The sequence below is a fragment of the Nuphar pumila genome, chromosome 4 (assembly GCF_984573655.1).
Source record: "Nuphar pumila chromosome 4, dmNupPumi1.hap1.1, whole genome shotgun sequence".
In the NCBI taxonomy this organism is placed as follows: domain Eukaryota; kingdom Viridiplantae; phylum Streptophyta; class Magnoliopsida; order Nymphaeales; family Nymphaeaceae; genus Nuphar; species Nuphar pumila.
In genome coordinates, this window is record NC_143252.1 from 22,556,185 (window position 1) to 22,660,889 (window position 104,705).

The 104,705-nt window shown below is 36.9% G+C and overlaps 1 protein-coding gene across 1 annotated transcript; it reads right to left on the reverse strand.

Annotated features, from left to right (window-relative positions):
- Positions 1-2,958: 2,958 nt before the first annotated feature.
- LOC149839629 (chlorophyll synthase, chloroplastic-like) lies at positions 2,959-88,011 on the reverse strand. The gene is made up of 15 exons (XM_090002697.1): positions 87,814-88,011; positions 87,695-87,739; positions 87,498-87,589; positions 70,271-70,358; positions 68,897-68,982; positions 53,439-53,525; positions 46,503-46,568; positions 46,323-46,406; positions 46,144-46,205; positions 45,890-45,965; positions 45,741-45,803; positions 45,537-45,618; positions 3,913-3,989; positions 3,589-3,636; positions 2,959-3,510 (listed from the first exon to the last, which is right to left on the reverse strand). Exons 1-15 carry the CDS (start codon positions 87,908-87,910, stop codon positions 3,448-3,450), a joined length of 1,116 nt encoding a protein of 371 aa, XP_089858823.1. The 5' UTR covers positions 87,911-88,011; the 3' UTR covers positions 2,959-3,447.
- Positions 88,012-104,705: the final 16,694 nt, after the last annotated feature.

The window sequence follows — 104,705 nt, forward strand, 5'->3', positions numbered from 1 at the left end:
TAAGTGAGTGTCTATGATAGCCAATGAGTGAACCTATATATCACGTGAACCTCAAGAGGTCCATCGTGTGAAGGTTAAAAGGGTCCTTTTGAAGCTGGACATTTGCAATTTTGGACATCGGGAAGATTTTTGAAAATTGTAGGATTTTTCGGGAAACACGTCATTTATGTCAATAAGGTCATTTTACGAATTTTATACCCGACCCCACTGTATACCCAAAACAAATTTATATTGACCCATTTTTATCCTAACTAGAGACAATGTATACCAATCACGAGAAATTTAATATAATCATCATTAATCCAATAGGTTGCCGTTAACAACTTTTCTAACTCCAAAACTTTAAAATTCTTAATAAAACTTATTTGTATTGAAATAAACCAACTCATTTATATTCAACCTAATCTACACCTAAACTGATTAACTCTTACAAGTCTGTATCTTAGTAATATTTAGACCCAACCCATTTGGAACCAAACCTGTTTTTTAATTAAACATATTAACCCTCATGGATCCATAATTTCCAGTCATACCCGAACTCAGAATCCATATTCAAACCTGAATCTGGACCTGAAATAAATTAGGTCAAGTTTGGGTCTATCTGTTAAACCTGATTAAAGCAGGTCTAGTTAAAACCCTAACCGTTTGGACCCAAACTAATTTACACCCGAACCCCTTAACTCTAATGGGTGTTCAAATCTAGCCATACACGAACCCGCATAAATTATGTCAGGTTTGGGTCTAATTATTAGACTCAATTCAAGAAATGGGTCTAATAAGACCCAACCTGAATCCTAAACGAACCAGACCCGTTTACACCCCTAGTCTCCATGTTGGTAACGTCTCTCTCTCTCTCTCTCTCTCTCTCTCTCTCTCTCTCTCTAATGTCCTATTGAGATCCCCAAGTACTAACTATCCTAATTTCTCTCTCCCCATGTAAATAGCTTTTCTAATTTCTCCATCTTTAACTTCTCCATACGACAGCTTTCCTAATTCCTCTCTTTCTACTAAAATATATTTGACCACAATCAATTTAGTATATCATAAAAACCACACCACTCACCATGCCATTTTGCAAAATGTTGCATGATGTGGGCATCTCCAATAAAAACCAAAGAAAATAAACAATTTAATAAATGACATTCAACCCAACACACTCTTCGTTATTTTTAAAATGTTATAATACACTAACTTTTTGGCTCCCTAATGCCCCCAATTGCATTAAATTATCATCTAGATTAGAGTTCATGTATATAATCAAATAAGTCATAAAATGTCATAAACACTGTTTAAGATGGATCGAACACTAACTTTTCTAGACTATATAAAACATTATGCTTGATTGAGAATTCATTATTCATGCTTTACACTTTGGGCACCTACTTTATCAAGCGTGACAAAAAATATAATAGGTTTATTCAAGGTTGTTAAATGCGATGAGGCCAAGCGAGGCGTTGAGCCTGAGCTTCGCCTCTGAGGCGTATGCCTCAGGTACTGTACGCCTCTCACAACTGGTATGGAAGTGAAGCGGTGGGAGGGAAGGCAGGGAGCGGCGGAGGAGTAGTTGGCCAGCACGTGGCAGTGGATCCATCGGCACTTGGGGTTAGCACAGCTGACAAATCGGGCGGAGGAGGAAGACTTGGGGATGAAGGAGGGGATTCTGGAGGTTGATGAGGGGCAATTTGCGCATCACAGCACGCCTCAGTACCTTGAGCATGCGCCTCGCCTCTGAGGCGTACGCTTCAGGTACTGAGGCGTACGCCTCTCACAACACTGGGTTTATTGTTATAATGCACATGAAGACAACCGCACCCTTTTGGTAACATTTAGAACATGGCAACCGGTGGGCCCCTCTCGGCTCTGCCTACCCATCTGGCCATCCTATACACATCAAATGCTTCTGGCCATCATGTGCTGGAAGCATCGAGACATACCACAGGGGAACCGGGTGAGTAATGGCAACAAGCAAAAGAGAAGGAAGAGGCTACAACAGGACCAGAGGGGCTCATTGATGATGTTGATGAGGTGTGAACAAGAAGATGGTAATGAATGAGAAAACGAGCGAAGATGGCGTATTACTATAGAGGTACCATTCACGATGATCAGGAAACGCAGTGAGATGATGATGAAGAAGAAAAGGATACTGATATTAAGGATAACGATGCTGGTAAAGGAGAAGAATGATAACTGTGATCGTGATCATTTTAGCAATAATGCTTATGAAAATGATGAATCGGAATATCATCATCATCACAATGATTTATCAGAATAAAATGATCATGATGAGATGAAGGTTAAACATACATGAAGGGCCCACGAGGAAGATGATGTCAATGATGAACATATTAGTTAAAAGCTAAACTATGTAACGAAATATCATGCTGACATGGAACAGCTTCCGAAAAACAAAATTAATAGATTACCTGTGAAAAATGAATTACAGTAGAGGGAGGGAGACCATCCAAAATATTTTAAGAAAAGCCCCTTTAATAAAATTACCATCTAAACATGAAACAGGTTCGCCCACAAGAGCTCCGCACACCTGGCTAGTTGGGTCAGCTTAAGGCTTTCAAGATGAAGACAAGGGTTCAATACTTGATGTGCATGTCCTTTGCCGCAAGGCTTAAGCCAAATGGCAAACTATTCCTGGTGAGATAGGGGAAAGTTCTAAATGGTAGACACCAATTCATATCCATGGTCAACGTGACACCTCTCAGCCCGTAATGGGACGTGGGCTCTCCATGCTAAATCAATAAAAGACATGAAACAGGTTCCGAAAACAAGATACTAATAAATTCTGATAAAAAAATCAACTATTTTAGAGGGGCAGGAAGCTCTTCAGTATTCTTATTCAAACCATGCATATGCAGGGGTAACACATTGTTGACCCTTTTAACAAGAGATTCCTGTGTGAGCTTATTGAAAGCAAAAAAAAAAAAGAGGGCGCAACATCACACATTCGCAGAAAAGGGTGAGCATTGATTGAGCTCAATTGTCTTAGCTTGCAATCATAGTTTAACGTCTTGATATCTATTAGCAATTTACTAGACTAGAAAACAGTTTTCCTACATGTCTAGGAGTGTAAACGAGTACAGTTGCTGAATGGAAATGATACACATCGTTCAATTTTACCATCCATCATTCAAGCAGACAAGATTTTGCCATCCTCTGTGTGTGTGTAGAGAGAGAGAGAGAGAGCAGTTAACTATCGGTGGAACTGATCAAGAAATGGTGCATAGTCAAACATTAAATTTGATGATGATGGGCCCAAATACAGAAGATAAAAAAAGGCCTTGGTGATAGCTGCTATTCTCAACCCGCTATACATCATGTCCACTTTCATACAAATGCCGCACCATCACCTTAAAAGACTGCATGCAGTAGGCAGTTGTATAGATCAGTGTGGCAAACACTTGAACAGGCTCAACTTCTATACACAATTCATGATCAGTGGCTCGCGGCTAAGGCTGTCACTAGAAGCCCGAGTATGAGAAAAGGTTGGGCACTAGCCTGCATACAGAACACAAAAATGTTCCTGTAAGTTTAGATTATAAAAATATGTTGATCTGAGCATCAAAAAGAACACACCTGATATTTTACATCATACTTGATTGGGTCCTTTAGGAAATACTGAAACTGTATAAATAATAATGAGACGTTAGTTTGGTTTGTGGGCTTTGCTCATTTAAACTGCAGATATCACATGATTCAGGTTACTCATAATACAGAGAAATAAGCAATGCCCTTTGCTTAACCAAAAATTTGGCACGAATAATGGTCAATTATAAACTATATACTGAAATACGCTTTCCAGTGAAAATCATTGGTGAGAAGAAGTCATTGTGAGTCATAAAAATCAATACAGCTCTCATACATAACCAAATTCAAGACAAAGAAGAGCAAAAGCTTTACCTGAAAAATCACTTGTGGAATAATCAAACCAAGTAGAGCCAGTGCGTAATATGGTTTACCAGCCCCCAAAAGATAACCTGCAATAATCAGCAAGAGAAAAAAATAAACAATATTACCATTATCATTGTTCACATCATAGCGGTTATCATTTGCTACTCCCATTATTGCAGTTTTTCATCCAAACCTACGTTAACATGAATAAATTAACCAACACATATTACCACCCCTGATAAATTTTATATTTTCATAAAAATGTCATGTATCACAGAGTTATCCTTTGTATGATTAAAAATTTTATAAGAAATGCAATAAACTTTCTTAGAAAAGGAACCCCTAAAAGTACAACTCAGTAAAAATTCTCAACTTTTATAAGTTCATGAAAAAACCCTTAGTGATATCAACTAGTACAGGACAGGACCATAAATTTGGTAAGATAATAAAGTTCGATGAACTTGATAAAGTCAACGGAGTTAACAACACTTATATCAAAGTATTAACCATCAATTAGATCAAGCATAACTTACTAAAGTTAGCACAATCAAAGATGTTTGGTAAAGAAACAAGTTGAAAGAATCTCTATGTTCTTTAGGAAGCTCTTTGATTCAGTCAACCATTTGTATCTGGTGTTAGGTCAGTCCAATAATCATGACTATGATAAGTGGCATGCTGTCACATGGGTACGGGTACGGGTGAGGGTAAAAATGTGAGTACGGGGACACAGCTATATATGTGTGTGTGTGTGATATTTTTAAATGAAATTTTGTGTTTGGATTTTTTTTAAAAAAAGGGGTATTTTTAAATGAAATTTTGTGTGTGAGTTTGGAATTTTTTAAAAAGAAGGGGTATTTTTTGTGTGTGTGTTTGGAATTTTTTTAAAAGAAGGGGTAAAATGAAATTAAAAAAAAGTTTTCAAAAAATATATGTGTGTGTGTTTATTATAAAAGGGAAGGGGGAAACTTGCCACCGCCTCTCTCTCTCTCTCTCTCCACAGAGATAGAGATACGAAGAAGGACCCATACCCGCTGCCGCTCTCTCTCTGTATACGAATGAAAAAGGAGAACGAAGGAGGTAGGTAACCTCTCTCTCTCTTTCTCTCTCTCTCGTTCCCCCCACCCCTCTGTTTTACCCTCTCTCTCTCTCGTCCCCTCCTAGTTTACCCCCTTCTCCCTCTCGTTTTCAGTTCGTGCAGTTACTGAGAGATAGAGAGAAGGGGGAAACGAGATAGAGAGAGAGAAAGGGGAATACGAGAGAGGGGGAAGATGAAAGAGAGAAAGGGAAAACGAGATGGAGAAGATGAGAGAGAGAGGGTGGAAAACGAGACCAGAAAGAGAGAAGACGAGAAATTTGAGTTTGGGTCGGGTCTGGGCTGGACCCAATCCGGATCAGTGCGGGACCCAACCCAGGGCGAACCCACACTGTGTCCGGTACCCACACCCATGTTGTGAAGTGTCAACACAGGTACAACAGCTATACTGCGTGTCTATGTTACATAGGTGGCATGGTATTTTAGTCATGATTCTAGCTTATTAAACAAGTTGAATTCAGTTAAACTTAGTCCTAATATCAGAAAGTCAATCAATAATCTCTGTTCAGCTTTGAGTTATTGAGTTTGCAAGTGTCATAAACTTTTTTCCCCTAGTCATAATAAACGAGCTTCCCCATCAACTTATTCATTTTATGCACAGCGGACTGCCCCCACAGCTCCTTTATCCAATTCCAAGTAATACTTCATTTTCATTGATGTAAACAATAAATATACTTGGATATTTTTCTTGAAACTTAAATTTGATCTGTTTACTGCATCTCGTCACTTTAAAGCATATATCAAGAATCATTTTTTCAGATAATAGTGTCAGTGTTTCAGCAATAGGGTCGATGATTACTGCAAAGAATTTATCTGAAATGAAACACTTCACCCATGGGCATTGTAGAAAGGACCGAAATGACCCTAATCGCTCTTCTGAGATTGCTCTAGTACAATGGATCAAGAGGGTGCTGCTACATTGAGAGGAAATGCAATATGCTAGAAGAAAAAGCCCCATTGCATAAGATCCTTGAACTTACAACGGCCACCATCTACGACCTTTATTCATTCTTTTCTCTACCAGGAAAGCTGATCAAAGAAAAAGTAGCTTCCTTATATCCTACACAGATGGAGGCTTATGTAGTGGGTGACCTTCCTTCCTACTCTCAAAAATATGTAATTTTTGTACATATATAATATAATATATGTATATACGTGTGTGTGTGTGTATATATATATATACATACACATATATGTATATAGAATATATATATTTATTATTTGTTTTATTTAGTCAATTCAAGGTTGATTAGGACTAGCCGTTAAGCTTTAGTCCAATGGCTAGTCATTCTAGCTGTTGGACTAGGTCCAACAGCTAGTCAAATAGTTGTTGGACGAGTCCAATGGCTAGATAGTCTCCCTCTCATCTCTTTACTCTCTCACTCCTCTCTCTCTCTTTGTATATAAAGAGGGTAAACTCCCTTTGAAATATAATGTTGCTTGCATTTTGGTGAATTAATAAAATTATAATTTTTATATTGAGAGCATCTTTGGTGAGAGCCCTTTGTGAGGTTTGTCATTGAGCTTCGGAGCTCACTTGTGTGCTTGTCCATTTGGGATTTTTGCAGACATTCTTGTTTGTGTGAAGACTCTCATTTCCTTACAAGGTATCAGAGTCATAGTGCTCTTGAGTATTGATGATTGACTACTACTTGCTTGTGTGCTCGTGTTCGTGTACATCTCTTCGAAGAGTTGCTTGATATGTTGATTTGAGTGCTCGTGAACCTTTTCTTAAAGTACTCGTGGTTCGGTGTTCATGGTGGTGCTCAAGCGGGCATGCTCCTTTCATTTCTTTTCTATCTCTCTCCCACTTCTCTCTCTATCTCACTCTTCTCTATTCTCTTTTATAACTATGGATGATAAGGAAAGTGTCTACGACATGGCCATCAAACTTATCGATACCAATTTTGTAATGTGTCCTATTATGTAGCACCATGTTTGGGGCAAAGGATTGTGGGAGTTAGTTGATGGATCTGATTCAGAGACAACTAAATTCTAATACTAAAGTCGAGAATGGGGAGGAAGTGGCTTTCAATGATGAAGAAAAAAACAAAGCTATATCTGATTATGAGAAAAAGTAGAAGGAATGGAGAATAGGGCATGCCAAGATTATATTTTGGCTTATCAGTAGCATTGACATTAAAAAATGTTTTAATCTCACTAAATTTGAATATGCTAATGATGCTTGGGACTATCTTAAGAAGATATACTCTCTTAAAGACATTGCACGTGTACAACAATTAAAACAAATCTCGTACCATGACGTAAGATAATATAAGTATTAGGGAATACTACAATGCCCTTTCCGAACTTTGAGAAGAGTTAGCTCTTCTTGAACTAAAGTAGCATTGTCCTAAAGATATCGAGCTCCGACAACAACAAATTGATAATAGAGCATTTCTACCAATTTGTTTATGGGTTAAGGCCTAAATTCGAGACAACTAAATTGGGTCCTTTTGTATAGAGGAAAAGTTTTCTCTATTATGGACACTTTAGAAGAATTAAGTATGGAGGATAATAGGTTGAAAAACATTCTCAAAAGAATGATGATGTCGTATTGGCCGTATCTAGGCCATGAACTTATTCTCGTACATATAAACCACCTCATTTTGGGAGATATAACAGTGAATATGACAAAAGAAAAAACATTTGTCACTTTTGCCATGAGTCAGGATACATTAAACCTCAATATCCCAAATTAAGAAGGGAGGACAAGAAGGTGGCTTTGGTTGGATCATCTCAAGAAGATAAGGACGTAGGCAACTTGCAAGATTCATCCATAGGAACTGTCTTTATCTCAGTTGGTAGAAGTGTTTCAACCTCTCCTTAGATGACCATCTCCTTCAACCGGAGCCGGACATTATAACAAAAAGAATCTTTTGGTATCTCTAAAAAGTCAATGTAGTAGACCTCTTTCTCTATAGCCTTCCTCAATCAACTTCCCTAACTGGCAATAATGCACCCAAAAACTATTAGATGATAAGAAAATATTACATCCATGGTCAGAAATTTGAGAAACAGATAAAAGATTTAGATTGAATTTTTGAAATCAAGAAATTTTTTGAGTTTTTAAGAGATTTTTCAAAATTCTCTATTCTTTTAATTTCAAGATATGTCTCGTCGACAGTAAAGACATTTGGGACACTTGAGTTGTTTTGACATTCGGATAGTATATCAATTTTGGGGGCCATGTGAAACGATGCACCAGAGTCAATGAGCCAAGAAGTTTTACTAGGAGTGGTAATTTGGGGTTAAATTTATGGCATAATTAGGACATCCCAATGTATCTAAAATTTCATATTTTTCAAATTTGAAAAAATGTTGTAATACTAATTAATTTATTTGTAATGATTGTATACTTGGGAAAATGAAGAAACTACAATTTTTAAAAGATCTTTTGTATCTTCTAGGCCACTTGAGTTAGTTCATTCAGATGTTTGGAGTCCTGCATCAATCTTATCTAAAGGTGGATATGCATATTATGTGATTTTTGTGGATGATTTTTTTTAGATATAATTGGATATACTTCCTTAAAAATAAATCCTAAGTCTTCTTACATTTTCAAAATTTTCATAAGCTAGTCAAAACTAGATTTAATGAAAATATTTCTATCTTTTGTACTGATTCAGGAAGAAAATTTTTATCAAAAGAATTCAAAGATATCTTAATTTACATAGCACTATACATCAAAGATCTTGCTTGCACACACCACAACAAATGGTCTTGCGAAAAAAAAAAAAACATATGCATATCATATAAACCTCTAAGACTGTACTTATTTCAAGTCATGTTCCAAAAAAAAATTGGGCCAAAGTTGTTTTAACTGTTGTGCATCTCATAAATAAAATACCATCGTCATCCTAACAAAACACATCTCCTATTAAAAAACTTTTCAAATGTGTTACCGATTATTCTAAGTTTGAGAGTTTTTGGATGCAAAAATGTTTTATTTTTACAAATAAAAAATAGCAAACTCTTACCCCGTGCTTTTCCTTGTGCCTTTTTGGCTATGTTGAAAATCAAAAGGGATATAGGTGTTTTGACTATAAGAATAAAAAGTTCTATGTCTCAAGACATGTTTCTTTTTTAGAAAAGGAGAATTTCTTGGAAAAAACTAGGAAGTAATTGAGTATTTTTCAATTGATTTTGCTTCAAAGCATGATGATGATAATTGTGATTGTGAGATTAATATTGATAATGATATGATTAGAGAAGAGCAATCCCATAGTGAAGAACAACCTCTTGATAATAAACCTTATCTACAGTATTCTCTGAAAAGAAGTCCTCATTATGTATATGTCTGACCCGATCCATTTATGTAATGGATCGGGTCCAGACCCAGTTCATGTATGATGTAAATTAACATTGTATTAAGGGGTATTTTAGTACCCTAGTGTTTTACACTCTTATTATTAATAGAATGAGAGGGCAGTCACGATGGACTGAACCCTCTTGCCTCTCTCTCTCTCTCTCTCTCTCTCTGTCAACGATAGGGTTACTTTCTCACATTCTCGTCGTAGTGTCTTAAAACCTTCATGTGCACTTGAAAAATATATTGATTAAAATGAAGTGCAATCACGAAAATCAACTAGAACTTCCAAGGCGGCAGAAAAAATTGTGTCCTATGATTCTTTTTCATCCAAATACAAAGCTTGTATTTCCTTAATCCACTCTTATGTACAACCTTCTACCTATACTCAAGCCAAGGGTCATTATGAATGGGTAGATAACATAGGGATAGAACTAGAAGCCTTAAAAAATGCCAACACTTGGACTCTTCAAAACATTCTACAAAACAAAAAACCTATAGATTGTAAGTAGGTGTACAAGATAAAAAACAAGAGTGATGGGACCCTAGAGAGATACAAAGCTAGATTAGTTGTCAAGGGATATCTCCAAAAATATGGAATTGATTATGAAGAAACTTTTGCCTTCGTTGCTAGGGACTATTGTTAGAAGTTCTACTTAAAACCTTAGTAGTTGTTGCCTCTATTAAGCATTGATCTATATACCAAATGGATGTCAAGAATGTTTTTCTTAATAGACATTTAGTAGAGGAAGTTTATATGAAGGTACCTCCTGAAATGAACATTCTCAAAGAGAAAGCTCTTCGTTTGAACAAAGCCTTATATGGTTTATAAGCTCCAAAAGCTTGGTATGACAAGTTTGGTAGAATTATTCTTGATATTAGTATTAGATCTAACTAACACAACTTTATTTGTTAAAAATTCTAGTGCAAGTATCATCATCATCCTTTTATATGTAGACGATATGATCATCACTGAAGACGATAAACATGGAAATGATATTAAAAAATTACTCAAAAATCATGTTTATGATAAGATAGTTGATACTCCCAAAATTGTCAATGTGAATTGATGATGAAGAACCGCTCGAAGATCCAACGCCTTATAGACAGCTTATCGGGGCACTATCTTACCTTTCAATCACGAGACCAGATAGTTCACATGATGTACACACATCTGTTGAGACGTGATTTGGTTTGGATCCATGATTTGGATCCAGAACTAGGATGTGTTACATTTGATCCCATGTGCTGGTGTATTTTATATTTCATGTATTGTATTCTATGTTTCCTATATTTACCCCTTATCATGTATAGTAGGCATTTAGAAATATGGGGTATTGTTGTAAATGGACATGTATTCTTAAAAGGTAAGTTGTTAATATAATATAAGAGAAACTATACATATGAGGTGTTGATGTTTTTAGGTTTTGCAGCAACCTCTTCCTCCTCTTATCTTCTTTCTTCCCTCGGAATGAACCCGGTTCACAAGGTATCAGTATCAGAGCGAGTCTTATATCAAAACTGATCATTAAGGTAAGATTGAAACCTTGGTTGTGAATATTTCTCCCTCACTTCTTTCTTGGATTCTACAATCGTTCTTCTCCCTCCTTTCTTCTTCTCTTTACTAAGTATATTCCAATTTTCCTTCTTTCTTGTCTCTTTTCTTTAATTCTTATTGGTATTGTTTTGGGGTTTATTCTTTGACCCTAAATCAATTTTGATTTCTTGTCTTTTAAAAAAATATGGTCTTTCTTCTGAATCTGGATCATACTTTCAGATCTGTGAAAGTTATATTCACATTAAGAAATATATTTTGTATTATTCTTTTAGATCTGGGTTATACTTTCAGATCTGTGAAAGTTATATTCACATGAACCATATCTCTTCTAAATAGTAAAAAAAAAGGTACTTGGCTCATTTTATTTACTCACATTGAGTTGGGTGTTCTAGTTAATATGATTTTTCATACTTTCTAACGTGCAGCAAAAAAAATATTTGCTGCAGAAAATTGATGGCCTGCATATTTTGATTTGTTTGGGTCTATAGTCTTTTGTTATCAGATTTACATTCCGTATATTCCTTTTCTCATTCTTGGCACCTGTTTCTTTCCTATTCATATCTTTTCTCTCTTTTTACCAATATTCGGCATAGATTCTTCGGTATCCTCCTCCATTTCTGCTAGTTTTTTAAACCAGCTTGTTTCTAAAAAACTTAACAATACTAATTTCCTCACTTGGAAACTGCAAATCATCCCATTCATTCACAGCCAAGACCTTTCGGGTCACCTAGATGGCTTGGTCACGACCCCCCCCCCCCCCAAATTCATTGTGCAGGATAAGAAAGATGATAAAGGGGCTGGTGTAATTACCCATGTTCGCAATCCTGAATATGTCTCTTGAATAAAGCGCGATCAAGCACTCGTGGCATAAATCATGTCTACTTTGTCTCAGAAAGTTCTGATCAGCATACCCGATGACGGCAGGGCAATGGAGCTTTGGGATAAGTTGGTTCAAACATATTCTCAAGTTTTTGAAGCAAGGGTCATGTTTTTGAAAGAGTTCCAAAATCTCAAGAAAAGGTTCATGTCCATAATAGAGTACTTAAACAAAATAAAACAGATCACATATCAGTTAGCAACAATCAGATGTGTAATCTCAGATAAGGACAAAGTACAGCAAGCACTAAATGGATTGGGACTAGAATATAGCGTTGTCTACACTACTTTATCAAGTCTTCAAATTTGAAGTATTAAGATCAAAGCTGCTTCTCTTTGAAATCAACATATTAGGAGGCTCGAGAGGTAATTCATCTAATGTCGACAGCCACAATGTATTGATATTTGATTATCAGTATGGTAAAGGACGCAGTGGAATGAGAGGTGGCAAAGGACGTGGACGATTTGGGAATCAGAGAGGCCGAGGTCTACTACCAAATTTTTCATTGCTGACAAGTTAGGGTAGAAGAATTCATACATGTTATGTCTGCAAGAAGCTAGGTCATCTGAAGAAAGATTGTTGGATTAAAGATTATCCCAAATACAACACGGAGGCTAAAATTCAAGGAAAATTAGCAGACTGATCGGTAGGGTCAAGGACGAGTTCAGAGGCCCAGGCATCAGTAGATAGACAGCTTTTGTTGGCAGCACTTGTAGGACTCAATTTGAAGCAAAATGAATAGGGAGTTTGGTATGTTGATTCAAGGGCAGCCAATCATATCACTGGTAAATTTTGAAATTTGATCCCTTATTTTGGAAACGATAGTCATTACCGGAGATGGTACTCAACATTCCATCACTTTCACCGGAAAGGTTTCTATTCCTGTGTCCCCTTCTAGTCTTTAGTTGTCAAATGTCTTTCTTATTCCAAATATTTAGAAGAACCTAGTGTATGTTTTCAAGTTAGTTGATGATATCAATTCGTGTATTTTTTTTACTCTTTCGTTTATGTGAAGGATCTTAACATGAAGATGACATACGCTGAAAGGTAGAGGGAAGGAAACATGTACATCTTCAAGAAAAATGTGGTGGCTAGAGTCAATAAATGCCTGCAGCAATCCAAGAGTTTGTCTGTCCTCATGTTTTGTTAATGAGTCCATGTCAAATAATTCTAGTCATTGGCATAGCCGTCTTGCGCATTGTAATAAAGATTTCATTAGAAAGCTCATTTCCAATAAGCTAATTTCTATTTCTAGTGAGAGTCGAGGATTTGAGTCATGTTTGTCATAGTTGTCGATTGTCCAAGAGTCATGTACTTCCATTTACTTCCAGCAATAAAAGAGCTTCCAAGCCCTTTGAAATCATAATGTATAGGGTCCAACTCCTAATTATTATTCTTCTAAAAGTCAATTCTATGTGATTTTTGTTGACAAATTTATTCGGTAAACTTGGATATATTTTATGAAACATAAGCATGAAGTCTTTAACATATTCAAGAACTTTCATGCTATGATTCAAAATCAATTCTCTATGTCAATCATGAATTTTCAGTGTGACAGTGGGGGAGAATACTCTTCGAATGACTTTATTGAATATCCTAAAATGAACGAAATTAATCGAATAGTGTCATGCCCTTGAATAACTCAGCAAAATGTGTAACGCCCCAAATTTTCAAACTTGCGAACCTTTCAGAAAATAGGCAAGAGACTAGAAGAAAATCTCTTTCCTTTCAGAATTTGTTTATGTAATCAGCGGAAGATAATTCTTATGTTGAATTTAGAAAGGCAAGCTTAGAACTTTGGGCACGTTAGCTAAAAGAACCAAAAAGTACAAAACTCGGATATCCAAAGAAAAAACCGTGACAAAACCCAAAAACGTTCAGAACGCGAGCTAAGAGCAGGAAAAAGAAAATCTTGAAGTCATCGCGCCATCGCCCGTAGTGTACCTAATCATCACCTGTACCCATAGAATAGGTTAGTTTCGCAAAAAACTAGTAGGTGAACAAGAGAGACTATAGAAAATTGAATTAAGTATATTTAATTCAACATGCTAAATAGTTTAAAGCAGATCAGCAATTAAACAGGTAAGCAGTTCAAAGCAGGTAAGCAGTTCAAAGCAAGTAAGCAGTGCAACTGTCAAACGCATCATGATGATTCATTTGATCGTAAGCTGTGAACTACCACGCAACAAGCTTGATTTCGTTCCTAGAACAAGGTCTCTGCATTTAATCATTAACAAGTCATCGTTTGTCGCTCTTACTATTTCTAACAAACTCTTTGTCCTGAACAACCTTAATTTATTCTCATCTCTCAAGGCCTTACGCAGCCAACTGTCACCTGTTATGACTCACTTAAGGCGTTATACTTTCTCAGAAAAGCCTACCCTTCCATAGAAGGTCCAAAACAAGACAATGATCTAAAATCAATAAAGATCTGATTCTCACATCTAAGTCCTGCATGAAATCATGTTAAAACAGAAAGCTAAATCTATAAATTCATAATTGGCTATCAATATCAATCTCAGAAGATTATCACAGCTCACCATAACTTTTTATGGTAATCAAAATTACAAGTTTTACGTCGGATCGCTTGGTCCGAGAAATGCACGATCTCACAAGGAATTACCGCCCTAGATGGTATACCTGCTCTAGGACAATACACTTCTTCACAGGAGTTCACCGTCTTTGCGGCTACCCGCTCTTGGACAGTGTATATCCTCACATAGAATCTAGCACTCTAGCCGATTTACCAGATCTTGATTATACATACCTTCACAGAGCATCCTTTGGGAACCCGATCCTCAACAAATGCCATATTCGATGAAAATTATTGTGATACACTCATCAACACAAATGACCGCTCTCAGGGTCTATAGCCACTACTATAATCAACAAGATCAACGCTGGATCACCTGGTCTGGGAAATGTACAATCTCACAAGGAATTATCGCCCTAGATGGTATACCTGGTCTTGGACCATACACTTCCTCACAGGAGTTCACTGTCTTTGCAGCTACCTGCTCGTGGACAGTGTACATCCTCATAGAGAATCTACCACTCTAGCCGGTTACCAGATCTTGATCATACATACCCTTGCAGATAATCCTTTGGAGATCGGGTCCTCAACAGATACCATACACAGTGATACACGCATCAATACAATCGACTGCTCCGAACAATTGACAGCTCTTGGGGTCAGTAGCCACCAATATGGGCACAAGCATGTATATCAGCAATATGCATCGTATCACTTCATATGGTAAAATAAATCACAAGATCACACATTCCTCCAATAAGGTTCCATGAACCATGAACATTTAGCGCATGCTTTAAACATTTCTTATCACGTGGTATTGCAATCACATCATACAGAAGCATATAAGACTACGTATCATTGCCACAAGGAACATTGCATTCCTCAAATAGGACCTCAAAGCATGCGTAAACAACACATGAGAACACGCAGATTACATAATATGAATCAACTAAACATCAACATATGTAATTCCTACGTAGTTCAATAAATTTACAAAAGATTCAAGTTATATGTGCAAATATTCAAATCATTGCATCATCATATGCACTCTCAATTATTATCTCAAAGCACATCACATCCGACCTTTCTAGCGTGTAACTCACGCACATATCTTCAAGACATTTTATTCAAATATTCATGATACTTATCAATCATGTTATACAGGTATGACATATTCACACAAACTGTAATAACCACAAATTTTTAGGCATTTATTTAAATAGTCTATAATACAAATTTCATAACAGTGTGATTTGGGCCTGGGATCCAAGTTTCAGATTCGGGACCATAAAGGGATTTTTATGAATAAATTTACCTCGTATAATCTTATATGTATATATAAGTGCAATAATTTTAATTAATTAAATAATTCGAGGGATGACTATTTACGATGGTGCGTAGATGGGTCTGGGATCCACCTTCCGAATCCATATAACCGTATATATATTTTAATATATATATATAATCATAATAAAATAAAGAAAGCAACAAATAGCGTAGATGGATCCACTCTTATAACCAGCCCGGATCCAAATTGTGATTTGGATCCCGAGTAGCAAAGTTCGGATCCGATATCCAAAAAAGAGAATCAATGAAGTTTAGGGGATTTGGGCCTTGGGTTCGTTACCGTTATCGGATCCATAAAAGAATTCGTAAATAACCCACAATGGGGTGTTAAATTATACTTATAATATTAATTTTTAATTAAATAAATAATTAATAGTATTTATAAAATATATATATATAAAACTGGTACAAAGGGGTTGGACCCACAAGGATCCAACTGAGGATCCACTAGCTCTTGACGACCCGGATCCAGTTGTAAACTGGATTTGGTATCGCGGGTCACAGGTTCGGACCCGGACCCGGTGCGTGTTTTATAAAGCAATAAGGGAAACAAGAATCGTGCCTAGGGCACGATTCTTGCATTTATCGAATGGGAAGGAGGGGGCGGTTACAGCAGGCGTAACCGACCCCGCGCCTCTCGGCAAGAGGGGGGGGGGCGTGATAAAAAGGGGGGTGGAGAGGGTTTCGCCCTCTCTCTCTCTCTCTCTCTCTCTCTCTCTCTCTCTCTCTCTCTCTCTCTCTCTCTCTCTCTCTCTCTCTCTCGATTGGGCATGCACCGGAGAGGTGGTCGCCGGAAAACCACGACAACCAGCAGCCATTAAAGGCCACGACGAGCATCCCTGTCACGGCAGCAGTGAGGGGTGACTTCAGTCGGCTCCGTACTCGCGTCTCCAGCCTCCGATCGTCGGAAAATCATCAAATAGGTACGGTGCTTCTAATGATTTTGAAAATGGGTCTCGATCTCGTGTGATTCTTTGAGAGGAGGGGTTCATGGTGCCGGAAGTCCCTAACCCTTAGAGTTTGGGGATTTTGGAACTCTGAAAGAAGGATAGGGATGGGATTTCGGTGGTTCGGAAAGGAAGAGTAAATCGAACATGAAGTTGGGGGTTTTCGACTCTTAGTGTCGGTTAACCCTAGATTTGAGGATTTTTTTACTCTAGCCCTTGAAATCGAGAGGTCACGGTCTGTAGTATCGGGTAGACCCAGTTTGAGTTCCGATTATTGTGGTTGAATAACCAGATTGGGGTTTTTCGATTTCTGTTGTTGAATAACCCATATTGGGTTTCAGATTCTTGATGTTAATATTGTTAGCCGATAATGTTTATGTCATTCTGAAAAAAAAAGGGGTACGTTAAATCGATGTTGAGTTATAGATGTATCGTAGGTTCCATTCTGTTTTAAATTCTGTTTTAAATTCAAAATTTGCATGTTCAATAAAACTGTGTTCTTTCATTAAACCAGAATTTATGTTATAATGAAAGACTACATTAAGGTGTTGGTTATACCAAATCTAATCCTGTGTTTTTATTTTCTCTGCCACAATGTTCTATTCTTGGATATGATATGGTAACGATAATTTAAAGTCATGAAACCAGTTGATCTTGCATATGGATTTTAGTCTTGATACTATTACTCACTTGAAATATGTTGTATCTGAACCTGAGTGCTTGTATTCTTGAAACCAAGTACCTAAGGACTGTTTGGGATTTATAGTTACTGTTGCTAATTGGGCAATTAAGCCTCAGAAATTAGTATAAATCTTGTCTTGCTATTTCCATAATAGAGCATTGTACTTTGGACTGAATATTGGATTCCCAGAATTTGAATTTATGTTTTCGGTTTGCATTTGGTTATTGTACTATAAAAAGGGGTATGTTATTTTACCATTCCTTAGAAGACTTCCTGTTGTGAAGAGTTCGGAGGATTGAAACAACTCTACTTCTTGAGAAAGTTCTTTAGCTTTCATTCATTTCTTTGCTAAATAAACTATTAGTGTCATATCTTTTTTTCCTACCCTATTTTTGGGTTGTTCACAATTAAATATTGACTTATACTATCAAGAAGAATTTCCTCATTCTATCCAATATCAACACTCAATGCTGGGCAAGCAACTTATGAGATTAGTTAGACATACCTCTTAGCCAGCAAAGGTATCTGTGTATCTTGATGGAATTCGTACCTTGGCAGGATATATAGACAAAAATATCATGCAACAGCCAATCAAAAATTTATCCCAGCTACTTGGGGAAAACTACCAAATCCAGATGCTATATATATATATATATATATATATATATATATTATGAAAAATGTAAAATGGAAGTGTAGTTGTGGAATCAAGTAGTCTCAATGACCTAATGTATTATTGACATACTTTGAGCATGCAGGGTGTATTGGTTTGCCATGGAAGTTTACGATTTCAATTGACGGATATGAATCAGTTTTGATGAAAATGTGGTCCAGATTTAATGCATTTTGTGTATGCTCAAAATTCCAATCTGAACAAAGGAAAATTTTTAGAACCTACCTATACCTATGTGTATGTCAAGAATCCAAGACTTTGAGGCTATGCTGGAATGTTTAGCTAGAAGGATGGGGGTTCGGGGTTGGTAAGCCCGATCATCTTCTTTAGCATATGCAGAAACTTTCCACTTCTGCCCGGTGAATATGTGAAGTATTGATATTTTTGTGAGCATGTACGCTTGATGAGAATCTTCATTGCATGTATACACTCACACACTCAAAAGAAATGTGCATTGGTTAATACACGTATATGATGTAGGTACCACACAGTGAAAATGCATATGATTGAGTAATGACATGCATATGATTGGGTTATGTTTGCATGAGTGCACGTGCTTTTGGCACTTTGGCCTAGTGTTATAAATGAAACACTACTTTGGTTTTATTATGTGATGCATCGATGGCCTAAATGGACCATCACCGGCCTGAAGAGCCGTGGGTTTGGTTTCTTTTCACATATGTTTTTGACTGCATCACTTAAACCACATAAGATAGTATGGCACACTTGTTCTGGTTGTCCTCACGGGCTAGAGTCCTGTAAGGGTCCCCTCAAGGGAAGATGCGGGTTTTCACATTACTTTTGCATATGGTGTTGCAAACCTAAAGAATTGACTTTAATAAAAATATAATGAATAAGAACAGTGTAATATATGTTCTAGGATTTCTCATCTGGAGTATGGGAATCTTAGAGATCCGGTCTTGGGGAGACTGAGGATACAAAAACTCCGCGTATTGTAATTTTGTCCCCTGAACCCGATATTGAGGTTTTTTCTCCTAGCCACGGTTTTAGGAAGAGTCCGCCACTTTACCCGTGAGTGGTGTGTTTGACACAGCTGTTGTTTATGGTACCAAGGAAGTGACACTTGTGGGGCGTGGTGTGTCTCTTGTGTCCCTGACATTAGATTTGGAGGTCTAATGTTCCGAAGGTGATTCGGTCGAGGACTAAGTTGAAACCCAGTAATAAAATACAAATTGTGTGTTAAGCTACCCTGGGAACCTACTTGACCTCAAGGATTGTACCCGTTTGGTGTATCCGCGGGCAACGGTAATTAAAAAAGAGAAACTTAAAGTTACGTGCATTTAATAGGGCATGCATATGGAAAGATGGAACTTAAATAAAAGATAACAAAAAGAATCATGCATAATTGAATTGTTCTATAACTCATGATAGAATGGTGGGTGTATTGTTATTTACTTCCTAAAAAGCATGCTGCAAGGTTTGGTTACTTAGTTCTTGTATATGCTCATGTCTTACTGTTTCTTCTTGTCTGACATATGTAACTGGTTGCATGTATGGCTAATTAAATTCTGGAAATTTTTATATCTGCACTCACTCAAATCATTGCATAAAATCTTATCCATGTTCTTTGTCTCACTTTGTTTCTTTAGAAGTAGCTGTGCTCAGAATTTCGGTTCTGACACCCTACTTTGTTGGTTTTTCACAGAAAATGGTGAATAGTGAGGTAGGACTGGCTACTGGGGATGGATGAGAGTCATACTTGGGCTTGACAGCTTCAGCAGGGGACAGAGTGGCTCTTTCTTTTGTTTCAGTTCTTCTTGCTTTTTCAGTTGTTGCTTTATTTTTAGTCGAATAAAACCTTGTCTCTGAAATTTACTCTTATTCATAAATAAAGGAATTGTTCTATTCTTATAGATAATGGTTGCAAGTTCGTTTGTGGTGTTTGGGCTATCCAATGGAAATTGGAACTGTGAGGACCCCGAATCTCTGAGAAGGTTTTTGCATTGATTAAAAAAAAATATTCCTTATTTTCAAAGGGTATAATTTGGGGTCGTTACACAAATAGTCATAATGCAATCTTCTGCAATACAACTATGTAGGCGTGATGTGTCATTTACCTAAATAGTCTAAATTAATCATTTGTCGGTGTGACATGTCATCCACCTATATGTTAACATAAGCATCATAATCATAAGAATCTCGGGGACACACAAAAGTATTAAACTAAGACTATCAAAGTATTTATTCGATATTCTCTATGTGTTCACAGCATTGTGCATTTAGCATTGTTCGAGGTCGCACGGCCGTCTCATCCGATCATCGCAGTACTAGCGTGTAGTGCACGACTACAAGTACTCTAGGATGAAAGGGGTATAGTTCCTCAATAGGAGCCTCAACAAAAGTGTTTCACAAAGATGTAATGTTTCGCAAACTTTACTTTTGACATTATTTATCTTTTGAAACAGCCAACAACTTGTGCCATATTTGGCATGCGATTTCTAGAATCTCATCCGCTATCGTGGTATCTGAAAAGAAGTCGTCAGTTTTGGACCCAACTTATATATGTGCAGGACCCGATCTGATCCATGTTCCGGATCGGGTCAAGATCCAACTATACAATGTAAATTAAGATGTCATTAGAGGGTACTTTCGTAGCCTAGATTTGTATATTGTATATATGTTTAATAGAATGAAAGACGCAACTCGCTGACGTCTTTTCCCTGCACATCTTTCTCTCCTTTTGGCTCTTTTCTTTTTCCTGCACAGGCACAGGTGAACGTGAAACGTGAAGACCTCCCCTTTTAAGATGGTATCAGAGCAGCTAAAGTCCTGGGTATGAAAACTCTTCTTCAACGTCTCGACTCTTCAGCCTTATCCTCTCAGTGAGTGCAGATTCGTCTCCAACCCAGATTCGTCTCCAGCCCCTCGTCTCCTCTCATTTTCTCGTCAGCGAGTGTTGATCCTCCTTGTCAGCGAGCCCTCCTCTTCTTGAAAGGATCTTTCTGCCAACGAGTGTTGTTGTGACTAGCAGCCCTTCTCTTCCTCATTGTCAGCAAACTCTTTTCTTCCTGAAAGGATCTTTCAGGTAGTGCGAGCCTCCTCTTTCTCTTTTCTCAACTGGTTTTGTTTTCCCTTCTTTTTTTTTATCTGGTTCTGATTTTCCCCTGTTCGTTCACCTTCTACTTTCATTTTTCTCATCAAAATTTCATTGCTTCCTCCTTTCCCATTCCCTCTGTTCGTTCATCAGTTTGAATATTGTTTAGCCAGATTGCCCTATTTCCTGAGATTAACATTATATTGCTTAAGTTTGTAATACGTCTATCTTTAAGTATTTACAACTTTGCTACACATTGTCATTAAGTGTATCACTGATTCAATTACTGAAATTCAATTTTTGTTCAGTTAGTTTTTTTTTCTGATCATATCCATATATATATATATGGATATGATAAATTGTTCCTTTTACAAGCAGCCAGGATCTCTCTGGTCATCTGGATGGATCGGTCTCATCCCCTCCAGAGTTCACTTTGCAGGAAAAGACGGATGATAAAGGGGCACAATCTATTGTTCTTCTCAAAAACCCAGAATATGTTGCTTGGATGAAAATGGATCAAGCGTTAGTGGCATACATTACTTCCACGCTCTCACAGAAGGTCCTCGTAGCCATTCCCGATGACTGTTCAGCCAAAGAGTTGTGGGACAAGCTTGTTCAGACATATTCACATATCTCTGAGGCGAGAATCATGTTCCTCAAGCGAGAATTTCAAATGTTGAAGAAAGATTCAATGTCTATTATGGAATACCTGAACAAAATGAAAGGCATCATGGATCAGCTGGCCATAGTGGGATGCCTAGTCAGTGATAAAGATAAGGTGCAACAAACCCTGAGTGGACTGGAGCCAGACTATCATGTTCTGACGACGACTTTATTGTGTCTCCCAGAGCTTCCAAAGTTTGAAGACCTTCGTGTAAAGCTATTACAGTATGAAATGAATCTGAAAGGATCTTCTGAGAACACTCATGGGTATTCAGGAACCCAAGATCTGTTGGCCACAGGGATGACTTATGGTAAAGGTCGAGGAAATTTCTTTCGAGGAAAGGGAGGACAAGGAAGAAATAATTTTGGGGGTCGTGGTATACTTCCTACGCCCAATATACAAGGGACAAAGGCTCATTCCCACCTGCTTTTTATGTAATAAGAAAGGACATGTTAAAGCAAATTGTTGGTTCAATCCTCAAAACAAGGGAAAAGCTCAACAAGCAGAGGCTAGGAAGGATGGAGAAGTAAAAGAGTTGTTGCTGGCAGCCTTGGCAAGGTTGAACATGAAGCAAACTGATAAAGGCACTTGGTACGTCGACTCTGGAGCAGCGACTCATGTCACGGGTGATGCGGGTAAACTCTTGAATCTCACTCTTTATGTTGGTAAAAATAGCATAGTCACGGGAGATGACTCACATCACTTCATCTCACATATTGGAAATGCTATTATACCCATGTCCAAGTCCTCTCTTAATCTTTCAAATGTTATTCATGCTCCTAATATTCAGAAGAACATTGTTTCTGTCTCAAAAATTGTTGATGATGTTAATGCCTCAGTTGAATTTACTCCCTCTTCTATTTATGTTAAGGATCTTCACACGAGGAAGACATTCGCTGAGGGAAAAAGACGGGGCAACATGTACGTCTTTCAAGAAGATCCTTCTTCCATTCATTATACATGTTCATCCTTGAAGCCTCACCAACACCAATTTTTTGCTCCTTCTGAGTTTGTGTTTGCCATTTCTGAATGTAATAAGCCAAGACTTTGGCATAGTCGTTTAGGTTATTGTGGTCATCATTTTATTGAAAAACTTGTCTCAAATAATCTCATTCCTAAGTCCAGTCTGAGTTCAGAAGACATTGATATAAAATTTTCTAGTTGTCATTTATGTAAGAGTCATGTCTTGCCATTCAATTTCATTAATAAGAGAGCTTCAAGGCCCTTTGAGGTCATATGTTATGATGTCTGGGGTCCTGCTCCAATTATTTCTCTTTCTGGCAGCAAATATTACCTCATTTTTGTTGATAGTTACTCACGCTATACTTAGTGAAAAGAAGTGTTTTCTCTGGTTACGGGTCATGGATCTGAAGATCCAGACCCGTGACACCCACTTCTTCATTAATGGCATTATGTAATATTGATTATTGTAAAAAGGGTATTCTAGTACCCTAATTTTGTTTGTAATCTCATGTTAACATAAAGGAATACACAGCAGCCGACCTATGTACAGCAGGGTATCGGTTTTCTCCAAACCTCTCTCTCCCTTTCTCTATCTCTCTTTGTTTTGCAGCTCTCCAACGTGGAACGAACTGCAGGTTACAAAACTAACATGGTATCAGAGCCACGCTTCAGCTGAAACTGGGATCGATTCAAAAAGGCACGTCTGAAGATCCTTTTCTCCTCTATTTCCTCTTCCAAAGTCTGAAAATCAAAAAAAGAAAAAGGTACGGCTGTTCTTGTTTTCCTTTCTTTGGATTCACGACTGACCTAGTCAGTTTCATTCTTTTCATCCTACATCTGTTTCCTGTTTCTTTCTGGAATCACGACTGACCCAGTCAGTCTCAGCCTGTTTCTCGCCCCTTTCTGGAATCACGACTGACCCAGTCAGTTTTTTTTTGGTTCACGACTGACCCAGACAACTCAGATTTTTTCTGGTTTCTGGGACTCACGACTGACCCAACTAATTATGTTTTTCTTTGGATTCACGTCTTATTCATCCCCTTCTTTTCCTCACCCAGCCAACTTTGGATTCACGTCTTATTCATCCCCTTCTTTTCTCAACTTTTCTCCCTACAGTTTCCTTTTCTCCTACTTTGGTGGTGGCTGAACCTTGGTTTCGCCACTGTTTATTTTTCTCTCTTGAGTGACTCAGCCCAGATTCTCTCATTTAGCCATTAACAAGCCGATACATTAGGAATACATATTCACATTGTTTTTTTTTTTGGATTTTCATATCCGATATTCCATTTCATATACAAATCAGAAATCTGATTGACATTTAATTTCTGTTTCATATCAGCAATCTGAATTAGTTCCTGCAAAAAAAAAAATTACAGAACTGCATGTATAAGCAGATTGTGCTGAATACATTCTTCATTCTGTGAAACATGAATTCTCTTCCTAGCCAGTCAGTTCTTTCTTTAAGTTTCCTCAGCCAACTTGTGTCTGAGAAATTAAATAATGGTAACTTCTTGACTTGAAAGAGGCAAATCATACCTTTCATTAGGAGTCAGGATCTTTCTGGACATCTGGATGGATCTATTCCAGTTCCTCCTGAGTTCATATCACAAGAAGAAAGGGACAGCAAAGGGGAATCTACTACCGTATATGTCAGAAATCCTGAATTTGTGACTTGGATGAAAAGAGACCAAGCGCTTGTTGCTTATATTACATCAACACTCTCACAAGAGGTTCTTGTAGCCATTCCAGATGACTGCACTGCCATGCAACTTTGGAACAGACTTGTTCAAACATACTCAGGTTTCTCAGGCCAGGATTATGTTTCTTAAAAGAGAATTTCAAATGTTAAGAAAGGAGTCCATGACCATCATGGAATATTTGAACAAAATGAAGGTCATCACAGATCAGTTAGCAGTTGTTGGAAGTACAGTTTCTGATAAAGATTTGGTACAACAAACCCTCAGTGGATTGAGACACGACTATCATATGATTGTCACTTCTCTGTTATGTTTACCTGAGCTGCCCAATTTTGAAGATCTGCGTGCAAAATTGTTAAAATATGAGATGAATCTAAAGGGATTTTCTGAAGAATCATCTATGCATGTTGGGGCACAAGAAGTTCTTGCTACAGGGGTTACTTATGCACGAGGATGAGGAAACTATGATATCAAGGGAAAAGGAGCACAAAGTAGAAGTGGTCATGGAGGTCGTGGATTATTGCCTACACCCAACTCATATACCAACCCACAAAGACAGAGGCCAATTCCTACTTGCTTTCTGTGTAATAAAAGGGGGCATATCAAGGCTAACTGCTGGTTCAATCCCCTAAATAAAGGAAAATCAACACAAACTGAAGCAAAAAGAGGCACAGACAATACAAGGACCAACGGAGAAGTAAAAGAGTTGTTATTGTCAGCCTTAGCAGAATTGAATCTGAAACAAAATGAGCAAAGCACTTGGTACGTGGATTCTGGCGCAGCGACTCATGTTACTGGTGATGCAGGTAAACTCCTAAAACTTGTTCCTTACATTGGTAGAAGTAGTATAGTTACTGGAGATGGATCACACCACTTTGTCTCGCATATTGGAAACTCCATCATACCCTTGCCCGAATCTTCCATCAATCTTTCAAATGTTCTTTATGCCCCTAATATCAAGAAAAACATTGTTTCAGTTTCTAAACTTGTTGATGATATCAAAGCCTCAGTTGAATTTACTCCCTCTTCTGTTCTTGTTAAGGATCTCTGCACGAAGGAGACGTTCGCTAGAAGAAAACGGCAAGGCAATATGTATGTTTTTCAAGAAGATCCTTCAGCACATATTCGCTCTGCAGACCCAAACTTGAAGCTCCAACCATCATTGTCTTCTGAAAATCCTACCTGCGTTTTTAGTGTCTCTGAAATCAATAAGCCAAACCTTTGGCATGGTCGTCTAGGTCACTGCAGTAATAATTTCATTGAGAAGCTTGTTTCAAGTAACCTCATTCCCAAGTCAAGTTTAGGAATAAATGTAAATGACAACAAATGTTCTAGTTGTCTCTTATGTAAGAGTCATGTTTTACCATTTCATTCTATCAATAAAAGAACTTCAAGACCTTTTGAGACTATTTGTTCTGATGTTTGGGGGCCTGCTCCAGTTGCTTCTATGTCTGGAACTAGATACTATCTTTTATTTGTTGACAGTTAGTCTCGCTATTCCTGGATATTTTTCATGAAACATAAATCTGAGACTTTCAAGTTGTTCCGTAACTTCCATTCCTTTGTCAGAAACCAATTTTCTGAAAACATCCTAAGTTTCCAATGTGACGGAGGAGGTGAATTCTCTTCCATTGACTTTACTAACTTTCTTCAAAGTAATGGGATAAGGAAAAAGGTGTCTTGCCCGCACACACCTCAGCAGAATGGGATTGCTGAAAGAAAGCATCGCCATATTGTTGAGAGTGCGATGAGCATGATGCACGATAGTAATCTTCCGATTACTTTATGGACAGAGGCTTTTCATTCTACAGTTCATGTGATAAATCGATTGCCCATGACTATTTTGGAAAACAAGTCTCCTTACTTGTCTCTTTTTGGTATTCACCCCAACTACTATGATTTGCATGTGTTTGGCTGTTTATGCTATGTTCATGTTGACAGTTCAAAGAGACATAAGTTCCAGGACAAGGCTTTGAAGTGCAGGTTTGTGGGTTATGCCGATGACTATAAAGGGTACAGGTGCTATGATCCGGTGAGCAAGCGCATCAAAATATCAAGAAATGTCATCTTCGATGAATTGAATTTTGATTGTCAATGTACTAGTTCTTCAGAATCAAAACATGAAGTTCAGGCTTACTATCCTTGGTTGAACTATGAACTTCTCATAGAAGCTAGTGATGCTTACTCAAATTGCACTCAAAAGGATAAGATACCTGTGTCTACTGATGGGATGATTGATCATGAAAATACAGACTCAACTTTGAATCCAGGAAGATATAGAGGCTTTGTCTATACTCGACGAGAAAGAGAGTCACCCACCATAGTTGATTCAGACATGGACACATCCTCAACATCCAACATTGTTGATACTAGAAGATCCACACGTCCTCGCCATCCAATTGAAAGATGGGTCAGTTATGAAAATTTTTCATTAGATTTTCAACTCTTTCTAACAGCCTTGAATAAAGAAGATGAACCCACAACGTTCTCTCAAGCATCAAATTCCAGAAGATGGATTGAAGCTATGAATGAGGAGATGGAAGCTCTACATGAATGTGGTACGTGGGATGTCATATCAAGACCACCTGACAAAAATGTTGTTGGTTCGAAATGGGTGTACAAAATAAAGTATAAACCAGATGAGACTATAGAGCGATACAAGGCGAGACTTGTAGCCAAAGGTTTTACACAGGAGCAAGGACAGGACTATGATGAAACCTTTAGTCCAGTGGTGAGGATGGGGACAATCCGAGTCATACTTTCTTTAGCTATTGAACACCAATGGACCATTAGCCAACTTGATGTGAAGAATGCCTTCATGGAGATTTGAGAGAAGAAGTTTACATGGAACAACCCACTGGTTACGCAGAAGATAATCCTACAAAATATGTCTGCAGACTAAAAAGGGCGATATATGGATTGAAGCAGGCATCTCGATCTTGGTTTGACAGCTTTTCTCTTGAAATACAAAAATATGGTTTTAAGAAATCTCTTCTTGACCACTCCTTATTTATATTTAAGAACCAAGACACAATTACTTTGTTGTTGATATATGTGGATGATATCATCATTACTGGCAGTTCCAATGACCACATTGAAGAAGTCAAACATCTCTTGAATCAGAGGTTCAAAATGAAGGACCTTGGCAAACTACGGTACTTTCTTGGAGTTGAAGTCGACAGTTCCTCTGAAGAAATGACTCTCACTCAACATAAGTATACTATTGATGTTCCCAATAAAGCGGGTATGAAAGATTGCAAGCCCTTAAGCACTCCTAGCGTTCTTCATCAAAGGCTTAGCTCTCAAGATGGAGATCCATTTGATAATCCCACACAGTACCGTAGCATAGTGGGTATGTTACAATACCTCACTTTTACTCGCCCTGATATAGTCTACTCGGTGAATCAAGTTTCTCAGTTTATGCATGCCCCATGTGAAGGGCATATGGAAGCAGTTAAACGGATACTACGATATCTGAAGGGAACGGTTGGGGATGGTCTCATATATAAACGAAAGACAAATGGGCAAAGTGCACATGAGATCACTATTTATTCTGATGCGGATTGGGCGGGAGATCCAGATGAACGCAGATCAGTATCCGGCTATTGTGTATTTGTTGGGATGAATTTGGTTTCTTGGAGTAGTAAGAAACAAAAGGCTGTTGCCAGATCCAGTACAGAGGCTGAATACAGGTCAATGGCAGCCGCCACTGCTGAGGCTACTTGGGTTAGACATCTACTGACAGAAGTAGGAGAATCGATATCTCGTTCACTTCTTTTGTGTGACAACCAGAGTGCCATTAGTATGTCTTTTAATCCAATTCATCACAGTCGTGCCAAGCATATTGAAATAGACCAGCATTTTGTGAAACAAAAGGTAGAAGAGAAAGAGATTGAGCCTGAATTTGTTCGAACTACAGATCAAGTGGCGGATATATTTACAAAAGGATTGACTAAAGACAGATTTTGGACGTTAAAAGGCAAGTTGTTCATGATTCAAGATCATGCACAACTTGAGGGAGGGTGAAAAGAAGTGTTTTCTCTGGTTACGGGTCATGGATCTGAAGATCCAGACCCGTGACACCCACTTCTTCATTAATGGCATTATATAATATTGATTATTGTAAAAAAGGTATTCTAGTACCCTAATTTTGTTTGTAATCTCATGTTAACATAAAGAAATACACAGCAGCCGACCTATGTACAACAGGGTATCGGTTTTCTCCAAACCTCTCTTTCCCTTTCTCTATCTCTCTCTGTTTTGCAGCTCTCCAACGTGGAACGAACTGCAGGTTACAAAACTAACACTTAGATATTTTTCATGAAGCACAAATCAGAAGTTTGTGGATTGTTTCAAAAAATTTATTCCTTTGTTCAAAACCACTTCTCAACCAACATCCTTAATTTCCAATGTGATGGAGGAGGTGAATTCTCCTCTAGTGACTTTGTTAATTTCCTTCAACATAATGGGATAAAGAGAAGAGTGTCTTGCCCACATACACCTCAACAAAATGGGATTGCTGAGATGAAGCGTCGACAAATTGTTGAAAGTACAATGAGCATAATGCACGGAAGCAATCTTTTTGTACCTCTATGGACTGAAGCTTTTCACTCTACGGTTCATGTGATAAATCGACTGCCCATGACCATCTTAGAAAATAAGTCACCTTATTTTTCTCTATTTGGTGTTCAACCTGATTATCATGAACTACGTGTGTTTGAATCTATTTGTTATGTTCACATTGACAGCTCATTGAGACATAAGTTTCAAGACAAAGCCTTAAAGTGTAGGTTTGTGGGATATGCTGAAGACTACAAAGGATATAGGTGCTATGATCGATTGAGCCAACGCGTCAAAATATCGAGAAATGTAGTTTTTGACGAAATGAATTTTGATAATCAGCCAACTAATTCAAGTCTTCATGTTGTTAACTCAAGTCCCAGTGTCGAGATATACTATCCATGGTTAAATTCAGAACTCTTCTCCAATGCTAAGGAAGACTGCCCAACAGACTGTAGTGAGAAGAAGATATATGAAGAATCAACAAATGCAACTCAAACAGAAGAGACAGCCATACAAAACCTGGAGCCAATAAGGTATAAAGGTGTTGTATACACCCGGCGTGAGAAAGAGCAATCATCCATTCCTTGTACAGATACGAGTACTTTTGATCCTGCTCCATAGACACTGGATATCAAAAGATCCTCACGGACTCGACATCCACTTGACAGATGGATAAGCTATAAAAATTCATTGGATTTTCAGTTATTCTTGACATCCATAAATAAAGAGGATGAGCCTCTCATGTTATATCAAGCTGCAAGTTCTAGAAGGTGGGTCGAGGCGATGAATGAAAAAATAGAAGCCTTACATGAATGTGGGACATGAGAGATTGTGCCTAGACCAGTAGATAGAAATGTCGTTGGGTCAAAATGGGTATACAAGATAAAATATAAACCAGATGGGAGCATTGAAAGGTATAAAGCTAGACTTGTAGCCAAGGGATTTACTCAAGAACAAGGACAAGACTTCGATGAAACCTTCATCCCTGTTGTTAAGATGGGAATGATTTGTATTGTGTTGAGTCTAGCCATTGAACATGGATGGACAATGAGCCAGTTAGATGTAAAAAATGCATTTTTACATGGGGATTTAAAAGAGGAAGTCTATATGGAACAACCCACTGGGTATGCAGAACGAGACGTCAAGCAGTATGTATGCAAGCTAAAAAGGGCACTCTATGGATTGAAACAAGCTTCTCGTTCTTGGTTCGAGAGTTTTTCGCTGGAGATACAAAGGCACGGCTTCTCTCGGTCTTTTCTGGATCATTCGTTATTCATTTACAGTGAACGAGATGTCACTACTCTTCTATTGATATATGTAGATGATATCATCATCACAGGGAACTGCAAAGGTCACATTGAGGAAGTAAAGAAGTTGTTAAATCAGAGATTCAAAATGAAAGACTTAGGGGAGCTGCGATATTTCCTTGGAGTGGAAGTTGATAAAAGATGTGATACACTCACACTTACTCAACATAAATACACGTTGGACATTCTCAGCAAGGCAGGTATGAAAGATTGTTAGCCGTCAGCAACTCCAAGTGTCATCTATCAAAAATTGAGTTCTAAAGAAGGGGATATATATGAAGATCCCACTAAGTATCGTAGCATAGTTGGGATGCTGCAATACCTGACCTTCACTAGACCTGATATAGTATATTCGGTTAATCAAGTGTCTCAGTTTATGCATGAACCTCATACATCGCATATGGAGGCAGTCAAACGAATACTTCGTTATCTGAAGGGTACAGTTGGCGATGGACTGGTATACAAGAAAAGTGAATTAGATCCAGGCGGCGGTCATGAGATCATTATTTATGTTGATGCTGATTGGGCGGGTGATCCAGATGAACGACGATCAGTATCTGGTTATTGGAGCTTCATTGGCTCGAACATGGTGTCTTGGAGCAGTAGAAAACAAAAGGCCGTTGCTAGGTCGAGCACTGAGGCTGAATACAAATCAATGGTTGCTGCCACTGCTGAGGCTACATGGATAAGACAGCATCTCCTAACAGAAATGAAAGAACTGATTGCTCAGTCACTGCTATTGTGTGACAATCAAAGTGCCATCAATATGTCTTTCAATCCCATTCATCATAGTCGAGCAAAGTATATTGAAATAGATCAGCATTTTGTTAGAAAGAAAGTTGAAGAAAAAGAGATTGAGCCCATGTTTGTGTGAACTAAAAAACAAGTTGCTGACATTTTTACCAAAGGGCTGACAAAGGACAGATTTTGGTTTCTGAAAGGCAAGTTGTTCATGGTCCAGGACCATGCACAACTTGAGGGAGGCTGAAAAGAAGTCGTCAGTTTTGGACCCAACTTATATATGTGCAGGACCTGATCCGATTCATGTTCCGGATCGGGTCAAGATCCAACTATACAATGTAAATTAAGATGTCATTAGAGGGTACTTTCGTACCCTAGATTTGTATAATGTATATATGTTTAATAGAATGAAAGACGCAGCTCTCTGACGTCTTTTCCCTGCACATCTTTCTCTCATTTTGGCTCTTTTCTTTTTCCTGCACAGGCACAGGTGAACGTGAAACGTGAAGACCTCCCCTTTTAAGAGTATCTACATGCCTCGCATGACTCGATATCAGCCCCGATAGACGGGATACGAGTTTCTCAACAGAACCCCCGCTAAGAAGTTTGCTCAAGCCTCAATTTGGGGTTACCCGAGATATGTCGGATAGACGAACAGAACCAACCAATCACATTCGATTTGGGCAGTATTTGATGCTTTTGCGCAACTCCTTAAATTCTCAAGTCTACTTTGCAAGACTGCTCACTCGAAAAGCCAGGATCCTTGCTAGGGATCCCTCTCCTTAGACGATGATGTATCGTTAAGCCCCCGATTCAACTCTAATCGCAAGAGGGAGAGCAGTAAATGCCCCTTGTATCCTCCACGAGGATGCCTTTATAGCACATGCAATGAGCGAAAACCTAAACGTCATCTGCAATGACAAGGCAATAACGAAACATTTGCAAAAGCAAGAGCCTAGGCGCAAAGCGCGATGGCAAAGTAAAGACTGATAGAAAGTAAAGGACAAGGATCGTGAAACCGCGTCCTTTAGTTAAATGCGTACTCATATAAATCAATATATATATATATATTTAATTGTTATTTTTAGTTAATTGAACTCAATTCAATTGTCCAAGTCCTTTGTGTAATCTTCCCCTACCTTGGGGAGTTGCAAGCTTGTTGGCGTCTGCAAGTATAGGCGATTGACGGCTCGGGTCGCGGAACGTGAGCGGGATCCGTCGTACAAGCTGCAAAAGCGACAATCTTAGAAATCTAACACAAAAAACCAAAGGTCGGGGGCACTGTCGCTGACCTAACGTGAAGGAAGCAGAGGCAGGCGCATCGTGCCCTTGCGCACCTGCTATAAGCGCAAGAAGCAAGGGCAGGGGCAGGGGCTGCAAGCCCTGCTGACCTGTTGTCAGCAAACTACAAGGAGGCAGGGGTTTGCACCCCTGCCCTCAGAAAGCGAGGGCAAGCAAGGTTGCGCCCCTGCCTGACAAAGTAGAAGAGAGGCAGGGGCTTTGCCCCTGCCTGTCAACAACAAAGGGGAGGCAGAGGGTTTCGCCTCTGTCTGTCGAGCATACAAGGAGGCAGAGACTTGTCCCCTGCTTGGAGATTATGCGAACAGGCAGGGGGCGAAGCCCATGCCTGATGCCGGGGGAAAGGAAGGGGGCTCTGCCCCTGCCAGCTGAAAAGCAAAGAGGCAGGGGCTAGGCCCCTGCCCGTTAGTCACAAAGGGGGAGGCAAGGGGCTTTGCCCCTGCCTGCCAAAATTAGCGGAGGCAGGGGCGACACCCCTACCTACTAGAAGGAGAAGGTGCAGGGAGGGGGCTTGGCCCCTCCCCGCCAAACTGAGGGTGCAGGGAGCGGCCGCCCCTCCCCTGCAAAACGAGTAAACAGGGAGGGGCTTGGCCCCATCCCTGCCAAAGGGTACGTAGGGAAGGGGCTCAGCCCCTCCCTTGCATACAAGGGGTACAGGGAGGCTTCATCCCTTCCCTGTCGCTAGAATGTGCAGGGAGGGTCGCAACCCCTCCTCTGAACAACGAGGGTGCAGTGCAGGGAGGGGATCGACCCCTCCCCTGCCGGAAAAAGGGGAGCAGGGAGGGGCTTGACCCCCTCCCCTGCCGTAACAGGAAGTAGGGAGGGGCTCGACCCCCTCCCTTGCCGTAAAAGAGAGCAGGGAGGGGCTCAGCCCCCTCTCCCGCCGTAACCGTGAGCAGGGAGGGGCTCGACCCCCTCCCCTGTCGTAAAAGAGGGCAGGGAGGGGCTCAACCCCCCTCCCCTGCCGTAACAAGGAACAGGGAGGGGCTCGACCCCTCCCCTGTTGTTCGAGGTACCGAGGAACAGGGAGGAGGCTCGACCCCCCTGTGAAAAATGGAAGCAAAGGCAAGGGGCAGAGCCCCCTTGCCTGTCAAAGGAGTGTTAAAATACAGTTTGTGTATGGATCTGGATCCAGATCCATACGCATGTTAAATGAAACACATGCTCAATATAACCTCATTAATGGCATTCTTGTAATATCTCTGATATTACAAGGATCATTGTATATCTGTTTTGTTTTATAAAGTTTAGGTTTTGGAGGTCGAGCGATTGAGTGCCGCCCCAGCCAATTGTGCATCTCCTCTCTCTCTCTCCCCTTTTCCTGTGCAAGCTGAACCACGCATACATCCATACGAAATTTGTCATGGTATCATAGCTCGGGGTTGCGGAATCCTATTAGAGGCGTGTTCAGCGAGATCTGAAGAACCAGCGTGTTCAGCGAGATCTGAAGAAACAGTTTCCTTCTCCTTCTATGGTGGTGGCGCTACCTGTTTAACACAGTAAGAGAGCACATTTGATTCTAGATTATTCATCGAGGTGAGATAAAAGGCTTGGCTGCTTCTTTCTTCAGTCCTCTCTTTTGATATTTTGTTTTCTCTTCTTCCATCTTTCTTTCTCTCATTCTCTCTCTTGATATTCTCTTCAAATTCTGAATATTGATTTTTGTTCTTAAAGGCCTTTCTTCTCGTTTTGGGTTTTCCTTTACCCTAAATATATATATCTTTGCCCTCATTTTTGGGTTTTATTTTATCCTATATATTGATTTCTGCATCTTCTTTATTGCTGAATCGAGATTCACGTGAAACCCTTTCTTTATTGCTGAATCGAGATTCACGTGAAACCCTAATTTCACATTTTTTTTGCTGATTCTCGTTCATCAACATCTGTCAGTCTTTCCTCAACATCAACGACTGCAGCCACACTGCTGCAGCCATCGACGACTGTCAATCATCGTTTCTTGATTCATCCATTCTTAACGTCTGTCACAATCCTCATTTATAAGTGTTCCCCTCTCTGATTGCAAGCAGTCTCTTTGATTCCATAAATTTTTCCTTTCATTTATTGCTATTTTAGTGTTCCCTGTGCAACGCCTATAGGCAGACAGTTTACACTCTCAAACCTGTTTGTTTCTTTCCATTCGTTTTGTTTGCTTATTCATTGTCCCATTGATATGGATTACTCATCGCCATCCGGTCCATCTGCAAATTTCTTGAGTCAGCTCGTTACAGAAAAACTTTCTCATTCTAATTTTTTGACTTGGAAGAGGCAAATCCTTACTTTTATACGGAGTCAGGATCTCGATGAACATCTGGATGGTTTAGTTCCTATACCACCACGACTTATTTTGCAGGAAACCAAGGATGAGAAGGGTGACACAATTACCATTTCTATTAAGAATCCAGAGTATACAGCTTGGAGGAAGCGGGATCAGTCTTTGGTTGCTTATATTACGTCAACACTCTCTCAAGAAGTGTTGGTTACTCTTTCAGATGATTGCACTGCGGCGGATCTGTGGAGTAAGCTGTCTCAGACATACTCTCAGATATCAGAAGCCTGAGTTATGTACTTAAAAAATGAATTTCAAAGTTTGAAGAAAGGCTCCATGACAGTCATGGAATACATAGGCCGCTTGAAGAGTATTACTGATCAATTGGCGGTTATTGGAAGTGTTATTGCAGATAAAGATAAAGTTCAACAACTTCTCAATGGATTGGGTCCTGATTTTGACATGTTTACCACAGCTTTATCATGCCTTCCTCACTTGCCCACTTTTGACGACCTTCAAGCGAAACTTCTCCAGCATGAGATGATTATGAAACAAAGGGTAGAAGGAAATGAATCAACTCGTCCTCATTTAGTTTTGGCCATGGACACTTCTGTAGGTTTTGGACGAGGGAATGGAGGGCATCAAGGAGGCAGAGGCCGCGGACGTTTTGGGCAGGGAGGACGTGGTATCTTGCCTACACCTAATATTTCAGGGGTTTTTAATACAGAGAATAAGAGGAGAGTGCCCACTTGTTTCTTATGTAACAAAAGAGGACATGTGAAAGTTGATTGTTGGTTCAATCTACAGAATAGAGGAAAAATAAACAAAATTGAGAATAAATCAGCTACTACTGTGGACACAAAAGTGTCATCCACAGATGTGCAACAACTTTTGTTCTCAGCATTGTCACAGATGACGATCAAGCAAAATGAAAAAGGCGAATGGTATGTTGATTCAGGTGCCGCCATACATGTTACAGGTAATGCGGGTAAGTTATCTCACTTATTGCCTTATTTTGAAAAAGGTAGTATAGTTACGGGAGATGGAACTTATCACTCCATTAGTCATACTGGCAATGCACATATCCCTATGTCAAAGTCCTCACTTCACTTGTCCAATGTCCTTCTTGCTCCTAATATTAAAAAGAACATTGTTTCTGTAGCTAAACTTGTTGACGATATGAATTCTTCCGTAGAATTTACTCCCTCTTCTGTTTATGTTAAGGATCTACGAACGAAGGAGACGTTCGCTAAGGGGGAGTGACAAGGAAACATGTACGTCTTCAAGGAGATTCCTTCAGTGTCTTCGCCTTCAGTCCCAGTCCTCCAGTTGAAGTCATCCAAGCATTCTTCAGTGTCTTCGCCTTCAGAGTCTTTGTTTTTTCCTTCATTGAAAGTTTTTAATTCATCTCATTGTAATAAGCCAAATATTTGGCATAGTCGTTTGGGACATTGTAGTCGGAGTTTCGTTGAAAATCTTGTATCTGATGGTCTCCTTTCCAGAGTCTAGTTTATGTTCATTTTTTTATAATAATAATAAATGTTCTTCATGCGAACTCTGCAAAAGCCATGTTCTTCCTTTTCATATTATAAATAAAAGAGCTTCAAAGCCATTTGAGATTATTTGTTCTGATGTTTGGGGACCCGCACCTATTCCTTCTCTTTCTGGCAGTCGTTACTATGTTGTCTTTATTGATTCCTATTCCCGTTATACTTGGATATATTTCTTAAAACACAAGCATTAAGTTTTTCAAATATTTCGGGAATTCCATTCGATGGTCAAAACAAAGTTTGCTTGTGATATTATGCATTTACAATGTGATGGTGGAGGAAAGTATTCATCGAACGAGTTTATTGCCTTTCTTCGGGATAAAGGAATAAGTCGACAAGCTTCATGCCCTCATACTCCTCAACAAAATAGGGTTGCGGAGAGGAAACACAGGCATATTGTCGAGAGCGCGATGAGCATGTTACATGATAGCAATGTGTTTGTTAGTCTCTGGACAGAAGTTTTTCAAACATCTGTTCATATCATAAATCGTCTTCCTATGGCACTTTTGGATCGAAAATCTCCCTATTATACTTTATTTGGGCAACATCCCTCTTACGATGAGCTGCGTGTTTTTGGTTATGTATGTTATGTACATATTGATTCATCTCTGCAAAATAAGTTTCAGGACAAGGCTGTCAAGTGCAGATTTGTTGGGTATGCAGATGAATAAAAAGGTTATCGATGCTATGACCCTACTACAAAACGTATTAGGACCTTCAGAAATGTTGTTTTTGACGAACGAAATTTTCAGGTCAATGGCTCTGCAGCGTTGCCATCTCGAGAATTAGAAGTATATGATCCATGGATGAGTGCAGATCTTTTTTCTAATACAGGAGAAACATGTCAAACAAATTGTCCTTCCTTCGGCTTGAGTAGGGAGTTGAATGACTCACAGATGCATGTTGAATTATCTCTAGTTGAGCCACCCCCAGTAGAACGCTTCTCTGGACAGATATACACTAGACGGGACAAAAATACAGAGCCGAGGAATGTGGAAAGCATCGCCAATGATTCGGCTCAAAGGTCGTCGCGCATTAAGCATCCTATTCAACGATGGGTGAGTTATGAGACCTTCTCCCTTGATTTCCAGTTGTTTATGTCTTAACTCACAAAACAGGATGAACCCACTTGTTTTAATCAAGCTCTTCAATCCCGTCATTGGACTGAAGCTATGAATGAAGAAATGGAAGCTCTTCATGAATGCCAGACTTGGGAAATAGTCCCTCGGCCAGAAGGAAAGAACTCAAAATGGGTTTATAAAATAAAGTATAAGCCTGAATGAAGTATTGACAGATATAAGGCGCGACTTGTTGCTCGAGGATTCACACAACAATATGGTGAAGACTACGATGAAACTTTTAGTCCGATAGTCAAAATGGGTACTATTCGTATCATCATATCCCTAGCAGTCGATCAAGGTTGGAGCCTTAGCCAGATGGATGTTAAAAATGCATTTTTGCATGAAACTTTAAAGGAAGAAGTGTATATGGAGCAACCACCTGGTTATGCCGAGAAGGATCCTACTGCCTGGGTGTGCAAACTAAGGAAATCTATGTATGGGTTGAAACAGGCGTCCCGTTCCTAGTTTGAAAGTTTCTCTATGCAAATTCAGAGTTATGGTTTTAGAAGATGCTCTCTAGATCACTCACTCTTTATTTACCAAAAGGCAGACATTGTTATACTTCTTATATATGTTGACGACATTGTGATCACTGGGAGCTCAGATAATCATGTGCAAGACCTGAAACAGTTTTTAATGAAAACTTTCAAGATGAAAGATTTAGGGGAGTTGCGATACTTTCTTGGTGTGGAAGTTGACAGACAACAAGACACATTGACACTCATGCAACAAAAATACACTCTTGACCTTCTGGAAAAAGCCGGGATGACGAATTGCAAACCAGTCAGCACTCCTAGTGTATTACATCAAAGACTGAGCTCTGAAGATGATCATCTTTGTGTCAACCCTACAACGTATAGAAGTCTCGTGGGGATGTTACAGTACTTGACCTTTACCAGACCTGATATAGTTTATGTTGTCAATCAGGTATCCCAGTTTATGCATGCTCCAACGGAGGGTCATATGGAAGTGGTGAAGTGCATTCTATGCTATTTAAAATGAACTATAGGAGACGGACTTGTTTATCGCAAGAACGATAATCTGCATAGAGGACATGAACTCATCACTTATACGAACGCAAATTGGGCAGGGGATCCAGATGAGAGACGATCTGTCTCTGGATATTATGTATATATTGGGCACAATTTAGTGTCCTGGAGCAGCAGAAAACAAAAGGCAGTGGCACGATCGAGTACAGAGGCTGAATACAGATCGATGGTTGCAGGCACGGCAAAAGCCACAAGGATTAGACACTTATTGAGTGATCTTGGGGAGACAATTATTCGATCATTTCTTTTATGTGACAATCAAAGCGCAATAAACATTGCATGTAATCCTATCCAGCATAGCAGAACGAAGCACATTGAGATTGATCAACATTTTATACGGCAGAAAGTCGAAATGATGGAGATAGAACTACGTCATGTTCGAACAGAAGATCAAGTGGCAGACCTGTTTACCAAGGGGTTAACAGGACGTCAATTTTGGCTATTGAAGAGCAAGTTGTACATGCTCCAAAATCACGTACAACTTGAGGGAGGGTGTTAAAATACAGTTTGCGTATGGATCTGGATCCAGATCCATACGCATTTTAAATGAAACACATGCTCAATATAACCTCATTAATGGCATTCTTGTAATATCTCTGATATTACAAGGATCATTGTATATCTGTTTTGTTTTATAAAGTTTAGGGTTTTGGAGGTCGAGCGATTGAGTGCCGCCCCAGCCAATTGTGAATCTCCTCTCTCTCTCTCCCTTTTCCTGTGCAAGCTGAACCACGCATACATCCATACGAAATTTGTCAAGGAGTAGCAGAGCGAGAGAGAGGTAAGGGAAGGCACGATAGGGGCCACTGGCCTCCTGCCAACCTTCTGATGAACGCAGAGAAAGAGGGAGAGAGAGACGGACGAAAAAGGAGAAGAGAGAGCGACGTGTACCTGGAGGTCGTCAGAGAGAGCTCACCGGAGAGGAGCTTGCCGGAGAGGGTCGCCGGTGGCGATTACTCGACAGAGGCAAGGAGAGTGGGAGAGGCGGTCGGGGGAGAGAGAGACGAGAGAGGAAAGGGGGGGGGTCTCTTTGAAACCCCTGCCTCGCTGTCTTTAGAAGGCAAGAGAGGCGGTGCCTCCGTTGGGTCCAGGTCCGGATCTGACCCGAATCTAAGTTTTTTTTTGTTTTTTTTTTAGGGTTTTACAAAATGTGCTTGAGAGAAAGGACAGGCACATTGTTGAGAGTGCTTTGACTATGATGGATGAAGAATGTATTACTATTCACTTATGGACAGAGGTTTTTCACACTACTGTCCATGTCATTAATATGTTGCCGATGAAAATACTTAAGGATAAATCTCCCTTTTATGAACTATTTGGTAAGCATACTAATTATGGACTATTGAAGGCTTATGGGTGCATTTGTTTTGTGCATATTGATACATCCTTGAGAAACATGTTTGACAAAAAGGCATATGTCTAACGAATATAAGGGATATCGGTGTTATGACATTGAAAACAGATGCATCCGCATATCAAAAAATGTGATCTTTGATGAAAAGAAGTTCGATCACAAAAATAATGCATATGAAAGAGCTCAAACAGCTGATATTTATCAGCCTTGGTTGAATGAAGATCTTTTCCCAACAGAGAATAATAAATCAGCCAACGGAGACAATTATAGCAATTCATGTGAAGATGAAATACACGAGCAGCAGTTTGAGAATCAGAAATGTGTTGATCTAAATAATCAGCAGAACAACCTTTCACATGAAGATCTTGAGTTATACAATGGCAGATTCAAAGGTAAAGTATACAGCCGCAAAAATTTAGATAAATATAACTTGGAATTTTTGCAAACAGAGGCTGAAACTAGGGACAAATCAGGTGCAGCCTAATACAGCCAGCAGTGAAGGTGATCATATGCAGCCAGATGTGAGGAGATCCACTCGAACCAGACATCCAGTAGAGAGATGGGTCAGTTATGAGAATTTCAGTAAAGATCACCAAACATGAAGAGCCCAAGACATATCACCTTGCATCAAAATCAAATAGATGAATTGAGGCCATGAATGAGGAAATAAAGGCATTATATAAGTGTTAAACATGGGATATTATCCCGAGACCAGTTGATAAAAATGTTGTTGGGTCAAAGTAAGTGTATAAGATTAAATATAAACCCGATGACAGTATAGAAAGACACAAGGCCAGATTGGGGGCAAAAGGATTTACACAATAACATAGACTGGACTATAATGAGTGTAATATCGTGTGTGTTTCTATAGTTTTTAAATTCTGAAATTCTGAAATAGGCTAAGTGTTTTATAAAGTTGATAAAAATCATGAAAAATATCCTCAAATATAGGTGACATCAACGAGATCTGGGCGTGACCCAGGGCCCACTGACAAAACCTAGTTGAGACATTTAATATTTGTAAAACTTTTCATTTTTTTACCTTTAAACTCGAGCAAAAATTGAGCGAATTTCAGGTTAAATTCAGGCAAGATTCAAAGGCGAAAATCAGGTAAGTATATCGTTAGACGTGTCTCGTAATTCTGAGAACATTGGTATTTCGTTTTTCTGAAATCGAGTTATGGTTGGCCCAAAAATCGCATTTTTCAAAAATGATCCGCCTTTAGTTTTACCATTTTCTACCCTATATCCAACGATTTTCTGGTCTATTTTTGTTTCCAAACCATGGTACGGGTTTCTCTCTAACTCTTACAGGAAGAAAGGGGTGTAAATTGGATTTAATGTATACATATTAGAGGGAAAAAGGAAATCTGGAATTTAATACAAATACATATATATATATATATATGTATGTGTGTGTGTGTGTGTGTGTGTGTGTGTGTGTGTGTGTGGAATGTTGATTATACATGTATATGGGTCGAATCCTTGGTGAAAGATCGATTCAACTATGTGCACAAATCTGGAAATATATGTAAATATATTTTCAGATTTGTCGACACTCATGATTTCTATCTTTTTTTATGGGAAAAATAATAAAGGAAGCATGTAAATAGACTTCTTGATATTTTGTTCATGTTCATGTTCATGTTCATGTTCATGTTCATGTTCATGTGAATATACATGAAATCTGTTATTTCTAAGTGTATTTCTTGCTTCGTATACATATATGTATATATATATATAGGGTGCCCTACTGATTTTTGGATGGACTGTTATTGAGTTTAATCTGATGGATTGGTAATCAGATTTAACATACTGTTTTATGGGCTGTTATTGAGTTTAATTTGATGGACTGAAAAAGAAAAAAAATCAAATTTTAACATGCTACTTCTTGGTCTGTTATTAAGTTCATTAAGGTTGGACTGATAATCAGATTTTCACATGCCTTGCCGTGGACTATATTGAGCATTTAAAACCCATAAGCATATTTCTTTTGGTCATGTTAGTGGCCTATTGTTATCTATCTGATTTCTGGTTATAAAATTTGTTTTAATACCTATATGTTGACTGCTATGATAGTTTTTTTTCTGACTGAAATTCAGATTGGTTAAACCATATCAGGGATTGTTATTAAATTGATTTTAGTCTGACCAGACCTACTGCAGAAAATTCTTTTTTTGTTATGTTGTTTTAGACTTGTCCATATATGTTATTCTTTATGCTTATCAGATCTACCTTATGCTGTTAATTTAATGACTATTTTCAGATTTAGCAGCATCTTAATTTGATGTTAGACATTAAATCTAACAATATGTTGTATTTGATAGTTGTCATTAGATTTAAATATATTGTTATTGGACGACTGTTATCATATTTGCAGCGTATTGATTGAGTGTAAACCTGATCAGTTTTGTCAACTCCCAGTGAGTGCAAATCTGATCAGATTCGCAAAGCATTGCTTGAGTGCAAACCTGATCAGTTTTGTCGACTCTCAGTGAGCGCAAATCTGATCAGATTTGCAGTGCTTTGCTTCAGTGCAAACCTTATCAGTTTTGCTGACTCCCAAATGAGGCAAATCTGATCAGATTTGCAGTGAATTACTTGAGTGCAAACCTTATCAGATTTGTTGACTCCCAGTGAGTGCAAATCTGATCAGATTTGCAGTGCATTACTTGAGTGCAAACCTGGTCAGTTGTCAACTCCCAGTGAGCGCAAATCTGATAAGATTTGCAGTTCTTTGCTTAAGAGCAAACCTGATCAGTTTTGCTGACTCCTAGTGAGTGAAAATCTGATCAGATTTGCAGTACTTTGCTTCAATGCAAACCTGATCAGATTCGCATTGTTTTGGCATTTATAAATCTGATCAGACTTGCCAAGTTTCTTGTATATGCAGATCTGGTCCGGATCTATTGGGAAGATGATTGTTTAAATTGTGAATTCAATCTGCCTTGTGGTTGACTCGATAAGTAATTCATGCACAATTGAATTCATGCACGATTATGATCACGTTTGAATTTGATGTATGCATTTTTTGAAATGATACATAAATATGACTTGGATTTGTTTGATTGCTATTGCTCATGTCATACACATTGGAAATTCTGAAATTCATTTTGATGTTTGCATGAATATGATCATGTGTATGTTTGAGGGTTTATGCATGAATTGGATCATGTTAATGTGTGTTGCAAGCATCTGTTGGCATGTGTATGCAAATTGATTTATATGTGCATTCTTGTTGTGTGATTGAATGCGCAATGTAAACATGTTTTAAACAAGTGTGTGTTTGCATGTGTATGCAAATTGATTTATATGTTCATTTTTGTTGTATGATTGAATGCGCAATGTAAACATGTTTTAAACAAGTGTGTGCATGTTCACTAAGAATTTCGCATTAGATGCATATATCACTTGAGATGCTTATATGGTCAGTTGTGAACCAATGCAGACCATGTGACCCCAGAGCATGTGTTGCTCCAAAATTGTTTATGCATCGCAAAAATTGTTCTAGAATTATTAGCTTTCCAAAATTATTGCATTGTTAAAATGTGACGGGCCAGGGTCTGAGTTGGGTTTTGCATGTTGATTTGTAAAACGGTTCTTGTGTAAAGGACTTGAATTTGTTAAAAAGTTAAAATAGACAAACAGTATAATTAATTTTCTTCCAAAATGTCCCTTCCATAGTATGGGAATCTTGGATGGTGGTTTTGGGAAAACCGTGAGGATACTAAAACTTTGTGTGCGATTGTGCCCCTTAACCCAATGTGACGGTTCACCTCCCGGCCACAGTTTTAGGGAGATTTCAGACACTTTGTCTGGGAGTGGTGGTGGCGTTATTGTTATTGGTATACCAAAAAAGTGGTGTAATTGGATGTTGTTTTCATTGATGTCCCGACATTAGATGTTGATTTCTAATGAGTCGATGGAAGGTATTGATTCCTGATATTGGTCGAGGAAAAAGTGTGGAACCCAGTAATAAATTACAAATTGTGTGTCAACTACAACTGAGAACCTAACTTGGACTTTGAAAATTCTGTGCTCGTTTTGAGTATCTGCAGATTTAATGAAAAGTGAAACTAAAATTTTGTGCATTTAATAAGGACATGCATATAAAAGAAACTCCGATCATAACTTAATAAGTTATTCATGCAAGTGCATGAATTATGCATCTTTATTGTTCTACATTAGTTTATGCATTCATACTTATTCTGTCTCGTATGAAAATTGTTATTGCATGATACTTTTTTAAATGCTTGAATGGTAAATTGATTATGAAATTGTTGTTGTTATATTCCTTTGAATTTATGCATGAATTTGGTTTATGCTCTTTACTTTCTATTTGGATTTTTAGAGGAATTCGTACAAAGAACTGTGGTTCTTACCCTGTATTTCAAAAATGTTTTTGAGGATCGGAAGCTCAGTGATGGGGTGACTGCTACATGGAGCCTGCGAGTTTGCGTGACATGTTCTGATGTTCTTGACAGAGTGGCTTTATGTTACAGACTATTTATTTATTTTTGGTTTTTATGACATTCATTTTATTGGTTAATAAAGTTGGTTATTCCTTCGTTGATTCAATGCACTATCTCTTTTGGTTTGGTATTTATTAAATATGTAAGTCTCCGGATCATTGGGTTTAGTTTCCACAATTGTTTTAAGAAAAAAAAATCACTTTTCACGTGGATAAGTTGGGGTCGTTACAATGAGAACTTTAGGCCAATAGTAAAAATGAGAACCATACGTATTATTTTGTCTTGCAACTATGGTTGAATATTAAGCCACTTGGATGTTAAAAATGCATTTTTGTGTGGAGATTTGAAGGAGAAACTTTATATGGAGCAACCTCAGGCATATAGTGAGAAGGATCTCAATCAGTATGTATGCAAATTGAATAGAGCTATATATGGACTTAAGCAAGCATCCAGATCGTGGTTTGAGAGATTTTTCCTTTACATTCAAAAGCATGGATTTATCAGGTCTGAGAAGCATATTGTAGAAATCAAAGTTTTAAGTCAAAGGTTCAAAATGAAAGACTTGGAAAGGCAGAAATATTTCTTGAGGGTCGAAGTTGATAGAGGAAAAGACACATTGTTGCTGACACAACATAGTACACCATCGACCTGTTAAATAAGGCTGGTACGATAGACTGTAAGCCTCTTTTGACTCCTAGTCCATTGAATCAAAAGCTCACTTGTGATGAAGGTGATGTGTATGAGGATTCAACCAAGTACAGGAATCAAGTATCACAATACATGCATTCTCCAAGAACTAGTCATGTGGAGGCTATTAAGAGAATACTTCGGTATCTTAAAGGTACCCTTGACGATGGTTTATGTTACAAGAAAAGAGATGAAACAAATAGTGTTATAACTATAATGGCTTATTCAGATGCAAATTGGACAGGTGATGCAGATGAACAAAGATCAGTTTCAGGATATAGTGTATTTCTTGGGACAAATCTTGTATCATGTAGTAAGAAACAGAAGGCACTTGCACGTTCCAGTACAGAGGCCGAGTATAGGGCGATGGTTGTGGCTTCAGAAATAACATGGGTTAGATACTTGCTTAGTGAGTTAAATTAGAAGATGTTATCTTTTGTGCTACTTTGCGATAATCAAAGTGCTATTAAGATTTCGCTTAATCCCATTCAGCATGGTAGAACAATGCATATCGAAATAGATCGCAAAAGGTCAGGCAGTCTTGTTACTTTTTGCTACATGACCATGAATGCTGCATTTGTCAACAAGAAACGCAATCTATTGAACAAATTAGGTTTTTTTGGTTCATTTATCCTCAATTACTTTAAGATCATAGTTTTGTATGAGCCAAAAGCTGGAAATACACACAAGAATCACAAATAGGCAATGTCTAGTAAACTTCATGCATGAAATTATTAAAATTGAATGTCTCGATGCTTTATAGTGTAGAATACACTAGAAATGATGAAAGCAGATTATCTTAGAAAGCATGAAAGAGATCTCATACCGGCCACAGACAACTGAGTTACGTCTATTGCACTAACACATATCCATTTTGCAGCATCAACCCCAAATGCAACTGGCAGTGACTAACAGAGTGACCAGAGACAACATGATACAAGAAAGTTAGAAAGTTGCGTCAATCTACATGAACACACAAGTTTAATGGCATGGAAACATAGAATATAAAAGCAAAATTGACATGGCAAACCTTCAATCCCAATGTCCTATCCCCCTCAATACTTTTGAAGTCATTTACTATGGCAATACCAAGCTGTGTTTCAATAAGAGACCTAAATTAATCAGATATCCACATAAAAAGAAGGGTTTGAGAAGATAGAAAGAGAAACCAAAATATACTCCTGCAATGCTATACAAGAGAGTCAACACGATTATGTCACTGGTAAGAGTCCCAAACAAAGCCTGGCCTGCCCACCTATACATAAAACAACAAACTATAATTTGTGTCAATTATCTAAAGAGAATAGTTTTACATGACAAAGAAGAAACTATGATATTATAAGACAAGTCATGAGTGCAGCATTACGTTGTGCCACCCCACCAATTTGTAAAATTCATTTGCAGATAGAAAAATTATATTGCTGAAGACATACCATGGCAAACTGATGTAACTTGCACCAAGAGCAAAGTTACCAATCCAACCATTCTGTTTGAGCTGAAAAAAAAAAAAAAGATCTATTACTACTGGACATATACAATGAGGCTTACCAGCATAGAATATGTGAAGTAATTAGTAGATTGTGTAGAAGTTTCTTAGGAGGAAGAACCAAACCTTTAGAGGTGGAGCAGAGTATATGTAAGAAAGTAGGGATCCACCCAGAGCAAGATAAAAAATTATTGGAAATGTATGACCCGCCTATAATTAGAAATTGATAGAGATAATGAGTGCATGCAATCTGATATTTTCCAACATATTGAATGAGTAAGGCTCTATATTGAACACATGACTCACCCACACATCCAATAATGCACCCAAGCCAAGGCCTCCTAGAAGCAGCAACCAGATCTGAGTTATGACCTGCAACAACATCCATAAACAAATAGAATCACCAACTAATTTATCTCATCCAAGTTCCACATAGACCAAGGCAGATAAAATTGACACAGAATCATTGTGGAAACATAATCAATGGCAACACTACCAGTACTAAGAGATTGACTCAGGACACCTTGACAGACCTTTATTCAGACCTATGAGTTTGTTGGTGGTCTCAGAAGGCAATGGTATGTGACCATTATAGCATGTTTTGTGATTATCAGTAGCTGTTCTTATGTAAGTTAGCACTAGCTTTTTACTAACCATGCATATGGAAGCTCAAGACTTGTACACTAAGGGGCACTTGAAACGCGAGACAGAACCCATGCAGGACACCAAACTAAGCATGTTGTTTTGTGATTATATCAGCAGATATCCTATGTACATTACCACTAGCTTGTTACTAACTACACATATGGAAGCTCTAAGACTCGTACACTAACGGGGCACTTGAAACGCAATAGAAAACCCATGTCCCCCACATCTGGGAATTCAAACACTTCCAAAAGTTCTCATTATTGATAAAATAGCTCACGGTAGCTATATTTTGATTTGAAAAAAATTGCATCTTCTCTCCATCTTCATCTTCATCAAACCTGGTCTAAGTGTGATGTCAATCTTTTGTGTTACTAAAGCTTCGTGCCATGCAGTATGTAACAGCTCATGTTTCTCTTCCCTTCTATTATTTCTCTCATTTTTTCTCTCCTCATTTTCTTTTCTTGTCACTTATGTCATATGAGCACTTTGTGTTTGTTCCATGTTGAAATGAAAAAACACCAACATGGACTACAAACACATGGTAACACCATGTCCATGACTTTGTATAGTAGTTGCATGATTAGTTGTGTGGTATTATGAGTGAGATTTTCTTAGAAGAATGTAAAAAATCACGGTTGTCTTTGTGAGAATTTGAGATCAAAGGAGATACTTTAGAATAAAAGAAAATGCAAGGCTCTATTTTTTTTATATTTCTAAATTGAAAGCAATTGGCTCTCTACATTTGTTTTAAAACACATAATTAGGGTGCCTTTTCAACAACAATTTATTATGACACCATTGCAACATTACCATGATCAATTCATTTTGGCAATTTTTAGTTGTGATCATACCTTCTGATCTTATCAACACGATAAACTATAGAAAATTGGTACTTCAAGAGTCCCTGCATGCATGTGTCGACATTAGAACTTCCATGTGCTGGTGCTGGGTGCTCGTAGGTGCTGTCACACATAGACATACTATGTAATGTATAGCACATTCTTGTATTTGTACAAGTACTTTATACTTCTTGCAGATTTTCTTTATATTAGTGGAGAATCCTATATGCAATATAAACAACCCTGCTGCACCCTTGTATCCACTTTGGGAAAACCATGTCATCCAGGCCATCCCCTATTGAGACGTGACGTTATGGATCTGGATCCAGATCCAGGTTGACGTGTTTGCTGTATTTGGGTGTAACGCCCCTTCATGTATTTAATGTTTCCATTGTTGCCCCTCTTATGTAAATTTATCTTGTATACTAATCAGGGGTATTATTTGTATGTATTTTATTGTTGATATAAAAGAAACCCACGACCCATGAGGAAGGGTGTGGAAATTATTTGCTGCAGCCTTCTTCTTCTCCTTTCTCTTACCTTCCCTCTTGTGTAGTTCTTGGTGACGTGATTTGATTTTACATGGTATCAGAGCACGGCTGGGCCTTAATCTCCCCACTCAGACAAGTCTGGAAAGATCTTTGGCTTCTCTCTCCTTTTCTTCCTTTCTCCCTCTTTCTTTCTTCCTTCATTTTCTTCCAGATATGACGTCCCTCCTTTGCTGATCAAAACCTACTATCGGTTTTGGGTTCTTCTCTTTATTTAATAAAAGGGGGGGGGGGACAAAGAGAAGGGAAAATCGATTTGGTGATGTGATCTAATTTTACATTTATAACGACCCCAACTTATACCCTTGAAAAATTGCAGATTTTTTTTTAATCAATTGCGAAAAGTTTCCCAGAAACCCGAGGCCTTTACAGTTCTATTTCACATCCATAAACATCAAGGGATCTTACACACCATCCTTCAAACTAAACCCAAACTGAATCAACTTTATTAAATTAAGAAATGATAGAGTCATGAGACAAATAAATAAGAACATCAGAGTGCATAAAAGGAAATAAAAAGAAAGAGCCACATTGTCTATAGAAGTCTGTCAAGCAGTCCTGTAGTCCTCTCGTAGTTTCTCTCATGAGCAAGTCACCTTACTGGGCATCTGAAGTTGCGAAAAACACTAAAAGTAGGGTGTCAGAATCCAAGGAATTCTGCGTATGAATCACTCTAATGAAACAAATAAGCCTAAAGAATACAGATAGAATTCATGCAATAATTTAAAGGAATACTACTAGAATAATTGCACAATATTAAGTAAGCAGTATGAAATACTCTCCAAGCAACAAGATGCAAATTCATGCAATTAATATACAGAACAAGTAAATATGCATGATCTCAATGCATATGCATGAATAATTTATTATCTTTGATTAAGTTTTCTTTCATATGCATGTCCCTATTAGGATGCACATACACATTTAAGTTCCACTTTTTATTATTACCATTGCCCGCGGATACTCAAAACGGGTAAGAATTCTCGAGGTCAAGTAGGGTTTCCTAGGTAACTTAGCACACAAGTTGTATTTTATTACAGGGTTTCAAACTTAGCCCTCAACCGATATCAGGAAACAGCACCATCCATCGAAACATTAGAAAACATCATCTAATGTTGAGACACCAGAAAAAACAGCATCCACAAGTGTCACTTCTTGTACATGCATTAAATGCATGTTGCATTGGGGGTCTCAACCAAGAGTCGTTGGACCCCCAACGACTCCTTGTTGGGGCCCCCAATGCCCACTCCTTCTCCCTTTCTTCTCCCACACTCTCTCTCTCTCTCACTCTCTTGTCTACAAATAAAGGGGTAGACCCCTTTGCATTGTAAGGCTTCTTGAAGCCCATTTCTTTCTTTTATAACATTTTTATGTTTGCAAGCCATTTTTGGCTTTTGTATATGTCCATTGTGGACTTTATCTTCGCATTCTATGTGTGAATGTCCATTATAGAACATTGTGTTTATTTTCGCGTATTTCATTACACATTTTGGGTTTGGATCCAGGTTGGATACGGATCCAAATTTTTTTTTTCAAAAAGGTTGGGTTTTACATCTCGTCTCTCTCTCACACACCCTTCAATTCCTCAAGTAGTTCAGTAGGAATTCCATGCTCGTGAGCTACATTATCATGCAGAACCAATACGGAACTTTGAGAAGTAAACAATATGATGAATTACTTTAGAAGTTTTTTAGAAAAATGTTCCTTCTTCCGAATCAAATTCTCAGTCTTCTCAATGGATGCGTTCATTACATTCTTTCCTTTGTCCAGCCACCCACTTCATATAATATGCTAGCAGTTGCATCTCGAGTTGTTATTAACTTACTGATAGGGGTTTGCCAAATCCTAGCATTAATTGTAAAGAAAAAAAATGTGGTGTATGGAATAGATTTTCTTGTTGTGAGACTATGCCATTCTCTTTAACAAAGGAAGCACTTTCACTTTATCAATTGTTAGACAACTTCCCTCACATGCCACTAGACTATGTTTATATGATAGATACAACTAGTTCAAACTTCAAACTCTTCTGGAGATTATTTCAGATAGTTGATATACCTCATGAGGCATGACTTGGGGTTGCCTCAAGTTGAGTGTGTTGTTCCTCTATGTGATTTTGTTACGGAATTTTTACTTGGTTGATCCAGTGCATGAAAACCTGCATGGATGTAAGCAATGATTGCAATCACTTGGAACGTTGAATTTTTTTTTTAAGTTCTTATTAAATGAAATTGCATAGCAGTTTTTTTTGCCTTTGTATTTTATCTCTTCCTATTCACATTATTTGTTGATATGTTCCCATTTTTTTGTTTTGTTTCGCACTCTCGACCATTGAGAACCTTCAAAATTCCAAAGCGACAAACAGATTCATCCATTTTCCCATGTACCATTTCACCTTCTGAAAACTGCCCGTTTAATCTGTGACATATCATGGCCACTAGATCATCCAGCCTAAAAAAACCTGAAAATAGGCCAATAAAATATGAATATAGTATTTCTGAAAGCAAATATCTGCTGGGAAAATATTCAATGCCAGGTAGTGCACCAAACATGCAAGTTAAAAATGCATTGTGAGAAAGAAAGATTTTAAAGCAATTGCTTGCAAAAGAATAGATTGAAAAGGCATTTATGGAGCAATTGCTTGCAAAAGAATAGATGTTGACATGATGTTGAGAAATTTGGTTGTTAGTGATTTTGTTACTTAACTTTTCATTGAATGCTCATATTTTATTTGTTAGATACTTACATAGATCAAGTTGTTGCATTAATGTTACTTTTACATGTTAATATCATATTTTTGGTATTTATTTGAGATTTTTAATTTCTTATTTGTTGTTGTTTCATCAATAAAGCATTTCTTTTATTTATTTATATTTTTAGATATTTTTCTAAAGTTTTTTTTAAGTTTTCAAAAGTATATTTTTGAGGCTTATGCTTTATGCCTCGAGGCTTACACTTCGCTAAGCCTCAACGCTTTTCACAACATTTTATGGTACCAATCTGTGAACAATGGAGTTGAAGAAGAAAGCCCCTCAATCTTGGGTCTTCATTACTTTTCCACACAAAATAATAAATCTTGCAACATGAAGAGGGACAAAAAAATAAAAGCAAAAAATGATACATCTATCCTTAAATAACTCTAGACTAAAAAGGCACAAACAAAAGTACAAATGACTACATTGTCCCATATGGTGAAAAAGATAAAAGTACCTTCCAATGAAAATTTATGACACATCTATCCTTAAATAACTCTAGACTAGAAAGAATAAAAGAGAAGAATGACACATCTATCATTAAATAACTCTAGACTAGAAAGACACAAATAAAAGTAAAAATGACTACATTGTCCCATATGGTGAAAATATAAAAGTACCTTCCAATGAAAACTTATGCACAAAAGGCAAATATGCAGAAATAAACACTTGTTTCCACACACTCAGATATATTTGGACTTATGTACAAAAGGTAAATATGCAGAAATAATCATTTGTTTCTACACTCAGATATAATTTATTATCATCTAAGGTGCCCTACCACTCTCCAACAAAGCTTCATAATACATCTCACTTCCCTCATAATAGATGCAAATCTAGATGTTATCTTGTTCTTATAAATAGGAAGGAATAAAGCAACTTTTCTTTTATTCAATGGGTATATTCTCATCCTCAAGATTTTGTTGAATAGCCTACCAGACATGCAATATTCTCCTCTGAACAACCCTATGAGAACCTCAAAACTTTTTTTCCAATCTATTTAATATAGTTTCAGCTTCCTCAACACTGCATCTCATTCTTTGATCAGACTCCCTTTTGGTTCATTTTCAGATTTTTCATTAAACAACCACCACCTGATCTCATTATTTCATTAATATCATTTGATATTCATTCATAACAAACAAATATGGTTATGATACCTAGTTTTTGCCTATTCCTTATCTTGGAAAACTTGTGAGATATATTTTCATAATTCTTTTCTACATCTTATCTATAGTATATTATGTGTTCCATGTTTAGCATTCTTTAACATTTTCTTTGTCTTCCAAAGGTTATCAATTGCATCACCGGTATTTGCTACATATACACATGAACCTTAGTTCACACACACACAGCATGCCCACCAGACTGCATTCACTCTAGCAGACTCATGCACATGCTCATGCACAGACATACGTGCATATGAACCTAGGTTCAAAATCTAAGTCATACACATAGAACCCGGACACAATGATCAAGATGTTGGACCTGGTCAGGATATACAACTTTGATCCATAAAGAGAAATTTATCATTATAAAGTCAGCATTGATTCCACAGGTTGGAGACATAAATTCACATTTCTTCCCACAACAATAAGCAGATGCACTTTCCACCATCATCTTGAAAATTAAATTCTCTATTATCTTGAGAAATTATGTAAAGTCCATAATCAAGTCAAAGAATCATTTGGGACTACAATCATTTAAATGAGGCTTCATGTTAATGGTTTACTCCCACCATCATGTTTGACAGTATAGCAATAGTATATTCAATTATTTTACTCTTTCATTCATTTGCCAAAGCATAGGATCAAGGGCAGCTTCATCTTTCTCCTGATGTGTTTCCAGTATATGCTGAGGGTAATTCAAGTAATTCTGATTTCCCAACTTTGTGCTCTCACGTGTACATGTATCTTATGGGATGTATTAACTATTACCTTTATGAGAATGTTTAAGTTCACTTTAAAAGCCTCAATCAACTTTATAGTAAGTGCCAAATATTACAACTGGGTCTCCAATATTCAACTCTAGGATGCAGCAGGTATTCTACTTCAATGTCCCTAAACTTGCTACATTTCAGCAGTAATCATGTTTTAATAAACACCATCCTAGGTTATTATTCAGTAGCCAAAACTATATATACAGAATACCAACCCCTGTGACAAGTCCATGAATAAAGGTACACAAGGTGGACAGAGAGGGATCAAAGTTAGGATGACAGCATCAAGAAATGACAGGGACGCCACATCAAGTAGTGTCATTAGAAAGCCCATTTTACATCCAGCAAATGGTTCTAACCTAGGAATTAAAAGAACAAAAAACAAAATAGAAAACATTATCTCCACCACTTCCAGAAGAATGATGCAACGCATTTCAACACTAGGAAGAACAGCCACATATAAAACACTGCAGCAAGTAAAATAGTATACATGACGAACGAAGAAATATAACACATACTTCACCCTCACTTATTGCCCCCGACGGAATAGGGCGATAAGGTTCATTGATCGCATCAATCTCTCGATCATACCAGTCATTTAAGGTCTGAAAACAAGCACCAAATTGATAATCAGAACAAATGGAAGTGATTCAATTTTCATGTACTATGCTTGCATGACACAAAATTAAATTTTCATCAGGTTTTTGTCAGGTCATCAGAAACTTTGACCTGTAAATTCTTCATGAACTTTGTTTGTTATGAAAAAAAACTATATTTTCATCAAGTTTTTTGTCAGGACAGCGGAAACTTCTTGCCCAGTAAAATATTTTGTTGCATTGGTATTGCACAAATAACTATGTCTATATGGTTTCTGTTATGCTGATAATGCACGCATTCAGTTATTAGTTTTGCATTTTGAATGTACACTTGAGTGCTATTATGTAGACTATGCCTACTGTTAGAAAGTGAGTTGGAATACATTGGGTTCAATACTGAACCCATACATATGCACGTGAAGTGCAAATATACCCATTAAAGGGAAACAACACAAGCACATAATGTGCTAACCCATAAAACCCATAAAAAGGGAGAAATATGACATAAAGTCATAAGTTGCATATCATTGAAGAAACAATGGACAAGAGGTAAAAACCCCATTACAATGGAGCATAAGCTCCCTCAAGAAGTAAGTAAATACAAAGGGGAGAGCCCTTATTTATAAGCAAGAAAAGGAGCCACAAAGGGGGCTCCCAAGAGAGTCGTTGGGAGCCCCCAACGGTCACATATGTGACCGTTGGAGGCTCCCCAACGACTCTTTGGGGAGCCTCCCTATGTGGCACAGCAGCAGAAAATTAAAAAGGAAAAAAGGAAAAAATAAAAAATAAAAATGGAAAATTACAAGCAATATTCCAAAGTGGAATATGCGCAAAACAGGAATTTACAAAAATACCCTTTTGGGTGAATAAAGAATATATATTTATATTCATATATATATAGATATACATATACATATATATATATATATGTATATGCATCTATATATATATGAATATAAATATATACGAGATTACAAATGACGATAATACATATTTTAACATCCCCCCTCAAACTTTGCGGGGAAAAAACCCGAAAGTTTGGAAAATCAAAGGGAAGTCTTGAGACGAAGTCCAATTCTTCAAAAGTCTTTAAGAAAAAACTCCATCTTCATGACAGTTTGAGCTAGGTCTTCAAGTCCAATTCCCCATCGATCGAATCCATGATGCATCTAATGTTCCACATCTTTAGCGATCCTATAGAGAATCAACAAAGAAACAAGTAAAACATATCTTTGCACTTTTACTCAAATGGACCATTTCTAACTAGCATAATTATGGATGACCTATGTTAGAAATTATGCAAATTATGCAGAAATGACACTTAAAGTTTCAAAATCATACATTATGTTAAAACAAACTGAGCGGAAGCAAATTATGCAAAAATAAATTGTAAGAATGCATAATGCATTCATAAGGTCCATCATTGGACAAATATAACCCCATAATGGGGAATAACAAAATGATCCACAAAGGGATACCACAAGAAGCCTATGAAGAGGCATAAAATACCTATGCTTTATTGAATGAGAGCCCAAAAAAGGCCATAAAGAGCATATGCATATTATCATTAAATGAATTAATACTCAAAGAACTCATTAATGATCATGCTTCAAACATGTAATGAAGTCCCAAACAAGAGAAACGAAGTCTCCAAGCATACTTTAGGTAAAATAAACCCAAGAGTTCACAATGTTTTAAAATCATTTATGAAAGTCATACTTAATTGACAAAATCCACATTTTGCATATAAGGGTGGCAAAAACCATAAGCACTTAATATATAGATTAAATGCTAAGAAATCAACTTGATATTCATATCAAAAAATATGAGTTACTTGAAAAACATAAGTCATGAATGAAATTTTGCAAATTTCAACAATAGTTTATCCATTACAAACAACTTCCTAATTAGTCCTCCAAAACCCATAAATCAAGTGTATAAGCTACTAGATCAAGAATAAAAAGCCATTAAAGGCCAAAGACACACACAAAGGTGTGTAAAAGAACCTCTTGTCTACATATAATAATACTTGAAATAAGTGCATCTACGATAAGAACAAGAGAATACATGCCAACATAGACTAAAAAGTATCTCTTGTCTACGTAAAAAATACACTTAAAACCAAGTATGTTCAGCTACTAGAACAAGAGTAATAAGCCAACCATGGGCTAAAACATAATACATCTCTTGTCTACATATGATAGCACTTGAAATGAGTGAAATAAGCCAACCATGGGCATACATCTTAAGCGACTAGAACAAGGACACAAACGCCAACATAGGCTAAAAATCACACACCATGGTGTGAATCAACGTGCCTTGTCTACATATAAAAACACTCAAGACAAGTGTGTTCAGCTACTAGACCAAGAGAGCAAAAGTCAACAAAGGGCTAAAAACACACGAAGGTGTAATAAAATTCTTGTCTACATATGATGACACTTAGATAATGGGCATAAAAGGAAAAGACTTTTAAGGCAATAAACTTGTAATGAAAATAAACCTTGAATGAAACAATATTCCTTTAAAAAGGAATACTCATAATAACATTTTGGAATAAATGCAAGTAAAACGTATCTTCAACAAGATACTACAACCGATAAAATAATATTCTTTAGAACAAATGTGTGAACATACACACCAAGAACACTTGTGAAAAAACACAAGAACACATGTGCACAACGAGCACAACATACGGAATCACAAATGTGCAAATGCACTCATAAGATTCATAAACAAATAAAAGGTTGGGCTATAATCCCAAAACATCTTGATTTTAAATGTACCTTAAAACATTTAAGGTTTCAAATACCATATGTCCATCACATTTACATAGAAGCATCCATAATATCAATGGCACAAGAGAAGAAATGAGTGTCAGACTCATAATTAGAGATCAAATAACAAATCATTTTAGAGTCCCAAGGTGCCCATAACTCACCTTAACAACCATCTATAATATGGAAGGTGGACAATCTAAAAATGATACAACACGAGGTGCCCATAACTCACCTCGACAAACATCTCTAATATAACAATACTAAGGCCAAATAAATGATGCATTAAATAACATGTGATGGACAAACATAAATGCCACAAAAGGGCAATAAACACATAAGGAATCATTTTCCAAATAAAAGTTTTTACAAAGAGGACTGATTAACAAATTGAATCAAAGGTCCAATATAATCCATCAAAACAATTTTGCATAAACACGAATTATGCTTAATCTTCAAAAGAAGTCTTGTACACCAAAAAAAGCTTACTATGCAACATAACATGAAATATTAAGCAACATCATGTGTATGAACCGATTTGGAACAAACAAGCCTTAACTATGAAAGACATAAGGTGCAATTAAACGGTGAAGTTGGTGAAGTTCAAAAAATAACAAACTTAGGCCAATATAGGCATTCATAAAGATGGTGAAGTTCGAAAAACTTATGAAATCTACTATTGCAACTTAAAAATGATAAACAATCATGAAATCTTCATAAAAGAGTATATACTCACAAGAAGATAATAAGGACCGAAAGGCTCCTTAAGGAGAGTTTGAACAAAAAACATATACAACTCCCAAAGAAGGAGAAAACTCCATTAAAGTGGAAGAAATCCCAACAAAATAGATTCATTAACAAAACCTTATGATAAATAAGATTGTACTATGGCTTAAATAAAAAGTAAACATTTATTGAGGAAAAATTTAACACTCTTAAGTTTTATCAAAAAACATGACTTAATAGATTATTACCTACTCCTAATGAAATAAGTACACAATAAACATTAGTGAAGACCATAACTTTTGTAATGAAATATGCGGAAAAGCAAAAGAGTGCATTAAGCACTTACAACATTCACTAATGAACAAACAAAAGGGCAAACACCAAAACCCACAAGAGACAATCACAACATATAAATGTCTCTTATTGAAAAGAGAGAGAACTCTCTAAATGTTGAAAACATCCTTAAGAGTGTAAAGATGGAAAGAAAATCACCATATTCCATAAGACCATTTTAAAACTTAATTCAACCGGTATTATAAAAAAAAACTTTCTTAATTAAATGTTGCTCATATAAAACGGACACATAATATGGAATTTTTCATATATGCCAACATTTTTCAAAAAACTATATTTCACAAACATTTTAATCTTAACATACCTTTCTTTAAAGACTAAACATTCATATGAAGATATTTTCATAAACAAGGTTAGGTTTAAAATGTAAATTCAAAGTTCCAACGGTCATAAATTTTTACCGACCCATTAAAGCAAGTTTTGAGCAATCATATATCTAATTTTTTGCCAAACAAGTTATCATTTAAAGTTTTTCAAAGAAAAACATACGAAAACGATTCAATGGAGTAGCAAGTAACTCAAAAAAGACATAATGACAAAAAGCACACATAAAGAAAAGAACATATTACATTCTTCATACAATACTCAAATAAATAGAATGCATACCGAATAGCTATAAGAAAGACAATAGAGAGAAACGAATACTTCACCATTTTTCTTTAACAAATTCTTGAATACCATGCTTCCCGATGCACCAAAGAGCAACTCGATCTCAACCTTGCTCTGATACCATGTTAGAAAGTGAGTTGGAATACATTGGGTTCAATAATGAACCCATACATATGCACGTGAAGTGCAAATATACCCATTAAAGGGAAACAACACAAGCACATAATGTGCTAACCCATAAAACCCATAAAAAGGGAAAAATATGACATAAAGTCATAAGTTGCATATCATTGAAGAAACAATGGACAAGGGGTAAAAACCCCATTACAATGGAGCATAAGCTCCCTCAAGAAGTAAGTAAATACAAAGGGGAGAGCCCCTATTTATAAGCAAGAAAAGGAGCCACAAAGGGGGCTCCCAAGAGAGTCGTTGGGAGCCCCCAACGGTCACATATGTGACCGTTGGAGGCTCCCCAACGACTCTTTGGGGAGCCTCCCTATGTGGCACAGCAGCCGAAAATTAAAAAGGAAAAAAGGAAAAAATAAAAAATAAAAATGGAAAATTACAAGCAATATTCCAAAGTGGAATATGCGCAAAACAGGAATTTACAGAAATACCCTTTTGGGTGAATATAAATATATACGAGATTACAAATGACGATAATACATATTTTAACACCTACATGTATCTATGTTTTACCACAGCTGAGCTTAAAATTATTTTGAGACTCAAACGTTCGTTACCTGATAAATGAGCAAAGTGCTAGCATGTTGTTGTCATTGTAATACCAGATCAATAGATATCCCTTTTATTGGCCAATAGAGACTGTATTCAAAGTAGAGCATAGTATAGCTAATTATTTTATTCCTTATTCTGTAAATCTGGTACCAATAGGAATGAAGGAGGAAAATACAGCCAGAAATGACCCCCAGTTATCTCGCAGGTGAGCAGCACCTGTATTGTTTATTTACATATGAAAACCCTTAAAAGGGTAAATTACAAATGAGTATGTGTTTACATCACAAATACATAATCTTCCACATTACAAAAACTTGACTAAAGTTCAGCAAGATGATGCGACCCTTGGCTAAGGGCAACTGTCATTGTTGTATGTGTTACCAAATGTTGTTCAGAAAAGTTGCCTCATTGCCATAAGTGATTAATAGCCAATGTTGAAACACTGCTAGGGTGCAGAAAGCCATCTGAATTGTGAAAAAACACCATCGTGGCTATAGCATCTTGGTGAATGGCATAGGACATTTTGATATAACTAGTAGAAAACCTGGCCGTTGGGCAGTTGATGCTTTTGTGGAACAATGTGTGTCCATACAGGTATGAACTAGGTTTTTCTGTCCAACTTGTGAGATATGTGGGGGGAAATCACATTACATAGTTGAGTGCATATGAACACTAGTTTCCTATGTCACAAGAACAATCCATTTTGGCCCCCGTATCATGTCCTCGTATATACTATTCATATTGAAAACTACATAAAAATGGTTGTATCCCCATATCAGTAGTTGTATCCATGAGAGAGAGTGAGTTTCTCAACCCTAGCCAAGCTTTATGCCGGCATTAGTATTATTGATAACCATGTCCCACTACAGCAACATATTAACAAAATCTGCCTTAATTATGGAACAACATACTATGGGGAAATTTATCCACCACTTTTGCATGGGGTCCTTGTGAAATGCAATAAATAGGAGCTGATTATTCCATTTTATCATCAACATGGGATCTTAATAAATATCTCAGGAGATGATAATTAAATTAAAGATGATGGAAATTTACCAAATGTGGTCACTGAGGTTTTGTTTTACACTTGAATCATTCTATTTTGCTCATGAAGGCGTCTTGGTTGGCATTTAAATAGAAGCCTCTAACAAAAGATAGTATTCACATAAAGGGATCTCACTTGGCTTAAAAATATATTGTGTTAATGTAAAACCCTAGATTTTTTTATTTGACAATTAAAATGAATAAATGATGAACTTTATGTGTATCCTGAGTGCAAATTATTGCTTTTTTTGAAATTCTTAATTTTCTTGATTTTGAATTATTATGAAATTAAGTCTCAAGTTACGAAGAACATTGCAAGAATATTTGTAAAATTTAAAATGTGGACTAAACAAGAAAGTAAATGATTTTAGACTATGAATTTTGGATTTGGATTTAATCTCATTAGATTGGACCCATAGAGTCGGACTATCTGAACAATTGTTGTTTCAACAAAAAATTTGGTTGATCAGTGACTCACCTATTAAATCGGATTCAACCTTGACATTCCTCATTTCAAAGGCATCAAAATCGACTATCTACTTGCCCAAATTGGTATTGATTTGAGCGTTTTATCATCGACCGAAATTTATGCCTAATTATAAGTGAAAAATTAATGTTTTTCAACATCAACTAAATTTTCTTGTCAATCCGTGTGCTTACGATTAAATCTAAGACCACCTCAACGATTTACGTTTCGAGGATTATCAAATTGATTATTTAAACATCAAATTATGTTGAGTCTTTGGGTCTTTAGGCCTCCCGGAAGGTTACCATGTCACTGGAGCCCAAGCCAGGGCATGAAGTTTTCACTTTTTTCTCTATCTTAATTAATTTCGAAATTTAATGAATTAGGACCCATAATTTATTATTTTATTTTATTAATAAAAAAATTTCATAAATATTAACCTCTTATATTAGAGATGGGACTCTTGCCTAAGTTCATCTATAAATAAAGGCCCTCATTAAAAGGAATAAAAAGATTAGTTCTCTCTCTCTCTCCCATTCTCATTAGAATCCTCTATTTTCTTCCTTTTTCATCTTCTTTTTCTTCCTTCTTTCTTCTTCTTAGAACTTTTCCAGCAACCATTAAACTTGCACATACTTTGGTGGTTGTGATGGTGCAGAGATCGGATTACCCGATTATCTCTTTTTACCCTAAAGATCTATTGATTCTCAGGTAAGATTTATGTAGTAGATGCTTTCTACGTACATTAAGCATGCATATCTTAATTATTTTAGTTTTCAACAACATATTTACATGTTTTGATCTATTATGCATGTTTTCTTTGTTGAAAAAATTGTTATTTGGACTCGAAGAAGACGAATCGTGAGTTTTTCATAAAAATGATTTTGAGAAACATGCCTAAATAGGGTTTCTTCGTTGGTTTGTATTCAATTCAGTCATAACTTGATTATTGTTGGTGTTATTCATGAGTTAATCCATATTGAATCTGATCAAATCTAAAAAAATGAGATTTTGACTCATCTCTGATAAAAGATATAAACGCCCAAGAAAAATGACTCCAAATATTTTATAAAAAATTTGGGTGAATATTAACACATAATAACAGACCGTGTAAAAAGGGTTTGGTTAAAAACATTTTATATAAATTTCAAGAAAAACATTAATCTGATGAAAATCATGCAATTTACAGATTATGGATCGAAACTCTATCATAATAGGGTTTCGTAAAAGATTTTTCATTATTTTTGTATTTATTATTGTTGAGATATGTTTGTTGGACTGTGTTCTTGACAAATACAGGTAACCACGGTAAAAATTTTGTGATTTTATATGCATTTTGTTAATCCTAACAGATTTTATAAAAATGGATCATTAGGGATCCAAATTTCCCCTGACGACTTATGCTTGTGATTAACTTGTACCATGTTTGGACCTTGTGGTTTTAATATATTTTTGACATGTATGGTATATTATCAGTGTTTGTAAACCTTATTGAATCATAAATAAAGTGCTAAACATTTGGAAAGATCTGAATAGTAAGATACCTTAATTGAACTTGTAGAGAGCATGTTTATGCATTTATCTTGTAAGCATGAGGTGTGCCATTAAATTCTCAATTGAATTGCAAATATAAATTATGCACACACACCACACGTAGTTGTAGATATCTATTGATGCTATGGTTGCCTATATGTTATCCTGATTTGAGTGCAGGATATACAAAAAAATGTGATACTTATTGTAACGCCCCAAAATTTTGAACTTTATAATTTCCTTGAAATAGTTGAAAAATTCATTTTCTTTAACGAGTTTATTTTTAAAATCAGCGAAAACGATTTCTTCAAAAGAAAAATGACAAGTTTGACAACTTTGGGCACGTTAGCAAGAGAAGAAGGATTTACCACGGACGATCTGCAATAATACTTAGGAAACCATTTCTTCTATTAAAAGAGAGTGTCAGGTTTGTACAAAATTTGGATTTCCTAAAAGGAAATTGTAACAAAAACCAAAATATCCAGAAGAATAACTACGAGCAGAAACAGTGGATCTTGAAGTCATCTTGCAGTCGCGTCATCGCCTGTGATGCACCTATTTGTCACTTGTACCCATGAAATGGGTTAGTTTTGCGAAAAACTAGTCGGTGAGCACAAAAACAGAAAGAACTAAATTAGGCATAAATAATTTATGCACCAGGTAGTAACGAGCAAACTAAGCAGATAAACTGGAGAAACAAGCTAAGTACAACAAACTGAAAGGTAAGCATGCTTAATTTAGTTATTGCTTGTTAACCGGCCATGCGGGTACATACATGGCACGTGAGTCGAAACAGTCGAGACCAAGCCGAGTGTTATTATGTTAAGTATTTTAAGATACCTCGGTTGTCTGACTGAATCTTATTCTTATGGAAACGACCGATGGTCAAGAGAGTAAGTCCCCAAGGCCTGATAAGGATGCATCCAACTTCTGCAAAAGTGTTAAGCTAACTATTGTAGCCCCAATCCCCCCCCCTAACCTCCGATGACTAAGGAAGATGGGTCTTTTCCCCGTAAAAAGTCATAAATGGTCTGTCCATCGGAGTTGGTACCCTTCGTCCTCTCTCTTGACGAAGCCAAGTGGAATTGAGCGCGACGAGGTTTCTTAGTCGTTGCATCATTCTTCATGCTCTGGTCCATTAGACCAAAATGAGCATCTTGCCTATGAAGGCGATCCCATTTTTTTTATAAGTGTTTTCAACAATGTGCACAAAGCACTAATCGAGGTCATATGACCATCTCATCCAATCGTCGTAGTACTAGCAAGCCTCGCATGTTCAAGAGCACACTACAAGGAAAGGGATATAGGTCCTCAATAGGAGCCTCAAGAGTGTGTTTCGCAAAGATATAATGTTTTTAAAAAGTTATCTTAACATTCTAAATCTTTTGAAACGATCAACAACTTGCCTACATATGGCATATGATTTTCTCGAATCTCGCATCCGATGACGCAGTGTCTGGGTGCTATGCACGTCTCGACACTGGTCTTGGTAAATGGGTTTCGCAAAAGAACTCATCACCTAACAACTTGATCTTGTCCCAGATCAAGGATTTTCCCAAAACATATCAGGTAAAAAAAGTGGAAAAGGTATTCCTCCCGAATACACTGAGTCGATGGCAAGGCAAAAACGAAAGACAATAATGCGAAAAGCAAGAGCCTGGGCGCGAAGCGTGACGGCAAACAGAAACAGGAAATGCGAAAGCAAAGGACAAGGATCGTGAAACCGCGTCCTTGAATTAAAAGACAATAAATAGTAAATACGAAAGCAAAAGCCTGAGCGCAAAGCGTGACGGCAAACAGAAACAGGAAATGCGAAAGCAAAGAACAAGGATCGCGAAACCGCATCCTTGAATTAAAAGACAGTAAGTAGTAAATACGAAAACAAAAGCATGGGCGCAAAGCGCGACAGCAAACAGAAACAAGAAATGCGAAAGCAAAGGACAAGGATCGCGAAACTGCATCCTTGAATTAAAAGTGTACTTATATACGTATATGTATATAAATATGTAATTAAGTCCTTTCAATCTTTAATTATTTAAGCTTGATTTAATTATTTAAGTCCTTGTGCAACTTCTCCTACCTTGGGGTATTGCGAGAAAGAAGTCGTCTACGAGCGTAGGTGATCGTTGGTTTAGTTCGCGGGGCACGAACGGGCTCCGTTGCATAACACTGCAAAAGTACGTTGTTTAGCATGCGAAAAACGAATAAGGATAGGGAGAAGACTCGATTTCTCTGCAACTCAATGCAGGGGTCATCGGCCCCTACAGTTATGAAAAAGAACGGGGTAGGGTCCAATGACCCATGCCACCAAAGGAGACAAGTGCAGGGGCCATCGGCCCCTGCCGGATATTTTAAAGAAGGGCAGGGGCCATTGGCCCCTGCCGTGATAAAAGTAAGAGGGGCAGGGGCCTTTGGCCCCTGCTGGGTCTTCAAAAGAGAGGCAAGGGCCTTAGGAGGCCCTTGCTGGGTTTTAAAGAAAAGAGGGGCAGGGGCAGGGGCAGGGGCCGATGTCCACTGCTAAGGAAACGAGTAGAGAGGGGGAGCGCAGGGGCCAAAGACCCCCCTGCGGCTCATCAAGAGAGGAGGCAGGGGCCAATGGCCCCTGTCGAGCCTTTGCTCGACAGAAAAAAAAGAGACAGGGGCCAGAGGCCCCTGTCGGTCAAGAGAGGGGCAGGGGCCATCGACCCCTGCTGGATTTCCAAAAATGAGGCAGGAGCCGAAGGCTTCTGCTTCCTTTCTTAAGGGAAGGGAAGGAGCCATCGGTCCCTACACGAAAGAGAAGGGCAGAGGCCATGGCCCCTGCCGGAACGGTAAAAAGTGCAAAGGCTGGAGACCCCTGCCTGCTAAAAAGATGAAAGCAAGGGGGGCGGAGCCCCTTGCCTGACGGAAAAAGGGAAGAGGAAGGCACGGCAGGGGCCGCCGGCCACCTGCTGGCCTTCCGGCGAACCCAGAGGAAGGAAAGTGAGAGGAGAAGGGGGGGGGTGGTTACCTGGGCTGCCGAGGGGAGCTCGTCGGAGGGGAGGGAGGTTGTCGGGGAGGAGGGCACGCCGGAGAGTGGTTGCCGAAGAGGGGCTGGCCGGCGTCGGCAAATGAGAGAGAGAGAGATGGAGTCGGGGGGAGAGAGAGCAGAGACAGATGGGAGAGATGAGAGAGAGTCGGGGGATCGGGGGAGGCTCGTAATCCCTCCCCTCTCGCCTTTTTATAACACATAGGGGGGGCGGGCGGGCCCCTGTGTCGCCCACGGCCAGCCCCCGAAAGCCCTCTTTCGATGGGCCAAATTTTTTTTTTCTTCTCTTTAAACTGGGTTTTACACTTATGCTAAGTATCAAAACGGCTGTAAGTCAGTGTGCATTCAATGCAATGCGAAATGCAAATAGAGTAAATGCCCATGGTAAGTTCACGGTGCAAATGCATTCTAGAATAATTTATTTTATTGTATGCAACACCTCCATACTCACACACTTCACTTAATTGTGGATATCTAGGATTCTTATGATTATAGTTCGGAGATCATGCTTGTCATGATTGTAGTTAGCGGAATATGAAATATGTTTGTTGCAGGTACACATGTGTGTAGGTTTGAATGCATGTGCACTTATGAATGTATAATATGTACGCAATGTGTGTCATCATACTTTGGTTTGCGCATACTATGTTGTTTTGTATATTTGTATGAATTTGATACATGGTGCACATATAACTACTATGGATACGTGTAAGTATTCGACACATACTATGAATGCTATATATATTGTCTTGTCATATATTGGTCAATGAGATTTTGACCTACCTTTCTTACTCAATTATATCTAAGGTGAGATATCGATTCATGTAGTGAAAAATGTATATATGACTTTCATCTTTTGTGCATAACTCGAACTACGTAAAAATTACGTATGTTGAGGTGTAGTTGCTTCATATTATAAAATGTGCATGTTCACATATTCATGCACAGAACTCATGATTTATTTAGGCATGCTTTGAGGTTCAATTTACGAAATACAATGTTCTTTGTGACGATGATATGATGTGTAGGATAATATTCTTATGTATGATATGATTCAAATGTCACGTGATATGAAATTATGAATGGATACGATAAATGTTTAAGTTCAATAGTAAACTATGGTTCATGAAACCTTATTTGCTTAAATGTGTGATTTTATAATTTTAATACCATATGAATTGATGTATGATGTGATGCTTATTATTGTAAAAATATTTGTGCCAGTGTTGGTGGTTATACATCCTGAGAGTAGTCAATTGTATTAATGCATGTATGACAATAGTTTTCACTGGATATGGTACTCATTAAGAAACTACTCCCAAAGGATTCTCTATCAGGTAATTCGGTTAGAGCAGTAAGTCCCTGTGAGGAAGTGCATTGTCCAAGAGCGGGTAGCCCACGAAGACAGTATATTCTTATGAGGAAGTACATTATCCAAGACCAGACAGTTCATCCGTCTAGGGCAGTAACTCCTTGTAAGGTCGTAAATTTCTCAGAGCAGGTGATCCGACATGGATCTTGTAAATCTTTATTATGAATAAATGAAATGTTATGATCAATGGTGATGATCTTCTGAGTTGATTGAGATAGCAGTTATGAATCTATATATTTGACTTTTCTGTTGTAGCATGATTATATGTTGAACTCAGATGTGAGAATCAAATCCTTATTGATTTTAGATCATGATATGAGGTTGTGATTTTAGAGCATATAGGTGAATGACACATCACGCCTACAAATGACTAGGTTGACTTATTAGGTGAATAAGACATCACGCCTACATTGTTTTGTTGCAAATGATTACATTATAATTGTCATGTTTGAATATATCATACTCATGTATCATGATTTATGTGTATCATGAATATCTAACTTATTTACTTAGAAAGTATGTGTGTGTGTTTCACGCTGGAATGGTCAAATATGATTTGACCTATTATTTATAAGAATTATGAATGCATATGAAAATAATGCATTGATCTAAATGTCTTATATATATATATATGATGACTTATATGTCTCGAATGGATATGGATTATGCTTTAAGAGGTGAGATATCATGATCATCATTATGGCATAAAGTCACGCCCTCAGGTAGAATTCTCTCAGAGCAGTCGCTACCTCTCACGGTCTGGCTCCGTCCTTAGGAGATACGACTCAGGAGTTACTCGAAAAAATTAAAATACATAGCATAATAAACACCGGGTAGTTTGGTTGTTTCGGGTTGGTCCTACGTCATACCCAGGTAAGCTATGGTCATCAAGTGGAACATAAAATACTTGATCACTTTACTTTACTGCATTTTATTTATGTTCCTGAAAGTTTGTGAATTCATGCTCATTGATACATATCTTGATCTCATTTGGATTTGATATTATAAATGTTTGGAATTGTTATTTTATACTTGTTTATGAATTATGGATGCATGAATAGCTTGTGAAAATCTTATATTTGCTTTGTTGATAGTTGATACAAATTCGAAGTTATTTATATCATGCAAGTTTTATGTGTTGTATCTTGCATTAGCTATGTGAATTTTACTCGAACTTTTCAAAGTCTCATTCTTTAAAAATAAAATTGTTTTTCAGGTGATATGTGATAGCAGGAGCGAGTATAGGATGTTGGAGTGGTTATGCATGTTGATGTTTTCGATGATCCCAAGGGCTTTTTGTTTATGTTAAATTTAATAATTATTGATTATTTGAATGACTATTTAATTGAACAACTACATTTATGGTTCAATACTGAAATGCGATTATTTAATGTTCAGTAAATCGCTATTCGTGGTATGTGATGGGAGTAAACTTTAAAATTTAATGTGCCCGGGATATTTAACCCAGAAACCAGTTTATGAAATTGAATTTCAAAAATCAATATATTTTCGCTGTGTTTGATCAAATAAGAAATAACTTAAAGGATTTTGTCATTTGGATGCTTTATTTTCGAACTTTGTTCTATGAAGCTATTAAACGTCGGTGCATGCGCAAGCTGACTCCATAGAGCTTATTTCGGTTAAGGCAATGTCAATGATAAAAGACTTGGTTTGATAATTTCTTTTATGTAATGGTTCGATTGGATTCATTAACGATGGTTCCGTACTGGATTTGTTACTAGGAGGCTAAGACACGTTCGCGCTTGCGCTCAGGCGGGCCCGTCTAGTACTTGATACGGTTGAAATGAGTCTTTTGATGAGACTGTTGCATCATTACATTTTGGAAAAGGAAAAAAAATAAAATCAACCTTTTGTTAACTTAAAAAAAAAATCCTGGTATTTTTGGATTGAAATTTGTCAAGCCGTTACAGTTAAATATGATACGACTTTCTTTGGGAATAGTGCATGTTTTAATTATTTGCCATACTTGCTTGGACAGTGAGAACTTCTCAATACAAAAGATATGGTGGACATTATTGGTGCAAAAGAGATGTAAGCCTTCTCTTAGTTGGTGCACAAAGTAGAACTCTCCAACAACTAATAGTCTTCCAAGATGGCGGTATTGCTTTGCTACCAAACATATTATGTGCAAAATGTGGTAGAAAGATGTCTTTCATTTTAGGATTGGAAAATGCTTTAATGTTTACATATCTTTCTTTTTAGGATTGGAAAATGCTTTAATGTTTACATGCACATGCCTGGATAGAGGAATTCAAGGGTATTGAGGATGGATTTGGCAACAAAAAAAACACTTTTTGCAACTCTGCACAAAAACAAGCAAAAACGGTAGACAATTTTAAGGAACATGGATAAATAAAAAACGTCTTTGTTCATGACAACAAACAAGACTTAAGATACTTTGAAGACGATGTGAACCAATTTATTTTACCCATACTCAAAAGGAAAATGATGGCAAAGACACTGAGTCATATGCAAGGCCTAGTGAACTAGTTGTATTGGGAAAGACATGGAACGCAAAAATTCTTCACTAGCACAGTAGTCAAATTTATAAGATGGGTTTAGGCACAAAGCATGCATATGCAACTATGATGATTGATTGATTGATTAAATTTATTTATTTATTTGTAAGAAAAAGGCTAGCACTGGCTTAATTGTTTTGGAAATACTCAGAGCAATAGGTTTTGCCCCGTCCTAAGGCTGCACACACACACACACACAGAAAGAGAGAGAGACCTGTGTATATCCGGTAAGGCATGGACCAGACATTATCATGCAAACAATAGATTTTGCAACATCTTCAACAGTCCAGTGAAAATTGCCTGCAACATGATTTCATTAGGCACATTAAAGGAGTTTAATAGAAATAGAAGCTATTAATGTCGTGGAAATAAACCCAAAATTGCTCAAGCAATTTATTCCCCTTCATCCATCAGAGAATATTTTGATTAGTCAAACTATATCGGATTGCAGATAAGAAAGCATCGGTGATGCAGAAAGAGCCACATTTTCTCTAGATAATTAGGGAAACAATACAAGGCAGATTTTGGTGTGTCTTTTAATGTATAGTCTATAGACCACAAAAACAAGGACAAAGGTATGTAACGACAGGTCATAGTGTACCAAAAAAGTATATTTTCATGTTCAAATGAGTTCTAGAATCAACTTTCATCAGCCAAAATTCAGTCTCCTTTTCTACACTAAACATTGTTGAGAAAGCAAATGAACTATGATATTCTTCTGAACTATATGCTTGGTTGATAACAAATATAAATGCAAAATTAACTGAAGTAGTGAAAATGAAAAATGGCATTCCTACTATACCTTTAAGAGTATCCTCCACATTTCTGTGTTGTGTTTCATAGAGTTTTTGTATTATGCACAATTAGTTGAACTTGATATACAAGTCTTCTGAGAAATTAAATTATTGAAAGCCAGCATATCAATTTCTTTCTCTGCTTAAACTGTATGTGTCATAAAAAAGTAAAGATAAAAAATTAAGAGTTCTATACAGATCATTAAATACTGCACAAAATGGGAACAAATACCACAGTCCTTAATGCTTCATGCAAATAATACATTTTTAATGCCTTGACAAGTCAGACTTTTATGGGGGATGAACAGTGTTAGATCATGAAGATTGAATGGAAGTTTGCTAAAAGGAACTACAATTTTCTTCTGGCCATGACCTAAGGTGCATGACATAATCTCATGGATTAAGGATCCATATCATGCAACCTGCAATTTAGCACGGTTAAGCCTTTTTTCTTAGAAATGGTAATGTAATGACCTCCTGAATGCATTAATGCCAAAAGAGTTCAAGTGAGAAGTCTCAATTTTACATGTATTATTAAACTTTCTTTCTTCTGAAAGAAGGTAAACTTACATGTATTATTATTAAACATCGTTGTAGCCATTCCTGTATCTCCCTTATCTAGAAAGTATGATAGTTGTCCTCTACTTAAATATTATTGTATAAACTAATGACATCCTTATTATTAACGGAGAAACAAAAAAATTGTTAACAGAACGAAGCATGTTACTTTTCAGAAATAAGTTGATTTCTTGACAAAATAAATGAATATGATTCATAAATTTATTAAACCATACCTGAAGCAGCTGCTCCACAAACAACTCCCCAAACCAATGGTGGCCAAGTAACAGGCTTAGTGAGTTGGAGCCGAATTTTCCATTTGTCCTGTGAATCCAAAGGTTAGAAGTAGAATAAAGATTGGATGAGAAGCCATAATCAGAAGGTGAAGTGGAAAATATAGTTTCAAAAATAAAAGCATGTTCATAATATATTTTTCACCTGAACATCCTTGAAAGATAGGTGATTTTTTCGCCTGAACATGCTCAAGTATTGGGCTTTAACATTTTATAGAACAATATATTCCGTTAGATTTTTGGTCCATGATCTTGCAAACAAGAGGAAGATACAAAATAAAGCTTTGAAGCTTTCTCACAGTATATGGATTTTGTTGTAACTCTAGGATCTCCATGAAAAGCATTTAGAACACAGGTAGCAATGAAGATGCTTGAAGAATTGAATAGTTTGAAGATCATGGAGCAAATGCAAATTACTACACTTCATGCATACAAGTAAAGGGGGTTCTCCCTGGCTTCATATCTCTTAAGAAATGTAATATTTCATAATTTTTCCCATATTTTTAAGCTCGAAAATGTGATTTTTAATTAAATATTCATATTGAATATATCAAAATTGCTCAAAAATCATTAAATATGGTTGACGCCAATAGGGGTCTCGACTCGGTCCAGGGCCCATTAAAGATATTTAAAAATGATATGAAAAACATGTTAAATTTATTTATTTTAACATTTAAATTTGAGTGAAATTCAGGAGTGAAATGGATCTAGGACCATAGTTAGATCCGTTTTGAAACGTAGATCTTGTATGAGATTTTTTTATTGAATTTGGACATCGGTTGGTTCAGAAAATGCATTTTTCTGATTTGACTGACCTCTATTTTTGAGTCTTTTTTTATTTGGATCGAACTTGACTCGCTTCGTTTACATTTGGACTGATGTTAATATGGACCTGGACCTAGTCCTGGGTATTAACTAGTGCTTGGTATGGGCTAAGATTCAATTGGAAATGGATATGGATTTGGATTATGGGTCCAACCCGAACCCATAATTCATCCATGCCTTTTAAAATAAAAAAATGAATTTAAACTTTAAGAACATAAAAGTGAAATATAACTTTAAAGAGGAAATGATAAGGTAGAGTTACCTTGGGTAGAACTCTACCCTACTTGTACTCATCTAGAAGGGGGCATCCCCCCCCCCTTATGTGGAAACTTCCACAAGATAAAGATAGAAAAAATACATATAGATAAATAAAATATGAGATAATAAAGAGGTAGGTAGAGGTAGAGTTCTACCTTGGGTAGAACTCTCCCTAACCATCTAGAAGGGGGTGTCACCCCCGCCCCCTAGAGGCCTATCTATTATAAAAAAAAAGACTCTCTCTCTCAAATCGTCACTTAGAGAGAGAGAGAGGAAAGAGGGAAAAGAAAAACAAAGAAAGAAGAAAAGAGAAAAGAAAAAAACATGAATAGAGAGAAAGAGAAAAAAAAAAGAAGCCTCTTTCAATGTCTCCTCCTTCCTCTAAGTTTTTCATACATCTCAAATCAAGGTACGGGTTATTTCTATTCCGATGAGTGGGAAGAGTAGCATGGATTAAATCAAGTATGGATTTGAAGGAAAATCAAATCTGTATATTTTTACACGGATTCATGAATTTTTACAAATCTGGAATTATTTTTGGTTGGGTCGATTCTCCTTTTCAGCATATATATATATATATATATATATATATATATATATATATATATATATATATATATATATATATATATATATATATATATATATATATATGTGACATTAATTCCAGCCATCGACTTTTTCTATTTCTTAGCATAAACACGAATTTAAAAAAAAGGCTGCATGTTTATGAGATTTGTCACACAGGGTTTATGGACCCTGATCTGCATTTTTTTTCCTTGAATCGAATCCACGATCCTGAAAGTTGAATCAATAGATGTTTTTGTATTAAATTTTGTGGTATCATTGAGATTTGCATGTTTTTTTTATATATTCATTGATCATGTGAATGAGCCAGGCCCATAAGCTTTTATTTATTTGTTGGGCATGTTGTTGTTCATACTTGTGCAGTGACAGTAAACATGTTGTCAGCATGTTGCTGTTCATACTTGTGCAGTGGCAGCGAACATGTCAGCATTTTGTTGTGAGCAGTGATAGCAAACATGCTGTCAGCATTTTGTTGTTCATACTTGCGCAGTGACAGAGAACATGTTGTCAGCATTTTGTTGTTCATACTTGTGCAGTGACAGCGAACATGCCGTCAGCATGTTGTTTATACTTGAGCAGTGATAGCGAACATATTGTCGGCATGTTGTTGTTCATACTTGTGCAGTGACAGCGAACATATTGTCAACATGTCGCTGCTCATATACGTGCAGCGACAGCAAGGATACGGTATGCATATTGCTGCATATATGTATGCAGCAACAGCAGGTAAGTGGTATGTTGCTCACTTATGTGCAGCAGCTTTAAGCATGTTACTGCATTATATTGTTGTCACATGTATATACACAGCTCTGTACGCAATCTGGTTTCGGATTGTTGTATATATATATAGAGATCGGTATGCAATTCGGTTTCCGATTGCAGTACGATATGTGCATACATATGTGCTTGGTCAAATGCGCATTCGTCTGTGTTGTGGATGTGCATTGGTGCTACGGTCAATACATGCAGGAAATCAATTTGACAATCTAATTTCTACTGAAATTGTAAAATCTGATCAATTTTGGATATTTATTTAAATCTGAGATGAATATATGCTGAAACCGGTCGATTTTAAAGGTTTGGGTTTTGGCTAATGTGATGAATCTGATAAGATTGCATTCATTCATTTGCCATGAATGTGAATTTATATTGTGCATCATGAACATAAGTTTGTATATTTATGTTGATTTATGTTCACTGGAATTTTGCAATGTGATGAATTATTTATTAAATTGAAGAGTGGTTGTGTATGAACCACTGATAAGCCTATGAAGGCCAGGAGCATGTGTTGCTCATGAGTTAGTGAAACTCTTTATGCATTGCAAAATGATTTCTGAAAAGTTGGTTTCTGAATTAATTACACTTTTGAATTGATATGAGTTGAACTGACACACTAGTATGGCATGATGGCTCATTGCTAGAAGGGGTGTCTAGTAAGCATTTATGGGATCATATTAGAAGGGTCGGAAGGAAAGGTGGAGGAAACTCATATGGCTAATGAACCAGCTAGCAGGGCGGCTTGGACTGTTTATGTCGTTGCTGCAAATAGACTGCCTACACAAGTTTGAATGCAAGCTAAATGTAACGACCTCAACTGATCCTTGAAAAATAGCAAAAAAAAAAATTCTAAAAGTATTTGCAGAAAACCTCCCAAGGACTCGGGGTACTTCATAAATTTAATATAACCAATCCATGCATTGAATCAACTTAAAATAATAAAATAAACTTTATATCATTAATCAATAAGTCGAAAAGTCTAAAAACATAAAATCGACTCTAGCATAATCTTGCACCGTAGTCAGAACCCAAACACCAAGTCACAGTCGCTCGTCCTCCAGCCAACCAATCCTACATGTCACTGAGCATCTATGCCTTTAAAGCACTTTTAAGAAAACTGGTAAGAACCAAAGTCCTTGTACGAATTCCTCTACAAATTCAACAGTAAAGGAAATAGCATAAATTAATTCACACGTAAATTTTACAGAAAATTACAAACAATAACTTGTCATTCAAGTATTCAATCAAATATAATGTAAAATCAAATATGCAAAAATACACGAACTAATGTTAAACAGTAAAATATACATGATTCAATGCACATGCATGAATAACTTATTAAGTTATTTATCAGAGTTGTTTTTTCATGCATGTCCCTATTAAATTCATACAACTTAAAATAATAAATTAAACTTTATATCATTAATCAATAAGTAGAAAAGTCTAAAAACATAAAATCGACTCTAGCATAATCATGCACCCTAGTCATAACCTAAACACCAAGTCACAGTCTCTCATTCTCCTGCCAGCCAGTCCTACATGTCATTAAGCATTTATACATGTAAAACAGTTTTAAGAAAATGGGTAGGAACTGAAGCCCTCGTTCGAATTCCTCTAAAAATTCATCAGTAAAGAAAATAACATAAATTAACTCATGCATAAATTTCAGAGAAAATCACAAGCAATAACTTACCACAATTATCTTACCATTCAAACATTCATTCAAATATCATGCAAAATCAAATATGCAAAGATGCATAAACTGATGTTGAAGAGTAAAATATGCATGATTCAATGCACATGCATGAATAACTTATTAAGTTATTTATCAAAGTTGCTTTTATATGCATGTTCCTATTAAATGCACACAAATTTAATTTTTCTTTTTTCTTAAACCCGCGAATACTCAAAACGAGCATAAGTCCCGAGGTTCAAGTTAGGTTCTCAGTTATAACTTAACACACAATTTGTATTTTATTTACTGGGTTTCATAATTGTTCCTCGACCGATATAAAAAATCCTCACCTTCTATCAGAACATTAAAAATCTTCAACTAATGTCGAGACATCAATGAAAATATTCAACCATTGACGTCACTTTCTTGGTATACCAATAACTACAGTTGGGTCAATAACACCGTCCCTAGGCAAAGTGGCTGAAAGCTCCCTAAAATCATGATCAGGAAGTGAACCACACATCGTGTTCTGGGGAACAATCGCAGACAGAGTTTTAGTATCCTCGCGGTCCCCCATGACCGTCATCGAAGATTCCCACACTATAGAAGCGACATCAAGGAAGAGATTAATTACATGGTTTTGGTCTCTTTTATCATTTCAAATTAGTCTCAAGTTCTTTACATAAGAACCGTTTTGCGAATCAACACGCAAAAACAAATTTTGGGCTTTGACCATCATAATTTAACAGTGTAATTAAATTTGAAAAACCAATAATTTTCATAAGTCATTTTACTATCCATAAACAAATCAATAACATTAGAGCAACACATGCACCTGGCCTACATAGGCCCATTGTTGTAATAACCCCAATCCATACCCTTTAAAAATGTGGAATATTTTTTTTTCTAAGAGTTGCGGAAACCTTCCCAGAGATCTGAGGTCCTCACAGTTCCACTTTCCATTGGATAGCCCAACCACCACAAACGAAGTTGCAATCATCATCCATAAGAACCAAACCAATTCTTTTATTTATGAGTAAGAGGAAATTTCAAAGACAAAGTTTTATTCAACTGAAAATAAAGCGACAACTGGAAAGAAGCAAGAAGAATTTAAGAAAGAGTCACTTTGTCCTCTGTTGAAGCGGTCAAGCCCAAGTATGTCTCTCATCCATCCTCAGATGCATGTCCAACTTCACTGTTCACCATATCCTGTGAAAACCCAACAAAGTAGGATGTCAGAACCAAAAATTCTGAGCACAGCTACTTCTAAAGAAACCAAGTGAGACAAAGAACATGGATAAGATTTCATGCAATGATTTGAGTGAGTGCAGATATAAAATTTACAGCATTCAAATATCTATAACTACCAATAATTGCATATGCTCACCAGTCAAGAATAGTAAAACAGTACCATATATCAAGAACTAAATAATCAAACCTTGCAGCATGATTTCACGAAGTAAATCATATGCTACCACCAAATTATGTCATGATATCAAGAATCATTCAAACATGCATGATCTAATGCATAACAGAAAAATGCATGATTGTGTGCAATGCATGATTCCCTTTTTGTTATCTTTTATTTAAGTTTCATCTTTCCATATACATGCCCTATTAAATGCACACATCTTTAAGTTTTTTCTTTTAATTACTGTGGCTCGCGGATACACCAAACGGGTACAAACCCCGAGGTCAAGTAAGTTCCCAGGGTAGCTTAACACACAATTTGTATTTTATTACTGGGTTTCAACTTAGCCCTCGACCGATATCAGGAAAGAGCATCATTCATCGAAACATTAGACATCCACATCTAATGCCGGGGACACAAGGGACACCCCACACCTACAAGTGTCACTTCCTTGGTACCATAAACAACAGTTGTGTCAAAACACACCACTCCCGGGTAAAGTGGCGGACTCTTCCTAAAACCGTGGTCAGGAGAAAGAACCTCAATATCAGGTTCAGGGGACCAAATTACAGCACACGGAGTTTTTGTATCCTCACAGTCTCCCCAAGACCGGATTTCTAAGATCCTCATACTCCAGATGAGATATCCCAGAATGTATATTACACTGTTCTTATTCATTATATTTTTATTTAATTCCATTCTTTAAGTTTGCAACACAATATGCAAAAGTAAAGTGAAAACCTGCATCCTCCCTTGCGGGGACCCATTCGGGACTCCAACCCGTATAAACCACTAGAACAGTGTAATAAAGTGTCAAACTATCTTATGTGGTTCAAGTGATGCAGTTAAATACATATGTGAAAAGAAAACCAAACTCACGGCTCTCCAGGCCGATGATGTCCATTTAGGCCATCAATGCACCACATAATAAAACCAAATTAGTGTTTCATTCATAACACTAGGCCAAAAGCATGTGCACTTATGAAATCATAAACCCAAACATATGCATGTCATAATTCATTCATATGCATTTTCAATATGTGTGTGTTACCTACATCACATATGAGCATTAACCAAATCCAGTTCTTATTTTGAGTGTGTGAGTGTTCATGTACCATCTCACATAATAAATCAAGCATTCATGCCCAAGAAGAATTATTAATAACCAAATCATGCTCACATTCCAGATTTCACAACTAGTATGATGAAAAACAAAACAACATTTACATGATTACTGGGCAAAAGTGTAAGCTTTGCCATATGCTAGGGAAGTCAGTCAGGCTTACCAATCTCAGACCCGCCAACCTCCTAGCTAGTTTAGTCAATTCAGTCCAGCGAGTAATACTCTCAATGTCACTTCATATTGAACTTCATATTAGAAAGGCTATTCATATGATAACCAAATGAATATACCTTAGTCAAATCATAAGTGAAAGGAAAATAAGCCCACACAAATGCAGTTTCATGATAGGATTATCAATTTCAGTTCAACATGAAACAACCTTCACATATGCTGTTTTAAATAACAATCGAATTCCTTCCTTCATCGAAATGATTCTTTTATATGAAATTTACACTTACACATTCTGAAATTTACACTTACAGCTAAAATTTATAAATCTAGCAATGACAATAATAACCAAGACATTATTTATATATACATACATAGTCAGTTGGAACAAATACCGACTTTAATTCTAATCCAAAACATTGCAGTCCATTTTTCTTTGTTCACTATAGGTCAGCAAAAACAAGCCATTCTTCGATTGTAGGCATCATTTAGGAAGTGAAATGCATCATGTGATATAGATCCTTTATAACTAATTATGAAAGCAAAACAGGGCATTGTTCTGTACATAAACTTAACACCTAAAATACCACAAAGAGTAATGTTTGAGAAACTCTTGATCAGCTAACCAGCAACTCATATCTCATAACTCTAGTAAGACCATATCTGCCTAAGATAAAAACTCCAATGCCTGAGACAGACCATTAACAACTTAAGAGCAAACTTTGAGTCATAACCTAAAAAATGCTCAAATTCCAAAGACAGAGGATAATAGGATATGCTAGTATAAGGGGGGTATGGTAATCAGAAGGTCACAGGATATACAATTCTATTAAGTGATCAGCATACACTATTCAATTTACTCAAACTGATTGACGAGGCATGCTATTAATATTTAGAAGGGAATCAACCAAACCAGAAAAATCTTAGAGCCCAAATCCAAATTCGTGGAAACCACTATTGATCTATTACAATTGTTCCTCAACAATATATATATATATATATATATATATATCCTCCCCGCTTTACCACAACAAAAGAGATCCAAATGGAAATGAGAATTTCAACCAATCAAAACCCAACATTAGCAGCATGTACAACCCAGCAAACTACTCAACACAAACCCCTATAGATGTGATTATATATTCTTTCGCAGCAGTCATAACCCTTCAAACTTTTCAGTGCTCATTCTGGTTTAATCCATACTGTTGGGCTAAACTATATAGATGCATATTCAGGTTTTAACATCAAGGCAAAAAGAAAACCACTCAAGCACAATCAAATATTTGTTATTCAGATGATTATCGATAGGAATAACCATGACTTAAGAACAGGAAAACAGAAAAAATCAAAAATAGACTAACAGTGGACATTCACACCCGAGTTAATATACTTAGCAAATAATCAGTTTTAGGAGCAGAGTGGCACAGTGACAAACTTGCAGTAATGTCTTACAGTGATTCTGGGTTTGGGATTTCACCCAGAACGATATCCCCAAACAGAATTTAACATGTATCATGCCTCAATTCCAAATCAAGAAAACCCAAATCGGGTTGATTTGGGAACTCGGCAGGTTAAGGTTATAAAAAAACATCATTTAAGAACCTTCATATTCAGATTTCCCCTTCTTGCATAAAAATAAGAAACCCCCAAATCGCACATCTAGGGTTTAACAGAATTTTCTTCCCTTTTTTTTTTGAAAATAGGGAATACCTCCATCGACAGCCTTCCTTGGATGCTCCCCTCAAACCCCTCACACGGGATCGAACCCATGTTCGATCCCTCACCCAAATTCGTTAGAAGCACTGTACCTCTTGAAGAATTTTCCGGCGATCGGAAGCTGCAGATTGTGAGTACGGGGCTGCGGTGTCGCTCTTCTTCACTGTCGTGGAGAAGGGTGCTCGCTAGAGCTGCGGTGGTTGTGGGTTGCCGAAGGTTTTCAGGCGTGCCCTATTCCTCCGATGCACACACAGACAAAGAGAGAGACGAGGGAGAGAGAGATCGAGTGAAGAGGGAAAACCCCTCTTCTCCACTCCTTTTATCGGCCCCCTCCACGCCGAGAGGGGGGGGTTGGTTACGCCTTGCGTAACCCCCCTCCTGCCCCCCTTTCTTTTCCTGTTAGGGTTTTATCGGGTTGCCCTTTTCTTTTAAAAGGGCTGCTACAGGGCGCGACTCGGGTCCGGACCCGAGACCCGTAACCCGGCCCCAACCAATATGGATCCACAAGTTGGATCCAAATGGATCCAACTGTGGATCCTCGGATTAAATTTAAAAACTTAAAATTTTATTTATTTATTGTTATTATTATTATTAAATCGAGATTTAAATCAATTAATCCTAATTACCCCCTTTATGGGTCCTAGATCCGAAATATGGATCTAGGCCCAATTTGAATTATTTTATAATAAAAATTTCGGGTTTTACAATTGTGGCTCACACATATCCAGTATAATATCTCAAAAGTAATTTATGCCAATTGCAAAATTTCAGTAAACATAAACAGATACAATTTCACACTTTATGTTCACAATCCACATTCAAAATATAAAAAGAATGCGCATTTAGCCATGCACATATATGTGAATAAAGAGCTTGCAGACCACACCATTCATGATCAAATTTTATGCATATGTTCATAGTCGTGCAAACATCTAATTATTTTTAGATTCATGCGTATGATATGCACAATTGTAAACTGATCGGTTTAGAATCAAATTTATATACCAAGTTAGAAAAGTACATCATGATCATCATGTACGTAAATCGGATATACAAAAAATTTCAAGTGCATATCAGATTCGTGCACATGATCAGTTTATGCACATGAATTGGCTATGCGGCAAATTAACCACTGTTGGTCAGATTCATGTACATGATAAAATTCATGTATATGTATCGATCATGCAGAAAATATTAACTGCGGGTCAGATTCATGTACATGATCAGATTCATGTACATGTATCGACCATGCAGAAAATATTAATTGTTGGTCTGATTCATGTACATGGATCGACCAAACAAAAAAATATAACTGCTGAACAGAAAATCTATAAACAGTTGGTCAGATTCATGTACATGGATCGGCCAATCATAAGTGACATCGGCTGGGTCGATTTATGTACATGAACAAATTCATATACATGGATCGGTCAGTCATAGCTATCATCACATCAGCTGGTCTGATTCATGTACATGAACGGATTCACATACATGAATCGGTCAATCACAACATAATTTCAGTTGGTCTGATCCATATACACGATCAGATTCATATACATGGATCGACCATACATGAATTAACATACCGACAGCTAGTCTGATCCATGTACATTATCATATTCATGTAGATGGATCAGTCAGACATGAATAAACATATTAACAGCTAATCTGATCCATGTACATGATCAAATTCATATACATGGATCGGTCAGACATGAATAAACATATCCACAACTGGTCTGATACATGTACATGGATCAGCCAGTCATATATTACACAGTTGCTGGCCAGATTCATGTACATGATTAGATTCGTATACATGGATCAGCCAACACCAAAATACATATATATACAAGAACTTAAAATCGACAGGAGTGAAAAGCATGTTTTTTTTAATGAAATCAACAATATAATATCACGCATCTCCACACTTAATCATTTTTATATTTTCTCAAAAATTTGGCAGCATAAAAATATATATGTGCAGATTGCTTTTGAATTGATACACGGCATAAAATATATATAATGTTGTTTTCTTTTTTGAACAGCTTTTCAACAATATGTTTATATGTAAATATTTTGTCGACATTTAAACATAAAATTTTAGTTATTTATGTGTGTTTCATGTTCACTGAAAAATCTTGCAATGCTAATTTATTGTAATAATGTTTGAACCACTGACGCGTCGTTGAGGGCCGCGAACATGTGTTGCTTATGAAATATTAAATTGTGATTTTTGGCATTGCAAAATGATTTTGTCGAAAATTGGTTTTTCTGAATTAATTACACTGTTGAATTGGATAGGGCAAGGGCCCGAATTTGTTATTGCATTAAGATTTGCATAATTGTTCTTGTGTAAAAAACTCTTAATTAATTAAGATGATAAAAGAGACCAAACAGTGTAATCTCTAGTATCCCTCTGAAATGGTGGGAACCTTGGATGACGGTCATGGGGGATCGTGAGGATACTAAACACCATATGCATTTGTTGTCCTCAAAAACCCGATGTGTAGTTCATGTTCCAAACCACGGTTGTAGGAAACTTTCAGCCACTTTGTCTAGGAGTGATGTTGTCAATTGTGATTATTGGTATACCAAGAAAATGGCATCAATAGATGATGATTTCCTTGATGTCTCGACATTAGGTAATGATTCATAATGTTCTGATTGATGATAATGATTCTTAATATCGATCGAGAAATAAGTGTGGAACTTAGTAATTAAAATACAAATTATGTGTTAAGCTTTGACTGGAAACTGCCTTGGACCTCAGGACCCGAATTCATAAAAAATTAGATCCTAGGCCTTGGATCCAATCCAATCCAACTCCGGATCTGTTTCGATAAACTGCTAAAATTTTAGAAAAAATGTGATTTACGGGCCAACCGGAACTCAAATTTAGAAAAGTAAAATACCATCGCACTCAGAATTCTAAGATGCATCCAACGATATATTACACAAATATCAAATTCCGAATTTCGCCCAAAAATAACCTGAATTTCGCTCGAATTTAAAAGTTGAAATTAAAACTCTTTACCACATTTTGATTGGCTCGCCTCGACCTTGTCGATCAGACTTTAGTCAAACCCAAACCCTAAGACGTTGGTCTAAAAATCGAGCGTCAAACGATTTTCCTACCAGACTTGGCCAAATTTCGAAAATTTCATGAATTGACTAAGGACCAAAAACACGCGATCTTACATACAAGACCAGATATTATGTTTGCAATTAACCAAGAATTATAATTTATGTGTGCTCCATAAACTACCATGTGGACTCAAATTACCTATCTTGAAGTTGTAAAGAGAACTCTCATATACGTTAAGGAAACATACAATGATGGTCTAGCTTATACAGTTCCCTCTAGTCCTTGGGGCTATAGAAAATAATTGCATACTCAAATGCAGATTGGACCAGATATCCAACTAGTAGACACTCACCTCTAGTACCTATAAAGCACAAAAGACTGCTGCTATAATGTGGGGACTCCTGTTTCATGTTTATGATAGGTTGGGATCTCTCTCCCAAAGTACCGAAATTCAGTACAGATTCATGACAGTGAAAATTGTTGAAATATCCTGGTCGCATCACCTCTAAACACATTGGGGCAACCAATCACTCATTCCATCCTTACTACAATAATAAAACTATTGTATCCACATCCATAAATCAGTTCACCACAACAAATTTAAGCCCATAGAACTGGACGAATATAACTCCGCCTGTGTAGTTATACACTGCCGGTCCCAAGCCCGGATAAAGGAGGAGGGTTGCGGTAGGCCTGTGACAGCCAGCATAAAAACTTTGTCATATCCTATGAAAATGAACCAATATGAGAATTTCATTGGGGCGTTCCCTACTGAGTGACGCGCTGTACTCTCTAGGCCCGGAGGCAGTGATAAATGTGCAAGGGTTGCTAGGTCGTCGCCCAGAAGCGACGCGTCACACCGGCGCCCGGGTGTGGTGTCAAATAGGCAAGGGTTCCCTCACTTTGTTGGACGGGTGGGGGTAAAGAAGTTAGTCCAAGACCATAAAATTAGGTTAGCCACTTGGAACATAGGGTCTTTAACTGGTAAGTTGGTAGAGTTAGTAGATGTTATGTGTAGGAGAAAGATTGATATTTTATGTCTTCAAGAGACCAAATGGGTAGGTGAGAAAGCTAAAGTGATAGAACCTTGGGGATATAAGATTTGGTATACAGGAATAAATAGGAATAGGAATGGAGTAGGGATTGTTATGAGTCGTCAGTTTATAGATAATGTAGTTGAGGTCCGTAGGAAGGGTGATAGAATTTTACTTATTAAATTAGTATTAGGTACGGATATTATTAATATTATTAGTGTTTATGCACCTCAAGTAGGTTTAGATGATTCCATTAAGCATCAATTTTGGGAAGATTTAGATGGAGTAGTACAAGAGACATCTTATGGAGAAAAGCTTTTCATCGGCGGTGACCTTAATGGACATGTAGGCATTAGTAGGGATGGATTTGAGAATATCCATGGAGGCTATGGTATAGGAGAAAGAAATGAAAGTGGAGAAAGGATTTTAGATTTTTGTTTGTCCTATGATATGATCTTAGCAAACACTTGGTTTAGGAAGAGGGAGTCTCACCTAGTAACATTTAAAAGTGGGGTTAATACGAGTCAGATAGATTTTTTCCTACTTAGAAAGAGAGATAGGGGTTGTTGCATCGATTGTAAGGTTATACCAGGAGAAAGTGTAGCTACACAACATAGAGTCTTAATTTTAGATCTTAGAATTAGACAATGCCGCAAAAGGGATAGACATAGGATAGATCCTAGAATTAAGTGGTGGGCACTGAAAGGAGCTAAACAAGGAATGTTTGTAGAGCAGGTAGTTAAGGAAGTTGATTGGTGTCTCGAGGAGGATTCAGAATCAATGTGGAATAAGATAGCGGGTGGTATGAGAAAGGTAGCTAAGGAGGTATTGGGTGAGTCTAAAGGCGGTGCACCACTAGGTAAGGATACATCATGGTGGAATGAGGATGTCAAATTAGCTATTAAGGTTAAAAGAGAGTGTTATAGAAATCTAAGTAAGAGTCGTGATAATGAGAATTTGGAGAAGTATATGATAGCAAAGAAGGAAGCTAAAAAAGTTGTTCGAAACGCGAGGGCTAAGGTATATAAGGAGGTTTATGACAAGTTGGATACCAAAGAAGGCGAGAAGGATATTTATAGGCTTGCAAAGATGAGAGATAGGAAATCGAAGGATTTGGGTATGGTTAGATGTATCAAAGATGAAACGCAAAGGGTTTTAGTCAAAGATGAGGAGATTAAGGAGAGATGGAAAGATTATTTTGATAAGCTATTTAATGATAGTCATGCTCAAGATCTTTGAGACTTCTCCATTCCTTTTCATGAGATAAATCGTGACTTCATGCGCAAGATTCAAAAGAAAGAAATTGCATAGGCTTTGAAGAAAATGAAATCAAGAAGGGCAATTGGCCCAGATGGTATACCTATCGAGGCTTGGAAATGCTTGGGAGAGAAAAGCTTAGAATGGTTGACAAATCTTTTTAACTTGATTTGGCGAACAAATAAGATGCCTAATGAGTGGAGGAAGAGTACTTTGTTGCCTTTATATAAGAATAAGGGTGATATACAAGATTGCACAAACTATCGTGGTATAAAACTCATGAGTCATACTATGAAACTTTGGGAGAGGGTGATTGAGTCTAGGTTGAGGAAGGTTGTCATGATATCGGAGAATCAATTTGGTTTTATGCCTGGAAGATCAACTATGGAAGCTATACATCTTCTTAGACAACTTATTGAAAGATATAGAGAGAGGAACAAAGATTTGCATATGGTTTTTATTGATTTAGAGAAGGCATACGATAGAGTACCTAGGGACGTTCTCTGGTGGACAATGACGAAGAAAGGTGTTTCTCTCAAGTACATTAGTATAATTAAAGATATGTATGAAGGAGTAGTAACCAATGTCCGCACTTGTGGAGGGGTGTCAACCAATTTTCCGATAACGGTTGGGTTACATCAAGGATCTGCTTTAAGCCCTTTCCTATTTGCGATAGTGATGGATGAGCTTACGAGATCAATTCAAGAAAATGTACCGTGGTGTATGTTGTTTGCTGATGATATTGTTTTGATTGATGAGTCTAGAGCTGGGGTTAATGCTAAGTTAGAATTATGGAGACAGACATTGGAAGCTAGAGGTTTTAAGTTGAGTAAGAGTAAGACTGAATATATGGAATGTCGGTTTAGTAAGCAACGAAGTAGTGATGGGAGTGTAGTGAAGCTTGGTGAGCAAGATATACCGGTGAATGATTATTTCAAATATTTGGGATCCATCATTCAAAAGTATGGAGAAATTGATGGAGATGTAAATCATAGGATAAAGGTTGGGTGGATGAAATGGAAAAGTGCTACTGGAGTGCTGTGCGATCGTAGAATGCCATTGCGGTTGAAGGGAAAGTTTTATAGGACGACTATTAGACCCGCTTTACTATATGGTACGGAATGTTGGGCTGCCAAGAGACATCATATTCAAAAAATGAGTGTAGCTGAGATGCGGATGCTTAGATGGATGTGTGGAAATACAATAAAAGATAAGATTCGGAACGAAGAGATACGTAAGAAGGTAGGTGTTGCACCCATTGAAAATAAGATGCGAGAGAATCGTTTACGGTGGTTTGGACATATTCGGCGAAGGCCTAATGATGCTCCAGTTAGAAGGTTGGAGAAATGGGAAAATATATTAGTTAAAAGAGGTCGGGGTAGGCCTAGGAAGACTTGGATGGAGATGATAGGAAAGGATATGAATGCTTTGAACCTCACCGAGGACATGGCGTTGGATAGAAATGATTGGAGGAAAAGGATTCATGTGGAAGACCCAAAATGAATTTCTTTTTTGGTTCATATCGCTGACCCCAATTGTTTTGGGATGAAGGCGTAGTTGTTGTTGTTGTTTGTTGTAGAACTGGACGAATATGTTGCTAGAGAGAAAAACGAAGATCAGGAATTTGAAACGAAAATTAGCTATTGAGAACATCAAGTTGCCAACTTATTTACCAAAACATTATCAATTGCCAAATATTGGAAGTGATGAACAAGCTGTCCATAGTGCTAACCCTGCACAACTTGAGCGGGGCTGTTAGTTGAGTTGTATTTTTAATATTTTTATAGATATCCTTGTGTTTATGTTGGTTTCTGTAACAGGGGTATATTTGTAATATTTACAATGTCAGGAGTATGTCTGTAATTTAACTAATATCTCTAATAAATATATGTCAGACAGCAAAATAAGGCTGCAAAGCCTGCAATCTCCAAACCTCTCTTCTCAAATCCCGTTCCCTCACATATTTCAATGTTTCATGCAAGAGAGAGAGAGAGAGAGAGAGAGAGAGAGAGTTCTTTGACATCAAATAGAATGGTCTTGGATTCTCAATAGGGACATTGGCAGAATTTTGAATTCTTCTTACGGAAAAGGTAATTGTTATGATAGCGGAGAAGGAACAGTACATTGTATCACTCGAACAATTACAGTCTCTTGTTTCAACTCTATGTGCCTATGCCTTTTAGTTCCACCCGTCAAAATATTCATATTTTTGTTTCTACTGGTTCACCAACTTTTATTTAGTCTTTACTCTTCATGTTGATATTCAACAGGAAGATAGTATCGATACTCAACAGCCGTATGGCATCATCTACAATGCTGTTCCTGATGTAAACAACATCAAATCCAGGGAAGAATCTGCAATTGGAACATAAACTTGATCTGCTTCTAAGAGAAAAGGACCCACCAGAAGAAAAGTACACTCTTCAGCCAGGAAAACCATTGTTTCGCTTGAAAGATCTAGCTGTCAAGGACATCCTAATGAATAATGAATCATCAAAAGACTTTTATTGTCAATGGCGAAGCTTTGCTTATTATGCAATATGACAATGAACCAACATTTTCTAAATGATTAAGTTTTAAAGAGATGGAAAAAGACTGCAATGAAGAAACACGTGCCAATTCTTTCAGTAGTTGGAAATAGTTGATAGTACATAGGAAGCTGCAAACGGTTTACAATATCAAACAAATGGCTTTTTGAAGCATCAAAAAATATACAAGGCCAATGGACTTGAATATTACCTATAAAAATGTGAACTATTGTCAAAATCGGAGCAAAATAGACAAATTTTGAAAGGAAAATTTTTCTATTGTTTGGAACGATTTTCCGACTTGCATTTTCTTAGTTTTTCCCGTCGAGTGGAATTTTCTTTTTAAACTTGAAAATATGGGAAAACAAGGGAAAGGGAAAATCCTTCAAGAAGGTAGGCCAATATTGATGCAATAGGAAGACAGCATCAGATACTAGGGACTACATTGCTCACTGTAACGGTAGATTTAAACTTCTCCACTGCCTTGGAACAAACAATCTATGCATTTCCCTTTTATATTTTTCACTTTCTCAGTCTACTCCACTACTGCATTCATCGTCGAAGGGAGGTTATCAAAAGAGGATAACAGACACAAGAAGGCAAAGCCAATTGATTATGCCAATTTTTCACAGAAACACAGCCCCCAGTAGGAAAAGACGGTTAACCTGAAGTTGCGCATGACAGTGCAAGGAAATCAGCCAGAGGGGGGAGAAGAAGCATACCGTCTCTCGGGCAGCGTCCTTTATGCCAAGGAGTTGATTTATGTTGGAACCCTTCCCGGCGGCGACGGGCCCAGCATCCGGGGCTTTAGAAGCTGCAGCGAAATGGCGAACATTTCGGAAGGATTAACAGTCTTATGCAGCAATGAAGAAGGATAAAAGGACGAGATTTGCTATTCGATAAAATAAGTAAAACCAACCTTCATTAGTATCCGTTTCAGCTGCCCTGATGGCGAAATGTCTCCCTGGTTAAGTCATTATAGGCCATTAGAGATTGTTTGTGTGCCACAGCGAGAGAGCGAGAAAGGGGGGGTCTTACTAATGAAGCGAGTATTGGGTGGTGAGACGCGCAGACGAGCCTCGGAAGGCATTTTTGGTACTATTATTGAAGGCGTTATGCTCAGAAAGAAAGCCATAGAACGGAGAGAAAGAAGCAGCAGCAGAGAGTGAGAGAGAGAGAGAGAGAAGCAGCAGCAGCAGAAGGTGTTGAGGATTACAAAAGATGGACGACTGAGACAAGATTACTGCGGTATGGGCGCTGGTAATACAATTATACGAGGATTACAAGCGTTTGTTTGGTAGGAGCTGTTAGTGCACGTCACCGTCTGTTGTGACGTTGCAAGCTCAAAACCCAATGGTATGTTGTGTAACTGGTGGGGTCTGCCTAACCCATCTTGCCTTAAAAAAAAAAAAAAAACTGGTGACTGACCTGCTTGGATATGATTGTCCGACTTTTCAATTGCGATGTGTAAATGCTCAGGTTTTTCGCTTTTGCAATAAAATTTTACTTAGTCAAATAAAATTATTAATATATTTTTAATTTGCCCCTGTTAGGATCACTTTATGAACTGCTCTTTGCCACTTATATTTATTTTAAATAACAAGTCGCGGTGTTTAAATCATTTATTTTTGTTTTTTAATATAAATTTTATCCCTTTTCTTACTGAAACAAGAGAAGACCTACTTACTCTTTTATAAATACTTATTCTCTTTCATTTTACCTCCATTACCCAATCATCATTACTACTGTCATCACCACTACCAGTTTTCTGCCATCACTATCACCCTTACCACTGCCACTTCACCACCATCACCACCACTATTACCATGTCCCGACCCGAACTCCAAAGGGATTCAATCATACAGGTCCAGGCACGTAAATCAGGGCACGGGCAAGTCTGCTGGTGAACGAACACGCTGCAAACGTGCAAGCAAAGCAACAAAAATGCGGCCTACTGCGGAGGCAGCAGCAATAAAGGAGGGCAGGCCGTGGGGCTTGTCCTGCGTTATAGGAAATGTTGCAGCCGGGTCAGTGTGAAGGGGGACACACTGCACAGCATAGCCATGTCATAAGGCAGGTGACATGGTCACGTAAACCGTGAGAGGTGGGACGTGTCCTAGGCAAGGACACATCCACGAACAACGCAGGGTATGAGAGAGGGAGAAAGAGATCTTTGGCTGGCAGATGAAGGCATGGTAGAGGATGGATGTCAGCTCTAAGGAGGTATGTCTCCAACTGGCCGACAAGTGGATGTGGAGGGTGCACGCGTGAGGAAGGAGAGCCTTCAATCAAAAGTAACCCAGGACCTTGAATTAAACTTATACGAAAACTCTCAAAAGTCTCATTCAGAAAATAAGGAACTCTACATAGGTATTTATAGAACTAGGATAAGTTGTGCACAGTCCCTTACCTGGATGGGACTCCAGGAGAGGTGGAGTGTGTTCTCCCCCAAAGACGGCCATTAGCAACAGTGTGTGTTCGGGGTCACAATGAGCACCATGTATATAAGCACATGGGGCTCGTATTCATGTGTGTGTTGGCATCACTTAGCATCGGAGTTCGGTGTAGTTGCAAAGACATAAGTACATTTTTCTGTTATTCTTGTCATGAAACGACGGTTGAAGAAAATAACAAAAATGTCCTTCATTAAAAAATAAATAAAATGACGGTTTGACAAAAGGACAAAAATATTCATTCAGAAAATTGAGGATGATGTTAACTCTTCAAAGTCCAGACATTCCGTTTTCGCCCTAAGCAGTAAACTTTTGCACAATCTGCTGTAACAGGAGCTTCCTTTGAAGATGCAAACTTTGCCACCAGAGTAATAGCCTTTGTCGTCGTCTCGAGTCGAGGTTCCCGCCTTGGTTTTTAGCTTGTATTACAACACATTGCCACATTCACGTTCATGCATTGTGTTACAAAACATTATTGGGTTCGCGATCGATTGGTTCGATCGTTGGTGGCGTCATAGGGCATTTGCCGACCATCTCTTTTTACAGTCTTCTTTTCTATTTCATTGTCGTTAGGCATTATGGAAGAAAGCAATGACGCACAAACATTCCAACAAGTGTCATTAAGGCATCGTGAGTACCTTTCCATGTCATCATGCTATTGTTGCAAAACGTATGTCGTTGTGAGTGCCATTAAAGCATTGTTTTGTTATTGCAGGTAGATCTTATCCTTTCGACGGTTAGAAACTTAATGATATTTGTAAGATGCTGGGACCTGTTGACAAGATTGTTTGTTTACAAATGCGAGTAAGGGCCTCTACCCCATCCGGTATCCTCCATTCACTCAGTATGTGCAATGTATCACAAATCGCGGTTGTAGTAACATACTACCGATTTGGGAGATATTGTTTTGTTTGTTAATATTGATTTGTAAGTTATTATGCTGGATTTTTATGTCAATCTGTAATATATTTTGTGATATGTATATCGATTTGTAAGATATTATTGTTTTGTAGTATCGATTTGTAAGCTATTATGCTGAATTGCCATATCGATTTGTAATATATTATGCGATATGTATATCGATTTGTAAGATATTATGTGTTTTCTAGTATCAATTTGTAAGATATTTATAGAAAGACTTTTAAAATGTGTGCGTGCATAAATATATTGTTACACGTTTGCGGTGTTGTTTTTCATATTCAAATCGCTGCTCATTTAGCGATTTCTATTGAAATTGCTTCACAGCATCGTAGATATAATTAAATCGCTATCGTTACCACACATATACGACAAATCATTTCTTTTATTGGCATCATAATTAACAACTCAATGCATAGTATAAGCAAATAAAAAATCATTGTTGCTTTTATATTGTGATTCATTCAATCGTTTCTTTGACTTGCTTAACCTTATCGGTATCCGTTGTTATATGCATCTTGAATAAATCGTAGTAAACGTATGTGCTTGTTAACTCAAATTGATATCTTGCTTATAACAGTGGTGAGCTTATCATCTGGTTGTAATGAAGACGATTTATCTCAATCATTTGAAAGATATGAAGAAGTGAACATTTGTACTAATGGCACACCTGAAGAAGTGAACATGTGCACTAATGATGCACATGCTAACAAGGATGCATGCATTGGATTCACTCTTGACTTGAATGTTCCAGCAAAAGAAATGTAATTTGTTAATGAGGTAGACGATTGTGACAGTACACTTGATAAAGGTGCAAGCATCAGTAATGTACACGATGGTACACCTGACTTTGTTCTCGTAAAAGGAATGCAGTTTAATAATGAGGATATTACATATAAATTTTATAATGATTATGCCTTAAATTTTGGCTCCATTGTTAGAAGGTATTTTTGGTCAAAAAAGGCACAGGGCGTGGTGGTGAGAAAGACATATGTTTGTTCTAAGGAAGGCTGGAAGAAGTTAAGTGAGAATCTAACAAAGAGCATGCCAGAATCAAGATGTGAATGTCCAGCGAGAATGGTGTTAAGAAGACTTTTAAATGGAAAATATGTAGTTCATACATTAATCAGTGATCATAACCATGAATTAGCAGCTTTACATATGAGTCTTATGTTAAGGTAACATAGTAAAGTAATTGAAGCGCATGTTGCAATTGTTGAAATAGCTGATACTGCAGACATTGCACCAAGGAAGACATATAATTTATTCACGCACATAGATGATGGTCGCAAGAATGTGTCATTCACACCTATAGATCTAAGAAACACTTGAGAAGGAAGAGGACAAATAACATGAACAATGGAGAAATATGTTTTTTTGTTGATTACTTACAAAAGAAATCAAGGATTAACCCTGGTTTCTTTAGTGCAATGCAATTGGATGAAGATGGATATGTTGTGAACATGTTTTTGGCTGATTTAAACTCAAGAGTAGATTATGAATGCTTCAATGATGTGACTGTTTTTTATACGACAATGAAGATTAATATTGAACAATGGTTATTTGCGCAGTTCGTAGGAGTGAATTGTCACTCACAGAGTAGTATATTACGCGACGCTTTTTTGTACAACCAGACCGAGGAAACTTTTGAGTGGTTGTTTCGAGTATTTACACAGGCAATGAATGAGACACAACCTGAAGATGTACTTATAGATGATGATCACACAATTGCGACTGGAGTGTCTCATGTGTGGCCAAATGTACATCATCGCCTATATTTGTGGCATAACTTTCAAAATGAAGCAACGAACATAGGACACATATTTAATAAAAAACCAAGGTTTGTAAAGAAGTTTACTAGGTGTGTACTTTAGAGAGTAGACGATATCATTTTTATGTCTGATTGGGAGTAAATGATTCAGATATACGACCTTGAAGACTGCTTGTGGGTACAAAATTTATATTCAGCAAAAGAGAATTGGGCATTGGCATACGGAAGATAATACTTTTGTGCAGGTATGATAAGCACACAAAGAGCGGAATCTTTGCATGCCACACTGAAGTAAACCATGTACTCATGTTTAACAATGTTTCACTTTATGGAATAATATGAATTCTTTGTCTAGCAGGGGAGAAGTTTATTTGTAGCACATTAATTTAAATTTTTGAACTCGCTGGGGAGAAAAGCCGAAATGTTTTATTTTCTGTCTGTAATGGCTATATCGCATTGGCTTTTTTAAACACATTTGTTACACATAAAACCCTACAACATAAAACCCTAAACCCTATACCCTATACCCTATACCCTAAATCTAAACCCTAAAACTTAAATCCTAAACCTTAAACCTTAAACCTAAACCCTAAACCCTAACCCTAAACCCAAACAATAAACCCTAATGCTAAACCCTTAATATTTTACTAAACCCTAACGCAAAACCCTAAACCCTTAATATATTACTAAACCCTAATCCTTAAACCCTAAACCTAAACCCTAACCCTAACTTTAAACTCTAATCCCTAAACCATAAACCTAAACCCTAACCCTAAAACCCTAACCCTAAGCCCTAAACCATAAAACCCTAAACCTCAATTATAAACCAAAATTACGCACCTGGCACAAGTGTTTTGAATACGCAAATGGCCACCTATAGTACACAAATCGTAACAATGAAAATTTCGTAGGCACACGTTTCAAAATCAGAATACAAATATCTTGCAAATCGACACATCTTAAAAAATGATATAATACGGTACATGTGTTTTGAGATATTATTTTGGTTGTTAATATCGATTTGTAATATATTGTGCTGAATTATCGTATATCGATTTGTAAGATATTATGTGTTTTCTATTGTCGATTTGTGAGATATTGTTTTGTTTTTTAATATCGATCTGTAATATACTATGTTGAATTGTCGTATATCGATTTGTAAGACATTATGTGTTTTATAGTGTAGAATTGTGAGATATTGTTTTAGTTGTTAATATGATTTATAATATATTATGCTAAATTGTCGTACATCGATTTATAAGACATAATGTTGAATTGTCGTATACCGATTTATAATATATTATACTGAATTGTCGTGTATCGATTTATAAGATTATATGTGTTTTCTAGTGTCAATTTGTGAGATATGTTTTTTTTGTTAATATCGATTTATGTATAAGTGTAGCACACAAATGCCACTAAACAAATCGTTGTAACGATAGGTGTTCGTAAATAAAAATCAAACAAGTGTTTAACGTTGTGTAGATTGAAAATGCCACTGATTTGCTTTTACGAGTTGTGTTCCTATCGCGATCTACACAATGATTGATAAACGTCTGAAATGATTTGCACAAGCATTGACCATGCACTTTTACAACGATTTGTACTCATGCACAGTGCAATTTTTATCCAGATGTGGCCCATATAGACGTCATTGTGTAAATCGTTACACCATCGTGTTTTACACAATGACGCCTATCTTTTAGACAATGAACTTTGTCTAAGTGAATGACTGTTATTATCGCAAAATTTTTTCCCTCTCTTGCGAGAGAAACGAATTTCGTGAGTCAAACTCAACCAATGTTTTGAAAATGGTTTCTGAAATTACTCGCCTCCGTAATGAAAATTTGCGGGAAAATTCCATGGAATGGGATCCGCCTGTCGGTACGAGGTTCAATCGTTCCTTGCGCGTTTACCAAGGGTAATTGAACCAAGGATCAATTATGCGCTTTGAATAAGTTAAATTGTCTAAATTATGTTCTATTTTCCTACAATATACAGAGAATCACGCATGTGCTATGGAATTTTAAACAAATGCAAGTTTGAGAAAATATGATGTTTGCTTATAAAATTAAAATGCATTTGGAAAATGACTGGAAAAGTTCTTGAAAATTGAATTCTTGTGAAAATCATTGAATTTCATTGGAAATCGAAAATTGAATTAGAAAATGAATTCTCAGGAAAACTTGGACTTTGGGAAAATTGATTTTGAGATTTGGATAGCTTTTCTGAGGAAATGGATTTCTAAAATGGATTTAAGAATTATGAGAAAATGAGGAAGTTCATTGGAAAACGATTTTTTTGAAATGGAAAATGGATTCTCAGGAAAATTAGATCTTTCAGAAAATCGATTTCTGAAAACTTGGGATTTTGAAATTTGAGAATTTTAAAACATTGGAAAGTCTTGATTTGAACTTGGAAAATACTTTGAAGTCTCATGTGAAAATTTAGGATTATGAGAAAATCAAATCTTGAGAAAGGCTTGAAATTTTTTGAGAAAACTAACTTTTCTGAAATGGAAAAAATAAATAATTTTGAAAATGATGAAAATTGAATGAATGAATGAATTTGAAAGAGAATTTCATTGAGGAATTGGGAAAAACTTTTTGAGTTTTGAGAAATGCAGTGCATTCTTGAAGTTAGCCTAAGAGTGTAGCTTGAATGTGGCTAATACGAAGATCATAAATTTATGTTTCATTCGTATTCTGACTATGGCCAAAAATACAAATTCCACCAAGTTTATAAACTCCATAAGAGTTTGTGCACATGCCATTCGTGTCAACCATAGTGAATTTGAAAAAATGTGAATGAATGATATATCAAATATTGAAAATTTGTGAAATTAAACTATATGCAATACAGTCTCGTTCTAAGCAGAAAAGTAACTCTTATTCTAAATTATTACATTTGATGTTGCATTGAATTGAAATGAAATAAGAAAATAAAATCTTTTTCTTGAATACTCCTACAAAACTAGAAAACATGTTAGCACAGAAATGTAGATTTTTCAGAATTTATCCAAAAATATAGGAAATTATCGGATATTATTCAGACATAAACCCAAATTCATACCCACTTTGATATAAACATGAGAAATAATGAAAAAATTGGAAAATAAACTTAGAAATTCGAAATTAGGGTCAAAATGACCGAAATGCCCCTGATGACCTTGAAACCAGGGTTTTCTGAAAGAAATTTTGTAATTTTTTAAAATTTGAAAATCAAATAAAATAAATCAAACACAATATCATGAAATATGATGCTATGTATGAAAATTTTAATAATTAAAGATTGAAATATCAAAATTTAGGTCAAAATAACCAAAATACCCCTAATAACAAGACTATGGCCTTGAAACCATGGTTTTCTGAAATAAATTTTATAAAAATAGAAAATACGAAATGCAAATGATATTGAAATTAACCCTATTATGATTCTACATGCTTATGTACATGATAAAAACCTTAAAATGGCGAAAATATTATAAAATATCAAATTTAACTTTATTTTCCCGTGATTTTCGCTTCTGAATTTCAAGACAAACTAACATATAAAGCAAATGAACGTAGAATTGAGTCAAATGAGGCATGGATACCTAAACTAACCCTATAAATAGAATGGAGCTCGAAATAATAATTTTGTTGTATTTTCTTAATAAGGAAAATACCTAAAATCCTAAGAAAATCAAAAATTTTCCTAAAATGCTTATTCTAAAGGAAATTTCGGATATTAAACTTTCATAAAAATTTCCCAAATTTTATGGAGTGACAGAGGAAAGTAAGGTAAGGATTTTTTTCTTTTACACTTTCTAGTTTTGACCTATGGTCGGAGCTGTACAGCTCCAGCAAGTCAAATCGGAATCCGACGACTCTAGGATTTAGGGCAAACAGTCAGGTTTCAGGAGAAAATGTGGGGAAAATAACAGACATATGAGAAAAAAGCTTAAATTGTGGGAAAACGTCCCTGACACAAATATGAAAATTTGATCTTTTCACATCATTGGGATTCGAGTTACTTTTTTGAAAAGGGCACATTGTTATTAGAGACCTAACTCTCTGGAATTTATGGATATTTGAATCTGTCAGACAGAAAAGAAAATTTCGGTAAAAATAATGAGACAATTCCAAAAATTCCCAAATTTTGGAAAATGACAGAAAAATATGTTAGGAACAATTTTTGCGTTGAAAGTTTCACAGACATGATACGGATTAAGCGGACTCAGCGCATTAGGGTCTGTCTATACTCTGACAAAGGAAAATCGAGATTTTCTGAAGGTTTGGGAAAATCGATTTTTGACATAAAATAAATCTACTGATAAAAGTCTCAAAAATTTTTGATATTTTGTAGATTCCATCTTGAATCCACTGTGATTTTTAGAGGAAAATCCGGATCTCCCATATGGGTGATTTCATGGGTTCTTTTATGCTTAAACGGAAACTAGAAGTTCTGAAAATGGGAAATCCCAGTTTGGGATCTGATCGGTTTAAAAGGGTTCCAAAACCCGAATTGAACCAATATTTCGGCAGGACATCATAGACAAACAAAGAGAATCACAACTCAATTTTATAGAATTTTAGAATAAGAACATTTGCATGAAATAATGACTAGATCCTGCATAAAAAAACAAAATCTATGGAATATTGATAAAGCTATGTAAAATTAATGAGATGAATAATAAAACTAATCTAAATGCATACTTTTAATCATGAAACCATATGAAATACAAAATTAAAAATAAAAACCATTGGTAGTATGCTCGAAATTCATGTTGGCTATCGGGACGAATTATTCCATCCACAGATCGAATAGATCATCTCATCTGAATAGCGCTTTCATTGAAATATCTTAAAAACAAACAAATATTAAATAAATGGGAGCCTTACCTTGGATTAGCTCGGGTTGGCTAGAGGTACTGCACTTGCTTGAGGTGGCTGTAAGATGGAAGTGTCTGTGGTAGCTGAGGTTACCCGATCTCGACGTGGATATGTCGGAAGAGCCCTTGGAGTAGGTGCTTCAAGGTGTTGATGATGAAGCAAGGCGCTGCCGGCTGGACTCTTGATGAAGGTGGAGATGGATGCAAGGAGGTGGTTGAAACCACTGCTAAGGAGGAAGGTAAGGCTTGCTACAGGTGAGAGAGAGAGAGAGAGAGAGAGAGAGAGAGAGAGAGAGAGAGAGAGAGAGATGAAAAGGGGGCAGCTGTATAGCCCTTTTTCTCTTCTTTTTCTTTTTGGGTTTTTAACTTAGGTTTCCATTGGCCTATACCTAGGGTTTAATGAGGCAATGAAAGAGGTAGAGAACCCTTTAAGTGAATGGCTGGGCAAGAGGGAAAGGAAGGAAAGAAGGAAAGAAAGGGAAGAAAAAGAAAAGGAAAAGGAAATAAAGGGTAGAAAATAAAGGAAAGAAAGAAGAAAAAGAAAAGTAAAGAAAGGAAGAAGAAAGGGAAAAAGAAAAATGGAAGAAAGAAAGGGAGAGGGGGCTGGAGGTTTGGGTGACCACCTTGTGGGTCCCACCTCCTCTCAAAGAAAAAAAAAATAACAAACAAATTTAAAAAAAAATGAAAGAAAAGGAAAAGATAAAACTTTTTGTTTAAAATAGAAATGAAGGAGCCATCTCAAAGCGGGCTCTCTTTCCAAATTTAAAATTCATTTTGATAATCATAGGGGTAGAATGGTCTTTTTAGAATTTTTTTGGACGAAATGAGCTATTTTTTGCAGTTTTTTAAACGAACTCGGATTTTGAAGTTCAATACCCCGTTGTGGAGAAAATCCAGTGTAGAATTTGAAATAAAGCCAAATTGTTTTTCTCGCGAAAATATTTCCATTTTTAGACTCCTAGGGGTAAAAATGTTAAATTTGGAAACCCAGGGTTTGAAATTTATTTCTGAAAACTTTTAAAACATAATCTGGATTGAAATTTATAAAACTAGAGTTATGGACTTCGGAAATGAAATGAAATGTTATGAAATGCTGAGAAATGATATGAAATGGTGAGAAATGACATGAAATGCTATGCGAAATGCTAACCCTAAATGAAAATATTTGGATTTTAAACCCCGTTTGGCAATTATACCACTTAAAAAAAGTGTTAAAATTGACAAAATTTGTAAAATGGTTTGAGAAATGGTTTTCGAGCTCTACTGCAAAGAAGTCACACAGAAAATTTGGGTTTGAGCTGGATTAAACTGAAATGAGCTAGATTGAGCTGGGTTTTAGAGTTTCAGAACTCAAATGAACTGACAAGACACTAACTCAACTGACCTTTTCGACTAAATTTTCAAGAAAAGCTGTCATTTTTCGAGAAATGGTGCATAATGGTCACTGGAGTGAAGTGAATTACGAATCTGAGCTGGGCTTGAGCTAGAACAAAGGTCAGTAATACTGACATGAACTAAAATCGAAGCTTGAACACTAGCTCAATTGACTGAACTCAGCTCAATTGCAGCTAAAATAGCTGAAATGGACTAAAATGGGCTCCTAGACACTTGGAAATAGTTTTGAACTGAAACTAGAGCACTTGAACTCCTGGTGAGCTCAAGCTAGGCTCTAGGGAATGTAACTGACTGTGAATGACTGACTTGGATTTGAGTGAGAAATGAGCTCATTTCTGAAGAAATGATCCCATTTTGGCAGGAATGGTCATAAATGAAAATGGCCTTCTCACTGTGAGCTCGAGTGAGCTTGAGATGACTGATATTCTAACTGTTTTAAACTGAACCATGAGTTTGGTTGACTTCGACTGACTGGGGTCCGGGATGACCTAAGGGTAAAATGGTAATTTTCCTAGTAAAAATGGGTAAAGTGAAGATTTTCTGAAACAGACTCGGGGTTTGACTCCTATACTAACCTAACAGGGTTGGCACCGCACGAGGAGGGTTGTCTAAGCATGGATGAGAAATATTTGGGGTGTTTACAATGACACATACCATCGCGATTTACACAATGACGTATGAAAGCAACTTGCCATCGCGATTTGCCTTTACGGGCAATGTTTATGTCAACGATATTTCTTAATCGCTTTTACGGGCGATTAGGGTTCAGGGTTTAGGTTTAAGGATTTTGGGTTTTACTTCAATGATACAAATCGAGTTAACTTTTTAAATACAAATCGATTTCGTTCACAAAGACATATCGTTCTCGCCGTAACTTCGTAACTACAAATCTGCATGATTTATAACCACATTCATGACCATCATAAAGAAAGAAAACATATATCATCACCAATATGAAACCCACGTCCAAAATAATGATGTGCTTCTAGTGCAATCCAGATGCAAGAATGTGAAAAGTTGTTTATGGGAGAACATTTATGTCAAACACATATCTATTTTTTAGAGACTCCCATTTTTACAGAAGATATCACCAAAACATCCATATCGTTTATCGTCGAGTTCATTTTTTTCTGCAAAGCGATTGTGTGTGCAACTGCGGATACATCCTTTCCAAGAAAATGAGCTCATTAGTAATGGCAGCCCACTTCACCATTTTCCTCGGACTGAGACTCATAGAGACTCTAGCAATGGTGCACCTTGAGAATATGCTTCACAAACTCCAGTTCATGCATTGTCCCCTTGAAGAACCGATGGGCTACATCATAAATAACTTTTACGTATTTGTCATAAAGTATATCGAAGACAAATACCTAAAAGCGATTTATGATGTAGCTCATCGGCTCCTTCAAGGGGATAGTGCCTGAGCTGAAGTTGATGACGCATATTGTCAAGAGTGCACCAATGCTAGAGCCTCTAAGAATCAGTCTCAGTCCGACAAAAATGGTACAATAGGCTGCCATTATTAATGATCTAATTTTCTTGGAGAGGATGTATCCTCAGCCACACATACAATTGTTTTGCAGTAGAAAATGAACTCGATGATAAATGATATGGATGTTTTGGTGATCTCTTTTGTAAAAATGGGAGTCTCTAAAACATAGATATGTGTTTGACAGAAATGTCGAAGAAGGAAAAGAAGAAGAAAATGAAGGCGGAGGAGAAAAAGAAGAAGAAGAAGAAGAAGTTGCACTACCGCAGAAAAGATGAAGAAAGGTTAAATAGACTAGGGTTTCACACATAGACAACGGGTCAGGTAGGGTTTTATATTTTGTAGGGTTTTACGGATGTGTACCCAAATTCACACGATGTTTAGACATAGTAAAGTACAAATCGATTTAAGCAACTATTGTGACAATGATATATCTTTGTTTGTCTTTGTAAACAAAATTGATACTAGAAAACTCAAAATATCTTACAAATCGATATACATATTGCATAATATATTACAAATCGATACATAAATTCAGATAATAGCTTACAAATCGACTCTACAAAACACATAAAATCTTACAAATCGATCTACATATGGCAAAATATATTACAAATCGATACGCAAATTCAGCATAATAGCTTACAAATAGATATTAACAAACAAAACACTATCTGACAAATTAGTAGAATGTTACTATAACCCGAATTTGTGATATGTTGCATATACTGAGTAAATGACAATACCGGCTGTAGAATATTTGTCATGAAGTATATCGAAGATTAGGCATATATTTTTCCTACTAAGAAGTATGGTTTTTAAGCTACGATTCAACTACAGTTTATGTATAGCAATTTAAATATGTGAAGGTCAAATGAGACACGATTTTTACTAATTGTATAAGAACTAAGCAACAGCGATTTACCTACAGTAATAAAATTGTAGCTCTGTAGGCTAGATAAGACAATGATTTATACATGTGAATAATACATTATTAAATAAAATTCACATGTATTCCTGTGTTCCATAGCCTTTTGTATTAAGCCAATTTCATGGATGGCGATCCAGAAAAATATTCACAATTCTATTTTAGTTGTTCACGATTCAAGAAAATGGCTACATCTAAAAACTCTTTCTTTGAGAACGAAATCGATACTATAAAACATATAATATCTTACAAATCGATATACATATCGCATAATATATTACAAATCGATATGGAAGTTCAGCATAATAGCTTACAAATCGACTCTACAAAACACATAAAATCCTACAAATCGTTGTACATATGGCAAAATATATTATAAATTGATACAAAAATTAAGAATAATAGCTTGCAACTCGATATTAACAAACAAAACAAACATATAGCTTTCTCACCATGACGCCCTGTGCATTTTTTGCCCAAGAGTGCCTTCTAACACTGAAGCCAAGTTTTAAGGCATAATCATTGTAAATTTTGTATGCAGGTTCCTTATTATTAAATTGCATTCCCTCTACAAGAACAAAGTCAAGTGTACTATCATGTAGACTTGAGGTGCGTGCACCTTTGTCAAGTGCACTGTCATGATCGTCTACTATCTAAACCCAAAACCCTAAATCCTAAACCCTACTATCTAAACCCTAAACACTAAACCATAAATCCATGCTAAACCCTACTACCTAAACCCTAAATCCATATTATCTTAACCTCAAACCCAAAAAGATAAATCCTATACCCTAAACCCTACTATTTAAACCCTACTACCTAAACCCTAAATCCATACTATCTAAACCCATAACCCAAAACCCAAAACCCTAAACCCTAAACTTTAAACTCTAAACCCTAAACCCTAAACCCTAAACCCTAAACCCTAAACCCTAAACTCTAAACTCTAAACCCTAAACCCTAAACCCTAAACCCTAAACTCTAAACTCTAAACCCTAAACCCTAAACGCTAACACCTTTGTACACCGCATACATCGCTAATCCCTTTTAAGATTTTCATTCACGTAGGGTTAGCATCACAGTGATTTCTGAACTGTACACATCTCTAATCGCTTATTGGATTTTTTATTACGAAGGGCGAACATTATAAGCATTTTTTCACTACATACATCGCTAATCCCTTTTGTGATTTTCATTTATGGAGGGTGAGCGTTACAATGATTTCTAAAGAGTACACATCGCTAATCGCTTATAGGATTTTTATTTATGAAGGGCGAACATTACAAGTCTTTGTATATTGCATAGATTGCTAATCGCTTTTACGATTTTCATTTACGTAGGGTGAGCATCACAACGATTTCTGAACAATATATATCTCTAATCGCTTATTGGATTTTTATTTACGAAGGGCGAACATTACACGCCTTTGTTCACCGCAAACAACGCTAATCCCTTTCACGGTTTTTATTTACGGAGGGAGTGCGTTACAGCAATTTCTGAACGGTACACATCTCTAATCGTTTATAGGTTTTTCATTTACGAAGGATGATCATTACAAGTCATTGTTCATTGTACAAAATAGTGATCCCTTTTGTGATTTTCATTTACAGAGGGTGAGTATTACAATAATTTCTGAACAGTACACATCTCTAATCACTTATAGGATTTTCATTTACGAAGGGCGAACATTATAAGCCTTTGTTCCATGTACACAACAGTAATCCTTTTGCGTTTTTCATTTACGTAGGGTGAGCAGTACAATGATTTTTGAATAGTACATATCTCTAATCGCTTATAGGATTTTCATTTACCAAGGGTGAACATTACAAGCCTTAACACTACAAGCCTTTTTTCACAACATACATCACTAATCCCATTTGCGATAGAGGTGACAAATAATAGTTCAACTATTCGCGTGTTTAGTAAAATTGAAAATTTATTTCAACCGAGAATGATTTACATAATTTGTATACAGTCTTATAAATTTTGTATACAAAATTTGGTATACACAGTCTACAAAATCCTGAGGGGGTCGCGTCGTTCATTGCCTTGTAAGTACTCTTAACGGTTGATTCTTTTTCTCTTCTGTATTTAGAAACTTAGTATTTTTGGCATAGTTCGGTGCAGAATCGCAGTTTATCATCGTGCAACAAAAATGTAATGTGGCACCAATATATAAATTGAGTCTCCAATAACAGAGGATAATAAATAACATACAATGTCGAAATTAGGTTATCGTTCATTGTATATTGCTTTAATATACTTCATTACGAATATGCCATAATCGACGCCATTACTTTATAAAGGAGCATGGTCTACACAAAGCAAGCTCCACTCGCCAATGTCAACACCCAAAATGTCTTTTAGGAATCTCTCATGTAGTTAATGTAGAATATAGTAAAATTTGGGCCACCATAAAAGATACGATACACTTATACACATAAACTTACCAAGTGCATAACGTCACGTTGTACACTAGTGGGAAAGTCCAATGAGTTGTAGCACCATAGTTGTTTTTCTCGTAAATCCATCACATATAAGACACCAATGCTCAACAGTTTGCCAGAGTATAGGAATTAATATTTACGAATCAATTCAATATATTAGAAATCGATAGACAAATCATGTAACGAATGTTAGGCCTAGACCTTGGACAAAAGGTTTCTTCACTTACATTTTCACTTGACCAAAAGCCTCCGCAGTGATCATCGTACCCCAGCATGGTAGTGAATCTTGAAATCCAATGGTGTGTGGCTTTCGACGGACGTAAGTCTGTTGAACGAAAGAGTGATAATAGTAAGGTTAAAACACAAAGCAACAAAAGTAAATTATAAAAGAAAATCAACAAGTAAGAGTATCGATATACTTGGTGATGATCCATCTAGTATTACTTGTTGCATTGCTTGTAATATACATAACGAAATCAGATATGGTCTATTTGCGATAAATCTGAACTTGTTAACATACATACCCATGACATACGTAAATATATAACTCATAGTGGTTTTATATATACAAAATTATGGATAGTGTTCCCTTCTGCAAATTCATCTTGCAGCCGATTTATGTTCTGTTGGAGATCTTTGCAGCGTTTTCGCCCACCTTTTTTTGTGGATATTCCACTAACATGAGCAAAATATTCAGTAAACGACATTGAAATTGCTTTCTATAGTACACAACACAAATCGAATATATGTCATAAAAGAGGCAAATGTTGCATAAACTAGTCACTATGTTTATAAAATATACGCCTGAATTACCATCGTTGGTCGTGTAGCTGTGGTTGTCTCCTTCGTCACCATCGTTGGTCGTCTAGCTGTCATTGTCTTCTTCAACAACATTGTTGGTTGTGCAGCTATCATCGTCTCCTTCCTCGATATGGATTACCCCTGTATGACAAACAAGCTATATGTTCATTTCACGAATATGTTGTTCTAAAAGAATTGTCGGTTCGTCTGTTCCTTAATCACTTAGCAAAGCTAAGCAACACTCGCCTGCACTTGTGTGACGTTTCATTCATATATAAAGGAGAAGTTGTTTCACGTATCACCCGCTTTAAAAAAATAGACATAGATTAATTGCAATGCGCATTAATTAAATAAAATAGTATCGTTTCATCTAACTTTTACAAAACTAGTCAACACGATATGATGTATCAGTCTAAACATCATGTCGATTTGTTTATTTTTTCTTTTTCGCCAATTATGAACCAGTCATTATGTAAATCACGATAGGACATATTGTTCACATTGACAAAGCTCGTAACAGCAAATCGCCATAGGACAAATATTATTAAATTATAAGACTTAAAGTATTATGGTTGTACTTCGATTTGTATTTATTAAGTTACCTACATTTAAGATTTGTAGCATGAACAATGTCTCGATTGGTGTGATGGGTTTTTAGATGGGGGAGTGAACAAAAAATCGTTTTTTGCCTTTGTGCCTATTCTCTGAATAAATTGGGTCAATCTTTAATCAAAATTCTATTTATTTTCCGGATTCACTAGAATCCAGACTCAACTTTCATTTCTGATCCGAATCAGATATCTAGATCCAACTCTGATCATCGGATATGCTCAGTGGCACTTGTGTGTTACAATT

Coding starts and splice junctions, on each gene's coding strand:
- LOC149839629 (XM_090002697.1), bottom strand. CDS start 87,910: ATGGCTTTCTTTCTGAGCATAACGCCTTCAATAATAGTACCAAAAATG. Junction 46,569..53,438: donor GGGCAATAAGTGAGGGTGAA/GTATGTGTTATA, acceptor ATGTTGTTGCAG/GTCATAACTCAGATCTGGTT. Junction 46,407..46,502: donor GTGCATTATTGGATGTGTGG/GTGAGTCATGTG, acceptor TTCTAATTATAG/GCGGGTCATACATTTCCAAT.